This window comes from Hermetia illucens, chromosome 2 (assembly GCF_905115235.1).
Source record: "Hermetia illucens chromosome 2, iHerIll2.2.curated.20191125, whole genome shotgun sequence".
NCBI classification, from domain to species: domain Eukaryota; kingdom Metazoa; phylum Arthropoda; class Insecta; order Diptera; family Stratiomyidae; genus Hermetia; species Hermetia illucens.
Window position 1 is genome coordinate 89,504,302 of NC_051850.1, and position 144,179 is coordinate 89,648,480.

Sequence of the window (144,179 nt, forward strand, 5' to 3'; positions counted from 1 at the left end):
ATAATCCGCGGCACAACCCTTTCCTGCTGCTTCCGTAGCATTACTGGCATTATACCGGGGAAGCTGTTTATAGCCCAGCCGATCTTATTCTCGGTAATTACCAATTTGATAATCTAGCACGGCAGGAGCAGCTGCATACCTTCCAAGCAAGGGTCTGACTTACAGTCCAGAAGATTCGGTCCAGGAGCCTTCTGACTTTTTAATAAAGGGTGGACTCCTGTGTTTCGTGGACAGAATCTTAAAGAGCTTCGCGGTTTGCTGGTGCTTTCAGTGTTCCAGCAATAGTCCAACTGGGGCGGCCTCTTGACAGTCTTGGTAGCCAACTTGTACTGCCAATATTTGTGGCTGCAACAGATGTTGAAAAATTTCCTTGGTCAGCTTTCTGAGGTTGAACGGGTTTTCATTCCACCATGGTGGCAGTGTATTCTTGCTGTATTTAGCAGCGCACGAGCCTTCATAGGCGGTACCAAATGCCTTTTTCAAAGCCCTAACCTTTATCTCCAATTTGTCGTCACGCCAAGTTTGCTATTTAGCGCACCGGGGAGTTTGTTCTTGACACCTTGGCCAAACTTCCTTCGAACCTCCTGGAGTCTCTGCAAGGTTCGAAGAACTCTGCATGGAAAGAGCTAGAGTGGAAAGTATACAACTATGATCTGAAATATCTCTCGTTAGACACTCCCCAATACTCCACAATAGGAATCCCATTGTCAGTTAATAGGGTGACATCAAGGACCTTCTCCCAAATGTAACGGTTCTCTGAGCTGGATGGAAAGTTTGTGTAGTGTCCCTGTTATACACCGATAATAATAATAATAATCGTTGGCGCAAAAATTCATACTAGATCAGGGCTTCGAAGTGTGTTAGGGCACTTCATTCAAGACCCTAACGGTACACCACAGTACGCTGTGCGAGGCAATGTGGTCAGCATTACGCTCGTCCGAGATTATTACCTTGATTTGACTCAGGTGCTCATTCACAGCTGAGACGACTGGTATCCGACATCCAGTCACAATAACAAACTCCTCTGCCGCCAGGAAGATTTGAACCGCGATGTCCCGCTACAACAACATAGTGCCCCAACCACTTGAGCCATACGTGCACATACACTGATAGATTTGTAATCATAATAAAATCAAAGAATGACTCACCTATTGCGTTGTTTTTCGAGCTGCCCAACAGCGTATACCTTGCATCAGCGTCGCAGCGTGCCAACAGGTTGGCCTTCTTTGCTGCTATGGTAGTCATTAAATATTGTATTTCAGTTCTTCTAGCCGAGTTGATTGGTAGTGAGCCTGATCAGCTGGTCCGGGCACAGAAAAGCGTGCAAACACTTCCTCGCGAAGTTACGTGCTCTATGTCTGTCCGGAACAGCGTCTCCTGTGCTGTGAAATAAATTATAATATTTGATTTTGAGCCCTTTGATGGGTCGGTCGACTCGGATCCAGACTCCTAGTGCTGAGTCGATATCTTGCTCTAGGAGAAAGACAAGCTGATAAGCCAAGGCGTACTTCCAGTGCTGCAGATTTATCTGCGCTAGCCTCAGCACGATCTGCTTGCGTAGGAGGTTCGTCAACCCGCGCTGAACGGTCGATCCCCATCTCCCCCAGAAGCTCGTTTACGGCGTCGGCAGGATCCTGGTTCTGGCATCTTCGGCAACCAAATCCGAGTCACAGCTCTCCTGGGGATATGATTGTAGCTCATGACTTTGAGCTAGCTTTACGTCCTCCAGGCGTCACTGATCTTAGCCGTGCGGGAACTATATATTTTATACTATTATCAAGTTCTATAACTCTGGGATAAACCTAAAGGGGTTTTACCCAATTTTTTCAAAAATTTTGTAATATACTATATATTATTAACTTAATTTCAACAAATATCAATATGGAGAATATTTTGAGGCTTGGGCACCATATAGAGGCAGCTTCATGATTTTTTTCAAATTTTTCGGTTAGGTAATTTCTGAGAATGGGTCCGTTAAAGAAATCATCAATTTCAACCCCTCCCACTCCCCGCTTTTCTTCTTCCCGGCTCAAAACTAACACTGGCTTCGAAAAGTTCTAATCGAGACTTTTCATTTGATACTCCACATGACTACATTTGGTGAAAAAAATTTTTACATTCCCCTTTTACATGTATGGGGACTCCTCTCCCACTAAATTCAACCTGGAAGGATATCACTCACTGCATGTCTGAGGGTCCACAGTTCCCACCTTCTCACCAAATTTCGTGTCAATCGGTATAGTCACTTCTGAAAAAAGTGTTTGTGACAGACAGACAGACAGACAGACGGACAGACAGGCAGACATTGAACCGATTTTAATAAGTTTTTGTTTTGCAAACAAAACCCTTCAAAATGAAGTTTTAATAAGTCCTAACTTATATTGGAAAAATACTTTCGTGTCGGCTGAGGTTCACAAACTTCACAGCAGAATCAGATTGCTTTATTTTTTCTGTCATTCTGCCGCCAACTCATGGCACTCTGCTCTCCACTCCTGTGACGAGTTATAAACTGGGTGGAGAGCGCCGGTGGCGTCATCTGACCGCTCGCATTCGCAATATTAGAAATAAATTTCGAAAGCCACGAATCCTGCCGCGCCACATCACTCCGTCCCAGACGAAACCGAGGGGTTTCAGCGACCGAATCCGGAACTGTGTTCCCCATCAGTCCGTGAAGCGAACGCACCGTTGTTTTAGAGTGGGGCGCACACGGACTTCAGCCTGGACAAGGAGAGCACCTTTTCGTGTCCACCGATCTCGAACTGATAGGAGGATAGGAGAATACAACTTTGAGACCGTTGACAATTTCTCCTATCTAGGGTCGAAAATCACAACCGATAACAGCTACGATGATGAAATCCGCGCACGGTTGTTATCAGCCAACAGAGCCTATTTCAGCTTACAAAGACTGTTTCGCTCGAAACGTCTCACCATAGGGTCAAAGCTCTTACTGTACAAGACTATGATCTTGCCAGTCCTCATGTATTCCTTGGAAACTTGGGTTCTTAGCAAGAAAAATTGCGAACTCTTGGCCTCGTTCGAGAGAAGAATCCTCCGAAGAATTTTTGGTCACCTACATGAGGATGGACGATTCCGTAGCCTACACAATGACGAAATCTATGAGCGATACCATGACCGTCAGGTTGTGGATAAAATCCGGCTCAATAGGTTACGGTGGGCGGGTCACTTAATCCGTATGGATGAGGATGATCTATATGGTCTATAAGGGCAATATCTATGGTGGAAAAAAAGACGAGCCAGACCCTGCCTAAGATGGAGCGATGGCGTAGGTCAGGACGCCAGTCAGCTTTTAGGGATATCGAATTGGTGGACCTCGGCGCAAAACCGGGATGTCTGGAGTTCCTTATTAAGGCAGGCCTAGACCGGATACCGGTTGTTGCGCCGTTGATGATGATGATGATCTCGAACTGAAAGAAATGTTCTCCCCGCTCGAGAACGCGGTACGGGCCCTCATAAGGAGGGCAGCTTCCGGTCAGCATCTGTTCTGAGCAGGACGTGCGTACACGTGTCCAGTTCCTTGGGCGCACAGACAGGTGCGGACGAGTGTTGGGTGGGAGGAGTGGCCTTGATGCGTTGGAGATTGTCTCTCAGCAGACGCACCAGCCCCACTCTGTGAGACCCGATCTCTTGTCGTAGACCGGATCACTTGGGGGTCTTGGGTTCTCCCCCGTATACCAGCTCCACGGGGCTGGTAGCAAATTCCCCTCGACGGGTTATACGTAGGCCGAGTAGCACGAGAGGCAAGACTTGGGTCCAGGACGGATCGTCGCGTGAGTTACGGCATCACCTACACCACACGTGCCCTCAACCGGGTCACCATCATAAATTATATCATTTCATTGAACTTTGCAATATAATGCTAACAGAATTAAAATCCATTGTATTTGCACCTTGCACATTCCATTGCGCAACATAATACTTGCACACGCTAAAAGTTAATTGAACCAATAAACCTTTGTAAGCAATTTATTAACTTATAAATTGTAGACGCACATTGCAATAGCTGAGTTGTAATTTGGAAGGCAGAAACTCTGCCAGAATAAAGGTCGAATTTAAAATTTTAAATCCAATCTTTTATTTTTTTTGGACATAGATCCCCTAGGATCTATAACTGGCGCAGTCTGCAAAGTAAGGGCGGAGGAGATTTTGCGAGTTTTGTGAGTTCGTGCGAAAAGTTTTTCTAAAATCGTCTAATTCCGACGGGTTATCGGTTGGCGAAAGGAAATCGCCCACGGTTACGGATACTTTTCGAAGTGTTAGTGCAAGTGACGAAGGAATATCGTGGCGGAAGCAGGCTCAGCGAGAGAACATCGCTACAGGAGCAAAACACACAGAACGAGCTTAGCAACAAGGATGTTCAAGGTTGCTATATTTTTCACGTAAGTCAACTTTGGATTAATGCCTCTGTACTCCCAATCCAAAAAATCTCCTTCATTTCGGCCCTATTCCACGCTCCATAAATCTCTTAGAAATAGGCTTAATAACCGTAGTTTAAGTTGTGAAAATTTACCTAGTGAAACTGAAAACTGCACAACAAAAGTGATAAATTCATTCAGTACATCAATTGTATCTCGCGATAATAATATTGATAATAATTCTGTGGTTAAGGAAATGTCGAACCCAAGCGCAAGTGCTAACCAGAATACTGTGTCCTCCGTAGACGTGGTCAATTCATTAAGAGTTCCAGATGCAATCAAGGACCTCCCAAAATTTGATGGGAACCCTAGATTGTTATTTGATTTCCTCGACAATGTCGACGAAATCCTATCTCTCATTCAAGTAACGAGTGGGACACCTTATGGGCAATTACTATTAAGAGCCATAAGAAATAAGATAGTTGGAGATGCTAACGAAATCCTCAACATATACGGGACCTCACTAAATTGGGATCAAATCAAAGAGAACCTCATTTTGCACTATGCCGATAAGAGAAATGAGACATCTCTTATAAGAGACCTTCATAATCTAAAGCAAAATAATGATTCAATTCAGAAGTTCTATAGTGAAATAGTCGAATTACTTTCAAGTATGAATAATCATGTGAATATTCATGAGAATGATAACAATGTGATAACCGCTAAAAATGCGCTCTTCGCGGAAATGTGCCTTAACACGTTTCTTTCTGGGCTAAGAGAACCCTTAGGTTCAACCATACGGGCCATGAAACCAGAGACGTTAGCTACCGCTTATGCATATTGCATAAAAGAGCAAAATATATTCTACACGAAATCGGAGTCTAATAAACATAACTTAAATTTGATGTCTATGCCTAACCCTAAACCAAAACAGTTGCTACCGACTAAACAAAATTTGAAGTTTCCACAAATTATCTCGCCGAGTTTCCCAGTTCAACCATTCAGGCCCAATCATTCATACTACCCTCCACAGCCGAGACCAGGTTTTCACCAAACAAACTTTCAACCCTCACAATGGGGCAATCAGTTTCCGCAAAGGCCATATCTTACCCAGGGAGGCAACCTAAATTTTCAACAAAGACCAAATCCGTTCCAAAGTGTTCAACCTAAGTTCCAATCAGGTCAAAACGTATCCACGAGACCAGGTAATGCACACCTTGCTAAACCCGAGCCGATGGACATTAGCTCTGGTAGTTTCAGAGCGAACCAACCTCAACCTAGACAACCTCAAAATAATTTTTTCAGAGCATCGAGACCTCCAAACTTTATCTCAGAGGAGTTATTTAATGTCGCAATACCAGGCTATACCCCTGATGCACCAGACACTGATCCAAATTTTGCACAAACAAATAATCCGGTTAACCAACCTTATTACACGGATCAGTTTTACGGACAAAATTTCCAAGATGAGGTTTCACTTCCAGAATTCAATCCACCTGAGGACCCACAGCTCCTCAATGAGAATAACAACAATGCGCAGGTATACAACGTTGAAATCGATGATGGAAATTTTCCATTCAGTGCCTCCAACGACCAATTGGATACCTAGACATCAACAAACATGGAAACACACTTCCATATATTAATATATCATCCCCTTACGGACAACCATTAAAATTTTTAATAGACACCGGCGCATCATCTTCATTCATCAATCCGGAATTAATAAACCCACGTGACATTAAACTAATAAGTCCAATTTCTATTACTACTGTCCTTGCTAAACACAAAATAAACAAAGAAATTACACTTCCATATTTTCTCGAATTTAATCAACCAGGATCCGCAAGATTTTTAATCTTCAAATTTCACGGATACTTCGACGGTTTAATCGGAGTAGACATTCTAAGTGAGATCGGTGGGAAAATTGATTTGAGTAATAATTTACTTATAACCAAAAACGCATCAATCACTCTGAATTTTAAACCTAATTTTACATCTCAAAGATATATTGTACCACCCCGATCAAAACAAATCGTCAAACTTCCAGTTGATGTAGAGACTGGTGACATTTACATTAAATCCATTAAAGTAACCCCTGAACTTATAATCTCTGAGGGACTATACGCTGCTCTCGATTGGCATGCTATGATCGAAATAGCAAACACATCGAATTTAGAACAATCTCTTTTCCTTGAACACCCCTTAAGGGCAGAGTGTCTTTCCCGCAATTACGAGCAAATAAACAACCTAAACGTAAGTTATGAAGCCGAAAATTGGAACTCTTCCATGTCAAAGGATATCATCGAACTACTTCGGACCTCTCATCTAAATCCGGAAGAGAAGAAAGAACTTTTTAAGGTCTGCCGAGAATACGATGATATCTTCCATCGTGAAGACCAAAATTTAAGTTTCACTAACCAGGTGAAACATCGAATAAGGGTAGTTGACGATACCCCCATATATACGAAATCGTATAGATATCCATTTGTCCATAAACAGGAGGTCCGCAAGCAAATATCGAGCATGCTTGAACAAGGCATAATACGGCCTAGTTATTCACCATGGAGTTCCCCTGTTTGGATTGTGCCGAAAAAATCGGACGCAAGTGGAAAAAAAAAAGTGGCGGCTTGTGATAGATTACCGCAAATTAAACGATAAAACAATTAGCGATAGGTATCCTCTTCCCAACATCAATAATATATTGGACAAACTAGGAAAATCTATGTACTTCTCCACCCTAGATCTTGCTAGTGGATTCCACCAAATAGAGATGGATCCACAAGATATACCAAAAACAGCTTTCACTGTTGAAGGGGGGCACTATGAGTATGTACGAATGCCCTTTGGCCTCAAAAATGCCCCTTCAACGTTTCAGAGAGTGATGGATAACGTTTTGAAGGAGTTACAGGGAACTATTTGTCTTGTCTATTTGGATGACATAATTATTTTCTCCACCTCGTTGCAAGAACACATAGAAAATCTCAAAAAAGTGTTCCACAAGTTACGAACAGCTAACCTCAAGGTACAGCTGGATAAATCAGAATTTTTAAAAAAGGAAATCGCTTTTCTCGGGCATCTCGTCACGACAAATGGAATCAGGCCCAACCCTGATAAGGTTCAAGCTATAATGAACTTCCCAATTCCAAGAACAACAAAGGAAATAAAATCTTTTCTTGGGTTATTGGGATATTACCGCAAGTTCATTAAGGACTTCGCGAAACTAACCAAACCCTTAACAGAATGCTTGAAAAAGGGGCGGATTATAGAACTGAATAACCGTTATTTAGCGGCATTCAAGTGCTGCAAAGATATTCTGATGAATGATCCACTTTTGCAACATCCTGATTTCAGCAAACCCTTCGTCTTAACAACGGATGCTAGCAACTATGCAATTGGCGCCATTTTATCCCAAGGACCTATCGGTAGCGATAAGCCAATTTGCTATGCTAGCAGAACACTGACCGATTCGGAGATTAACTATTCTACCATCGAAAAAGAATTTTTGGCCATAGTATGGGCCACAAAATACTTTCGGCCATATTTGTTCGGCCGGAAATTTAAAATTGTAACCGACCACAAACCGCTCACATGGATGATGAGTTTGAAGGACCCGAATTCGAGGCTAATACGTTGGCGATTAAAACTAGAAGAGTACGACTATGAAGTAGTCTATAAAAAGGGCACTCAAAATAGCAACGCCGACGCTTTGAGTCGAATTAAACTCCCACAAAATAAGGTCGAAATTAACATCAACGAAAACATCGATAACGCAAACGAGTCATTGCGAGGTACTAGAGGGACAACTGTACATTCTGCAGAGGAGAACTTGGACACTGGTATTCCCATTTCCGAACAACCTCTCAACGAATTTTCGCTCCAACTTGTACTTGAAACTTCAAATAGAAGGTCACAAACAACATTAAAAATGCCTTTCAGAAATAAACAACGGCGAACAATTCGTATGCAGGAATTCACGGAACCGACGATTATCGAAATTTTTAAAAAATTTATTCCTCCCAATCGATTAACAGCAATTTTAAGCTCAGATGAAACCTTTAGAATCATTCAGGAGGTATACTCAAAACACTTCTCACATTCTAGTAATTTCAAACTTGTTCGATGTATGGAATTGCTAGACGAAATAGCAGAAAGCGACGAACAAGACGCCCTCATTCGTAACTATCATACAAAAAATAACCATCGCGGGATAAACGAAACACTTGCCCACCTAAAAAGGGAATGCTACTTCCCTTACATGAAAAGCAAGATCACCCAAGTAATCAACAACTGCGAACAATGTCAAACCTTAAAGTATTATAGGAATCCTCAAAAACCGAAATTTCAATTTTCAGAAGCTCCCAAGAAACCCCTTGAAACATTGCACGTAGATATTTATACAATCGACAAAAAATATGTTCTTACATTAATTGACAAATTCTCCAAATTTGCTGCAGCTTATATGCTGGTTGCTCGAAATAGCCTGGCGATCATTAAATCACTGAGACATTTTATTAGCCTTCACGGCGTACCTGAAAACATTATAACCTTTGTCACCGATCAAGGAACGGAATTTACCTCCTCAATATTTACGGAATTCTGTAAACAATATGATATTAATCACCATATCACCTCGTTTCAACAAACAAGTAGCAATGCCCCTGTTGAGAGACTTAATTCAACCATAACTGAAACATACAGAATAATATACCATAACCACCGGGACAAAGATCCCGAAGATATCCTGAATGAAGTCATAACAACATATAACAATGCGATACATTCATCCACTAAGTATACCCCTTTCGAATTATTTTACGGAAGGACGTATAAATTCAATAAAAATATAAAACATAACAACGGGCATGAGTACTTAGAAAGGCTTAGGGAATTTCGAGATAAACTCTATCCAGAGATCAAAACAAAACTAGAAGAAGTATCAAGGAAGAAACTAGAGAAATTAAATATGAATAGAAATGACCCCGAAACTGTTAATGAGGGATCCATAATCTATCGCAGGGAATGTAGGAGAAATAAACTAACTCGTAGGTTTTCACGTCAAAAAGTAAAAAAGGACAATCACATTACTATTTTGACTAATAACAATAAAAAAACCCATAAAGCAAAAATTAAAAAAAAGACGGAAATTTCAGGCAACTTCTTGCAACACTCGGACAGAAAATAGACTTGCAGGACCTGACCAATAGGAACGGACTTTTACCAATAAAACTTGGCGACGCACGTTTGATTACATCATACAGTGACCTAATACACATAATACGGCTAGACGAGTACAAAGAAAACATTGATAGAATAACTGACTCACTTAGGACTTTCGACAATATTACTGAACTATCGGAATCATTGAAAATTACGGGAAGCAAACTCAAGGAAGTTAATAACAAACTCTTATCCATAATACCTCGCAAACGGACAAAAAGAGGGTTGATAAATGGACTGGGTACCATCATTAAAGGAATCACTGGCAACTTGGATGCTAGCGACGCCGAGAGAATTAATAGGCAAATTGATATTATATTAGGCAATGAAAATAGTTTGAAATCGGAATTTAGTCAACAAACAAAATTGAATACACAAATGATTGAACGATTTGGAAACATAACAAAACATATTAATCAACAACAAGAAGTAATCACTAGGTACCTCAAATATTTGAACGACAATTCCCAGAACCAAATCAGAAATGATTATAAAATTTTCAAATATTCGCAATATTTGAATCAAATTAATTATAACATCGATTTACTGAATGAACATATCACAGGCATCGCTGAAGCAATTGTCCTAGCGAAACTCAATATAATCCCGAAAATGATACTAAACCCTCACGAATTAGCAGAGATAAATCATACATTTGAAAATCAGAATATCAACATTACGACAATAGAACATATTTACGAGTTATTAAGTCTACAAGCCTACTCAAATGGAACGAATATCATTTTTAACATTAGAATCCCCTTTACCCTGAGAGAATCCTACACACTCTTCCATGTTATTCCTCTACCTATCCAAGGAACAAAAATAATCCGAATGAAACCCTACCTAATCCTTAATACCGAGCATACCCAAAGTTTTGATGAAAAATGCAACCACATCGAGGGAACATTCTACTGCTACCAAACGCCAAATTGGAAGAAAGTTAGTCAGTCAAAATGTATTGCGAAAATCATCAACAACGAACCAGCCCAGTGCGAACTCCACGATAGAGATAAGGAAGTAGAAATCTTCGAAGCGGAACCCAATCACCTTATCTTCATCAATATGCCCGAAACCGTGATAAATACTACCTGCGGTCCAAACAACATCAAGATAAGAGGAACTGTTTTAATACGATTCACAAATTGCCAAATTACTGTAAACGGAATCACCTATATATCAAAATCAACAACTTTCTGGGACCAAATAAATATATATCCGACATCATTCAATCAAATAAATTTTACATCTCCCCACATAAACAAGCTACAACTGGAACAACTCGGAACCTACCAATTTACAAAAAACCCACCTGCCAATGCCCTGGTTACCTATGTAAAGCAAAAAGACTTCCTCACCATAACTACAGCATCAATCTGTGTGATAATTGTCGTCATAATATCTCTTCAAATGGTACTTCATCGAAAATCCAGCATTATACTCACAACCCAGAGCGACCCACTTCCTGCTGCATCTTCACCTTGCGAACCGACTAGGATACAATTCCTTTGGCCATTGCATCCTACTAAGGGGGGAGGAGTTACGGCATCACCTACACCACACGTGCCCTCAACCGGGTCACCATCATAAATTATATCATTTCATTGAACTTTGCAATATAATGCTAACAGAATTAAAATCCATTGTATTTGCACCTTGCACATTCCATTGCGCAACATAATATCATACTTGCACACGCTAAAAGTTAATTGAACCAATAAACCTTTGTAAGCAATTTATTAACTTATAAATTGTAGACGCACATTGCAATAGCTGAGTTGTAATTTGGAAGGCAGAAACTCTGCCAGAATAAAGGTCGAATTTAAAATTTTAAATCCAATCTTTTATTTTTTTTGGACATAGATCCCCTAGGATCTATAACTCGTGCCATAATGGCAACTTTCAGCGTCCGGTGCCAACGTTCTAGCATCCCATTGGATTGCGGATCGTATGCAGTAGTCCGCTGGCATTTAAATCCCAGGAATCTGCCTAACTCCGAGAAAAGGGTGGACTTAAATTGCATTCTCTGGTCAGCAATGACCACGGATTTTTCTCAAAATTGTTTTTTGCAAGTTCCTTGTATTCGTAATTTGACTTAAAATTTTAACTATAGGGGATATTGTGACGAAAATCTTTTTGAAAAATTTTGTGTGACGTCAACTTAAATCGTAGTAATGACAATTACCCAGGACACCAAAATTGTATAACAGTAGGGCGAATATTTAGTAAGGATAATTGTTAACAGATGACTCTAATGTTTGTAAGGAAATCTTGTCAAGGGTGCAAATTAGTTTATAGCAAAGTATTTACTTGCCTTTCTCTTTTCCTGGGTATAAAAGAGCCGGAAGGCCATCTATGGAGTCAGTCCCAGTCTGCGCCTATCTCTTGACGAAGTTGGACGTGTTTTTCACAGTGGACAATTTTTTCAAGCCAGTGAGAATTAAATGCAGGTGAAATGCTTTCTAGTGTAAACGTTTATTTTTTAAATAAAATTGCGAAAGTTTATTTTTGAAGCAAGAGCATTTACAACAGCTGACAGAAGCATCTGCAGCCCCATTAAATAAATAGGAGGTAAGTCGATATTTCGACTCGTAATTGTAGAAAATCCTGAAGTATTTAAATCGATTAAACAGTCGATTTCCCGTACCCTCCCTAACAACTACCTCATAAAGAAATCGGCAAGATCACACCAGATACTTACCAAAATACCGGAAGATTCTCTACCGCCAAACAGATCTTTGTGGAGAACCATAACAAGTCCTTCACATATACTCTCCGATCCCAGAAGACGACCAACCTCATTCTCTCAAATCTAGATGCGGCAGTCTCCCCTCAGGAGATCGTCAACGAATTGAAGGCTCCGAGAGTCTCCAACACCCTTAGCGCTAAACCCTTTGTCACGACCTGGGCAAAAACCAACAACATCAACCTTGACTTGTAGTTGGTCACGTCTGACGCGACTTTCAGTGAGGAGCAGTTGCGTAACGTCAAAGCAATGCAGCACATGATCGTCCGCTTAGAGCAAATTAGAAACAAGTAACTGCTCAAATGTCAGAATTGCCAGCGCATCAGGCATACGACAACCAACTGCCACGTCGCATATAGATGTGTTAAGTGTGACCAGCTACACGGCCTTAGCGAATGCGCCAAAACAACAGGAAATGCCTTCGGTTTGTCCAGGTGGTGGCAAGGAGAAACGCACACAAAAGTGTGCCTCCTACCCACTCTCTCCCCACAACTGCCTCTCGTCTCTCTTGTCGCACACTCAAAAATCCAGCCTTCACCACTCGTCTGTGTCCTTCGCATACACCGCTCGAACCAGAACCTGTCTTCATACACCTGCCCGCATGAACCACCCCACCACCATCTCCTCATAACCTCCTATCACACTATCAACCTAGCCAATTTCAGCCCGGCCCTTCCAATCTTCAACAGAACACACTACCTTTCCTACTAGCAGCAACCTAACTGTTACTCCCAACCCAAACACCTTACATACAATGAACCCAAGAAAAACTGCCCGCGTTTAGGTAAATATGTCCGCCAAAACGTGATCCCACCCCAAAACATCTCCGCCCCCCTCAGGAAAAGTGAGTGTTCTTTCTGACCACTTCTTCTAGACGCACCTTCCACTTTCGTGAACCACGTTTCGCCAACGGGGTAAGCGGAAAAATCTCCCAACTCCTTTCCTACCCTTCCTCTCTCATTCACCAACCTTCACCAAATTTCCTTCACCCAAGGCTTCGTCGACCCAAGTTAACGCGAAAATATCCTTCCTATCCACTTTGTCAGTCTAGACTCTGTCAGGGTGTTTAGCGCCGCCCCAAAAAACAAAAAATCATCCTCCGCCAAGATATTCGAGGGGATCATAAAAGCCATCATCGACGAGCATTGTGACTCCAATTTTTCACTCCCTCAGTTTCAATTCGCCAACTGACCCAAACACTTGGTTGAGCATGCACTCCTAGTGCTCAAATCGGACGTCCTCTTCCCCCAAACCGGAACATGCCGACCATAGCCCGTCTCCTCGACATAAAGAAGGCTTTCGACTCCGTATTGCAATACGAAATCGCATACAAGAATTCCGAACACCTCCATTTCCATCCGCACCATTGAAAACTAATTCTTAACTTTCTTGCCGGGCGAAAATCCCAAGTCCAACTGCAAGAACATCTCTCTTCTCCCTAGTCAAGCCCGGCTGGCATCCCTCAGGGATCTGTTCTCTCCAATACCATCTTCCCCTTGTTCATCGCAGGCCTACCCAAATCCAATCCGAGTCCTCCAATACGCGGATGACCTCATCCCGGCCGGTGAAGCCCGCCTGAATGCCTATTGGAGCGAGCTTTATCGGTACTTCACCCGTTGGAAAATATCCATGAATCCAAAGTAATGCGAGACTATCGTATTCTGCGGTAGTGCCGAAAATAAGAAGCGACATATGAACCCTATCCCTGAAAATCCACAACGCCACAATCCCAACCGTAAAGGGAATCATCTGCCTTGGAGTGACAATGAATTCTCGCTTATCCCACATATCACGAAGGCACTAAGGCGTACAACTAGTGCCTTTAAATACCTTTACCCAATCTTGAAATACAGCAGCCCGATACCTCCGAAAGTCAAGTTGTTTTGCTACAAGCGGTTTATCCGTCCCCTCCTCATTTTCGATTCATCTTCTGGTCCGACACTTCCCCTACCCAATTCGAACGACTCCGTCTCAGAGAACGCAGAATCTTACCTCATTGTTCCAACACCTACAAAAACGAAGACCGCTCCAAATACATCTCCAACCAGATCCTCTACGACGCCTGTAAAACACCCCGTATCGACGCCGTCCTAGCCCGTCATGCCCTCAAATTCCTCAACAAATGTCTATCCCATCCCAATCCCCTTATCTCCCAGGCTAAGTAGATTGATATCGTCAAAGAGAATCTTCTACAAACTCATCTGTTCCCTCACATCCTCAAGTAAAGTAATTTTCTACACCGGTAACTACTCCTCATCCCAATTTACAAAATCAACCCATTGTCAGTGCCACTCCTAGTTTCCTTTCCCAAACCCCTCCCGCATGCTCCCTATTCTATCCCACATTCTAGTTCCTTTCCCCGCTCGCCCGTTTTTTTAAGGTTTTGTGTGAAACAAAACCTTATTAGAATCGAGACGGTGTCTGTCTGTCCGTCTGTCTGTCTGTCTGTCTGTCTGTCTGTCACACCCGATTTATTCGGAAACGGCTAGACCGATTGTCACGAAAATTGGTGAGAATATGTAATCTGGTGATCCCTTTACATGCAGTAAGTGGCGCCATCTTATGTTAAGTTTAAGGGGGGGCTCCCCATACATGTGAATGGAGGGTGCAAATTTTTTTTTCACAGAATGTAGCCATGTAGGGTATCAAATGAAAGGTCTCAATTAGTGCTTTTCGAATCTGGTTCAATATTTGATATTAAATGAAACATAGGGGAGTGAGGGTTCAAAATATGACCCACAAAAAGTGTAACAGGTCTCGTTCTCAGAGCCTATCCAACCGAAAAATCTGAAAAAAATCACAGTGGTGCATCTCTACGAAATCTAGGCCTCAAAATATATCCGGTTCCGATATCTGCACAAATAAAGTTAATAATAGTATATTTCCACATTTTAGAAATTTACCCGGCACCCCCCTTATGTTCATACCAGAAGTACAAAATTTGGCATGCGTATAATAAAGAATATAATGCACAGTTTGGTCAAGTTTGAAAAAAATCCAACTATTATTGACAAAGTTATAGGGGGTGAAACTTTACAATTTTTTGTGAATTTCGTTCACTCTACAACCCGCATGACGTCATCATCACATATCAATTCGTCAATATCACAACGAAATGAGTTCTTACGAATTGGGTCGCAGACAATTATTTTGTTTTAGTTTTTTAGTTATTTGTCAACCCGACATGTGTGTATGTAGGTAAATAATATATGCGTGCTAATGAACTTTGCGGGTAGTGCCTAATTCAGCTAGATATAAGAAGTAAATCGGAAATATGGGTACGATAAATTTAGATACGTGCATATATGTGTACAGTAGGTAATAGGCCGTTTGTTTGTTTAGGTGAGCGTGATATCTATGGCTCTAATATGTATGTCTCGTAGTTTGGAAAAATATGAAGGATTATGTTGGATTTGTAGCTATATACGGACAGAAAAATGTGCGTCTCTTACATAAGATGAACACAAAACCTTTATACCCGAAGCGCGAGCTTCCGGTATTCCGACTTGTTTTAATGAGTGGAGGTTTTTTCCGACTTTTCCTCCAAAATACTTTGTTAGCTTTCATACAATACTTCACTAGTGATCAGTTATTTTAGTCCATAGTTTGTATCTTAGATTAGTTAAGCTTTTAAGGTAGTCCATAAGTTAGGGTAATTTAGCTGGTTAGAGAAATATAATAGTTGAAAAAAATGTTGTTTTCGCAAAATGTTCTTTTCGCAAAATGTTGTTTTCTACGGAGTCAGACTATTTCTAGAGTTAGAACATATCACGTCGGTTATGAATACGCCTAGAATTGTGCCAGTTGAAGGAGTTGTTCTATAATTAATTGTGCAGAACGGTTGTATAATTTAGTGTAAAATCAACGTTTATATTAAAGTTATAGAACGGAATTTTGTTTAGTGCAACGCGATATAGTGATACGAGTCTACGTAAAGCAAGTAACGTAAGTAGTGACGACTCTACTGAAAGGAAAAACGTAACAATATTCTACGTGGAAGAACATATGGCTATTGTGATACGGTACATAGTTTTTTCTCCATACATAACTATTGGACAATTTTTGTCGAAAATTTTGAGCCTTTTTCTAAAAACACGCTGTTTTGCAACAATCAACATATTGAAAAGATCCCACATACATCTCTTGCAGTATATATGCATAATCGAAAAAAGTTTCTTCGTTCGCTGTTAAAGTTAAAAATTGATTGGTTTGGCCGTGCGAGCTTCTGAAATGAGAACTTCGTCGGAGAAATGCTGTGCAGCCGCCATTTTCTTTTACATAAATAATAATTTTTACAGTTTATCATCAGTTTACCATTATCAGAATTTTGATTTACTTCACCGCACCGCTGAAAAAATTCACTACGCTACAGTGACCTAACCCCTTAAGTTCTCTAATCCTAAAATACAATTGGGGTACCAAAAATACTTTTTCAATGCTCTCTTGGTGTAGAGCATCCTTTGCTGAATCGAACAGGCCTCCAAGTAATTGCTTGAAATGCAAAGATATCGGTCTTTATTATATTTTTTAGAAATAAATCTAATTGACGGCAATGGTAGCAAATTCTGCCGATGGCTCCGAAAGCTCTAGTTCGGTTTGTTAGTTGTTCCAAATGAATCCTAGTCTATCAATAGAATTTCTTCAAGTCATTGGCACGGCTTTCATGGCGTTCACGCCCCTACAGAGGAGACTGCAGAGTCCGAGAAGGATACCTTCTACGAGGCAGTAGAACGAACCCTCGAAGCCTGTCCCAGATATGATATTAAAATCATACTTGGGGATTTTAACAGCCAAGTAGGGAAGGAGCCCGTATTCAGGCGATACGCTGGCTCCCATAGCTTACACCAAAATACAAATGATAACGGACTGCGGATTATTCAATTAGCAGCGTCACACGAAATGGTTGTTGGAAGTACCTGGTTTACGCGGATAGCGGTCCACAAACATACGTGGGCCTCTCCAGATGGGACCACTTTCAACCGAATTGACCACGTGTTGATCGAACGCCGCCACCACTCAGCCTTGATGAATCTCAGAACATATAGGGGGGCCAATATAGACTCGGATCACTATCTCGTTGGCATGGTGCTCCGAGCTCGAATAACAATACCACCTAGAATCCCCTCTGACAATCAGGTGAGAGTTAACACTGAAGCCATCCACAACACGGCCCTCGGCGACACCTATAAGAGGGAAATAGATGTCGCAATAACCGCAGTCAACAGGGGACCTGGAGATGAAGCATCCACCAATGATCTTCACAACCAACTGAAGAACGTTACATTGATATGGCCACAAACATACTTGGCCCCAACCGCAAAAGGAGTCGGAACGGCTGGTTTGACGATGAATGTAAGCTAGCAACGGAACGGAAGAATGCCGCATACCGAGTAATGTTGCATTCTCAAAGAACGCGGGCACACGCAGGCACTTATCATGAACTTCGTTGAGCGGAGAAGCGACTTCACAGACGGAAAAAGGAAGCCTGGGAGATCCAACAAGTCTGTGAACTAGAAAAGTACAGGGAGCAACCGCACCAGGCACAGAAGGCTGAAGTTTTACCAACAAGTTAGCAGGATGAAGCCTTATACACCTCGATGCTCATCCTGCCGAGACAAAGAGGGAAATGTGATTTCTGACAGAATGGGCATATTGGAGCGATGGGTTGAGTACTTTGATGAGCCACTGGAGGTGCCGCCAACTGAAGACGATGGACAAATACTGCCACCATCAAGTTTAGGAGAAACAGTCCGTCCCATTCATCGGCTAAAAAATCATAAGTCGCTTGCGGCCGATGGAAATACAGCCAAATTGGTTAAATATAGAGGCGACCAATTACACCAAGTGGTTCATCAACTTATGCTCAAGGTATGGGACAGCGAATCATTGCCTGACGATTGGCAACGAGGCATTATCTGTCTCATACATAAAAAGGGAGATATCACACAGTGCAGCAATTATAGAGGTATCACGTTGCTGAGTACCATCTATAAGATATTCTCCGCTATCTTGCTAGGCCGGATATCCTCATACACCCAGAACATCATTGGACCATACCAAAGAGGCTTCACTCCAGGCAAATCAGCAGCAGATCAGATTTTCCCTCTGTGGCAAGCGATGGAAAAACTGTTGGAATATGGACAACAGTTGCACCATCTATTCATCGGCTTTAAAGCTGCCTATGATAGCATAGCCAGGGTAAAACTGTACACGGCCATAAGAGAATTCGGTATCCCGACGAAATTAGTAAGACTGACTAGGCTGGCCCTGACCAATGTGTGTGGCCAGATAAAAGCAACAGGATCACTCCCAAGACCATTCGACATCAACAAAGGGATGCCCTATCATGCGTCCTCGTTAACTTAGCCCTTGATAAAGTGAACCGTGATGCCGTGGTAAATGCAAGAAGTACGATCCTCTTTAAGTTCACCCAACTACTGGCCTATGCTGACGATATCGACATCATGGGAACAACCACCCGAGACGTACAAACTGCCTTCATCCAGATCGAGCAGGCGGCATTCGGGGCGAGATCTTGGGCCTCACATTAATGAAGACAAGACAAAATATGTGGTGGCAACGTCAGCGCCGGAAACAAACCAGCCAACAACATCAAACCGCACTGGTCAAACGGGAAGAATAAGTATAGGAGAATACCACTTTGAGACCGTTGATAATTTCTTCTATCTATGGTCGAAAATTACAACCGATAACAACTACGATGATGGAATCCGGGCTAGGTTATTGTCAGCCAATAGAACCTATTTCAGCTTACAAAGGCTGTTTCGCTCGAAACGTCTCACCATAGGGTCAAAGTTCTTGCTGTACAAGACTATGATCTTGCCAGTCCTCATGTATTCCTCGGAAACTAGGGTTCTTGGCAAGAAAAATTGCGAACTCTTGGCCGTGCTCGAGAGAAGAATCCTCCGAAGAATTTTTGGCCACCTACGTGAGGATGGACGATTCCGTAGCCTACACAATGACGAAATCAATGAGCGATACCATGACCGTCCGGTTGTGGATAAACTCCGGCTCAATAGGTTACGGTGGGCGGGTCACTTAATCCGTATGGATGAGGATGATCCCACCCGGAAAGTCTATAATGGCAATATCTATGGCGGAAAAAAAAGACGAGGCAGACCCTGCCTAAGATGGAGCGATGGCGTAGGTCAGGACGCTAGGCAGCTTTTGGGGATATCGAATATGTGGACCTCGGCGCAAAACCGGAATGTCTGGAGTTCCTTGTTAAGGCAGGCCTAGACCGGATACCGGTTGTTGCACCGTTGATAATGATGATGATTTAACCCCGAAAATACCATAAAAAACGTACAAATGCCACCATACTTACGAACTGAAGTTGGTCAAAGGACTAATTATTGTCATTGGAGGTATGGAGCCTGCCAGGGATTCGAATGAAATAAAAGAAGCGCTGTGCAGTAATAGTTTTGCTGTCATATATATCTACAGTGTTCAGCGTCCGAGGCTTTGCGACATATGCAACATTGCGCTCGCCTTATCCAGTGACCATCTGTCATTTCTCTCCTTTAGACGGTGGTATTATATGATAAAAATTCCTGGCTAAGCTACTTGGAAGTGAAGTAAGTTTATCAAAGTATGTTTGTCTCTGCTGATTAATTTCGTCCCTTGCAGTTTCTAGTGTACCACGATGCGAAGTAATCGTTCTTAATATTTTAGACTACATTCTTTGAAGTATTCCAATGTTGGACATGCAAGCAGATCCCCAAATTTGTGCATCACAAGTCCAGATTGGCTTTATCTCTGTTGAGTAGCCATTCCAGGTTTTTGAATCTTAGGTTGACCTGAGTTTTTTGACCTCAACATGTTCCTCCTCTAGGTATTTTACTTACTGTTCGATTCTTCAATGTGAAGGTGACATGACTACCCTTTGCTTCGTTTACTTTGATTCGGGCCAACCATTGCCCAACTTCTTTTATGTAACTCTCGAGATCTCGGGATGCAATGCTAGGATTGAAAAGTGCGCAAAATATCGTCAGCATTGTTAGCCAAAAATAGGAGCTCATTTGTGGGTAAATTTGCAGTATATATCAAATAAAGCAGAAGGGCGAGGACAGTACCTTGAAATAGCCCCGCTTTAATGTTAGAATCTCGTGAGGTGAAACACTTTTGTTTAATAACAAATATTTCGCCCGTCGGATACAACTTAAAAATTTTATGAGTATTCGTAGGTGGTTTTCCGTGATTTTGTACATTAGGAACGGTACTTTCGACCTTCCAAGGAGCAGCTTATCTCGGAGGCTAACCGACGAACTCGTTCAATAGTTCCATGTTTTCGTCTGAATCCGAACTGCTGAAAATAACTTCTTTTCGGCCAAGTGTTGTTCTGGATTGGATAGGAGGAGTTTCTCCATAGTGAGGGAAGGCAGTTTATCGGTATGTAGGACGTGACGAGCGTAGGATTTTTACCTTCCTTCGGCATTATCGTTACTTGCGACAGTTTCTAGTATTTCGACAATTTATAACATTTTAGGGATCAATTTGCTGTTGCGGGAAACTTAAGACCTCGGAAACTGAAACGAATCGGTTGGTGTCCACCTATAGGAAACGAACATGGCAATTTTTACTCCGTTATCTGTGCGTTTGGTTGCAAAACGCCTCTCAAGTGTTGAGCAAAGATTTAACCTTTATCGGCATCACTCCTCGTCCGCCTGCCATCCAACAACCGGATTGGTGACTTGCGCAGGATTGACCTCAATAGGCTCTCCTCAAAGAGAATGATTCGCGGTCGGAAAAAGTGTTTTAGTGAAGTACTTTAGATCCCCATATTTCTCCTTTTTCAATGCTTCATGCAGCTCCTTCCTGGCTGCAGATTCTATTTCGAATTCGACGAACTAAACTTGCCATTCATGCCTCAGCTGTTGTTTTTAAGGTTTTGTTTAAATTGTTATAATTATTTAATTTCGGTGAAATAATGTACAACCTGGTCGATTTCGAAGTTTGATTTCAAGGACACATTTGCTTTAAAATGCGAAGAGATGAAGAGATAAATCTTCGATACATAAGCCAATTAGGTTGCTTTGTCGTCAGTTTAGTATACTCGGTAGAGCTTTGAGATTTGAAAAATTTATGAATGATCGTAACTCAGATCAAAGCAGCCTTACGTACATAGTTGCTTTCTATTAATATTTCTCATTCTGTCAAAATCGATAAAGTCACGTATTTTACGGCGGTCAGTTGGGAAGCATGTTCAATAACACATTAAGTTCACAGTTCGTCGACATAGCAGCCCGGAGCGTTTTCCCCAAGGCTGTTCGGAGCGCAGGAAACAGAATTCTGGTTTATTTCGCCTTTTAAGGGTTTTTGGTTCGGTCGTGGATCGGGACCTTTGACTCACTTCAGGGTACACCGGACATCCTCTGTAATTAGCAGTGTCGTTGTTCCCGCAGTTGCCACATTTTTTGGCATAGGGATCTTCCCTGTCTAATGGGCATTTCGCTGCACTGCAACCACTGGTGATGAGTATATGTATGGCGGCATCCCTGAAGATCCTTCTGGGCTTGACTTCTTTTCATTTTCAAATATCTAAATCGGAAATGAATTGCTGGGAAAGATAGAATTACAGTGAAGTTAAATTTCGATGAAAAAAATTAAAACACGATGAAACAATAGAGCAAAATAGAATAGTGTGGCGGAGGTCTACGTATTAAAGCAGCAACTGATTACTTGATACACTAACGGATCCGTCACAGCAGAGTGAACGCGGAGGTCACTACTCGCAGGAAGCCGTACTTTAAACCATAGATAAGCGTGTCCTCTTCGACCTTAAAACAACTATAGGGAACAAAACAGGTAAACTGATGTAGGAACTCAGTAATAAATGTTCTCTATCGACCATGACTATTAAGTGGAGTCGAGAAGGGGTCTATGATCAATACGGGCAACCCCTTTCACTATTGGCCTCCGTTTAAGACCTGGTTGTAGTCTGCGATGACAAACTTCGTTTCAGTTCCCACTTCATTCACATCACCAATCGAGCTTACGAAATGTCTTCTTTTACCTACGTTCGTCCTCCGATTTTAAGTCAATTCAGTCTGCCTTAACACTTTTCAAATCCTTTGTCAGAAACATCCTTGAATATTGCTGTGTAGTCGGGACGGCTTCCGAAACCGTGGTTTTCGCGCTCTCGAAGCTGCACAACGTAAATTCACCCGGACTGTTTTCAAAAGGAACCTTGCCGGGTGGACTATCCACCACGGAGTGACGCGTATAAAAGAAAATACCAACTCTTGTGCAGGGGCTCTTTTTCGGTTTGATCGTTTACATATGTGGGTTGTCGGAGGTTTCAATTGAACTCCTGCCTCCAAGCCAAATAAACTTTTAAAACTTAAAAGTAACTTACCTCAATCATCTACGTGATTAATGCGATTGAAACACATGGAGAGTCCAGTCATCAGCATCTTTATTTACAATTTCAGTAAATGTGTCACAATTGGTATTTTTCAGTGGACAACTGTTTTAATTGTTCATTTTCTCAAAAATATTATACTCAAGACATTGAAATGTATAGTGGATATATAAATAACATGGTTCGGTTATTGACAAATATAACTAACTAACATCAATTAAATAAATATCTTTGTATGAACTTTTATGGTGGGAGCCTTCGTGTCTTTTGTGTTAACCGCATCCTCAAAATTAATGCATACGTTACGTGTTGCATCCCAGAATTAACACAAAGAACACAAATCCACCCCCTCCTGGTCTAAGTGATTTGATTTTTTACTAAGAAAAGCCTTTACTTTATTTTCTGGTTCGTATTCACTGAATCATAAACATTTACCACGAAGCTTACAATATAACTACAGACATCTCCTTAACATCTTTACCACAATCGGTGCCGTTCGAATTATTTTGTGTTTCGACTTCACTATATTAAAAAAATATCTTAAATAAAAATAAATTTTTCGCATTGCTATGTTAAGAAGAAGCTCACACGCTAAGCTTGAGAAGTTTAGGTTTTAATATCTACTTTCTTTTATTCTTGCTGTACAGAAAAAGTACTAGTCAAAAGTTACAGATAGAAATAAAGCAATTGGAAAATTTCATTTTATGTTGACCGAGGGGATCTAGACGCTTTTGCGATGGCAGTGCTCAGATGCATGTACGTAGAGCGGTAGTTTTACCATTTTAATCGGCAATAAATCGCTCAGTTGTCTCGGTGAGCTTTTGAATTCAATCGACCCCACACCCTCTCTCCGAAACCAATCTGCACTTGTAGCGCCGTTTAATCTAGTGAAAAGTATCTTTGCCGATAGAGTACTTGCTGAAATGCAGATTGCTGCTAGGGAGACAAGGTGGTTGCCACGAAAAATTCCCGAGGGATTCAAGGCAAGGATAGCACTGAACAAAAGGAGTTTCTGTCTAGATTCCCGTGGAGCAGTGCATGCAATTTGCTAGAAACATGGACTGCTTAAGCTCTCTTGAAATTTTCCCAGCAAAGGTAAAAGATTTTTATGGCAAAATTATTAGCGAACAATTGGTAACGCAGAGCAACATTTTTTATTTCAACTTTACATCATATCTTTCATATTAAAAATAAATAACAACATTTTAACGTGCAGAGAATATAAACATTTCTAGGGATGTCTTCGATTTGAAAATGCAGTCGTGGGGACGGAAGCGTTTCCAAATGGAGAACACCCCAGCGTATTAGTAGCAGTCGTCGTCATAATTTCGTTTGTGGTTTAGTACTGGGTGTACATGTGCTGAGTGCCTGGCGGAACTTTATAGCCTGGGTAGTAATGGTTCAATGCATTCTTCGCAAAGAACCCGGTGTAGTCCTGGAAAAGATAAAAAACATTAGTTGAGTTGAAGGATATTGGTTTCTAGCGAGCTTTGAACTGTTCGAACATGGGTGTTTCTATTTCAAGCAATTTATATAAGCAAAAAGGCGTCCCTCCTGGCTGGAGTTTTGGGTGGGCTTTCGTTTTGATTACCTTTTGGACTCGCCTTGGACGGCAAACTGGTCCCATGGCTATTCTGCGGCGCTCTTCATTTTCGGCCTCGGCCTGAGATTTGTATTCTGGTGGGGGCCATTTCAAGTCTCCACGCATTTTGGAACCTCCTGAAAGGAAGAAAGTCCCAGCATTGTATTTCCATAAACAATTAAGAATGGGCGAACTTTTTACCTCCTAGACTTGCGGTCACTGGCTGAGACGTGTAGACGGGCGCTGGTTTCTGCGAAACTGGAGTTTCCCTACGCAACTGAATCACTCCTGGACTTTGTCCACGGCCGTAAGGAGATGTCTGGGGTGGAGCCTGCGTGTGGTGTTGCTGTGATTGTGGTTGCGCGTAATTTTGCGCTTGATAGTTTTGTGCTGATGGCTGGTGGCTCACAGGCTGAAAAGCTTGTGTTGCCTGAGGCTGATAGTGATTTTGAGTAGGCTATAAATGGAGAATTGCAATTAATAAAATGGAGATATGAAAAAAGCTGGAGCTGGTATTAGCGGAAGCGCAATTGCTCTAGTTTATTGCTAAGCCCAGGTAAAGGCCAACAGGTAGTAATTTCTAAATGCCAAAATGCAAAACCTCTTAGAACTTAAAATTTTGTTAGCTATAATATGGAAACCAAAACCCCTTCGATTGATCAATGCAACTTTCGTCAAGCGTACCTGATACGCTCCTTGATATGAATCTGATGCGGATGGAGCAGAATTGGTTCGCTGATATTGGGGAAAACTAGGCTGCACGGTATATCCGGTGCGAGTTGGAGTTGGTGGACGAACGTGCGTCCAACCACGAGGTGATTGGGGAGATGGTTGGGATGGAGAACTATAGGCGGCGGTTGGTTGTGGTGAAAGTGTCTCAAAAGTGGATGGCGCCGGTGGTTGGTATTGTCCCAATGTTTGGTGTTGTCCCGGTGCTTGATATTGTCCCGGTGTCTGGTATTGTCCGGGTGCTTGATATTGCTCCGGTTGTTGGTATTCTCCCTGCACAGATATCTGGCCCGGAACGTATTGCCGAGCTATTGGTCGTGAAGGGGAGCTGCTTTTGGCAATACCTCCTGCAAAGGACACTGTGCTACTTTGAGCCGGAGCTGGCGCACCACCGTATTGCGTCTGAGGTTGGGAAGGATAGGATTGATATTGAGGAGCTGGGGAGGACTGGTAATGAGGAGCTTGGTATTGTGGTTGTGGTTGCTGCACGTTATTATATTGAGGTTGCGATTGCTGGTAGTGGGATTGTGGCTGTGGTTGTTGGTATTGGGGTTTAGGTTGTTGGTAATGAGGTTCTTGTTGTTGCGGTTGTTGATACTGTGGTTGATACGATTGCTGATATTGTTGTGGTTGAGAATAGTTAGTAGGGGCTGATTTTGGTTGAATCTGAGAGCTGACCTGAAAATTTGTAAAATTTTGAAAAGTTCCAAGGATTTCTAAACAGATAAATTCGATGAAGGTAGAAATAGAACAGCTCAAACTCTACAAGCCCCGATATACATTAGATGGCCTATCTAATAGCCTAACTGGCGGAATATTAGCGAGATTATATTATGAATGTAGCTGCATATACTAAATTTTCATCATTCAAATGGAAAATATATCAATCCCATTCTGTGTTTTGTATTCACTCCAAGCAAATAGCATAGGGTTCTTAAAAACGATCAAAGCAAAGATGACTACAATATTTCACACAAAACATGCCACTGGTGCCAGATATCAGATACTTTTGGAAAGGTTCGAAGTTTGCAACGAAATCGCTGCACCGATCTAATTTTTCATAGTAGAAGATGGTATATATGTCAGCACAGGGGTTTAATGGATTCCACTGGAAACAAAATAGACTCAGTGCTCTTAGGCTTTGCCTTGACCTAATTGAAACTAGAACACCTAAAGTACAAAATACTCCCGACGCCAACTCCTTCAACCGTCGCGTGCATGAAATATGATTGCATTCCTGATTGTCATCCTCACTTTTATGTGAAACAATGTGCCTGCGTTACATCACCCTGCTAAATGATTCATATTCCGGAATATTTGATACCCTGCGTTATTATTTAATTTTTAATTTAAATTTATATCAACCTTGTCGTTCCTATCCGGGCAATTTTTCATGCAGGAGTCATACGTACATCTGTCCCACCCAAATATATGTATACACAGACTTACTCACCCTTAAAACGTAGAACGAAAATCAAAAAGTTCCTAGCAAGGACGAATAAAAACGGACACATTAAAATAGTAAATTGTAGCCGAAAAATTCAACCCAAAATTGAACGAAAAAGTTGCCATTTACGTCGCCATCAGGTTTAGCGACCGTTGTTGTTTCTGGTGATATCCTTGTTGGCGGCCGATTGCTGGTATCGCATCAAATTATTTAATTTATTTTGATTAACCCCTATCTGGATTGTGCGGATATTCCATTTAATTTAAAAGACCGGATAAATTGCATTCTGTTTCCTCATCAGTTTTCGGAATTGCATTTCAATTGGCTCTCGGTTCGATTGCTCATATTTTATAGAATTGTTTGATCTTGCTCCCCTTGATGCTCACATATGATTTGATTATCTTACACATACATAGGAAAGGTATATGCTTCGGAGATGACAGGCTATGCTTCCAGAATCACCCATTTGAAGTGGCGGTACTCTAGCGATTTTTATTTTAAAGCTTCAAATAATGGGTATGCAGCGACATATGATATATAATTTTCAAAAATAAGCGCACGCAATAACCTCTGCTCCGTTCCAAAAATAATTAGAAACAAATAAATGAAGTACTTTATTGCTGAGCGTTTTTTGCTAATTTCTTTCTTTCTATATAAATATAAAGAAAATCAAAAAGGATGTTCATTTGAGCCGCAAAAGTATTACGTATATGTTGCAAAGAAAAATATGGGAGGGACATCCAGTGCGAAAGCCGGTTTTTTTCGCTTTTTTTAAAAATTTTTTGTGAAGAACTAGATAAAGATACAAATACAAATGTTTCACCATAGATTTATTAATTACTTGAGCGTGCATAGTCATTTTTCCAGCCCGATCGCGTAGCTTCTCATTGAAATACAGAGCAATTTATACACCCATGTCCAAAAAAAGGTGTTTTATGCTGCCACGCTAGAGTGCGCTCTGATCATCTTAAAGAAAAAAGCAAGCGGCATTTTAATATACAGACCTAACTACAGTCCGCAAACTAGGATTATTAAAAAACATTAAGAGCTACATTTTTGGTGCCGTGTTAAACTTTTTTGTGAATTTTGGTGTTTTTTCACGGCTTCTTCAATGAATAAAAAAAACTACTGAATGATTCAAGTTTGCGGACCGTAGAAGTGCGTTCTGAATAAGTCGTGAAAATTTCAAAGAATTTCGTTCGATAGATTTTGGGGTACGGTGGCAGCCGATTTTCAACATGCAATTTCGAGAAAAACGCATTTAAAAAGTAGAATGCGATTTTTAACCTTAAAACCTAAAACGACCGTTAATCCGCAATACCTAATCAATAAATTTTTGGCCTTTTCAAGAAACACATGTACAGCCTTGGCTTTAATTTTTGTCCTTTTAGCGAAGTCATTCGAATATCATTCGGGCCGATAAATACGAGCTTTATTACGGTGATCGGCATAAATCTGGGATGTGACTTATCACGTGTTTAACACTATAATTTCCGAACGACTCCCAATATCAAAAAATCACTTTACCGATATATTCTACACTATATATAGATACAATTGATGATGAAAAAAATTCGATTCTGCGAATCCGACACACGGGATGACCCCCTTAATTTCTTAGAAAAGGAGACAGATAGCCACAGTTTCTGTAGAAACTTTCATTGCTAGGATACTGTTTTTTTCAAAAATTCCAAAATTTCCATCATATCAAAAACAGTTATATTGTTTAGATGTGAACGAATTTTCAAGTCGATCGGTTGAATATTTTTGGCGCATTTTGAAAATGTTGTTTTCAGTTAAATGCCTTTAAAATTTTGACTGACTATGGTGAACAGAAATGTCTCCCTGTAATGGGACTTCAGCGGATATATAGATGGATGGAGAGCATTTAAATGCAGCTTTAGTTCTTCACAGAGCACAATGGTTTACGTTAAAAAATGCTTTTCAAGGCAGGATACCTTTTCTTTGGGGTGAGATGATCATTTTACATTCGTAAAATTTTCCCAATCGTCCCTCCACCTTTTTGCACTTTTATCAACCAACGTCAATTTCGCCCTTTTTTTAGTTTAGCTGTCTATCTACTATCCCGTTCGGAGTGCTTCTTCCTATTTTGACATCTATACGTGGTTTTCATAAGATAAATAAAAATTAGAGAGTCAGTTTGGCTGCTTTGCTTTACATTGAATTTGAACTTAAAGTCTTCGATGGATGATAGCATATCATATGAAACTCAATTTCTTAACATAATGAACTATCTGTCGAAACAAAATTATGTCAATTCGTGAACAAAATAGTAGCTATTAATTGGAGATAAAGAGATTCGTGAATCTCGGCATGAAATAGTATAAAAGCCTTGTTCGAAGGTCCAAGGTACATTCACACACAAGACCATTCTATTGTCCTTAGCAAAAAAGAAATTTCCTACCAGCACGATGAGTAGTAAAATGATGAAGAAGGGAGGAGGCTAAGCAACAAATCCTGTCCACTAAATCAATGTTCTCTAACAAATGACGACAATCCTTTGTGTGTTTTACACCTCATTACACTTCCTCTTGCGTTGTAGTGCCGAGCAAGAGGCAATGTTCATTTATCATAAACTTCCCGTCCTAATGAAGACAAGTTTTTGTACATTAACGTTGATGTTAATTAACTTCGTGTTTATTGAGGTAACTTTGCTAAAAACACTGTATTGACCTTTACCTCATTCTCTATATCCCCCAACCTAGAGTTAGCAGTGAAGGTAGATCAGGGATGAGGCTTGACTAGCAGACAATGTCGTGCTTCAGAATATGACAGACGAGAGAAAAAATAGTGAAGGGAAAATGCTTCGCATGGTACAATAGAAAATAGACAGAGCCTCCTTGTTCTTCATGATAGCTGGTTTATCGTTGGGGTGATTCGAAATGTCCCTAGATAATCCTTCACGGTGTTTCTCATTGGCTTCGATACAAAACCAACTATTTCCCAGGTGAATTTCAAACCATCTTCATAAACACAAAATCAGGGAATAATGCTCATCAGACTACACATACTACCCCAGTAGCTAAAAAATATAGTATTAAGAATTCAAGGCTAAGTGGCTCATTCTGACGGAAATTTATTTTCACGTTTATCGAGAGAAAATGGATCTCTTTATTTACTTCCTTTTCCTTTCTCCATACAGGAGCCATTTGCGGCCCGCACACAATTGGACTGTATGGCTTTCCCGAAGCTAATGCCTCTTACGTTCTTTTCTTCCCGCATATAAACGCAACAATAAAACCTAATGACTAGCCCGTTGTGGAGAGATATTGTGCTTACTTAAAATGAATTACCTCTGCATTATTTTCATGATTTAATCACAGCATTGTAGTTAACTGGAGGCGTCTGACTATAATATCATATTTATTATGTGTGGGGTTGCGTTCATGGAGCCAGGCTGCGGCTCAGACCCGGCGTCCTTTAGGACTTTCCGAATTTTCGCACATACTTGATATCTCGTAAAATTTGCTCCCAATTGCTTGCCTCAGGCGTTTATATAGCTATGTCACGTAAACGAGGTATGAATCAGATTTCATCTATTACCATACAAAATTTATATGGGCAATTAAAATTAGTCACTGGAATTGGTTTATGGAAGGTTGTTAATATTTCATTTCCTCCATTTGAATAATTTTGGATGGGAGCACAGAAGTCTCCTTATTTCAAATTTATTATTTATGTATGCATATAAATGGATATATATCCGTTTTTGGATGTCTCATATCCAACTTCCTACGTCTAAATTAGGATTAAGAATCAAAAACTTTGCTGTTATCACACAAACACATGCTCAATTGCTTAAAATTCAGTTAGAATGATCAAGAAATGGTGTACAATTTTAAATCAAAATAAGTAAATAAATCCAAAATAATCCTTAAAAATTGCTAAAGTTGCTTTTCAACTTGACTAACCAAACACCTACGGGATGCCAATATATTTTGCCACAGGTTAATTACGTTAATCTTAATTATGAACTTGGCTACAAAATGTTTCTAAAGAAAAGATGCGGAAAAATAGAAAATGCAAAACAATGTAGCCACAGCCGCCACACAAAAACCAAATAAGGCCTTGCGGAAAACAATTTTCAGCAGGAAGGTGAAAAGAAAATCCGGTCTGTGCCTACTTTCTTTCCTCTCTTATAAAGTAAATTGGGGTTATTTACATGATGGGACTGTGTAACGTAAAATACATATTCCTTTCAAGAATATCAAAATTGAAAAAGTTGAGGGCACACTTGAGAAAAGTACTTACCTCGTACGTTGATGGGGGTGGATTTTGAGCCTGTGGAACTGTTGCGTAGACTGGAGCCGAGTCAACAGGCGGCCAAGCAACGCGTTTGTACCCTGGAAAAAAGAATAGTTTATTGTAATACGATTATCCGTAGCCTCGGCTTCAATTGTATATCAAGGATCAAGGATGCGGAATTAGGGAACAGCATAACAACACATATTAAAGTCGGCGAATTGATATGTCTGAACACTTGAATCTGGCTAGGTTCAAATTGAGGGAAAATTAAATCATGGAGGATATGGAATTTAGCACCGCACCTCTTTTCCGATTTACTGTTATTCTGTTATCCAAATAATTATAGAAATTACGAAAAATCGACTCAGACAGCTAACTTTGGCAATCAAAAGAAGTGGAAGAAATTCACAATATGAACAGCATATCGAACAGAACCTGTTATAGTTGGGTTTCAATCAGCTGGCAACATAATGGGATCGATCACATCGCGATCAACAGTAGATTTAGGAGTTATTTTTGTTAGGCCTTGACGTCCGAACATCAACATGGTCTGCTCCCGGGATCCGGCTATCATTCGGCATATTGCAGATCGGACAGAAAACATCTTAAATGGCGCGCCTATTAATGAGCACAGAGCTGCCATCAAAAGTGCATTTCTCGCTGGTGCTAGCCAAGTTGCTGCCTATGTCTGTTTGCTGGGACTGGAAAGCGAATCGAAGTACGCAGAAAAATTAAGGTTGCAAGTGGGATTCGTATAGAAAATCCCAAAAAGTGCAGCTAAGTGTGCGCCGTAATAAAGTAGAAGCTGTTATTGTAGCTATCGTGAATAACGATTTCGCTAATGTATCGCATAAGAAATACCAGGTAGACACACGTATTTTTATAGTCCTCTCCGGGACATTGACGATCTATTCCTCATCGACCATGATAAGCAGATTAAGAGATACGGACTGCCCTTCCAGTAAAAATGAAATTAATCGGTTATCGATCGGGGCAAGGCCACTGGGCTTGTGAATATTTCCAAGCAACTGGTATTCACAGCTCCTACTGTCTTTCGGAGTTGCTGCTTGCACTCATTCGTAAATTCTGGAAATCTGAGACCTTTCCCATAGAGTGGAGAAAGTAGGTTATCGTCAAGATTCCGGGGCAGGCTACCTGTCTGGAGTAGGACAATTGGAGGGATATTTCCTTGTATATTGCTGCCCCAGAGATAATAGTTAAAAGACAAACTTATCAAAAAATATCGAGAAAGCTCATTCGGCAGAGAGCCGGCCGTTTCTGCTAAGGATCCTCCTGCGTTCACTACATCGTTTTGGAACACTGCACGGGGTTCCGACTCTCCTGCCATAATTTGGACGAGGATTTCGACAGTGCAGACAGTGAGTGCATCAGGAATGATCTACAGAAAAGGGACGTTTCGGATGAACTAACAGCTCTTAGCAATAAAATTTCTGACGCATTTAAAGTCTAAAACGCAATCTGACAAAGTCCTTCCATCCTTTTGCTAATATTATTCCTCCTTACCATCACCGACGTCTTCCATGCTGCCTTGTCGGAGAACGTGAAGGCCTCTAATGGACCATTACATCTTTCCTCGAATACAGCAGACATTATCTACTTTCTCTCTCACTGATTCATGCAACTTAGCCAAATGTAGATTCGGAAAGGGGCACAAACACTGTTCAACGTCCTTAGTTTGACTGATCATGCCGCTCTTCCTATATTCATTAACGGGTGGAAATTGAAGGTGTGCATTTATTTCTCTATTTTGGTGGTTTTGTTTCTGCTGATGGTGGCAAGGAGCCTGATGTCACTCGATGCACTGACAGGTTTACATCTACTTTTTACTGCTTTGTCTAAAATCTGGGAATCCAAATACCTCAATCATCATCATCAACGGCGCAACAACCGGTATCCAGTCTAGGCCTGCTGTAATAAGGAACCCCACCACCTCGGTTTTGCGCCGAGGTCCACCAATTCAATATTCCCAAAAGCTGTCTGGCGTCCTGACCTACGCCATCGCTTCATCTCAGGCAGGGTCTACCTCGTCTTCTTTTTCTACCATAGATATTGCCTTTATAGACTTTCCGGGCTGGATCATCCTCATCCATACGGATTAAGTGACCCGCTCACCGTTACCTATTGAGCCGGATTTCATCGATGGTCGTGGTATCGCTCATAGATTTCATCGTTATGTAGGCTACGGAATCGTCCATCCTCATGTAGAGGCCCACGAATTCTTCGAAGGATTCTTCTGTCGAAAGCGACCAAGAGTTCGCAATTTTTCTTGCTAAGAATCGAAGTTTCCGAGGAATATATAAGGACTGGCAAGATCAATGTTTTGTACAGTAGAGCTTTGACCCTATGGTGAGACGTTTCGAACGAAACAGTTTTTGTAATCTGAAATAGGCTCTATTGGTTGTCAACAACTGTGCGCGGATTTCATCGCCGTAGCTGTTATCGGTTCTAATTTTCGACCCTAGGTATCTTTATTCTTCCCGTTTGATTTTGTTGTTTGGTTAGTTTTTGGTGCTGACGTTGCCACCATATATTTCATCTTGTCTTTATTGATGTGCAGCCCAAGATCTCGCGTCACCGCCTGCTCGATCTGCATGCAGGCAATTTCGACGTCCCGGGTCGTTCGTCCCATGATGTCGATATCGTCAGCATAGGCCAGTAATTGGGTGGACTTAAAGAGGATCGTACCTCTTGCATTTACCTCAACATCATGGATCACTTTCTCCAGGGCATGATAGGGCATCCCCTTGTTGTAGAGGAAACCAGTGGCGTGACAGAGAACCATCACATCGGAAATGAGGGCATCAACGCTCGCTTTGTAGTTGCAGCGATCGTGGAAACGTTGAAAGAGAGACACCATCAATGGTGTAAACATGGAATTCACGATGATGAGAACTTGATTGCTAAGAGTGGTCTGAACTGAATGTATCACTGTAGACAGAAAGTCGATGAGTGTGGAATTTCAACGAAACGAGTCGGCTTTCCAACATCGGAGTTTTGGGTGTGCTAAGTAGCTCCCCGGTCCTGCGTGTCGATTACGAAATAAAGTAGAACTAATAGGGAGTAGCACATTTTTGGGTTATCATTATAGCGCAGTCGACTTTCGATCGTTGAAATTTTCGAAAAGATCAATCCTCGTTCAAGTGCCGTTATTCGGAATCGTGCTAGCAAGGCCTTCTCTCCCGTCATTCCAATAAATTAAGCTAAAATTGGCTGGAAAATTTATGCAATTGGCATGATGCCGAAATATCGCTCACCTAAAAAATAGCATTGAATATTAAAACATGAATCAGAATGGATTTCTCATGGCGAATCACGATTTTACTGATCAAAAATTACGAAGGCTCTCGAGCAAACAAAAAAATGTTTGTTTGTTAAATATTTTTATTTATCCCGATCCCTCGTCATCTTTATTATCTTAGACGGGTGTTACCCAGTTTGCAAAGGTCCTTTCTTTGAAAAATGAATCTCAATCTCCGGAAATGTGGATTAAACAGTGATGCCGTTACAACCAGCTTACTCAAGGTTCAATTAAACTGAATATGCATAGGTTGTTGGAAAAAATCCTCGGTTCTTCTAAACACATTTCTCTATTTTACTTTTCATGTAATCACCGGTAATCCAGAGAGCAATTTATATTCCAAAGCTTCCAAACATTACCTTCCATCATCATTAATTACAATCTAACTTAATGCACCGTGCACTTGAAGATATTCCCGGCTTGGCGGATCGAACTAATATAAGTAGATTGGACTTTGAACACTTTAAAGTCGGTTAAATCCCCACTAGGACACTTTATTCCAAACTGACAAGAACTAATTTAACTTCTGGCAGATAAAAACAGTAAGAATTTTCCATCTGAAAAATTCTCACATCTAATTAAGTTTTCCTTCTTCCCTCATCACTTTTGCTCCAGCAGGACGTGATACCGGATTTACTATCGTCTCGAAACTAAAGGCAAGTAATTATACCTGGATTAGAGTTGAATTTCTTCTCGCCGAGTGAGAAAATTATCAAAATGGTCGACGGCAGACGTTAAACTGAAATAATGCAAGCATCATCAGGGAAATTTCAGGTGAAAATTTCGGAGCTTGCTCATCAAGAAAGTGGAGGGGTCAATACAAAGTAGAATATTATTCACATTTAATTCTTTACCCTGACCAAGACTCGCTGCATCAGACAAATAAATTTGATGTCTTTTTCATGACGGAAAAATGCGCGAAAAATCACTCAGACAAATGGCGAACAGAATGTGTTGTAGGAGTAATTCAATTTGAAGTTCCTTGCAAACACACACATGTAAGCATGGCCTCCACACTGAGCCATGTCAAGGTGAATTATGGCCGTGGAGACTCGATTTCAGAAAAACGCCGAAAGTATTATTAGATGCGGACGAAACAACGTAATTTGAAATCTGCGTTTTCTGAGAAGATTTTCGTACATTGCGCAAAAATATGACGATGCATCCTCACAATATTAGGAATTTCGTGCCAAGGCCGCGCCAGAGCACATGCAGCTTTGATGCCTTTCTAATGAAATTAAATTCACCGCAAATGTTTCACATATTAGCAATAATGCTCTTAAACGTTCTTTCGCCTAGACAGGTGTGAGTGGTTTATAGTCAAATGCGATTTTGAGGCGCTCGGGACGATACGGTGGATGCTATGTACCAAATTGGAATTTAATGTTTTGTGCATCGACTGCAATACTCTAAATCTTGAAATTGCAACATGAATAGAATAGTTAGGAACAGGTGTATATAGCAAACAAGCGATTCGCAAGGACAAAGCAATATCGTTCTTTTACATCTAATATGCAGTTTGTTAACAAAGACCACCGACTATAAGGAAGGCAGCCGTTTTTTAAGCTTCGTGTAAAACAGAACTTTATTGAGATCAGTTTACTGTCTGTCTGCAAGCTCATTCACTTTTTTCGGAAACGACTGCATCTGTCGATAAAAAAATTTGTTGTTAATTATTAGAAAATAAGAAATCAACATGGTACACGAGAATGAATTTTAGAGCACCTAATTAGCAAGTTTCGATACGAAAAATCTATTGTTAAAACTTTAAATGTGTTTTGCACCACTTTTGAAAGCACCCACAGAAGACTATTTAACAGATTTGGTTGAAGTTTCAGTTCCTTATACTACTATACGGTCATACTAATATGTGGAACACAAAACCATAAAAAATAATGAAACAACGGTGAAATTTCAAGCGTCACACTGTCCTACTATCTTAAGTTCGCACATTTTGACCCCATATTACCTTATTATACATTTTTTTTGTCACTGCACTGCCCATTGGTCTTCATGCATGGGATCCTTGCAGGCTGTATATAATTCAACGAAATCAAATGTGCAGTAGTAAAATGGTGTTCTAAACTTACTCTCCAAGAAACTTTTATATTTTTTGTTCAATTGTAGGTACTCTGTTGCTTGTAGATAGCTCAACCTTTTGAGGAGATTTGCGGCGATTTGATATTTACAGGACATTTCAAAGCAATCTGATATCGAAAATTTTCTTATGAAACCAAAAATTTTCGGAATCAACACTCACTTCCTGTGATGTGCTCTAACATCCGCTTCAGGATCACGCTATTCAGTGAACCCAATTTATTTACGTTTCTGATTTCGCTATCTGCTGCCTTGCAGAAACACTTGACCGAACTATTAAACCTGTTGACATGAAATTCAATAGATTCTATTCTATTCTCAGAAACAACCCAATCCAAAACATTATTCTTTTGTAATATAAGCATGATACTATATAATTTGGTTGAAATCCTAATCGTGCCGGGAAAGTTAACACTTTTGTGTAAATTTACCACAACCCAAAACCTTGAGTGTCAATATCGCACTAAAATGAACAGCCTAACATATTAAATACAAGAATATGCGAATTATGTACGAATGAAAGAACTGTTCACTCAATATTTCTAACGTTAGGAAAACACAAAACCTTTGATACCGAATTTGTCGAGGTCCTGGTTTTCGATTTGGACATATATACATATTTTTTAAGCATTGTTGCACCCTTGGTGAACTCCCGTTGTTAAACGCGATGTCGATGCAATTGGACTTTCCAGAACACATTAGTTACGTGAATAAATTGTTCTTGCGGAATAGTGCGGAGTTGAATTGTTAATTATAAGTGAAAATGTCGTGCAACAAAATACAACAATATTTTTCATACCTGAAGCGTCCAGCTTCTAGTTCTCCGTCTTCTTCATGAGGAAGCAAGTCGAAGTACCAAAAGTTGAATTCTTCGGGTAAAAGGCTTGGTGCGAAATATTCCTTATACATGTGAACATACATATCAAAGACATTAATGTTGTGCTAATCCTAAATAAACAAACGTTTCCCATCCAAATTGATCTAAAGCATCTTCACGTATTTCCACTTTACTCAGTGGAAAGGTGCTTAAAGTAACAGACATACATACACATATCTGTCTCGAGTAATTCATACTAATATACAAATAACAAATTAAAGCTAAACAGCGTCCTGATTTTTTTCAGATTTTTTGGTGTGGTTCTGAGAATGGCCCCCTTAAAAAAATGATCACTTTCAACCCTCCAGCACTCCCCACCTTTCTAACAAACGTCTTCGGCTTCGAAAAGTACTAACCGAGATCTTTAATTTGATACCCCACATGACTATATTTGATGAAAAAAAATTGTATACCCCCGCGCCCCTTTTGCATGTATGGGGACCCCCCTTAAATTCAACGTAAAAGGATGTGACTCACTGTATGTGTGAGCGTTCACAGTTCCCACCTTTCTACCAAATTAAGTGTCAATCGCTATAACCGTCTCCGAGAAAAATGCGTGTGACGGACAGACAGTAAACCGGTTTTAATAAGGTTTTGTGTTTACACAAAGTATTGTATTACAATTGATTTTAATATTACCTCGTTATAAGATCTCTGGTTATTGATTGATGAAATGTTAAGGGACCCTGGACCATGGATTTAAGGTCAGATGTATGGACAGGAGTAACTCGCGTACAGTTAATGAAAGCGGTATATCGGCTGCAATTTTACCGAAGAATGCCTCTGAATCTGGATACATACAACAATAAGCACGACACAATATCTTGATCTCAACAATCCAGGTGAAAATCTGAACTCCTCCGACTAACATTAAGTGTATATCCAATCAGTCAGATAAACGAATCTAAAAGTTTTCGCTTGACTTCATTAAGTAATAGAAACATTTGATATTCATGATGGAAAAATTCAATTCGTTTAGTCTCTCCAGGTATAATTATTATGGATCTCCATATTTTGACAAAAGAGGGAGATATTTTACCTGCACAGTATGCAGGAAATGGTAGTGTTTTAGGATGAAGTACAACATTATAGCGTAGTGCCTGTTATCTTAAAAGGGAACCTTTTCTCCTTTCATGATACATAACGTAGATCATTCAACCCATATTACTTTTCAGCAAAATAACACACCTAGAAACGCTGTCGAATGGTAACTATGGAGACAATTTATTAATTGTAGCCAATCATCACTGCATACTTCTGGTTAAAATACTACATTGAATATTTGGGAATGGATATCGAGAAAAGCTTATAATGTTGGCCGTGAGCGTTATAATACAGAAGAAACTAATTTGGAAAAATGCCAATTTATTCTATCTTGTAATTTCGCCTAATTTTTTTAAAGAGAATTTTAGAGGTAATTAAAAAGTAATACTGTAAACACTAAGAATGATAATAACTGATATTTGGTAAGCGAGCTCTTCCATATAATACCACTCTTAGCTATACTGGGTGAAAAATTGTTGCACCTTCTTTTGCATGTAAGCTCAACGCATTGAACGCGATGACATTCACTGCGTGCATGGGAATTCACAGTTCCAATTTTGCCGCCAAATTTCGTGTCAATGGATGTAACGGTTGTTATGAAAAGTGCGTCCAACAAATAGACAGGCGGGCAAACAGGTTTTTTCCCAAAACCTTAAAAATCGAGGGTTCTAATATTCTCAGAAACCAAAAATCAAAATCTTACCTGGGTAACTAGAGCTATATTTCCATTATATATGCATGTGCTGAGGTACCTTTTACGAATATGGAGCGATTATCTAAGAAACCGCGTCCTGCAATATGAAACGATAGAAGTTCAGAGAAGGATGGAGATCACGTTGTGAGGGATGCATTATGCGATAGTCTACTCGACACTCGAAAGGCAAGAAGAGCCGCGCTTGGTCGGTTATGTAGATAATGTTGTGGCAATTGTTGCCGAATGCACTGTTGAACAGGCGGAAAGCAGACATATTGATATGACGAGTAGGCGGATGGATGGCTGCCCATAGTTTCGGTCTTGCTCTGGCAAAACCAAGAATTAATCATGCTGACTATATAAAGAATCCCGACACTGCATTCCATAGCGACCGGCGAATTGATAATCGAATCAAAGCCAATGGCTAAATATCTTGGATTGACGCTTTACTCAAAGATGAGCTTTCTTGAACAAATAAAAATAGCAGCGGACAAGGCTGCAGCTGGATTTTAAGCCTTGATCAGCCAATGGTAAACATTGGGAGTGATTCCCGTTGCTCTTCTTGCTAAACACCGTAGGACAGTGTACAAGCGCAAAGGGAGAAGATTCAAGGGCAGTTGCTTGTGAATACCCCCAATATGGCAACCCTCTTTGCAAAACGAGACAAAAGGCAGATGGAGTGCATGTCCTTATGGCAACCTAGGTGGTCATGAAATTTGTTGGTATAATCTGCACAGAATTGGGAAGACATTATTTCTTGACTATGTGTTATGCAATGACGTTGTGTACAATACCGATCGCACCTTTGTTCATGTGGAAAGTGGGATGGGATTCGTTACCAACTTTATTCAAACACAGTGGAACTCTCTCCAGACAACGCGTTACGTTGAGGTTCTCCTTGTTGCAAAGAAAATAAAACTCAACCGGTGTGGAGCCGGATAGCAGCGAGCTCCTTAAACTAACAGTTTCTTTTCTCCGCCCATTGGAGAATACACGTCCCCGGCTTGAAGGCTTTCTAAGGCGGGAGAGCGGTGAAGTTAGCCGGAAGTAATGTGACGCATGGTTTCAGGCAGGATCTCCGATAACTGGGAAGTCAGGGAGGGGTTCCGTTGCTGGAGTTCAACACTATTCGTCAACGCATTCATCTATCCCATTCCAATCCAAAAAAACATATTCCGCTTAGTGTGACAAGTGCGCACCCATGTTTTCATCTCTATCAACCTAAAATCTTCGCCGTTTTATTATACGTAGCTTTTGCTGCTTGATGATTGTCCACGTTTGCTGCAAAGTTAGTCACTTATAGTAGAATATCCTGAGAACTGCTCTTGTTGTTTTTGGGTGTCAACTTTTTTAAAGAACCAATGTACTGCTGGTTGGTCAATTCAATGATATCTTGTTTTTCTATTAATTCTTCACTTTAACCCTCTGTGGTCATTTGATATTTAAAATCAATCACCCGCTTTCAAACTATTTGAGTATTTTCATTAGTTTCAATCCCTTCGGACCGCAGTTTTCTCCACCAATTATTCATATGTCATTCCCATTCGCTCGTCAAAAGAACAATGAAAATATGCAAATTAATATCACTCAACAGGATTAGAGAGGCAACAAGCGAATGAAATGATATATGAAAATCAAAATGAATTGAAATCGGTAATTACTTAGCGCCAAAACTGATATGAGGAAACCTGGATTCAAATATGCAGACAATTAAAGCTCACGCGGAATTTCAAAATAAATTACTTGCAAGTGCACACATATGCATGTATGTCATACAACTTGATAAATTGCTCTATGCGAATTATTAATTTCCTACTCCAACCCAAAATTTACCATAACCATGGAAATGTGTTTATCGGAATGCGCTGAGTGAGATAATGCATGAAACAAAGCACATCAAAGATTAAAATTATGTATTACCAACACTCGCCTATTCGATTAGATCCTAAAATAAATTTCAGTCTAAAAATGATCCTGACGTCACTTTGATAACCCCAACCCCTCCTTCTCGAATGGCCTTTGCCACATTCGTGAATCAGAGAAATATGAATGTCTCTTTATTTTCGTTCACTTCAGAATGCGTTTATAAATAGTTGAATAGGACGCACGCACTATATTGAAGTGAGGCTCGAAATTTATACATCAACCCCTTGTTATATCAATTAAGAAATAGATAAATTGTGAGTAGTAACACAGATGAAAATAAAACACATAATTCACTTGGAGTCCACATACATATTCCTCAATGCTTCGCTAGAGTTTATAAATAGAGTATACTTGGGTGGAATTTTCTTATTCGAGGTGTGATGATGGAGGTAAGTAGCAAAAGAATCATTCAGAATTCGCGTGCTTGGAATTTATGAGATTTCCATAGTTTTGAAAAATTTAAAACTGTTTCCGTGATGACGTATTGGTAGTTCTCAGAATGCTACTCAGAGATTCAGTACTGAGGCTATTCGTATCATACGACAAAGTCTTTCAACGACTGCTGGTAATGTGACATTCGCAATGTCATTTTGATAACTTTTATCGGGGAAAAATCTATTATCAGAAGGTTTAGTGGTTTGAGAATCCATAACCCACCATGCCATGTTTTCAATTAACAAACCAGAGAATAACTGTCATATGCACTGGAAGTTATAATGCCTGACATAATTCAGTCAGATACGAGCACACATGTTTCAATGTAAAAATGTCATCCCTATCAGGTTAAACATTCTGATTGACAACAAATTAAATAATCTTCTTAAGAAAGGTTAGTTTCAAAACAATCTTCGGATTGTAGGGAAACGCAAAGAAATGGAGTTGTAGCTTTTTCAAAACTATTCTATGTATTATAATATATATAGCGGGAAGTGCAAAGAATGCACAGAGGAGAAATTCATTTAAAGAATTTTACGATTGCGATGGCACAATTTCAATGTCCGCGTAGCCCTTGTAGGCTTACGACCCTTATATTACTACTCATTCTCTGCTTTTCCAAACTTTATTTCCTGCTCTTTTAATTAAGCTAATGCCCTGTATCCTTGCTTCCTTGCTCTACGAGGAATAAAATGGAATCTTACAACGCAAATTTATTGATGATAACTTCCCGGTAACAGTCACATTTTAATAATATCCTTGCAACGGCAATATGTCTTGCTGACAACTTCATTTCCTCAATCTAATATCTTAAAGTGGCAGAGGAACGAGCAACGTTGATGATATTTTTTTCTGCAAATTCAGTTACAAACGAAGAAGCAGACTTTTTACGACGGATAATAAATTTTTTAGTGCTTCGCTGTAAATCATGTATTTATGTAATTTGCCTGTAATTTGCTTTCTTCGAGGGGGCGGATGATGTTTTTTGACGACTTTTCCCTTAATAATGATGTGCAACCATTTCACTCAAAATTAAATATCATAAAGTCTAAGTCGATGTATAATTTTTTTCTGGAAATGCAGGCAATATAAGCATCGGATCCTAAAGGTTTACTGCCCGATATAGAAGTAATACCACGTTATGAAACGTTGTAAATTAAATGAATGGCAGGATGTGTTGTGAGAGGAGTAATCAGTTTTTAATGGTTCGTTACATTTTATCTTCTTTGTAATAAGTTCATAAAGGTTGGAGTAAAATAAATGAAAATATAAACACATCCCACCAACTAAGAAAAATATTTTGGCATTTTTTTATTACAATAACAAACAGGAGGGAGGCTGAATGCCCATAATATCCCTAAGCTTATATAACGGCCAGCGTAGTACTAAAAGTATGTGTTCATTCCAAATAAAACACTACGCATTTGCACCAAACTTACTTTTGAATGGTAATTTAGTCACAATCCTGCTGCTTCAAACCTACACTTGACACACTCATTCACACCTGTGTCTTTCCTAAAGTAGATTTCGGTAATTGCAGGGGGTAACTAGATGGTTCGATACAGAAAAGGTTTGTAACTCAAAGTTGAAATGGTCAGATGTACATCATTTCTGAAATTTAACTTACAAAATTTCCATAAAAGGAGCATTACAGCAAATCATAAAACAACTTATCTCACTTTAGGGGAAAGTCTACCCACAAAGTCATTAATTATTATCATCAAAAGGATATTTACTAGGTTGAAAGATTTAAATAAATGGTGCGCATTCCTTATTTCAGAATTTGACAGAGAAAGGAAAAAAGCTAGACTCCGAATTCTTCCGTACTTGTTAATGGAGATGTTGTTACATTGGACAGTCCTGGTATTGAAAGCCCGTTAGCTGACCGTTGTTCATCAACATTATTACAGATAAAGTGAGATAAAACTGGAGACCACGTTAAGTCTGACAACATATGAGGAAAAGACTATAGGATTAAAGTGAATAAAGGAGGAATAAAGGTGGTCCGGATAGTTGAGTGATTAGAGCAGAAGGCGGAAGGTGTCGGGATTCAAATCTCACTGGCGGCAGTGGAATTTGTATCGTGATTAGACGTTTAACGGGTGGATACTAGTTGACTCAGCTCTGAATGAGTACCAGAGTCAAATCAGGGTAAAAATCCGGGGCGAGCTCAATGTTGTCACATTGCCTCCTACAGTTTACTATAATCCTGTAGTGTACCGTTACGGTCTTGACTGAACTGTCTAACAGATTTTAAGGATTGTTGCACCAACGATTATTATAGAGGATGGAATCCCTTGTTTACTATTATGTGGTATCCTTCCTTGACTACAGAACAAATCAAAAAATTTTGAAACAGGTGAGATGATGAAAGTAAAATTCGAAGTTTACCTACGATAGAAAGTACAAAGGAGAAAGCAAATTTTTGGGGAAAGGCTTGTACCACGGTCAATGCATAGCATACCTATGATAGTGAGCGATAAGTACTTTAAACCATACAAAATTGGAATTGTTGGCGGTACAGGATATACTGCTTGACAAATAATGAGAGCAGATCGGCTTACAAAATCTGGAAGTCTCTCTTCTCACTTGTTTTTCTCGGAATTGAAAGGGGTCATTTCTTTTGCAAAGCCATTCTCGGAGCACACCCAACCGCAAAAAAATCGCAAAGCTACCACTGCTGCCAAAATATCGACCATGTCGCTTTTGTGCAAATTCTAATTCAATGTGTACACATTACATACTAGTTACTAATGGAATAAATGTCCACTTAAATGTTTTTATATAATAAATAGACAAAACCTTTTATACATGGAGGGTTGAGCTTCCGGTTTTCCGACTTGCTTTTGGCTACAAAGTGCTTTTATTCATCAAATATAAAATGGGAGCATAAGTCAGTATTTCTTTCGTCTTCCAAAAGAAAATCCGAATCAACGGTATTAATTCAGTGAAATTACTTTATAGCTGAAAGGTGGAATATTCTTCATTAGATATACTGGCTAATAATCACTCAAAAAATGGCAATCATGATAATGGAAAGGTTGGCTTTTTGGCAAATAAGCCCTTAGGGTCTATGAAGCACATATATTAGCTTGGTTGAAGCTGTTTTCTTGAGGCAGATGTGTATTTGTAGCCCGACTCTAAGTATCGTGTGAAAAGGCAACAACTTGGTGGCTGCAATATTATAAACTCCTTCCCTGACTGCGCTATCGAGCAGAAAGACACAATTTTAATGACTACGAACTTTGCGCGGGGTGTTGAGCACGCTGGCAACCCCGGTACGACTCACACTTGAAGCGTAAGACCATCATCTATAGTGGGTTATGCGGTTGAAATTTGAGCCTACTTTGATGTTTTGCGCAGGAAAATACGACCGATGTGCCTGGAGATGGTAAGATTAGCGATGGTCCTCCCTTAAAAATACTAACATAAATGCAGGAAAGAGGGTGTACACGCAGAATCCTCCTTTCAGAGCACTGCCGTGCGAGTTTCCTTTAAAATTGGCAGAATGTCAAAATCACAATTCAGCATCCTGCGGAAGTGCCTGTGGAAAAAAAGGAGCCTACGTCGAAGTCAAGGTATTTTCATCAGGGTTTTCGTGATGTATTTCTCCATTATGAATGCATGGAAAAAGCTACCCTAAAGTCACTCTTGCAGGCAGCTTGTTCTGAAGACAGCGCAAATTCATCATCTGAAATACAGAACTGAGCATGCCAAGCCTCGAAAAAAATAGAGCACATTATCCACATGCTTTATAAACAGAATTCCATAGATCCATATGCCAAGGCTTTTAATTTAATATTCTAACTGGCCAAAGGGGTTTGAAAGTACTCAGGGACAGTCACCATATCTCAACCTTTTCTTGGTAAGATAGGAATCCGATCATATCAGAGGGCTGTAGAGCATAATTTTCGTTTGGAGGCTGATGAATTGTATCGTCTTCAGGGAAGTGGCTATGCTAACCGAGAGATTACTTTGTGCTTAGGTGGGTGTTGACAACTGAAGCAATGAAATATGTTAATGCCCCCAAACAGGTATGCTATTGCCACTTCTCTGCAGTATGTTGGCCGACTCCCAACAATATTAACTGCAAGTCTGACATGTTCAAGCCTATGCGGATAACAAGAGTCTTTCAGGCTGAAGGACATGCGATCCTAAGGGCAGGAAACCGGGTGTCTGAGGAGCGGTTAAATGACATGATGCAATTCGCAGTGATATTCAACGCACTCTGAACGTTCATTTGATCACTTCAAAAAATGCTCAGGAATGTAGAAGCAAACGAGCGTCCAATTTCGCCCAAGTTCGGACCGGGATCAACAACTGGAGTATCAGTAGCATTGATTAATACCGCTATGAAAAGCAGGGAACTACTCATAATTTATAAGGATAAGTAGCTTAGCCTAAATGCTGTTAGACACACCAAACTTTTCTGAATTTGGAATATTCCCTAGAATGGGGTGTCGAGTGTTCAGGGGCTATGACTCTTCCTTCCTGGCTGTCTGTCTGCCACATGTACTTTTGTCGAAAAATACTGTACTTATTGAGATGAAATTTAGAAGACACAAACTATAAAAGTAAAGTAAGCATCTACAGTTTTTTCTTTGAATATTGCTGTATAAGATAACAACTGAGAAGTCTCAATTAATACTTTAGGAAGCAGATCTCAAATTTGACTTGAGCTTCCAAGTAGTATGAGTATGACGGACACCCCTCAAAAACAAGGGCTGACAAGCATGTAGGTCACCGGAAACCAATTAGGAAGCGGAGGTCGATTTGAGTCAGTAAAAAGGCCATCCATATTCTGAGTAAAATTACGAAGAATAAGAAAGTCGGTATTTTCAACGAGAGGGATGAAGATTAAAACAACAAACGCCTGGCAGACGAGCAGAAAGGTAAACCTCTTGCTTTTAAACGATCTCAAGACGAGGTCGGAAAAAACACAACAGGAGCAAAGTGTGCAAGGGCTCGGACGCTAAGCAACCTCTACAGAGAAGTACGCAGCAACAGCCGACGAGCCACGTGTTACTTACGTGTGGCGCTGACGGATGATAATTCGAATTCTCTCACTCGGTTCGTGCGTCGCTAAGATCCGTGACGCCCGGCATAGTCTAAAACTCAAAGTCACCCCCTAAGACAAGATTTCGAGATTCGTACGGATAAGGACAAGCTCGCTTAAATCCCAAGATTCCCATTTACGACTGAGTAGTTATCAAGGAGGAGTAACGAAAGACGAGCAGCCAACCTTTCCTACTCCGTATAAATGGAGTTTATACAGTTCGGAATCAGGAACGCAAAGATGAAAGTGTCTCGCTCTTCAATCGACGCCGACCAACGAGCTGTTGTAGGAGATGAGGATCGATGGTCCGATGGGTTTGGACTAACCCCGATGCAAGCAGATCATGCTGAAGGTAGCGAACATAAATCTGAAGTACTCGGAGTGTATCTCAGCTAATCTGCTTGTCTTCCTCCTAGAGGAACCTTTCAGGGACTCCAGGAGAATCGGCTGGAGGAAGTTTTGTTAAGTTATCAAGAGCAAACTCTCCGGGGCGCTAATTGGTAAAATTGGCACGACAGGCGAATTGGAGTTAAAAGTCGAGGTTCTGGAGAAGGTATTCGGTGCCGCCATTGGAGTCTCGCACCCTGTTAAATACAACAGGAAGACACTGCCCCCGTGGTGGAATGAAGACCTGTCCAACAACTGTTACAGGCACAAATATTGACAGCCATACAAGGATTGCCTGAGGAAGTACAATTTGGTCATTAAAAATTCCAAAGGGCGTTCCTGGTTGAATTATTGGCGGAACATTGCGAGCACCAGCAAATCGAGGTTCAGTAAAATTCTGACCAAGGAACATAAGAGCCACCCCTTTCTTAAAAAGTCGGAAGGCCCCTGGATGGAATCTTCTTGTGAAACTTTGGAGCTTCTGGTTCAGACGCGCTTCCCCGCCGGCGAGGAAGATGAGTCAGAGAACGCAAAGAACGAATCGAAACAGCGGCGGTTTGATACGCCAGATCGTGACTTAAGAGCCTGGACTCCACCCAAAGTAAGGAAAAAATGGTAAATGTGATCTAGACGGGCGGATCCTGCTATTGATCGAAGCAGAAGTTAAAGAAGAAGAAGATATTGGTGTTTTATTTTGTCTAAATTAAAACCGGGTAAATGCAGAATACAATTTTTTTAGCCATTTGTGCACTAATAATAGTTTACTTAGTGCTATACATATATATTTATTTACTGATTTGGGGTTACCTCGATTTTAGTTTCTAATCGAATCAGTCCGCTAGAAAATTGACGTGCCAAATAATTATAGCTCAATAAGGTACCAACTTTAGCGAGAAGCAGATATAAAATTCACTTGTACAAACACAAATGTCGTTCATTGCGATGAGAAATCTAAGCGGAATCGGCATTAGTATGTAAGAGTTAACATCAGCCTCCTTGAATAACACGCAAAGGTACGCTGGGAGAAGAAACATGAAACCAATTTGCCGTATTCAGTTTTCCGGACTCAGTAGATATGCACTTTCTAAATACTCGTCTTGGAACGAGGAAAAAGTTTGAGTAGTGAACGAATACTCAGTACTCACCCTTTCCATTGGAGATTAACTCTTTAACGAAGGTTGAATTTATCACCAACAGAAGGGACAATTTACTGGAGAATGATCAAAATGTGGTAGCATGTATCTACATGCCTGTATGCATGCAAACTGAATTGTATTCGGTTAACGACCGGTGTTAGTAGGACGAGGTTTGAGAGACATACCCATTTGCTAAATCATGAAACAAGAATTCAAAATTAAACACATGACAAAGGCATAAAATTACTAGCGTGGTAGCTTTCAAAATATTAATAGATTATCAACCGGTCTCTTATGGAGGGAGCAGTTCTCCTTGAAACTGAACATCGCAAGGAAGCTGCAATTCAACAATATTTTAGCAGTTCTGGCAACGCGGATCGAGAAAGTTAGAAGTATAAATCATGAGGTAAAGGAAAAAGAAAGCAATAAATGAATGATTGACTAACATGGTTCTTCCTTCGGAAAACTAAACTTCGCAAGGGATTTCTGTAAAAGGGAACTACAGTATAAATGGACCTAGATTTTAATGGTGCTCTTTTGAATTTCTGCCTCTATTGAAAGGGACAGAAGTTTGTTTTACATGCTCCAAGCATCACTGAGTTATGAAAAGTTAGCTATTTTATTTATTTACTCTAACGAGTTTAATTAACATTTAATGGGGACGTTCGGGAGAGTATTTAGGTTACTGCATTCTCTCATTAATGCTTGTCACATTATCATTATTTCCGCAGTAAAAGCATATGAAAATCATTCCAATTAGTTCTCTACAAAATTACCAACCATTCACAAAGGCAAAGTAGATGGGAAACGTATTCTGAAACTCTTGATGGTTGTGAATGCAAAATAGCGTCATTGGGACCATTAAATCTAACACCTCGCCTATTATCATAGATTCATCCCAATTTGTGCGTATTTATTATAGGAATAGATACTAATTTCTACATAAATTAATTTCACTTTAGATTAACATTTGGGAATCAACGTTTTGAACCTATTCCAGGTTAAATTCCTGGAATAGGCCGTTTTGCAATGCATTCTAGCCGTGCAAGATGTCCTGGAACAAATTTTATATTACAGTAAAATACCTGCATGTCTAAAATTACGTTCATGACCACGGGGTCGATACTCAAAAATTAATCATTGCTGAAATATTAAAAATGATGGCCTCTGACGCAGGGCTCGTATTGACGACTGCATAATTTGCATTCGAAATGCATTCAATCGGAAGAATGGCCCAAATAATTTCTGGAAATTCATTTTATTCCAAAGATGTGATACCGATGGAGCTTGTCGAGCTGAATGAGCAATGTTTGTGAACACGATGTATTTTATATGTAATGTCCATGCAGTATAGTGCGGACTTCTCTGAAAAGTACCTTGTGGAGCCGGTAGGATACTTATTAGCTTAGACCTTTATGAGTGCGCATAACCTCAAAATCTCCTCTTCGGTCAGGATACGACGATACTATCCCATCCAGTATTCTTTGCCCGAAAATAATCCGCTTCCAAGAAAGATAGACTGGGATTATCAACAAAGCAGACTTCTCTAAGATTTTCTGGATGAATATTTTTATAATGACTTTTTCTCTTGAAACCGTTCCAGAGTCGAAAACAACCTAAATATAGGAAACAGACGTTTTAGAATCAGCTGAACTGCCGTTGAATTATCATAAATTCATGGTACTTTTCATGTCATTTTGCTTTCAGGCGAACCCCCAGTACATAGTGTACAGCGTACAAATTCTAACAAAGCCCTCCATAATCTGCCGTCTAACATCGAATATGCCTTTGACGTGATCAGCAGGACAAAAAGGAACATATTCCAGGCTAAGAGTTTTAAAAGAAAATTTCCACTCGTAACATCGAGTGGATTTTATTGAATTTTCGATTTCTAGGTAGAGGGAATGAAGGAGATGATTTTGATTTCTGTTCCAAGGCACCAGAGGCTCAAGCGAAACGAGAAGAAGAAAGAAAAAAATACCTTCCTCTTGAATAATATTATTACTTTCGGGAAGAGGAGGGTCGCAGGGCTGCAAGGACTGTCCTCGCGGTTTCCACGACGAAGAAATCGAGGAATTATTATGTGGGATTCTGGGGAACACTTTTTTGTTCATTGCCCCCATATTTCTACTCGTTCAATCAAATAGACACACTTTTTACGCTGAATCCCTATCAAAAGTAAATATTCCAGAGAATGACGAGAAGGACCGCGCCGTCGCGTCGGTCAGACAATTTATGGAATGTAGTATTTCTCCCGCGTAAGCTTTAACTGAAAAATCATCATGGAGGCTTGATTTAGCCGTTCTCATGTTCAATGTGTGCGAAATGTGTTCAGAGATTGCAACTTGCGAATAATTTCACGACAAGCCCTGGTTCCTTGGGGGAAGTCCTTTCAACCAGGAATATTTACAAAACATTGATATGCATCACTTCCTTCCTCGTTGACTTTCAATTGCATCCCCTTGTTTCGCAATTATGCATCCCCTTGTTTCGCAATTATAATATGTTTCAGAAAATTTCAAGCTTTATATTCAAAGAATTCCACTTTACGTTTCATACAAGATTTAGTGTAGCGTAGCGAAAAACTTAAAGGAATGAGGAAAACAGAAAGTTTAAACATGACCATGTATTATTTCGACTTACACGTTACCTATCTACAGAATCCACGCAATCAGACTTCTTGCCAGCTACACTGAGTTGTGGGTATTCCTCTGCTTGGAGACATCCTTCATTCAAAATTCGCGGCGCGCAATATATCGACTTTAGATGTCTTACAACTACAAAGCCATACCCATTGCTTCCCGAGTTCTATGCCAGCTTGTTGGTAATTCGGTTTTTTTTAACGTAACGTTTTAATGAAAAGCCATAAACCGATTGGGTTTATCGTTAATATTTTAGCCCCTAGGCCATAAAACATAAAATGGTACATCCTTTCGTTGCGAACCAAAAAAAAATCTACAGCCGCTGCGGAGGATACGAAACTCAATGGAATCTAATAAAGTCTAGCCTTCATTTTTTCCCTTTACGTTTTTATTTGGAGCGCACTCTGATATCCTCTTCATTCCGCTCAATGGAGGACTATAATAAAGCACGTTCTAAGCAAAGATGTTGTTGATACTTATATTTCTCGGGTGAGTTGAAAAGCACATAGTTCGTTTTTCTGCAATATGTGAGGGCACGAAGTTTACCACATGTCTTTATTTTGACGTCTGCCTTTTTCCAGGAGCTTGAGTGCCATCAGCTTGAATGGGAGGCTGACGAAGAATGTTTGGGTTAATACCTCATATCGGTCAGAGCAAGGCAGCTACACCACCAACTTCTTCTCTGGTGAATATGTACAAAGCAAGCGAAAAGTATCTTTAAAGAGGTTTTTACAAGGAAATGTCGAAGTTAAAGGCAAAAGAAATAAAACTCCAAGAAGGGGCAAAGTACTAACGTTTCAAAAAATAGTACTGTTTAGCTATTAAAGAGGCGAACGGTCTACAGTGGAATAGAAAAAGTTTCGATAGCTTCCAAAATTTGATACGAATAAAGCGAAACAAAAACGGTGTAGCGTCATTTTAAAATGAAAGCTGACTGTGTGCGATTATTGATTACTGTTTACCATTGCGGATATTCAAGGTGGTTCCCTCCGATGTTCAGCATACGGCAATATTTGAATACATTTGAAAATGAATGTTTTGGAAGATTGGCAGAGAGGGGTCCGCCTACACGCAAAGGGGATGTGTGCCTCAAAATACTTACCACACCTCAACGTCTTCTCAAACAAAGTTAATAATAATACATTGCCATATTGTTTGGAGACTGACTAGAACCCCTCCTTAAGAACACTCTCGAATCAGAGCATTTTCCAAGAAAATATATCCTTTAATATACATAGAGCAAGTTATTAAGACGTTTGGTTTAAATTCTACTTTTACTGACGAAACTAAAGACGAAGGTGTGGGTTCACGAAACCAACTGTACACCTTCCCAACGGTGCTAATTAAATCAGTATGAACCGCTCCTGTGAACGTTGACTGAGATTGCTACACAAAAGTTAAAAAATCTTAAAATTCTAATCTACCGAAACTAGTGCTACAAATACCCTCAGTACTAAACTCGTTCCACTTCTTTAACATGCTCAGCATGCTTTCCTTCTCCAATATGTGCTTAAAAAAAGAACCATTGTAGCAAGCAAGTAGCAAATAAATCCAAATATATGCAGAATTGGTGCTAGTTTTTAATTTTCCTTTTTTTCCACACTTTATTCTAATCACCATTAGTACCATTTTTTATTTTGAGTTTTGGACCGGCTTTGCCCGATACCAGTTATTTACCGTCTCGTCCAGTCTAGGTATTCACCGATCCTCAGCTAGCCCAAGTACAGCTAATTTTCGCTTTTGCAAGCCCCAACCTAGATATTCGCCCAGCTAACAACAGTAACGTCAAGATTGCAGGCAGGAGTGTATTGGAGAAGGTAATGGGTGGTAAAACGTCACAGAAAAACGAAACACTGCATATCAGCAAATGCATTCTCTCGTCAGATTGTCACTGAACACGGCGAATGAAATGTTGCATATTTCGGAAACCCTCTACGAAAGCCGTTTTAAGATTGTATATTGCTGAAATATCCCTTACCTACCCCTGCTTATCATTCAAGCAAGTAGGGCAGTACTCTAATCTCGATGAGATCCATATTTGAAGTACTAAAGAAAAATACTTGTAAAGCCGAAATTTCAGTCTTAAGACCGAAAGCCAGTATTAAATCTTTGCTTTAAAGCCAGTATTAAATCAAATATGAAATGCGAGGATCAGTCGAAAAAAATCTAGAAAGGGTACTCTTTTTCTAAATGTGATCTTGCGGGGTTTCTACCGATTAAATTATTTGAAATAATTAGACGGTTTTCTCTTTTTCGCTAGTATAATTTATACTGCTGACCACATTGCCTCCTAGTGTACCGGTACGGTCTTTAATGAAGTGCTCTAACACACTTCAAGGCCCTGATCCAACATGGATTGTTGCGCCAACGATTATTATTATATAATTTATTTTATTCGCCACTGTTCCCTTCATAAGTTTACCCGCCTTATTCTTTCAAATAAATACTTTTTTTTTTACCTTCGCCAGTCTGCCCACGCGGAAGTGATAATTCCAAATTGTTCAATTTCTAACCCGGAAAATAGGACGGGACAACTTCTATGTAGTTCCAATAAAGAAAGGCAATGTTGACAGAAGTTCAAGGCCACGAAAGAATGTAATTCGGCCTGTAAAAAATACTCAATATTCCAGCTTAAAACCAGCAAAGGGGTGGTAGTAGTGATGAAACCCTACTTACTACTTACTGAGATTACTGAATCGCTCTCAGAAGAGGACTTGAGGTTTAAATCGGTCTATAACATTAAGAAATGCAAAAAAAACGGTATCTGCCGAAAACATAAAATGGAGAAACAAGTATTCCTGGTTAATAGTGGATTGACATCCTTCCACCTTCTATCACACATTCACTTCGCCGACAAATATAATATAAGATGATACGAAGCATCCTGGTGCCAAAGTCATGGAGGTTTATGGCATTCTCAGTAAAAAAACATATCGCTATGGACTATACGTACTGGAATTGCAATAGTTGAGTTAGAGATTTATCTGATAATGCCGCGATATGGGAAATGTTGGTGAAAAACCATACGGAAAACGGTGCGCGTGAGTCTATGGTGTTGGCACTAAAGACCACTGTTCCACAATAATTTTTGGCAATTTTAACGCCTGACACATAGAATAAGGCTACCAGGTAAGGATTGTTTACTTGATATACACCAGTACGTTGTTGGCCAGAGAGATGGTCTGGTATGATAAGGAACTGCTGCATTCACAAGCACGATGGAAAAATTGTTATGGCTGGCTGGTTCACCAGGCTTTTAGGGAGCAGGCAACGAAAGAAACAGTGGCGTTGGGGCCATATAGCGTTCGACTACTCTGTGCCTTTACGTCTGTTGTTTGTCCCGAAATGAGTCTAGTTTTCGTAATGCCTTCTCTGATATGAAGTTATGTTTAAACATGGAGGAAGCTGGGGCAAACCAGAAGAATGCATGTCAGGATTTGCTGTCGTCTTCTACACCGATGACTCAAAAGCGGAACGGGGTTTTGGAATAATATCGAATAAAAACAAGAAGTGGGTTTTTTAAGCTGAAATATATGCGATTGTAAGGCAGCAACAAAGGTGATTGATAAACGGGTGAAGCGCCGGCACATCGCAATCTGTAGCGACAGTCAAGCTACAGAAAGGGCGTTGTGCAGTCCTTTGATTACTTCAAAAATCGTACAGAAAAGAAGAACCCTATTGAACTCTGCTTTTAGATTCAATACGGTGCAACTTCTAACTGAAATATCGGTTGCCTTAGACAAGGAGGGTTTTATTTCCTCCATTCCTAGACCGGAACTAGCAACTGGAATATCAGTAGCATTGGCTAATACTGCTATCAAAAACTGGGACCAAGCTCCCCATAATGGTAGGTGGCAGAGCTTTAATGTTGCTAAACGCAACAACCTCTTCAGACCAAACAAACATACTGCCAAGTTTATAATGTCGAACAGCACGGAGACTTTCAAGAATATTGTAGGCATTTTGATTAACTATGTGCAAGGGGGTAGCCCTTATGCTCTTAAACCCGATATGGAAATACATCTTCAGCTACCAGCCTACGCTAAAAGTTCGCTGTTGCGCAAGTTAATCCAAAAGTTTCAAAGTCGAAAACCGGAAGCTGGAGGCTTCAGGTATAAAAGGTTTGGCTTGTTTCTTATGTAACATAAGTATAGTTGACAGAGTTATTCAATTTCTGCGTGGCCTTTAGTGCCCCTTTAGTGTTATTTTGATATTTAGTATTTTGCGTTGCAGTAAATTTACATGGAAAAGTTCACTAGCTACCCCATCTTTCTAGTCAATTTCCACAAAAACATAATAATATACTATTCTTAACTTAATTAATTAATCGATGATCAGAAATCTTAAACCCCGTTCAGAAATCCAGAAACCCGGGTAGGAAATCGAATCCGTGTACGGCTCGAGTGTTTATTTGTGGATTGAGAAGGAGTATAATATAATACGTATAATTTTGTTAAATGACACGTGAGGGGTTGAAATGTTTAAATCCTGGGTGAAACTCCATGGCAAGAAACAACAATGGTTGATGAATAGAGGTTTTTTGTTTAATTTTCCTACACTCAAAAAACCACTCCATAAAAGGAGGGTGAAGCCGTCATGTACTAATGGGCGACAAAGACTAACTTATATTATAACTAATTATAACAAAAATCTGTTTAAAGTAGTAGAGAAATTTCCAATTTTAATTTTGGATCCATCCATCCATCAACAACATCAATAATTGGTGACACTTGATTAAAATTGAACCTGATTAAGAAAGTTGAGGTTAAAACGCACAAAATGGAAATTCTTACCTTTTCTCATTGTCATCTTGGTAAATTGAAAACGTACCGTATATATGCCAAGATAATCAAATAGTCGACAGTGCTCACCTCCCTCCAAATATACATTGACGCGAAGCCAGTTTTGCTTTAGAGCTCTTCACTTTTTAAGCTCTAAACTTTAACATTATAGTATAAGTCCTCTAATTTCCTATATTTAAGTGAATTGAGCTGTGCTAGGTCATCATTTACCAACATTTCTGCTATCTACTGTAATTATAACAGCCTGTGCATGGTCAACTGAACAATAGAAGTCCAGGACCCTTATACTGACATCCATGGGACAATAGTAAACAACGCCAAAGAACGCGCCAGGACAATAACCAAACATAACACCATTATTACACTAGGAAGATTCGACTCTGTCGACTGGACCAGAAACTGGACGCCACTCTACAATGAAAATATAAATCCGACAAAATACCACTGACAAGGATAGCATAGTACTCCACAGTAGACCAAAAACTCTCTCGGACAAGGAAACATCACAAAAGCTTCATATATAACGTACGAGCAACACAAGGATTTTCAAGGGCACGTGCTCCATCTGAGAATGAAATGTGAAAGAGGACAAAGGCGTGCATACCTTCTCCGGGACAGAAGTGACCGCTCATATACAGCCTCGGTGAAGCGAAAAACCGACTTTCGCTGCTGTCGTAGGAATGCTGCCGGCTGAGTGGTGACAGACGGGCATCGGTTTGGGGACATGGCTGTGAGGAGCTACGGATTCGATTATCTGAGTCTCGGTGTGTCCTAGTTCGGCATCGGCTGCGGTGCTGACCGAATTCGCTGTCATGCGACTGGACGTTTTCCTGGTCTGCAGCGTGGCGATTAGCTGTCCAAATAGATGTTGACTGACTACTCGGAGGGACGATTTCTACATTCCCTGCTTCCTCAATTTCAATTTGCTCCATCTGGTCTACATATTTACCATGGGGATGTCGCCATGGTGTTAGATGCATGCAGTACTCTAACCAATTATCTCTTGACTCTTCGTTCGACTTTGAATAGGTAGTGATCTCATTATCTGGACATGATATCTGCCTCATGAAAATATTTTGAGAGGCTGCTAATGAACTTGGAGAGACCATCTGGCCCATAGAATTACTTCTCACTAGAATAGTTTGGTTTTTAATTAATTTATCAGATATTTTGTCTTCACTTTTTCCGGGGTTTACATTGTCAACGTTTCTTGAATTGATTATTTTATTCTCACTTGACAGCCATTGTTGTTCATATTGATGGCCTTTATCGAATACCAAATGCTCAGGGGACGCAAGAGCTCTTTTATTGTCATCGCTTGCATCGCCAACAGTGCCACTGAGGCCAGCATTATCATTGTTTTCAAGATAGCCAAATTGTGACTCTGGTGGCGATGGGATTCTTTTACCGGAGGATTCACTTATTTGTTTCTTGACACTCCAGCCCGCCGATATATTGGCTTCATCGAAGTGCACTGTTTTAAATAGTTTCTCTTGATCTTGTTTGGTAATAAGATAACCACTCAAGATATTTTTACTCTGAATAATTTTATCTGCTGGACTGTCACTTGCAGTTCTACTGGCTGTACTCTCCGTTGTGGTGTCGGTTGCCTCTACATCTGGTTCAAAACAATTGTCATCTGTTGACGTATTAGAACTCTCGAGAGCTTTAAGGGCTGTGGACAAAGCGAGGAGGTCAATTAGTGCTTTTTCAACTACTGGTAAGTTTTCCAGTTGTACAACTGCCGATATTGATGGTATGCATAACTGAGGGGATCTTAATGGAAGAATTTTAGGTTTATTCAGATCAACGGAATCTGCATGTCGAAAAAGACCCTTCTGCATAACTATTTGCTTGAGGTTTGCTTGTAGCGGTGAGTCAATGATTGGATTCATGTGCTGACTAGCACTGAGCGCCTCTTGTTCAACACTATCCATGTACTCACTTATTCGACGCAAGTCCTGTATTATCGCCTCCTCGACAAAGCTTCGTTGAAGAAGTAAAGATTCGGCATTTTTTTTTTCTTTGAATGCTCGTTGGCATGTTTGAGCTCCTTCATATGGCACATAATCCTTGTCATGCAGTTCACCCCCTTCAGTTCCTTTCTTCATTTGGTTCGTACTGGCCCCAATAATGAATGATTTACTATAATCCTTGCAAGAAGTTTTCTGCTCGTTACTCGTTTCATATTGTTCTTCGTTACATATTCTAGCTACACTCTCCTGTCGCTCTTGTCTTTCGGAACTATGCGTAAATCGTAGCATTTGGTCTCGTAAATTTTCATCACGTCGGACATTTTGGGTTTCACGATTAGTGTCCTTAGAATGCCCATATTTTTGATGCGAGTCTTCCTCCCTGAATGAAGTCACAGCCGGATACTTGTCATACAAAGGCGAAAAATTCTGCTCAGGTACACAAGTCGAAATTTGGGCTTCCATTTTTATTGCATCATTTCCAAGTGAATCATCACGTAACCTCGTTTCGTTATCGCAGTGGGTAATATGTGGCTGGGGACTATTGACATGAGCATTCACGCGATTAGACTGCAAATCTCCGACGGAGCCACATAATTTAACCTCATCCTTGTAACTTTTACCTCCAGTATCTGTTGCCTGCAACAAGTTCTCTTCTTCAGATCGAGTAATTTCGAGTATATTTTCAGCCGACCCGGTAGATGTCCTTAGCGTTTCATGTCCATTTTTTCGTTGGAGGGCGCAATTCAATCCCTGCGAGTTAAGTTGATCCAACGCGATTATATTTAAGTTTTCATCGGATTTCCAACGTCCCTCCCTTCTCTTATTCGTTACTGTCTGCGTTGAATTATTCAAATTTAATTTTCTCTTTGTGTGATGCAAATCTTTATGATTGTCTCGGCGTGGCTTTAATGGCGGCAATTCGTTATAGCTGTTGCTTTTATAGCGTTCTAGTGGCAAATTATCTTCCTTGCACGGCTCTTCTCCTTGCAGGGCTCCCGATTGACTATTACTTGAACTTGCTCCTGTCCTGTGATGGTCGGATGCTATCATATCGTGGCTTCGCCAACGCTTCATGCCCTCACTGCCATAATGGTTTTGGGAGGAAGGCCGCCGTGCAGGTGTGCTGCTACTTCGCGCTGAAATATTTTGCCAATAACTCCGAGCGGTTTCTACAATTCCAATATGCAATTCATTTTCAGGCAGATAAAATGTCTTTTTGGCTATTTTTCTATCGTTTTCTGTATCGTTATACTGTGGCTGTGGGGGCCATTCCGCCTGACGATACCAATGTAGGCTCTGCCGTTTAGCACTTTGGGTAGCATCCTTCCCACGATCCCGATTGCTGTTTGGGGACTGCCTATACACATCTTTTTCCACGGATGACGACCAAGAATTATTTCTATCATTCGACATGTTGGCAGCTATTGGTCCCTGATCAAACATTTCTTTTAAATGAAAAATTTCGTGCCGTTTCCGTATATCCTCATTGAAATGGACTTCCTCAGAACTGCTTCGGGAACGATATTGGTCATCTGACGGTGGCCAACTTATGTCTCGTTGCCGCGGATGACGGCGGTTTATTTTCAGGACAACTTCGCGAGTGATAGGGCGTCGTTGTCGAGGTCGACTTTGCCTTTCTGATTTGGCTTCAGGTGCTATATAAGGCGAAAAGCGATTTAAATGTTACTTTTAGCAGTTCCAAAAACAAATTATGTGCGATTGTGTGGAATGCATGTTTCATCTTGTATCTCTAAATGATGCTGTTAGATACTACTTTTCAGTCTAGTCACGAAATTATGGTGTTGAGACTAAACTTGGTTACGACCAAATCCTAGTTAGTCATTGAAGATTGTTATCGACACATATCATCATTAAAGTATAATATCATAAAATAATATTTTCGCTGTAGATACTAAAAGGAATGCCTTAATACTATGGTGACAGATCCATAGTGGTTTGATAGAATGACATTGCTATCATACATAGATTAACTATCCTGAACTAGTGTTTCCAAGGAGAAACTCTAATCTCAGCAAACATACAGAATTTCAAAATGGGCTGAATCTAGGAAATAAGGTTGCCAATACCATAATAAACTGATTCTTAAGGGCAAGCAATCACCTTTGATTTGCCGTGAAAGCAGCAATTAAGATCGTGCAGCTCAAACGTCGGTATGTTTACATTTCGTTAGAAGTAGTAACAAAAAGAATCAGACGTACAGATGACAGTAACAAGGAAACACCAAATTGAAAAGGGATAATTAGAGAAATCTTAGGTATGGAAATATCATGACGGCCAATTGAAAAGTATTGTTAACAATTTAACGAGTAATAAAACAAGAAAATTTTATAGAGCTTGACATTCGGAGATGTTCAAAATTACCACCCCGATTAACCGCTGTCAACTAAGAGGTCAGAATACCCCCAAAAACTGAACAAATCGAGAAATTTGACTGTGCAGTTCTGCTAGCACCTAAATGCAGCTTCGCTAAAGTCGCTTCTAGTATGAGTTCGTTAGCTAGGCTCAGGTTCTGCCAAGGGTTTGGATCTTCTTGCGTTATGTACGAAAAACCACGTATCTGAATAATTGTGCCGCTAAAGCTAGCAACAAAGTAAATTTGATGTCCATACGTAGTAAAAAATTGCGAAAAATCAGTAACAAGTCGGGAAATCAGAATCTAGATGTTTCAGGTATGAAAGGTTTTGCGTATTTCTTATATAAAAACATTTGATTGAATATTTGTCCCATTTGTACCCAGCACGTAATGTATATGCATATATAATGTCAGAATATTCACGTGTGTTGCAATGGATACAATGATGTTGCCTTACGCCAGTGTCGTGACACTTTTAATGTACAAATAAATCAATCGTACACGTTGTAGAATGCAAGAAATTCGCAAAAAATTCAAAGTTTCACCCTCCATAGCTTTGTTAATAAAATTCAATTTTCTTCAAACTTGACCAAATTGTGGTCCCTTATACCAACGCCAAAGTTTGTACTTCTGGGATTGCGGGTAAATTTCTAAAATATGGAAATATATTATTATTAACTTTATTTGTGCATATATCTGAACCGGATGTATTTTGAAGCCTAGACTTCGTACAGATGCATCACTGTGATTTTTTTCAAATTTTTCGACTGGATAGATTGTGAAAGCTTCACATTTTGGTGTACACATTTTGAGCGCTGACTTCTTTATGTTTCACCCAATATGAGAATTACTTTCAAAAAGTCCTAATTGAGCCCTTTCATTTAATACTCCACGTGACCATATTTGGTGAAAAAAATATACACCCCCCTTTACATCTATGGGGAGCTCCTCCTCAAACTCAACGCAAAATGGCGCCACAGGCTATATGTAAAGGGATTCTGAGACCACCTTTCTTACTAAATTTCTTAATAATTGGTTTAGCTCTTTTCGACGAAACCGGGTGTGACAGACAGACAATTCGATTCAAATCGATTTTAATAAGGTTTTCTGTTTATATGACATCTTAAAAAATAACGACTCGACGACGTATGTGCAGCTGTAAAACTTCAGACCCAAGTGCTGCATCGAAAGGGAGGATGTACATGGAGTAGACGCACTTAAAATGTGAAGCTATTATAGCAAATGCTGGTCAATTTATCCATCTAGAATCTGTTCTTTGTATATATGTACTCGTAAGGAGATGTAACTACATGCGTATCAGTACATTCTGAGGAAGGAATACTACTCTTCCATTATTGTCGTTAGAATTATTTTGAATACTATAAATGTGGAATTCCAATAACCATTGATCTGGGGAGTAAGATTTCACTCAAAATATCCCTTGCTTTTCATCAAACGTGTGGTGGCGCTCTACTTTCATACTCTGGCAATTTAGTGGTAACAGGCGCACCCTTATGAATTAGGAGACGATCCCTGAGAAGATTTTACCTGCGAGATTCCGAAAGGCAACAACATCTAGGTCGAGCAACTATTATGGGGGGATAGACGTGATAACCGTAACAACAATGGTGAGACATTTTTAGGTTTTAGGTTTTTAGGATCGACCACATCACGATCAGCAGCAGATTTGAATGCCTTTCGAATGAAAACTTGTACTGATACTGTCGCTCACCTTCGCTTGACTGTGGCTATTGTGCCTGTTTGCAGAGGAAAAGAGCCTCGCTCTTCAATAAGAGGCGGCGGATCGATGAACTAAGAGCCCTGTCGATGGTTTCGATCGAGGTCAAGCGCGACGCATTGGAGCCCTTTTACTGTGAAAAATTGGGAGAAGTACAATAGTGCACTAAGAGGAAAAGGAACTTACAATATTGCTAAATAAAAATAAAACTAGGTAGCTTGCTCCTACTACAATATATTTTAATAGTTAGTAAATACGTATTTCGAAAGCTACTTACTCTCTTCCTCAGTACTTAAGCTACGGAACGATAACTATTTTTACAATATTGCGTTGATGGTAAAAGTAGAAAATAACGCATATGCAACGATCTTCCTGAATAATCTTGCCTTTTTATGGTCGTGCGAGCGACTTGAGAAATTGATGGACCATGATTCTCAGCTGCATGACATCGAATCAAACCGGTGGGTGAAATATAAACTATCGTAACATTCGGATATGATTGCTTCTCCTAACCAGAGTGAAATTTTCTCCGCCATTAAGGCACTTAAGAAAAGTAAATCTGCTGACTTTGGCATTCTTCGGGTGTAATTTTTCTACTTATTTGTAATTAGTGGGAATGTGAAATCTATCCCAATGAGAAGACAAAGGGAGCTAATGCTGAAATTCTAAAGGAGGGTACTTGTTGGGCGCAATGACAGGTCCATTTACATTCTTCCTTCCGTCGCAAAGATAATTGTTAAAATCATCCCGAAGTGGATCAAAAATGCCCCAAGAGCTGTTTGGAGCACTATGCGGATTTTGCCCCCATTGATTTCGAGAAAGATTTTGGCAATGTCAACAGACAGGGTGTCTAAACCGTTCTGTGAATCAGGATTCTGAAGAAACTAATATTAGAGCGGCATATACTAGTGTAAGCTGTCACATGCTGCACCATAGAATTGGAGGTCCAAAGCGGAGTAATCAGGATATATTTTATTCTCGTTATCGGTGAAATTCTCTACGTTGGCTTGGTTGATAGTGGTGGAGGGATAGACGGCGCAAAATATCACTTGGTGTATGAAGGTAAAATTTCTGAAGAATAAGAAATCCAAAGTATAGTCCACCAGAGTTTCATTTTGTCATCGATACTTTCCTCGATTCCATGATGTCTTTTATGGACATTGTAATCTTCCTTCGAACATCTCGACTAAGCTGATGACATGTTTGCTCGCCCATTAATTTATAGATGGCACTCAATTATGAGAAATGGGCAAAGAGTTCCGGATTGAAGGTAAACACCAACAAAACCAAGGTCCCCAATCCCACTTGCTCCTGCAGAACATTGAGAGGGTGTCGCAAATATGATGTCGCTCGATTAGATACAAGATAATCAACATTTTAATAGCAATGCGGAAGCTGCGGTGGAGAGGTCACCGTTCGCCGGTCGTAGTGACAGATCGCGTTCTGAAGGCTTAGGGGACTCAAATTTCAACTAAATCAATTAAGTAGTTTTCTGTGAATGCGTCCCCGAAACTGTAGTTTCAAGTAAAATGCGTTTAAAGTTTTGATAATAGATAGTAACGCTTACTGATATTCCAAAATTATTTCTTGGTTTACTTTGTAAAAGTACATATTTTTGCATAATAGTTAGACCGTAGTATGCTGATGATTATGGAAATAGTGAAGGGAATATATTTTATAGAAGGGGCGATTGGAGTAGCTGCTACCGGCCAATTTCCACTTCTATGCGGTGAACTCAATTTTTCGCTGGCAATTTCTATATTAGTTGTTCGAAACGAATAACTCATTTCAAAGTAGGAGACAATCTACATATCTTCAGTATATTAAGAGTGATTGCCCCATCGTGTGCCTCGTATATTGGGGAAAACTAGAGGCTTCCTATTAAGAGGTTCAATTGAAACTCCTTTCAAAATAATCCTTTAAAATCCGTCAAACTCCATTAACACAACTCGACTTTCCTTATTGACACATTTACAAACGCATTTATCAATACCTCTAGCAACTTTGTTGCATAGATCAATAGACCATTTGATATTGCACTTAATTGCATTTAACCCTTCCACCTACAATCCTACGCGTTTCTAACTTTCAACCGGACTTCCGGGGTCCCACGAACTACATATAAATGACATTATGGAAAATTCACTGCTTAACTCCCCCCTCCTTTATGGAGTAAATGAGGCAGGATGATGGGAAACAAACCGCAACAACACTTCGCGGTTTATTCTCGCTGAAAGGTCAGTAAAACCCATCATGACCGCTGGTAACAATAATTTGGATTTTCCAATATCTATGACATACCAAATATTGAATTTCCCACTTGATATACTCATTGGAATTGACATCATTTGCGGTAATTGGTATTTGCATCAACATTGATGTAACGGGTCTTCGGGGGCACAATTAAAATAATCCTCGTTTTGGGATTTTTCGTTGCTCTTTCCACTTTAACGGCTAGTGCACACCATGAAAATAGTTATAATGTGGGGAGTTTTGAGTGGAAATGACGGCATTAATTAGGTTTTTCGATATCTCTGGTGCAATGGAAATGCTGGCTAGAAAGTTAATAAGTGTGCTTTTAATAGGTAAATTACATTTGTCATCATATTATCACAGAAATTTCAACAAGGTAACAAATTATGTGCTGGACATCGAATTTGATTTCCTTTCACAAATGTTAAATGATCGATTCACCTAATTACAAGCATTTCTAGATTTGAATTCTTTGGTTTCAGGTCGTTCTTTCGCTTCGAACTATACCATCTGACTGATGAATAGATCAAAGCGGGTAGCACGAAAGTGAGTTTTGAGAAAAAGTCACCCAGAGTCAAGTCGACCATTTTGATGCGTTGCATAAAGGAGTAGGAATTTGCAAGCCGTCCTTATGAAAAATTCAGTTCTTCAGGAACAAGTATTGTTGATATGCATCTCATATTCAAACATCAACTACAATCGACCAAATATGTGAAGTTCAGAAAAGAGGTCTATCAGGCTATCATGACCAATACGCTACAATACGCTGTACTCTAACAATGCTCCGTCAGTTGAAGCTGTCACCAGACGACTAGGATGAACTATATCATTAAAGGCATGGCCAACATTCTTGATTGTTTTGCAACATTCATATGCCTCTGGTTTGGATAAAACTCAGTCACAAAATATGTATGAGCCGATACGTGAATACAATCAAACAGAAACGATAAAAAAAAGTTTTCAATGATAAAATTCAGACTGACATGTATAAGTATATGACAGCTACGAAATGTAAGCATAGTCCATAATCAACAGAAGCTACAAATCCAGTTACGTGTCAGAAAAATAAATAAATCACCTTTCCAAATTTGAAACCATTTCAAATTACACAACAAACCCAGCAAACAGACTGGACACTCTATAAACGATTTGAAGGCACCTCTAAAATTGCGCTTATAATATATATCAATGAGCTAATTTAACTTATTTCGCAGCTCCTTGCAGATGATAACTAATAGTTCCTATTACCATAGAACACGTTCATAACAAAAAAATACGGGCCTACAGCAAAGTGGTTTGAAGTCTAGCGCTGGATTATTTGTGGTCATAACAGCTATCGAACTTGGGGTGGAACTGAATGAAATAATAGAAACACAATGCAGTTATGGTTACCTTGTCAAATCTATTAACGAAAATTTGATTCGAAACAAAGCCTTGGAGCATCGTCACCGCATTGAACTTCCGTTAACTACTTCAATAAAAACTAACCAAGTAAGAATCTCTGAAACAAAATGGCCCTCTCTGTATCAAAACTGTCAGGATTTCAGCTTTCGTTGATTGTAGGTTTGTCAAAAGTTTTTAAGGTTTTGTTGAAAACAACAGCAGAGAGCTGTCCGATGAGCTTACTCTGTTAACAATCTATTGTCACCCACAATTAAGTTCATTACATTTCATTTAACATTCATTTCATTTGGGAAACCATCGTATTGACCGGTGGAAAAAGTCCAATCTATTCGATTGTGGTGGTGAATTATGCGGCCTCTTATTATTATACTGATATTTGAACATCGTTATCTAGGGAGCAGCATTTTTGGTTCCTCATAGTTAAAAGCAGAAATATCAGGGACGACAAAAAGTTCTGATAAGCTGTGAAAGATAAATTACCCCTTTGGAAAAGTCTGTGGAAATCTTTGAAGATCGAGACAACTCCAACGTCCACAGCGACGGTGAAAATTGTGTTGCATTCCAGACGTACTTAGACAATATTTTTATACCTATTCCAGTGAAGAACAAAGCTCAACTGACAAAATTCCCACCCTCATGCGATAAAACGAATCTTCGCGTCAAAGCTAAAAACGTTGCTCGAATTTCTAGACAACTTGATCCCAAACAAGCATGTGGTCACGCCAAAATTACAAGCAAAGTAATCAAAGAACTCCCTCTTCCAACCCCCAAGCAGTTGATTAAGATCTTCATCGGGACGATGCATACTGGTTACTTCCAGAATGTCAGTGATAGATAGATAGATAGAAAAGGCAAGTTTTTATCGAATAGAAATGTTGCTGTGACTTTTGACAGGCTATGGCAGGAAGGGGTACTGTAGAAATTACAATAGTCTCATCTTAAAATTTTTCTTATCAAAACAATTGTCCAATATGTGCTAGGACCATTGCTGTGTCTGACATACTTATGGTTCCGATTTGCCAGTGGACAAAAATTTTTTCATATCTATGCTCATTGACACCTCCAGGTCTTTGAAATTTCATCCGGGAAAACTTTAGCAATGGCTAATAACACAAAGAGTTCATGTAGACGGAAGCTAAAACTGTTACGTTACATAAGTAAAACTAAAAGTATATAATATATTATACGTACTGGTAATTATCTGAAATTATTGTTTATCTGATGAAATCCGCGCACGGTTGTTGTCAGCCAACAGAGCCTATTTCAGCTTACAAAAACTGTTCCGCTCGAAACGTCTTACCATAGGGTCAAAGCTCTTAGTGTACAAGACTATGATCTTGCTAGTCCTCGTGTATTCCTCAGAAACTTGGGTTCTTAGGAAGAAAAATTGCGAACTCTTGGCCGCGTTCGAGAGAAGAATCCTCTGAAGAATTTTTGGCCCCCTATATGAGGATGGACGATTCCGTAGCCTACACAATGACGAAATCCATGAGCGATACCCTGACCGTCCGGTTGTGGATAAAATCTGGCTCAATAGGTTACGGTGGGCGGGTCACTTAATCCGTATGGATGAGGATGACCCAGCCCGGAAAGTCTATAAAGGCAATATCTATGGTAGAAAAAGAAGACGAGGCAGACCCTGCCTAAGATGGAGCGATGGCTTAGGCCAGGACGCCAGACAGCTTTTAGGAATATCGAATTTGTGGACCACGGCGCAAAACCGGGATGTCTGGAGTTCCTTATTAAGGCAGGCCTAGACCGGATGCCGGTTGTTGCGCCGTTGATGATGATGATGATGATATTGTTTACCTCTAAACAAGAAGGTACTATTGCACAAGTCATTGGTGAAATCCATCTGGACCTGCGAACCCCAGTCATATTGTGCTTCGAGTAATTGTTAGCAGTCGAACATCCTTTGCATCATATAAAAAAACGCTTTAGCTCATCAAGCGCAGTAAACAAATTGATCGGAGCATATTGACAAAAACGAAAAAATTACCCAAATATTCTTGCGAGGGTACTATCATATAATTAAGGTATAAGATATCAATGGCAGCTTCAAGGAGCCCAGTTGGCGTCACAGCGCACCACAGTGCGGGTTGTTGATTCCACAAACTCCTAAAAACAAGCTTTCGTAAAAGCAAGGGGAACAGAGTCCAGCTGGCTGAGATCCTCAGATCCAACCCGCAGCAGTCACGAATGATAGCGACTGATATAATGTAATAGTATGATATTTCTCCTAGGAGGAGAAAAAGGAACTTATATTTTTCAATCCATAAGATTTGATGGCATATTATCAATTCTGAGAAAGCAAAAGGGTACAAAAAATAATAAAAAAAGTTGTTCAAAAAGAGTAAAATAAAGTGACAATTTAACGTGAAGCAGTGACATGGGACTACTTTACAGCAACTAATGACTTCCTAAAGGTAGGTCATCATATGTCCTTTGTGGGTATAGGACATCCACATAGTTTCTATTTTCAATGAGACTCTGCTTTGGCTTCAGCAACGAGACAGTATAAAGACGGACACAAGTACCTGTGGCCATGCCGGATTCTAGTCAAGGGTAAAGATATCGAAAGGATACTGCTTTACCAGCTCAGCCACTGCGCTCATACAAGACACCACTTAGAATATCAAGAATAGTAAAGGTATTGCTCTCTTCCCAAATACCAAAGTTTGTGTCACTAAAATCTAGAAAGTCGACGAAGATGTGATTATGGCCCAACCTTATCGAACAGCGTAATCAGATAGAATCTTTACAAGGATCTCAAAACTGCCTCTGAACAATGAGGTATTCGGAAAATATTGAAGGGTAATTTTAAAGGGTTCTTCTAGTTAAACTATCAACGAACTATGTAATTTAATTCTCGTCATCTATCAAAAAATCAAAGAAAATTTTGCACTGAACAACAGATCAGGGATTCATGCCCTTACGTAATGATCTTATAAGTCTGCAATTGCAGTTTGGGTATGCTAGATTGTCAAAAATTGAGAACATGTAATAAATACCTAGGGAATAATCAAGTAATAATTCGTTTTAATCATTGTATCAGGGAAGATATTTGAAATCGTCTGATAAACTGATCCATTGAAAGAGCTGTTCTAACAAAAGTGCATCTTTTTCATATTCGATTATTACAAAATGGGTCCTGGAATCACCATAGTGGGGCCCTTTACATTCTGTCTTTTCTGTTGCCCTTTGCTACTGATATTTCCTTCAGCATCGTGCTGACCGTGAATCCATCAGTGTATTTTCAAATTTTTTAGAACTTTTAAAAATGAATTATTAAGAAACGGTTGTTAGTCAGTTGTACACCATGAACACCAAAAAATTACGACAAATCCAAAGAGAAGCTAATGCTGGTCAGTAATCTCGAATTAATCTTCAGGGGGATAGTGGCTTCAATATTTTGGATCAACTCAACACATTTTGTGTAAAATTTAGATTTCCGACCCAAAGAAAACGTAGCTTTCATTTGAAAATAGCTCTCAGTTTTCATCGATTACAACGTAGTTGGGTATCATTTTTCTGCTGTCAGATAGTGAGCAAGAAGTACTATTTGGACGTTAGGAGATATTTGAATGAAGCAATTTGTCAAAAACGAAAGAATTTGTGAGCAAACCACTTACGAATTTTACACCGTGATAACATAATGTCGCACAGTGTCATCATCATCTCCCAAATTTTTGCTGAATACTTAACGAAAGCTACCCAAAAGCCATTCAATCGCTCCATGCAATTTCTTTCTGTTCAATCGAATCAGAAAACCACTATGGGGAACACGTTTCATCAGCCAAGAGGCGGCTCTGGAGGAGCTGTCAAACACCGAGTGTAAACAGATTGAAAAACGAAAGTTCGACAGCTCAGTTTTATTTTTACATAAAACCTTCTTAAAATTGAGGTTTGGGGCAAACGATGACATAAACGTTACAGTCGGTGAGGATCACTTTGAAAGAGTCAATATCGATTCGATTAGATGGATCAAAGATTTCTAAGACGGTCACAAAAATCACAGCGTTCTATGAAAAAAATTCACCTGCCAACATGCACTTGCAACAAAAAAACCTCCGCAAACATTTAGGGTAGTTAGCAACCTCAACCGAAGTGCATAAAACATAAAGACAGAATTAGGATAGAAGTTGAGCCTCGAATCTGCTCGTAAATACAATGACGACTACAGCAAAGGAAAAAGATTACGAGTTTGGAACCTAGGTAGTGAGGTATTTGACTCCCGAACGCATACTATTTTAAACAAGTCGGGAAACCGGAAGCTGGACGCTTCAGGTACGAAAGGTTTTGTGTATTTCTTGTGTACGTAGCACGTAATATATCCATATATTATGTGAGAGTATCCACTTGCGGGTGATATTGACATTCATAGTCTTCAATTTTCAAAGAAGCAACAAATTTGGGGTATTATAACTTTGTTAGTAATAGTGCGATTTCCACCAAACTTGGCAAGATTATGCTCCTAATTATAGCCTATATCACTGCGAAATTTCATGGTACTAGGATGAACTTAAGGGGGGTTTCCAACCAATTACAAAAAAATGTAGTAATATACTATTATTAACTTTATTTAAACAGATATCGGCATGGAAGGTATTTCGGAGCCCAGGTACCATATAGTGGCAGCCTCCTGATTTTTTTTTTCAGATTTTTCGGTTTGGTAGTTTCTGAGAATGGCCCCCTTAAAGAAGTGATCACTTTCAACCCCCCGCGCTCCCCACTTATCCAACAAATGTCAAAACTAAGATCGGCTTTGAAAAGTACTAATCGAGACCTTTAATTTGATACCCCACATGACTATATTTGATGAAAAAAAATGTTACATCCCCCCTTTGCATGTATGGGGACCTCCCCCCCTTAAATTCGACGTGGAAGGATGTAATTCACTGTATGCGTGAGCGTTCACAGTTCCCACCTTTGTACCAAATTTGGTGTCAATCGCTATAACCGTCTCCGAGAAAAACGCGTGTGACGGACAGGCAGACAGACAGACAGACAGACGGACAGACAGACAGACAGACAGACAGTAAACCGATTTTAATAAGGTTTTGTGTTTACACAAAACCTTAAAAATGAAAAGAAAATCACTTACAGCAGAAACATAGTGATCACATTGTTTCCATTTTCGCAGGATCGTCAAGAGAATGTGGGTTGCACCAAATAGGAGGATGGTCAAGTAGATTGATCACGTCCGCAATAAAAAGAGGGCTAAACCTAATATCCCTGACATATATTCATACTGCAGGGGAAATTACGACAGCGAGCATCATATCTATACTAAGTACAGGTGCACAAAACGTTACCTTTATAGGTAATGTGATATCATATCTTATTTTGGAAAAGATGAAATTACAAAGTAATATCACCAATATCAGTTTTCATGACCTTAACCATACATATATATACATATATATCATCAACATTAAATATTAACTTATTACCAGAATAATTTTGGCCTGCATTTATTACATTCAAAGCGTTGAGTATACGACAGCGTCAAATGAGTATCACTGAAAAATGAATGAATCTTTATGTATGAGAAAAAAGAACAAACCATCCCCTAAGGATATAAGATAATAGATAGTACAATATATTCAAATGCAAAAAAACAGAGTATCATGATTTTTCCGAACCAGCATTATTTCACTTAGATGTAATCTCTACTTGGCGTCATTAATGTTTATCGAGAGAACAGATTGCAACCGACAATCGGCATTAGCAGTCGATAATGGCCTCGGCCGCTTGAACTAGGGAATATTAGGTACACCAACGCAATACACATTGCATTGGAAACCAGTCTAAAAGCAAGCCCGAAGCCAGCCTAAGGCCAGCTTAAAGCTAGCCCAAAGTCAGCCCGATATTCAGCGTAAGAGAAGAGCGCTAATGAGAATTACAACTACCACTAACCAAGTCTACAGAAAGAATAAATAAATTTGCAAATTGAACGATAAATTCAGAAGGCATAATTTAAGATCCGCTACCACATTGACAAAGAGATTGATAGAGGACATAGCGGGGAATCCTATTGGAGACATAGAGTAGATACAAATTCGATGGGCCTAATATTCTGGACAGCTACCCGTTACGAAAAAGCAAAGGTCATAAGCGCAGCTATTCTACATAGGAGGCACCGAAAATGGTAAGAAACAACAAAATATCCGGTGTACATAGATGGAATATCTGCAAACAAGAAGTATGGGGATACTGACTAGGACTGTTCGGTCCGAGGGAGCTATGCCGGAAGATTGGGACAAAAAGTCATGCGAAATTTTTATAATTTTATAGTATTTCATTGTTGTATACACATTACAAGGTGCTGTCAAAAATAATTGAAAGAAATCTCGAACCCTTCTAAAAAAGTATTGGCGAATACCAGGGAGGATTTCAGGACAAAAATCAACGATTGATCAGATATTGGCTGTAAAGTAGATGCTTGATAATACTGGGAACAAATAATTCGTGTCCATAAAAACTTCGTCCACTTCAAGCATGCATACGACAATATCAACTGCTCGGTACTGTACTAAATATTATCTAAATTCGAAATCCCAGCGAAACTGATTAGATGCATCTCAACCACAATGAGTTAATCTAGAAGATACAAAACCAACTAACAAGCTAATTCGGTCGGTCTTTTGTTATGTCCAGCAGAATCTTAGATCCAGTGAAGGTGGATGGCGCATGGCGAATGAACAACTAGTTACTCTTATTATACGACGAATCAGAAACCGTCATCCATATTAACATTGGATAACTCAACTGGGCAAGCCATGCAGAGCATATGGATGGCTAAGGAGTTCCCAGGTAACTACTAAAATCATGGTGGAAGGCAAGCGACCACCAGCAAAACCCGAATACAGATGTTAAAACTCATTGGACAACATAAGTTCAATCTTACTCGGCCTTCGACATTGGAAACGCAGCCACCCGACCGAGAAGAGCGAAGATTAAAACTACGCGAGTCCAAGGATGGACATCGCGCTCTAACGCCTTAAAAAGAAGGGATAGAGTAAAATAAATTGGATATTTAGTAAAGATATTATTTGTTTTCCGTTAGACTGGCAACTTTCTATACTATCCTTAAATTCGCAAACGTACAAATCTTTCACGTGTGAATAATTGCACCCTCTTTCGGGTACTTAAACTAAAGCAAAGTGATTAGCTTCGCTTCCATTGTTCCCTTAGTACAGTCACTTTCTTTCTTTCAAACTTTCTGCAACAAATTTATTAAAGCTCCAATTTCAGAGACTTTATTGTGATGGAAGCACTCATTGTCTGAGTATTAAATTTTCTTCTATAATTCATGAACTAGCAGCTTCGCGCCAATGTTTTATGCGAGTAGGTAGCATGAGCTCTAATGGAACCAACTTATTTCGTTTGCAAATCATATTATCATATAATTTAGCATCAATTTGCATCATTCTGTACTTTAAGTCCAAGGATGTAAAAGCATCCTCTCAAAAAACATTCTCAATTTACAAGCGAGCTCAACTCGACAGCGAGCACAGCGCTGAATCTGAAAAAGTCAGTGAAATAAGTATGCCACAAAGTTTTTCCACTGCAAAAAGAAGAAGGGACGAAACGGTTGCCAGTGCTGAAGATGTGCGGACCAACATCTCCCTTCAAACTCTTCAACAATAATTGTAGTTATATGCTAATTACGAGCACAGCACTACTACTGAATGTGTCCCGGGAACAATATCTCGTTGCATATACATACATACGTCCAACGAAGAGTTGTTATGTTAAGTCAGAAAATTACTTACTTCTTTCTTTAGTGGCAGGGGAACTGCTATTTATGATAGAAGAAAGCCCTGACGCGAATTGAACAAGAAGTTTTTTTTTTTTTTTCAGCGGATTATTGCTTCGTTCTTCAACAATTTTCAGTTCAAATCCACCTACTAAAGTCTGTGGCTTCTGGTACCAGCTCCGTTCAGAAAAGATGATATGCGCAGATAAAAACCTAATCCTATCAAAGAATCATCCAAAAACGGAAAATCTCGAAAACTGACATTTTACTTTAGTGGCAGGTGAAAAGGCGTGCATGTGCCGGAAATACTATTGAACAATGTACATATGCCTTAGCAAAGTGTTTTCATATAATTCCTTTAAAAGACTGCATTAACTCCAACCAGACAACTATCTGTCGATGTATTTTACGTAAATACTCTTTTAGCTTTCTCTTCAAAGATATATTTTCATCTACTAAATGGATAGTTGCCATATTGTCCGGAAGTGTCTTTATCTTTCCGCAGTGGAAACCGTAAATCAGCATTCAGAATTAATTCAATAGTCTACGTTCCAATAACAGTGATGTAAAACAAACATTTCTCTGAGGTCTTCCTCTGGTTTTCTATTCCGCTGAAACTCATAAAATCCTAGATTTCCATTGTTATGCATTCATCTGCACGATATTGTGCAGCATAGCATGGCTCAGAAATGCAGAGTAGCACTGCGAACGGCTCGGAAGGAGGATCAGGTAAGGCATGTACCCGGAAACGTACAATGATCCAGGTAAAGAGTTTTCTATCCATTGTAATTTGTATTATTCTACTCTCCTTCTATTCTCTATACTGGGAGCGATTATGCATATAATAAGGATATTGCGTAGTACAAGCTTTATGGTCTTCCGAATAATCCTTACAAGATTAAATCCTATGCATTGGTCAGGCGTAAATGCTTTGGAGTATAGCATTTTCAAAAAAATCCATTAATAACCTTTCACCTCATTCGAATTTGCCCCTATTATTAAAGGACCCATTAACGTTCCTCCTACTACTAATAAGTACTTTTTAGATCCGGTCCATTGAATGATCAGAACCCCATGTAGGTACCAATTCCAACAAGCGCCTTGAAAGCGAAATAAGTGATTGGAGCTAAATTGACATCATATCATCCAAAGTAACAATTCGAATGGACCGCAATTTGATAATGGGTTTAAAGTTTAGTATCTACTTCGCATCGATATTTCATTTGTTACTCTCAAATGACATGAATGCAGTTCTCAGTAACTTTATTGTTAAAATCGAAAGGGAGCTATGGGGACCACAACTTTCAGGACCTAATAGCACGGAACTTATGGAATTCGAATACGGCAGAAACTTCTTAATCTCACTGATATGATCTCCTCAGCAAGAAATATAACAAGTCGGGAAATCGGAAGCTAGGCGCTTCAGGTATGAAAGGTTTTGTTTGCTTCTTGTGTGAGTATATTTGAGTGTAGAACTATCCCATCCCCCACAGGCTACGTACTGTTAAGAATATGCATTTAGAATGTCAGATTTAGTACTTCGGGTTGTAAATTTACACAGTAAAGACAACTTTGAGCTACTGTAACTTTGTTACTAATAGTATGATTTTCATCAAACCTGGAGATAATATGCTTCATATTATATTTTATACTACTACCAACTTCTATAACTCTGGGATAAACTTAAGGGGGGTTTTACTCAATTTTTACAAAAATATGGTAGTATACTATTATTAACTTATCATAATTTGAACAGATATCGATATGGAGAGTATTTTGAGACCTAGGAACCGTATAGAAGCAGCTGCACAATTTTTTTCAGATTTTTCGGTTGCGTAGTTTCTGAGAATAGGTCCGTTAAAGAAATCATCACTTTCCACCCCTCCCCGCCATTCTAACAAATCTCAAAACTAAGACCAGCTTCGAAAAGTACTAATTAAGACCTTTCGTTTGATACGCCACATCACTATATTCGGTAAAAAAAAATGTTACACCCCTTTTACATGTATGGGGAGCCCCACTAAATCTCAAAAGAGAAGGATACCACTCACTTCATGTCTGGGGGTCCACAGTTCCCACCGTCTCACCAAATTTAGTGCTAATCGGTGCAGCCGTTTCTGAGAAAAATGCCTATGACGGTAAAAAAAAATTGTACACCCCCCATTTACATGTAGGAGGACCCCACCTAAATCCCAACGTAAGAGGATATCACTCACTGCACGTCTCGAAGGGTCCACAGATCCCACCCTCTCACCAAATTTCGTGTCAATCGGTAAAGTCGTTTCTGAGAAAAGTGCCTGTGACTGACAGACAGACAGACGGACCCAAATGAAGAAGTGCTATCTCCCCAACGAACAGCAAAGAAGAAAAAAGAAAAGCAGATACCGGCGCAACCTACGACGAACGACGAAAGATTATCTGGGCACGCGGAAAAGGCCACTAACAGCGCCGAAGGCACTTGGACTAAGGTAGGACCTAAGAAGAAGCTGCAAAAAAGAGCCAGGCCGGACGCGCTGATAATAACAAAAACCAGCGAGTTGACGTACGCGGAAATCTTACGCAAGGTTAAAGCAGATGCCTCCTTGACGGATCTGAGTACAAATGTCACGCGGATAAGACGAACACAGAAAGGCGACCTGTTGTTCGAACTTAAAACTAGTGACGACGGAGGCGAAGACCTACGGAAGAAAATTGAAGTATCACTAGGTGAGGCTGCGGCGGTCAAAATGAGTAAGGATTCGGTGGTGATCGAATGCAAATATTTGGATGAAGTCACCACAAAATCTGAGACCTGAGAGGCCGTGCAAACGCAATTGGGTTTACAATCAGTGAGCGGGTCTAATGTGCTACGACTTAGAAAAGCGTACGGTGACACGCAGATAGCGTCGATAAGTCTTCCTATTGAAGCAGCGAAAAATTCGATTGCAGTGGGCAAAGTACGTATTGGATGGGCGGTCTGTCGGTTACGGGAACAGAATCCAGTGCATAAATGCTATAAGTGCTGCCAGGTTGGTAATATAGCGCAAGCTTGCACTAGCTCGCAAGACAGATCAAATCTGTGCCGCAAATGTGAAGAAGACGGCCATTTGGCAAAGGACTGCAACGAAATGTCCAAGTGCGTATTCTGCGTGGAAGAAAAAAGTAGTGACAGCGCCCACATTGCAGGAAGCAGTAAATGCCCAGTGTTCAGAAGGGCGTTCATAAACAAGGTCAAATGAACTTTATGCAACTCAATCTGAATCACTGTCGAGCGGCCCAAGACCTACTTTCCCAAAACGTATTCGAGAATAATGTCGACGTTGCGACTGTATCTGAACAATACGAAAATCTGCATAGCGGAGTATGGATAGCAGACAAAACCAGTAAGGCGGCGATATGGAGTTGCGGAAGCCAAGCTATAGTAGATACGAAAAAACATCCAGAGGACGGGTTCACCCGTGCCAAGATTGGAGGGATATGCATCTATAGCTGTTACGCAGCACCGAGCCTCACATTAGAGGAATTCATGTCATTGCTGGAGAAACTATCCTTCAATGCAAGTCGCTACAATCCCAAAGTAATAGCCGGCGACTTCAGCGCATGGGCAGAAGAATGGGGTAGCAGGGAAACCAACGCAAGAGGACGAGTATCGCTGGAAATATTCTCGCGCTTGAACGTGGTACTCGCCAACTCTGGGGGACCCAACACATTCCGGAGGGGAGAATTGCAATCGGTGGTAGACCTCACCTTCGTCAGTGATACTCTAATCAAAGACTTGTAGTGGCGTGTCAGCGAGTAGTACACAAACAGCGATCATCAGGCTATCATCTTTCAAACCTCGCTAAGGAATAATGTGAAGTCATTAAAACAAATAACGATGAGCTGGGTAACGAAGAAATTCGACGCAGAAATGTTCAAGGAGGTACTTTTGGAAGATACATTACTATCTGGAAGCGCGCAAAACAAAGTTTGACAGGTCGTAGAAAAATTGCAGCGGGCATGCGATGCCCCTACGTCTCGACGTAGCACTTTCCGAAGACGAAATCCTAATTTCCAGGTATGGTTGCTCAAGTTTTCACGGCATGCCTTAGGGAAGGAGAATTCCCCGAGCAATGCAAGGTACAAAAGCTAATGCCCATTCCGAAGGCAGGTAAACCATTGGGTGACCCCTCCTCATATCGGCCGATATGCCTGGCCAATACCATTGGCAAACTATTTGAAAGAGTAATATATAACAGACTGCTCGCTGTTGCGGAAAAGGAAGGAGGGTTTTCCGACAAACAATTCGGATTTCGTAATGCGAAATCAATTGTCGATGTAATCAGCATGCTGACTGGTTTGGCTCAGGCTGCAATAGAAGAAGAAAAATGCTGTGCAGTAATAACCCTCGACGTAAAAAATACGTTCAATATTGCAAAATGGAAAAAAATCATCGAGGCACTCGACAAGATACAGGCCCCGAAGTACATTGTACGCATTGTGGTCTAGTTTCTCCTTGGGAGAAGACTTTACTGCGACTCGGGCGATGGGCTAAAAATATTCCCGACAACTTGCGGAGTGCCACAGGGTTCTGTCCTGGGTTCCTTGCTGTGGTTAGTTATGTACGATGGAGTGTTGATGCTACGCCTACCGAACAACGTGACAACTATTGGCTTCGCCTATGATATCGGAATAACAGTGGTTGCAAAGCACCAAGACGAGATCGAGATCTATGCAAATGAAGCGATATGGGAGATCAATTCCTGGTTGAGAAATTCTGGCCTTCCACTTGCCGAACATAAAACAGAAGTAGTTCTCATTAGCAAGAGAAGGAAGAACACAACTGTGAAAAACAAAGTTAGCGAAAAAACAATTTACTCCTAACCATCGCTCAAATACTTGGGAGTAATTATTGACAGAAGACTCAACTTCGAAAGACACATTGAGTACACCACAACTAAAGCGCCTTCCATCGCTGCAACGATTTCGAGGATACTACCGAACATTGGTGGGCCAAGACAAAGTCGACGTCTTCTGTTCTCCAGGGTAGTCAGCTCCGTACTACTCTACGCAGCTCCAGTTTGGGCAACTGGTCTGAACAACAAAGTGAACTGTCGAAAATTGGGAATGGCGTATCGGCTAAGTGCACTCCGGGTATGCAGTGCATATCGGACAACATCAGGAGAAGCAGCATATGTACTAGCAGGGATGCTTCCCATAGACATCTTGGCGAAGGAAAGTCGGCGACTCTACGACAAAACGTATGCAGCTGGAGAGTCGAGCGCATTTCGACGGCAGCTGGCATGGTGGGAATCTATCGAATGGTAGCAAAACCGATGAGACGAGTCCCAAACTGGTCGTGGGACATACCGCATCATTCCGGATATTCGGAGATGGTTTGAAGAAACCATGGGGAATTAAGCTACGAGTTAGCACTATTCTTAAGTGGACACGAAGGTTATAGTGTTTATTTACATAGATTTGATCACGACAAATCACCGTGGTGCCCAAGATGTGGTAACGTGGCTGAGAATGCGGAGCATGTCATATTTGATTGCCCCAGGTTCACCGCGCACCGAACAAAAATGGAAGCGGTCGCAGACAGGCGTTTTACACCCGAAAACATAGTGGAGTTTATGCTGGAGTCAACGGATGCCTGGAACCAGGTTGTGAGGGAACTGCAAGCTATTCACCAACAGCTTAGGCGGGAAGAACTACGACGAAAACAAGGAAGGGAGAGAACGATAATGAGCTGCAGTTAAAAGCTGATCCAGCCCCGCGACGCAATACTTGATAGGAGTTCCGTGGGGAGAGTGGAATGAGAAGGAAGTGGTTTTAGTGAGTAGAAGTCTCACATGACTGCGTGGCAGGAGCCAGCAGTAGGTTTTGAACCTTTCCACCTTCCAACGTCGAAAAAAAAAACACAGACAGATGGACAGACAGACAGACATTGAACCGATTTTAATTTTTGTTTTATAAACAAAACCTTAAAAAGTACGTGGAGCTTCAAGTAGGTTTCCTCTGAATACACAATGGATTTCACTTGAAAATAATGCGTACTCATGTCGGGTATGCTTATATATATATGGAGCGATTGCCACCAGTAGTTTCTGAAAATGGTTCCGTGAAAGAAATGAACACTTTCGGCCCCAGCTTACCAATAAATGTCAAAACCATAAAAAACGGTCTCGGAAATTAATAATCGAGATCATTCATTTGATATCCCACATAACTATATTTGGTGAAAACAAAAATAACATCCTCTCTTGCATGTAGAGGGAGTGCTCCCCTGAAATTCGACGTAGGATGATATACCTTTCCACCAAAGTTGACGTCAATCGTTATAACTGTTTCCGAGAAAAAAATCGTGTGACAGGCAGACAGTAAACCAATATTAATAAATAAATCATGTTCTCACTAGGAAGCGAGATGCTCAATCGCCGAACAAACTTCAACAGGACCTACCTTTACTTCTTTGGAATGAGATACCTATCCTGGATAGTAAAGAATGGGAACACCCGCGATCAGGTCTGGCTTCGAAAAGATGACGTAGAAACAAGATCTGTATATGATGAAACAATAGAACATCATATCTTCTTCTTACTCAGTCTGTGTCCTGTTCAGGCGCGGAATCCACTTATCTTGATCGATCGTTCCATTTTTTTCTGTCAAATATCTTACCTGGATACGGTCGCGAGGCTTTCAGATCATCATCCAGCGTTTTGAGCCACTGTTGTTTCGAACAGCCATTTGAACAGTGTTTTACTATGAGTAATCGCGCAATGTCTACTGCGTCAGTAGTTCCGCAGTTCTTGCCATTAGGTCTACACTATTTCCGGCCTATGGTAACAATATTGATATAGTGCGTAGGACACACTGTAAATGAAAATGCATCATTTATATGAAATGGTTGGTCGAAAGTTCAATCTAGCCAGGACCAGTCAAGTTTTCTCCAGCCGAGAACTCAAACCTGACGGAAATGCACTATAGAAATTTTAGGCCGAAGTTCGTAATTTTTAGTTACAGTAAATAGAAGAGCACACGCCATTTTGACATGCCTACAAACCGGCAATTTTAAACCTTCGTTTTGAGAATGATGGGGTCCTAAGTCCGCATCAACTTAATGCTGGACCGGACCAAATGGGGAGCAACTTACTCCCTCTTTCCTGGTTCACGGACCCCTCGCTTAGGGCTTGCACCCAAACTTTTAAAAAAAAAGTCATGCGACGACGGCTTTACGGTGGTGGTGGTCCGGTCCAGCATTAAGTTGATGCGGATTTAGGACCCCATAATTCTCAAAACGAATATTTCAGCTTTGGCCAAGCTCTGGTTAATAAGGCGGATTTGCGCTCAATATAATTCATAGGCATGTCGTGTTCTACGAATTATATAAAGGAGCATTCAACACCTGCGAGCCGCTACGGTCACGCTGCTCCCAGGGCAGCGTCTGACGATTTGCCTCTGCCCTGGTAAGAAACCGTAAAGCCGTCGTCGCATGAATTTTAAACCTGTTTTCCGCGAAACCACATTTTTGAAATTTTGTTTGCAAACCAAAGCCTTATTAAAATCGGTTCAATATCTGTCTGTCTGTCTGTCACACGCAGCTTTCTCAGAAACTGCCATACCGATTGACACGAAATTTAGTGAGAAGGTGGGAACTGTGAACGCCCAGACACGCAGCGAGTGATATCCTTCTACGTTGGAAAAGGGGGGGTGTAAAAATTTTTCTCACCGAATATAGCCCTGTGGGGTATCAAATTAAAGGCCTCGATAAGTACTTTTCACAGTTACATATTTTTGGGAAAATTGATTAAAGTCCCCTTCAAGTTTATCTTAGAGTTATAAAAGTTGGTAGTGGTATACAATATAATATGAAGCATATTATCCCCAAGTTTGATCAAAATCGTAATATTACTAACAAAGTTACAGTAGCTCAAATTTGACTTTACCGTGTAAATTTACTGCAACTAAATATCACATTAAAGTGGGTAGTCAGACATGCTAAATGCATATACATAACGGGCTACGTACAGATGGAATAGTTCCACAAGCAATTATACTCACAGAAGAAGCAAACAAAACCTTTCATACCTGAAGCGCCCAGCTTCCGGTTTCCCAACTTGTTTCAATTGATGGGAAGCGTAATTTGAATTCAGTTGAACCGGTCCGGCTGAAATTTTTTACACATTATTCTATCTATAGTTCAGAACTACGATTCGTTAATCATTTCTGATTTTTATTCTGGATTTTCAATGAAAAATAGACCCGAATTTTGAAGATGTTTTCTTACAATTCAGCCATTTTAATGTTTACTATGCAAAATTACAATCATGGTACGGATGATAGAGGCTACCTAGAATAAGAAGCCGTTTGAAGAGTTGGTTACAGATTATTACAAATGTAATTGCACTTTAAACCAGTCGCCTATCTTTAAAGAAACCCGTTTTGACCCTTTAATCAAAAATGTTATACCGTAATTCAAGACTCCAATAATAACATATGAAAAGATTGAAACGCTAACGTTTTTTTCTACTGCGAAGAAATGATTCTGAAGAAAGGTTTAAATATGAAGCGTCGCGTGGGATAACCCCTTAAACAGTCAAGCCCATGGAAGTAAAATGATAACTGATATCTCCGGAAGTACCACAGTCTCCGGAAATACGATTCTTTTTGCTTGCATGTTGAAGGTTATCTGGAGTCCAAGCTTCGATACTTTCTAGAATATTGTGTTTCTAGTAAGTTGTTGGGCCAACACTGCCAATTTTTCGAAAAATTCTCTTCTTAACATTTGAAGTGTCCAAATTCAACCACTCCCGCAATTTTGCAATGTAGGTTTCAAGTCCGTTACTGCTGAATACTGCCAACCAATTGCGTAAACAGCTCTGCTGATGTGCCTCAAATATTTTCGATTGGGCTAAAACCTGCACATCTGGCTTTCCAGTCGAAAAGTAGTATTGAAAGAGACGGAGGTTTTTATAGATGTTTTTCCTACATAAATACTGTCATTATCTTCCTGAATTATAAATTGGATGCTATTATTTATCCTTTGAATTGCTAATTAAAACATCGTTTGAAATCGCATTAAACCTTTCTGCCTTCATTTTGTTTGTTATGAAACATAATTATAGTTTTCCGTAATAATAATTCACACCCCATATTACGATCGACACACGGTTCGGTGAGGAGTCATTTGGACGCAGATCCGGCCAATAGCAGCTACGTCGGTCAGGTATCTTCTTTTCTCGTTTGAAATAAGGACATTACGCCACTTGTCCGTCCAAGCCATATGATTTTTTACATAATTCAATTCGACAGCTCAGTGACAAGATGTAGGCCGGGGTTTTTTGTTGTTTTTTTTTCATTTGACGTTTCTATCCGGAAATGAAGTCTATTGCACCCGACGGTTTCTAGTTGAAAGTTGCAATTTTGACACAATTTGTCACGTGCTTAACTTATTTTTAGTGGCTTTTTCCTAGAAAGTATTGATTAGGCGGTAGGTTATCCTCCAAATCCGAAGTGGTTATGCCGTAATTGTCACCTAATTTAAATGAATTTTGTATTCCTCCAATCTACAAATTTCAAAATTTGAAAGTCCAGCTGTGATTTGCCTTTTTTCAACTTCTTCTAGGAAGTTTCCTTTGCCATTTCAATATTCCACTTTTTAAGGGTTTGTGTAAAATAAAAACCTAATTAAAATCGGTTTACTGTCTGTCTGTCTGTCACTCACAATATTCTCTCATAAACACCTTTTTGGAAATTTCTGTGTGCGGCAAAGCAAATTTCGCTCACTCTATTGTCCTTGATTTTTGCCACATTTTCACATTTAGGTAAGTTTCTTCTCTCATTGAGGTACTTTTATTCTCAAATTAGTCTTTGATGGAGCAAGAAGTGGTTTGCATTAAACTGTCGAACGTCTTGTCAGAATATCAGTAGATCGAACGGAACCATTCTATTAAGCAACATTCATCAAATTATCATTATTTATAATAATAGAATATTTCAAGTTCAAACTTGTTGTCATCATAAAAAATGTTTACTCGAGAATGCCTTTACGGATTTACGGCAGTGAAAGGTTTGAGAAAATTTCCTATTCCCCATAGAACTGAAAAAATATTTTGATCCGAAGTATTTTCCAGCAAAAGTCTTTGGAAGGAAGAACCCAAAGCAAGGATAAAATCGTTGTAGTGCAAAATATCCACGGTAAGAATAAAGTGACGGAAGCGGACGACTTTCTAATATTGAATCTATCATAGTCTTTTTATACTCCACATAAGTATAATACTTCTTTAGGAATAAAAGATTTCTATTCAGCCACATTGCTGGCCGATCTGTAGGTGATAAAAACCCATCAGGTGAGACTGTTTACAATTGGTTTCCAAAATTTCATCATGGTGGATCGTCCAATAATAAATGCAGAGAGGTCGATAAAAACTTTCCGCGAACATCGATGCAGTGGAGCAGGGTTAAAAAGGAGCAACATGTGAGCGACCGACAAATATACTTGTCTCTTGGCATTTCATAAACTGCAAAACAATCGATTTTGCATAAATTTACAGAAGTTTCCATCCAATTTCTAAAAACTATAACCATAAAACTTTATTTGAGCAGCTCTTGATGCGAAGGGTATTTTAGGGCCTAAATGTCATATACAGGCAGCATTATGATTTTTTCAGATTTTTCGGTTAGGTATTTTCTGAAAATGGGTCTGTGAAATGAGTTATCATTTTCTAGTCCCCTTTTACAACTAGTGTAACCTAACGAAAACTAGATTCGGAAAATACAAATCAAGATCTTGCATTTGTTAACTTACACACCTACATTTGGTGAAAACAATTTACACCCTCTTTCGTATGTGTAGGACCTTCCCTTAAATTATTTACTTGTACTGTCCCCAAAAATAACCCATTAACAAGTCGGAATACCGGAAGCTCGTGCTTCGGGTATAAAGGTTTTGTGTTCATCTTATCTAAGCAATTGCAACGCACATTTTTCTACCCGTAGATAGCTACAAAACTACGAGACATACGTACATATTACAGCCGTAGATATTACGCTCACCCTAAACAAACAAACTGCGTATTTTCGAATACTGTACACATAGAGGCATGCATATAAATTGATTGTACCCATATTTCCGATTTACTTCTTATATCTACATATCTGAATTAGGCTCTACCCACAAAGTTCATTAGCACGCATATACTATATACCTACATACACACATGTCTCGTTGGAATAATTGATATTCATATACAAATGATTAAAGAACTAAAACAAAATAATTCTTTTCCACCCAATTCATACGAACTTACTCCGTGTGGTATTGACGAATTGATATGTGATGATGACGTCATCAGGTTTTAGAGTGCACGAAATTCACAAAAAAATGTAAAGTTTCACCCCCTATAACTTTGTCATAATAGTTGGATTTTCTTCACTTCACCAAATTGTGCATTATATTTTTCATTATACCCATGCCAAATTTTGTACTTCTGGGACGAACATAAGGGGGGTGCCGGGTAAATTTCTAAAATGTGGAAATATACTATTATTAACTTTATTTGTGCAGATATCGGAACCGGATATATTTTGAGGCCTAGATTTCGTAGAGATGCACTATTGAGATTTTTTTCTGATTTTTCGGTTGGATAGGTTCTGAGAACAAGACCTGTTACACTTTTTGATGGTCATATTTTGAGCCCTCACTCCCCTATGTTTCACCCAATATCAAATATTGAACCACTTTCGAAAAGTACTAATGGAGACCTTTCATTTGATACCCCACATGGCCACATTTTATGAAAAAAAATTTTGCACCCTCCTTTCACATGTATGGGGAGCCCCCCCTTAAACTTAACACAAAATGGCGCCAGTCGCTGCATGTAAAGGGAATGGCAGATCACATACTCCTACCAATTTTCGTGACAATCGGTTCAGCCGTTTCCGAATAAATCGGCTGTGACAGACAGACAGACAGACAGACGTGGGAGGGCCACGGCATGCTTCCAGGTTGCTTATAGCGAGGGTAGTGAGTTCGATCCTGCTCTATGCAGCTCCAGTTTGGGGAAAGGCATTGCAGGTTACATTTAACGGTAACAAACTGAGTTCAGTCTACAGAAGAACAGCCCTAAGAGTGTGCTCGGCATTCAGGACTGTCTCAGATGATGCAGCATTCGTCATTTCTGGAATGATGCCCATTGACATCTTGGTAGACGAGATGATGAATATATATAATGCGAAGTCTATCTCTCCTTTATCGCAGACGAAGAACGCCGAAAGGGAGAGATCGTTAAATAGATGGCAAGAGCGTTGGGAAAGCTCGGGAAAAGGCCGGTGGACACACAGGCTCATCCCTACCATCAAGGAGTAGTTGGAGAGACGGCACGGTGAGATTAATTATAATCTTACTCAGTTTCTCACGGGGCATGGAGGATATCGCCAGTACCTGTTCAGGTTTAAACTGGATACCTCACCCCATTGTCCAAACTGCGATGGAGTCCCAGAGGACCCAGAGCATGTATTCTTCCACTGTCCAAGGTTTGTGGAGGAAAGGAAGAGCTTAGAGGAGACTCTAGGAGAGGTGCTTGTGCAGGAGAATCTGGTACGAAGAATGCTAACATGTCAGGAAGACTGGGATGCGATCAACTCCATGGTCGTATCTATCCAGAGCAAACTGCGAAAGGCAGAGGAGATCAGAAAAGCGCGGTTACGTACGCCGCGTAGAGACGAAAGGGGACGAAGCTAAAATGAGCTGACTCCGCCCTGTGATGTAATACCGTACGGTGGTTCCACGGGGCTTGGAGGGAGTCGGGGGTGGTTTTAGTGGGTAAGAATCCCACACGCTGGCGTGTCCAGGCCAGTGTCTTTTGAAGATTTCCACCTCCTCAAAAAACAAAAAAAAAGACAGACAGACGGACAGACAGACAGACAGACAGACAGACAAACAGACGGACAGACAGACATCGAATCGATTCTAATAAGGTTTTGTTTCACACAAAACCTTAAAAATAGCACGCATGTGTGAAGATCAGAAGCCCGAATGAGTTCAACAAACTACTCGTCCCAAGTATATGTCAACTTTAATTATTTCGATTATGCAGAATTCATCAATCCAATTCCAATATCCATTCTCAACATCTTGCCGTTGCTGAAAAACGTCGAATAAGCAGCAAGTTTATTCTCCTTATTGGCGAAAAGTATTGTCAACTCCCACTTTCCACAACCATATGCTCTGAAATACTTTAAAGCAGTTTTCATTGAACGTCACCCTCTCCACAAAGTATTCCAACATTTGTAACGAGTTAAAGCAGGCGCCCATTTATTGTTCAAGTTCTCTGCTTACCCGGCATTCGAGCGTTATTATCAAGGACATCCTTTCCTTGGATCTTTAAAAGTTTCAGAGAGTTGAAAGCGGTCCTGCATTAGCCAAATAATGTGGCAGTTCTGTACTATTTTCAAATAATAATGAAGTTGTTGAATCAGATAATGAGTTGAAAGTCGAAAAGAGATTATAGCTCCTAAAACTTTCGTATAATAGCCGAAAACTCTCTTGGTTTTATTACGGAACCACAGACTACATAGTACGTGGTGACTTCAGGAAATTGGAGCACTGCATTCCAGCTGGGGGGCATCTACCATATTTGCATACAATACGTTTTTCTCACATAATATTCAAAAGCGGAAATATACGTAAGCACATATACGTAGTATGGATTTCATTGAATAACTTCAGTTAGGCTGCGTGTGGCATCTCATTTCTGTGCCGTCAGCCAAGGTGAAGAGCAACACAAAAATCTATTTGAAGACATCTTGTTTTCTTTTAAAATGGTTCCACTATTTCCCGATAAGGGACTGTTCTCTTCGCTGCTGGAAGCCATAATGCTTCGAGCCGTTTGTACGCATTTGAATTTATGGCCCAACATAACATAAAAGTATGTACATATGTCCACATTATAAACGGCTCACGGAAATCTGGCATGGGAAGGACTAGGTTTTGTATGTACACATTTGGGTAGATGGACCTGCCCAGCGTCCTTGGACCTCTCCTTATGGATTTAAGATGTGCTGGTCAGCTTGACGAATTTTCCGGATGTAGCCCTAGTTTCCATTCTTAGCATGTACTTCCTTTTCGTCCTTTTTCCCACTTTTGGTTAACGGAATGAATGGAAATCCAGAGCAGACAACGTCGCTATTGTATGTATGTCGTCCTTCTACAATATTGTGTAGTTGCCTCAGATTTTTATTGCAAACACACATAAGTTATTCGATCAACAAAATGTACGGTAGGAAATATGTATTTGTATGCAAGTATGAGCTGGACCCTTGTTCTGAAGGCACTTTGAATCGAAATCAAGTGTTGGGAGTGTTGTCGAGTCCACATGGACTATTCAAGACATCATTTACTTGTTATCCTTCGCGGGAACATATAACTTTTCACTACCAATTATAGAATGCTGATTTTTAGTAAAGTTCTAAAATATCGAACACTCCTTCGTTGATTATAATAATGGAAAGCCCCATACTGAATACGTGCAAAACCTATGAAGTTAGCGCAGATTGAATACTCTCCAGCGAATGAATGTACATATGTAGTCTGTAGTTACTTACATTCCGCTTCCTATTAAAGGAACTTTTTATGGATTCACACATCCAGCAACACTTCTCGCTGGAGAATTCTTATTCCTGAAAAATTGCTCATCCTCATTTTTCTTAGAATTTTCAAGGAGATTTAATATTCTCTAAAATTCCCGTTGTATCTGTGTATCAGATATTTTCCAAATCTTTGGTTTATGATGTTCGCTTCTCCGGAGGGGATGGGTTGTGGGGATTGGTTAAAGTACGTACATATCTCACCATGTTCTCTTTGCTCCACTGTCTTGTGTAGAGACGTATGCACGGTCTCCAACTGTTCACCCTGCACGCATTTGCGAATGTCAATGTGGGGGCGGACGTGTCGGTCAGCATGAATAGCGGATAATGTAAGATGTGATCATACGTTCAGATTATGGTCCCGTAATGGCAATAGTGCTCCTGAATATTTATGATGATGGTATGATATCCTTTATAGTATTACCTACAACTTTATATTACAGAACTTAATGGGCAATGACCGCCGAAAAGGTTTTTGTTACCCTCGGCTCTGTATTTTTGAAAGTGAACGTACAGCAAACATACGTGCATACACATCACATGCTGTGTGGACATTGTTATTGTTTGGGATGAATCAGTGTAGAATGGGGTTTTTGAAAAATATTCAACGTTTCAAGTACTTACCAGGATGGGCTCTTTCGTAATCTTCCTCCTCGACCATTTTGAGTACAGATGAGTTAGCTAAATTCAAAGTACGAGGAGCTTCGTTTAATTCAATCCTGTAAGAAAAAAATCTTTTTTTAATTATCGCCAAAGAAAACTTTCATCGTGTGATAAATCCCTTTTTCCCCAAAAACAGAAAAATTGTTTAAACTTATGAAAAGGGCGAAATTTATTACTAACGATATTCTTGTAGTTCCTACCTAAGGAGCAGCACTCGTAGTTCTTCTTTGTGCTGTAGCAGATAGTTCACTTTAAAGGTAGCAATTCAAATTACTAGCCTTGAAGTTTAGCTAGGAAGTGTATATATTGTGGGTAATATCATTTTTAATAGATGTTACCTTCTGGGCACTCATTATATTTCAAACACGAACAATATTAAGCCAATACAAAGTGGCTTTTTTCAGTCATCATGAGCTACAGGGTTTATTTCAATCTTCGTCAAAACAAACAAAGAAAATTTTCCTTTCTAGGCTTAATTCACTGAATGTGGGTATGGGATTTTCTTTGCAGATGCCCTTGGTCCTTCCTTTCTGTGAATATGTGGCTTCAGCAGGATGGTGTAACTATACACAAAGCCCGCTATACAATACACAACCTGAGGCCAAGTTTCCAGGTCGTTGAAGACCTAATTTTTTCAATATTCACTGGCCACCAGATTCAACCACCTCAGGTTTCCTTTTAGTGCGAAGTTAAATAATTAAATAATAATATTGTTTGGAGCAACAATCCATCTTGGATTAGGCCTTTGAAATGTGCTAGAGCACTTCATTCAAGACCGCAACGTTACAATAATTAGTAATAGCGGCAGTTACTTAACTGGTATCATCTTCACAACGTGATCTAGTAAAATGTAAGGCTCTAAATAAATATGTGAAAAAAACACACAATTTCCTTTCCATTTTTCAAAAGATATAGCTAATCAAAATGGGCCACTTATGAAATGCAAACAATCAGCAAGAGTAGGACAAATATTTAGCAATGGTCCTTAATTACAGATTGCTCGATACCAGTACCTATTTCCGAAAGCCAAAGTAGGGAGAAATCGATATACAGAAGCCATTTTCCGAAGTTAACGGTTTTAAGATAGATATACCAGTCATGATGAGCGATACCGTCTACCATATTAGTTTGGACTAAAGTACAAGAATAGAAAGAGAAGGTAGTAGAAAGTAAACAAGTCGGGAAACCAGAAGCTGGACACTTCTGGCATGAAAGGTCGACCTTTTTCCCATTAGTACCCAGTAGGTAATGCGTATATATGCATATATTAAGTGAGAATATCCACTTTCTCTAAATACTGGTATTCAAAGTCTTGAATTTGCGCAGAGGCTACAACTTTGACCTATTATAACTTCGTTATAATAGACTTGGCAGGAGCATGCTTTATACTTTGACCCATTTTAGCCTCTTGCTACAAAATTCCATAATTCTAGGATGAATCTAAGATGGTTCCGCAGTCAATTATGAAATATTTGTTTCTGATTTCTCGGTTTGGTAGTTTCTGAGAATAGGTTGGTGAAAGAAATGACCACTTTCGACCCCCCGGACTCCCTACCTCTTCAACAAATGTCAAAACTAAGACCGGCGTCGGAAAGGACTCACCGACTTTTCATTTGAAAAAAAATGTACACTCCTCTTTTGCTTGTCTGGGCAACCCCTTGAATTTGACGTACGATGACGTGACTCATTGTATGCGTGAGCTTTTACAGTTCCCACCAACCCCGATACCACCCAAATTTGGAGTCAATGGCTATAACCAAGAAAAATGCGTGCAACAGTTTTACACAAGAGCGGTTGCGAACCATTCGAGAAATATTATAACGGCTGGAGTAAACACAATGGTGATAGAAATATACGAGGCGACAAAGTGGCGGAAGCTTTTTTTGGCATCAATTGTATCTAGATATAGTGTAGAATATATGGGCAAAGTGATTTTTTGATATTCGTAGTTGTTCGGAAATTATTGTGTTAGACACGTAATAAGTCACATTCCAGATTTATGTCGATCGCCATAGTAAAGTGCGTATTTATCGGTCGGAATGCCGTTCGAATGACTTCACTAAAAGGACAAGAATTGAATGTGTTTCTTGAAGAAACCTAAAGTTTATGGACTAGATAGAATAGATTGATGAGCAGTTAAGATTTTATGGCTAAAAATCACATTCTACTTTTCAAATGCGTTTTTCTTGAAACCACTTATTGAAAATCCGCTGCCACCACCCAAAATCTATCCAACGAAATTCTTTGGAATTTTCACGACTTATTTAGAACATATTTCTACGGTCCACGGTAATTCCCATACATTCAGTAGTTTTTTTTTTATTCATTAAAGAGACCTTAAAAGAACACCAAAATTCACAAAAAAAAAAGTTTAACCAAAAATTTAGCTTTTAATATTTTTTAATAATAGTCCTGCGGACTGTAGTTAAGTCTGCACGTTAAAATGCCGTTTACTTTCTTTCTTTAGGATGATCGTTGTGCCCTCTAGCGTGGCCTGGGTATTTAAATTGCTCTGTTTTTCAATAATGAATTGTGCTATCGAGCTGAAAAATTACTACTACTACGCATGCTCAAGATATCTGTAAATATATAGTGAAAAATTCGTATTTGTATCATCCGGTTCTTCACAAAAAAAATCTAAAAAAGCGAAAAAACGGCCTTCACTTGAGATGACCCCCTTAAGACAGGTAACATTTTGCGCCAGCATATGTCGTTTTAATATGATAATAGCTATTCATTTCACCGGAATTTTCCCTTTACGTAGACGTACAGATAAACTTTCTGTTGAGCCTGCCAAAATCGAAATCGGTAAAGAGAGCAGTCGTGAGGTTGGAGCGGTGAAGCTTAGATCGAAATCCCATACTTTGCACCAAAATGATCCGAAACATGTTAATATGATGCAGGAGCACAAAAAACTGGAAACAGCCTGTTCTCTATCAATAAAGACTTCAGGGGCTTCATGTCATTCCACGGTTATGTTAGCTACTATCTGTGCAACACCAGGGGGCATGCAAATATCCTTCTATTTATCTCAACCAAGACGGGTGTCCTTTTCGGGAATCACGAAGATGATACCCTTCTTCCAATCTCTGGAAAAAAATCTCGGATTCTCATGATTGAGAAATAAGTGGAAGAAGCAAATAAGAATTTGGAACAGTTTTGCGTGCAAACTAGCGACTTTGTTGCAATTGAGCGAACTGGTGGTTGATAATTTCACTTCTATTTGAACTAGCAGTTCGTGCCAATATGTTAGGGTGACTAATCTTCAATCGTCTAAGCTGCTCATCATCATGGATAAGAAAACAGTCGTTAATGTCCTTGAAAGATTTACGAATACGTCGGAAGGCTCCTAGATGGAATCTGATCAAGCGCAAGAGCTGCTAACCCATTTGCATTTCCCCACCAATAAGGTGAACTGTGAACCACTCCCTTGCTTAAAAGGTATGCAGGCCCAGTCTTGTGAGATTTTCAAATCGGATAAAATCAGCTGGGCTCTTCACAGCTTCTCCAGATGTCGACTTGGTGGTTGGTGTTCCAGATGTTTCTATCGGTTATGAAAGAAATCATCGAGGGCGAAAAGGACCTTTCAAAGTAAATGGTCCATCCGCCAAAGACGGTTCTCTTCGATGCATACAGCCGTGGTTCGTTCCATCCTAATATACGGTTCAATTATGTAGTTTCAGGTGGAGAGCAAGAAGTACAATATTAGAACCAAGCTTAATAGGATTCAAAGAACCAAGTTGATACTGGGGTTCTGCAGTCCTACCTTCAGATGCTTCTCCATGTATCAAAACCCGGAATTGTGTTCCTCCGAACGTACTCCGATAATTCTCTTAGGTTGCGGTACACAATGCTGAAATCATTGTTATTTACAACGGAATAATAAATTCTCTCAAGCCACGGTGCACCCTACGCTGCACGTCTCGAGATGAGGCACGGTTCCGGGTTTCCTGCTTTGGCCTCTCCGTTTGCGGTGAAATTTCACGGCACTCCTTGGGGACGTGGCGAACAATTTAGCTCGCTGCAGAGCAAAGACCATGTTTGCCATGTTGCCCAGCGATCATCAATTCAGGGTGTAAATTTCCCAGCATAGGCTTCTAAGCAAAGTAAGGGGTTCAAGCAGCATTTTAGCTACCCGTAACTTCTGTATAGTGAGTGTTCTCTGGGATTTGAAAAATTGATGTTGAGGGGAATCTTCAAGTCACTTTTGTTTACGTTTGCTCATTTTTTGTTGATTTTTATTAGCTTTATTTCATCCATTTGATTCGCCTTGAATTCTTTTGATTAAGTTAACGATTTGGGTTGATCCTTTCGCAAAGGATGCAAGAGCGATTGACTATGCTTCAACCATCGGGCACGAGCTCAAAAGGTCATATAACAAGAATCTGCTTCAAATGACAAACATGGCGATGGACGTAAAAGGGCACTGTTCCGTCTTACAAAATGGAGGGCTTAGGACAGTCTGACAGCATACGTCATCTATGTCGCGGTTAGTAATCGGAGGAAGCATACTTTGCAGTCTCTTCCGCCATTGAGAAGTTCCGATATGCCGGCTTTGGGAGTTATTGGTGAAGCGAAAAGCACCTAGTTATCGTTGATCACCCTTGTAAAACCTGGTACTGTGAGTCTTAATCTGCGAACAGTGTCACTGTGAACGGCGTTAATCCTTAATCACTCATCGATTTTCAATCGTCTTTCGAAGGTTAGATTTATTACAAGTCTAAATCTAAAGGACGCCTTTTGACAAATTCCACTGGATGAGGTCTCCAAGGAAAAACCTCTTTTCACCACATGGACAACTATCACTACTCACTGCACTGGCTTGACATTGGAAAGCAAATTTGTGGTAATGGAACAATTTCTACTGATCCCAAAGAGGTGCGTGCCATCTTGGATTTTCCACACCTAAAACAACTACGGTTGATGAATCAGTCAGACCTTCACGATGGACTGGCCAAATGGAAATTGAAACTTTAAGGATTTTCATTTTCATTCACCATCACTCATACGCGGATTTTCATGTGTCACTGTGAGCTATTTGCAATTGATCGAGCGCATGAAAGAAAATTGCGACAAACTCTTTGACAAGCGAGCCAGTCCAAAAATTGACTACAATCGTCTTATGAATTGTTCAATATGTCTTCCGTTTCTTCAGGTAATCAAGTTGACTGGCCTCCATGAGGAACGAATTGTGCTGACACATCAATCCCAGCTAAGAAGGGAAGACTTGTCATTACAAAATGAAAATTTGACGAACCTTTTTCGTTAGGCAGAAAGCCAATCATATCACTCAACGAATAAAGCAAGGTAGGAGTGACAGAACAATAATGACATGTAGAGCACGCAAAGAGTAAGCCCATTGGGAACATAACTTCGAAAATTATGAATGGCACAAGCCGAAATTTGAAGTGTAAAAACTGGAGAAGACATGTAAGTTATTTAAGAATAGAACGGAAAGGTAAAAAAAGGCATTTCTGAAAACCTCAGCCGTGAAATACCTCGCTGTAGCGCTCACCTATATTCCTGAAATTTTCTTGAAGTGACCCACTTGCAAGACTGAACAGTTTCAAGAAGCAAAATTCTCCTTGGTATATTACGAAAGAATGGGTTAAAAAATTCTACTTTACAATGCTATAGCAGCAGTGAATTTACGGAAGCCTAGTTATATCTCTATAATTTTTTTATGCGAGAGGATCCATACTATTTTTATTTGATTTATGATTTTTTCTAATGGGCAGAATCTGTAAGTGCCACAACGCGTCTATAGTTGCAGGCAAAAAAGTTATGACATATAGCACCACTCGGATGGAGCAGTTTGATTCGATTTCTCTCTCCGTTACTACATCAAATGAGTACTTGCTGAAAATCATCAGCAAGAGTCGACGAGGACGTATTTGTTCCTAAAAATCGATTTAGGCGCCAATTTGAAAATTCACTTTCATACCAATATTGAAAGAATTAACACACATATTGAAAAATAATAATAACGTCCAAAGTAGTTTATGTGATATACAAAATAGATACTTCTTCCATGTTGCCCATAGATATGATTGCGCGACGGTAAGTCAAATGCAAGTCCATGGGCAAAGGTAATAAGCGGATGCCACCCACCGTCACCTGAAATTTTCTCGTCAGCGCCATGTTGCAAGATGGAAAATGTCAAAAACAAAATCTTCTGGAGTCGAACAAATCGCTTCCCACCTGCATGGATTTTATCCCTAAACATACAAACTGAAATTTCCATTATTCGGTCGGAAATTTCAATTAAACTTTTACTGGTCCATCCGCTGCCGGAAAGGGATTTATATCTTAACCGTTACTGATACTCATTCATAGCGTTGTCATAAGCGCAGTCATTTGTAAAAAGCTATCACAATCTTGGGGATATAAAGCGAACTTGAAGGGAACCGTAAGACCTGGGAGATGCCTTTTTTCCCCGGGGATCATTCACAGTAAACCTAGCGTACCAAAAGATAATTTGTCTTCGGGCGAGAAGTCTAGCAAAACTAGTTTTTGGTGATGTTATAGTGGCAAGGGATAAATGGGTACTGACTTGTAAATCAAGGTTTGATGTTCGAGAACTATATAAAAAGGATAAGATGTGGTAGCGATGACCAACTTTCCAGAAACGGATTTTACGTTGGGGAGCTTTCGATCAGGAAATCATCATTTTTGTCATGAAAAGGCTGAAAGTGCGGCTAAGCAAGTGTTGAGGGTTACAAGGCGTCTTCTCCTTGGCTAATTATGTGAGAATTGATATTTATACATTATTATATAATGTCGCATAGCAGTTCCACCATGTACATATCCCATCAGGTAACTCGTTTAATTTGAGCTTCCACCATCACTTCCTGCTTTCGATGATAAGATTTACGCATCGTACCTAGCATGAAGGTCTATGTACTTTGTAGTGTTTTAGGTTTTCTTGCTAACTCACCTCCGATATTTGCAAGGAACGATTTCGCCACCCATAATGATTTTGAGATGAATTTTATTCAAGGAAAACCCATGTTCTGCTACTTCATGTTTTGCGTACTGAGATTGCAAGAAAACAAAAATTTCTCAAATGTTTGAAGTTTCCCGAAAACATCAAAGGCAACCCAAATCCACACAGTGTATGGCTGAGGACAGTACACAAACCTTCCTCGCTTCTGCCAGCACGCGACACTAGGGGATGGGAAAACGCACAAGAAGTCTGCCCAACTTTCCCAGTGAGTTGATAGCTTTGGGTATAAGCGGGTAAAGTTTCCCAAGAGCGTATGCAGATGAGAATGAGTTTTCATTTCTTTCCATTTCGGTGTTGGATACTTCTTGGATGAGGTTAGTTCTATTGTTAGAACTTTGAATCTACTTAACTACTTGTACTGATTTCCAACAATTTCTATACATGTACAAGTAGCACAATCACGCTAGCTACGGTCCAGTATGTACGCAGTCAGTGGTCACAAATCCTCTAAGATTTCTGAATTGTACTGCAATCTATAGCTCATCTAAGTATTTCAACATCGTATTTATGGAGAGCAGTTCAGATACCCGGTCAGATAACATAGCAGAAACATGCTGCCCGCTTAGAAATCTGCATCCAACCCTAAGCATTCGCTATTGCTCGATTGGAATTTTGCGCTCACGCCATTCACCATTCCTCCGCAGCCAATTGAGCCATCACATACCTTCGAAATGAATTCCCGGATCATTAGCACCTCGGGCACAGCACTCTTACAAATCACCTAATTTTCTTCTGCTTAAGAATTCCCTGCTAAATGCCCGTTCAATGATTAGGCCATAAAGCCCATGTTTCATTTCACTCATTGTTTTAATGGCATGCCATTTGCCAATTTATTTAGCAGCATGCCGATTCAATTCACCCTTCACCAGCAGCCCGGAAACGGCTCCTTTCGATACGATATTGGATCAATGCCTTCCGTGCCCCATTCGGAAATATTTTCAATTTTCCTTCGTTCGTTTCCTGGCCGGGGTTTGCCTTTTTGATGTTGGACGTTTCACCTTTGGGGAGATGGCTATTGCTGCCAGCGTTACGGTTGCCCGGACACGAAGTGGCAAATATTAAAGGCCATTTCATTTGTAAGGCGTTGAACAAAAGGGAAATTATTTATGACAATGGCAAATATTTTTCATATATGAAACGGGATATTCCTGTATTAATCTCGTCCATGGCACAATGATACATTTATTTACAGGATCGCACCAATAGAATACAAATTTCGCCCTCGACGTAATAAATATAACATAAATGCTACTCCGTTTGTATTTCTTCAGCGTACAGTGAATGTCAGTAGAAAATATAGACAAATGGAGGCAACGTAACACAAATGTTCTTACTGTATCGACCCTGGGACTTGTTGGCTTTAATAAAGGATCAGGGATTGAATACTGCGTTGAATGCCCGTTATCTGGCTAACTCAATACGCAGTTGTTCTGTGGAAGCCATGATAGGATGTGAATATTTATATGTGTAGAATATTGCCCATGCCTTCCTTGTACATTAATTCTGACTTTGTGGGCTTATACCAGGAAAATAAGTACTCATCCGTTTCTCTGGTACAAACTGTTCATTTCAAGCCATTCATATTCCAAGGATGTATGCGGCAGAGGTTCGGTTTGGCCTCGTATGAGATTCCTCCCTCCCCCGGGGAATTCTTGAACCGTATGTGGGCTCTCTTGTGGTGAGCTAATGTGTGGCTTCCTTCCAGCAAACATCTGAAACGCTCGGATGCCCAAAGTTCGTACAACAAGTAGTACTCGCAGATGTTGCTTAATTTGTAACATTCAAACGTTTGTATAAATTTCCTTTAATTACACGAGTATGAGCAACACTACGGTTTGGGGCACCACCTATTATCCAACAGAGGTGTATCTTATAAATTACATTCCAAGATTGATTTTTAAATCATTTCCTTGCGTGCACACGTGATTCCCCAAGCATCCTGTCCACGAGATGGTTTCGCGTGTTACCACACTTTGCTATTTAAATATTCATCTCTTTTTCCCGGATTTCCACTTTGATTTTGAACTGAACTGAGAAAAAACTTGAAAAAGGTTGCCTCTGCTGCAGAGAGAAGTATTTCCATGCATCTAAACCTAATATCAAGCATGAGATATGCAAACGAATGGAGGAATGTGAACAAAAATTTAAAATGAAAATGGAGGCAAAACCACATTGATGGGCAGGAATCTTGCTTCCTTAGAATTCGGAAAATGTCATATTCTGCACAACAAGGAGACTGATTTCAGATGTAATGAAGCATTTGAAAGTAAAATACCTCGTTGACATTTTCCAGCTACTATTGTCGAATGTGCTTTGATGATTTTGACAGTTTGCTTCTATTTTCGATAGAAAATTTTTGTGCAAAATGTCATCAGTTTCTCATTGCGATTCTTTGCCCACTGAGAGGACTAAATTTGTAAATGGTCTAGGCAGCATGAGTAAACGGTCATTTCCAAAGGTGGCGAGTACCTAGACATTCTAGCTGCATACTGATATTAGCAAACATTGTATTATCTCAGGCTAAATATAATTAACACCAAAAACGGTTCGAAAAATCATATATTTTCTTTCTAGTTAACTGACTTGTCTAATATTGAAATTGTTTACGTCTCTGGGTATATTTTGCAAAATAGTCTTTCTGTTTACCCTCATATTGGCGAAGAACCCATTGAATCGAAGGTTAAGAGTATACTTAAAGTATTCCCTTGGTTGTCTAAAACAGATAGAAATTTATGGACTAGCAACCTATAAAGTTCCAAAATGCGTGGCTATGATCTTTGCTCATCGAAAATAGTCCATGATTACAACTGTTAAACAAAACGAAGTGAAATTGCGACACCTTGCAGAATTCTCTTGTTTTCCGCGCAACACTGAGCTTTTTATGCTGAGAAGCGTAATGGCAATAGGTGCCAATTCTTCATCATCTTAGGAGCAGATTGACAAGTTCGTGACTGCGAGGTTCCGAAGTAGCTCTAGTGCCAGGATTATAATTACGTCCTCACGGAGATTTCCATTATTCCAATTCAGAGCAGGTTTCCTTTACTAAATGTTACATTTTGACTATGACGAGTGGTCTGAATGCCAACACTGTCTTTGGGAATATGATGGGTAGGCATTGTCTTAATGACACACAATTCGAGTGCAAGACCTGCCACAAGGTCAGTTGAGTTTGGATTGAGTGGCATCGAACATCTAATGATATCGACCACATCAGAATTAACAGTAGATTTAGGAACTGTCTTCTGACTGTGTACTTTTCCAGGAGTGGGAAAGCACTATGCAAATGATACAAAATCTAGCCAGCCTGCCTGAATATTGACGAGTTTTAGGCCGTAATCAAAAGTGTCTGAAGGAACACCTCGAAAACTTAACTGACAAAGAGCAGGTCATTTTCCGATTTGGTACTTATTGTACCGAGGACATTATCCCAGTCCGAGTCACTGTAGCGCAGTCGCGCGGTTTAGATCACCGCGTTGAGCAATTGTGAGAAAGCTTTGGAAAGTCTCGACAGAGAATCCGGAATGCCCTGCGCAGCTATTATTAGAGCGACATATAACAGAGGTCTCAGAAGAATGGGCCGAATTCACCACAGTTACTTTGTGTCACCGATTATTTTACTTCTACTTTATCAGTAACGTTCTGCATGGTGGCTGTAGGAAGCGGAGATATCACGTTTCCACAAACAGTTTGACCACGCTGATAATATCTGCCCTATTCTTATCCAATTACTTTCGGAATTGAACCAAAGAAAGGGCAATCGTCTAAATTATGGTTATGGATATCGTGTGACAAAATCCTTCTTGAGCGGGATTCATATTAGAAAACGTTTTCAGTGGTTAGCAGCGATCACCGATGGTGAGTCTTGTTTCGTACTATTTGGAAAAGCGTCTCAGTGATATTGAACGAAAATTCAACCGACACCACGCACAAACGATATATGCTATCCAGATATCTTTTCATTTTGAAAGAAATATTCTCTTTTGCCTCTTATCCCAGTTTCAGGACTGAAATAGACAGATAAGCATCCGTTCAGCCAAAACACTATGATGAGCTATGCGTAGCTGCTGGTCGATTTGTACGGTCAAATTTTGCTACGCCTTCGGTTTTATTGGATAGCTTCACCTTTGTGCTTTTTGCGAGTCCTTCCATCACCTTCGATGTTATGCAGTATGCTGGACAACTGAAGCAGTCTTTGGTTTCCAAATATTTGAAAGATCGACCCACCCTAAAACAACATCACCCAAAACTCAATCAACATCTTCCGTGATTATACCAAATCACACAGTTCATTAAAAGAGTAAGAGTTAGAGTAAGTAAGAGCTTTCTTCAACCAGCTTTATTTGCATTTTACTGAGTGTGACTCCTCTGTTATGTGACTATTGGGAAAAACATTTATTGGTTTCCTATTCAATACTCGATTCATTCGCAGAAAGTCCAAAGAAATAAAACTTACAAACTTACTTACTTACAAAAGACTGACCCTTTAAGGCTAAATTGCAGCAGAGCCTCTTCAAATCTACAGCTCAACCTAAAACTTTGAAGTAATTATTATAGCATGAGTAACATCATCCTAAAATCGACAAATCTTGAAATTTTTAAATCATATCAAGTAAGGAATGCTCCTGGGATTTCGTACGTCTTTGCCACATATAAAAGCTCTTAGTTTTCGTATTACTTACGTCACGTCCTCCATATCCTCGGAGCACAGAAAACCTTCTAACTTACACATATCGATATAAATATTTGATCACGTATCTGATGATAATTTATTGAAGTGTGCTTCTTATGCCGTGAGTACACACACGTCCTATATGTAAGAAACTCCGTGCTCCAACAGATTAGATGTGGGGGCATGGCGGCCAAAGAACAAGGACCAGGGCGATGATCCACAAGACATAAGAGGGATACTATAGTCAACGAGTCTCCAGACTCCGGATCTGCCGTATTATCTGCATAAATTGATTAGTCTTTATAGCAAAGGCAACGAATGTGCCCAATCGTTTATTAGCCATTTGACTGGAGACTACTCCAAGATTTTGGCTCCAGACCGAGCATCCAATCGGGGCTACGAACATATATATTGCGCCCCAACATACTCTATTTCAGTCTGGCCGACACTAAGCTAATAAAAAATAATTAGATACAATCAATATGATATGTAACATAATAAGAAAAATATTATTGGCAGATGATTGTGGATGTGAGTGGCATATCGGATTTTCTTATTAGATATAATATATTTTCCAAGAAGAAAGATCGGGAAGTAGTGGAAGGCTCCGAATACTAAGCTTCATCGGTAAATAGCAGAAAAATATGTGTTTGCTATGGCCAGGGTCATTGTAGATTACAGAGCCAAGTAATTAGGAACCAGCCAAATGCCATATTTTACTTTTCACACAATATCATCGTCCTTGGAATGTAAGTTGGAAATGGATATAGCCCAATAAAATAATAGTAATTGATGATATTCATGGTTCAATTTTATGACCACGAGATTCCTTAATTGGGGTTTACTGTGCAGAATTGAATGAGTAGAATTTTCCCTCTCACGCATCTATAGAATAGGCATAATTCAGAAACAATATATTTCACTCCTGTTATTTGATTTTCATTACAAGTGAAAACCGGAAAAATACAGATTTGCAAACCCTCCGAAAGGCAAATTTTAATGTATTATAATTTGGGTCAGAGCTCGCTGAAACAGATGTGAAAACAAAGAATCAGTTGATGTCGAATAAATAAATATTTTATAAGAAGAGAAGTTAACAGTGGTGTAAAAGTGAGTATGTGGACGCTTCGTAAAGTTTACCATGAACATGGTTACAAATTTTATCAATCAGACACTAACGGTTAGGTTCGGGGTTGTAGTTTGCAAATTTAGCACTGCAACTCTTAATAAATACCAATGAAATGCACGTAGTCTACCAACTTTTGCTCTCATCCCCACTATAATAACCCCTTTGCAATGTAAAGTAGCAAGACAAACCTTAACCCAGAGCTGAGTTGATTGGTCCTCCAACTTTCCACATTATGTAGACTATTGTCTTGCAACCCGGAATTGACGCTTACTCGCCAACGGCAACCACGTCAAAGAAAGAAAGATTGCGAGTTCGGCGTCTGGAACGTGCACTTCATGCTCAGAACTGCCGGTCTTAAAGCACTCATTGAACAGGTCGAAAAATAAAAGATAGATGTCTTGGCTAGTCAACGTATATAATAATAATAATAATAATCGTTGGCGCAACAATCCATGTTGGATCAGGGCTTTGAAGTGTGTTAGAGCACTTCATTCAAGACCGTAACGGTACACTAGGAGGCAATGTGATCAGCATTGCGCTCGCCCGAGATTATTATCCTGATTTGACTCAGGTACTCATTCACGTTTTAATAAAAGACAAGAACGATATGAATTTTATAGTCACCTGTTTGATTCGCCCTCGAACGCAAAGATCGTCTGAGAGGTAGTCCACGGTGGAAAGACTAAGAGTCGAGCCTCCGATATAACTAACGAAAACAATAGCGGACTGAAACACGCGGGTCTCATTGACTTGTTTACGTTAACTCAGATAGATCACATCCTCGTCGAGAAACGAGATGCACATAGCGTTCCTAACATATGTGCATACTATGGGGAGAATTACGACAATGACTACTATCTCATTAGAACAAGGTATCGATATAAGGTACCAAATAAAAAGAGTGGCAGGCTCTCCCCAGCTAAGAGGTTCGATATTGAAAGGCTCCAGAACGAAAATAGAATAGAAGCTGAACCGACACCAAGAAGTCACTTTGATACGAAGTAAAGTTAGTTGGAAGACGCAATCAAGATACATGCAGGACAGGCAGGCAAGTATCTCCCAGCGCAAAAGGAAAGAATGGTTTACCATTCTGCTTACAGACAATATCAGGTGCAATCCACAAGAACCATACGAAGCAAATACGTATAGCTTACAAGATCCGAAGAAAGTGGTGTCATCCGCCAATTGAACGATCAGTTTAAGAGGCTTCTCAGCTCGAGCAAAACAAGTTGCAAGTTGAGCAAGTTGGTGACTATAACCTGGACACCCGGGATGGCCAGAGAGATCTGTATCGACGACTTCTGTTCCGTTAATGACAAGAACGTAGTTGGCTTACCAACCGTTGAGCCGCGACGGATAGATGGCGAGGATATTTCAACTGAAGAATTTGCTCATCCTCTACCTACACAGTCAGATTTTTGAGTGCATTCTTGACAACCGTATTCCTGAAATCGTTGAAATAACCGTGAATCAAGCCGGATTTGTCAAAAACTGCGGAACTGCGTCAGTAGTTCAGTAGTACACGCTGCGCTGTTACTCATGGAGAAACACCGTGAGAAGCATCGCCCTCTTTACATTGCATTTCTGTATCTAGAGAAAGCATTTCACCGTGTGACACACAAATTCATCTGGTATGTTCTACGACAACACTTCGTGTCAGAAGAATTCGTGCGCTGGGTTCAATTGCTCTACCACAATGCGACAAGCAAAGTTTAAAGTGTGGCGGGTATATCAAAACCGCTTCGTGTCTCTGTTCGTGTTAATCAAGGAAGCGCCCTCGCACCACTCTTCTTTATTATTGTTATGGACATTGTCACACAAGACATCCAAAATTCAGCACCCTATACACTGCTTCATGCAAAGGATGCCTATAATAGCAAAAGTGATCTCGAGCAATTTGTCCAAAAATAGAATGATCGCCTCATGGAACACGGTCTCATTGAATTTTTGACGATCCATCACCATGAAACAGGCGCAATCACTGTCAGCGACAGTGACCTGCCCAGAACTGAGCCATTTAAATATCTCGTGTCAATGCTATCAGCCAATGAAGAACTGCGTTATGAAATTGCTTCACGCATTAACGCAACCTGGACGAAGTAGCGTTCCACAGTGTTTTTTGTGATTGACGTATCAACAAACGTCTCAAGTCCAAAATTTACCCCAATGTCGTCCGTCCTGTCACTGTCAGTGGCTCTGAGTGTTGGCCAACTATAAAAGACAATGAACGGCGTCTTTCGGAAATATAAGCGTAGATGTTGCGTTGGGTTAGTAGCGTGACACATTTTGATCACATCCGAAATGAAGATATTCGCGATCAGTATAGAACCAATCGAGGAAAAACTGCAAGACAGGCGTCTTCAATGGATTATCACGTAACTCGTGCTAACGAGAATTCACTTACAAGATTGGTCTGAACATCGAAGCCGATAGTAAACGACCAAAACGCCGGCCAAAACAACGGTGGTTTAATATCCAACATATTAAGCCACCGTTGCTTTTGGGATTTAAAAGCCTCGAGACTGCACCCAGATCAGGCATTTGATGGAGCCAAATGGCGAAACCGAATACAGCGAGCCGACCCCGCTTGTGAACGGGATAAAGGCCTTAGAAAAACAAGATGATTTGGGCAGATAGTTGAAGTGAGGGTCTTTCGGGGGCTGGTCATATGGGGGAATCATCACGGATATTCAAATTTTTTCGAGGCTACACAAGCGGAGAAAGTCGAAAGATAAATCAGGACAAAAAATGAATCATCCGCTTTGGGTCCAAGTCGAGATTGCAGTACATTTTACGCATCGTTTTATGTATTGTGTGTCATTTTTCTATAGCACTTCTATGTGCACGAATCCATTTATAAGCAACCAATAGAACATTGATAAAGTGACATTGCGATTCGGATTGCCGCATTCTACGACTGCGTTTGTTACCAAACTGAAAAATTGCTATGTCTGATGCAGCCACATGCACTAACATTGCTGATAATACGACTGTATCTATAATTTTGCACAGCAATGTACTGCATACATCAAGAGTACCACCAGCTTACTACTAGGCTTTTCTCTGCTTAACAAATTAAATGGAATCAATAATAAGAGGTGAGTTGGCAAAAATTGAGTTAGGTATTCGTAGTTGTCATACGTCAATTTTCTATGGAAACTGAAAAATACATTTGGGGAGTGTACTTTTTGACGAGGGTTCATATTGTCGGAAAAATTTCCGTAAAAAAGTCGTCCATATCGCTAGATTGCTGGACTATTAGCTGAGGATAATTCAATTTCATCGTAAATATCTGAAATTTCGTTACAAATATCTGTTTGTCGGTCTACAATTGCCTAGTGGATCGTACTTTGGTAACTTATGCAAATTGCGAGGCAGATTCATGAATAAATGAAAACGGAATGCTTAAAATAATATCTGGGTCAATGAAAATCAATTGTCACGTAACACTTTACAACCGTAAATTTATCAGTTGAACTAGTGGCTGATGAAATCGGTCACTGACTTCCAAAATAATAAAGATTTCATTACAACAACTTAAGAGGTGGAAAGCACACAAAAATGCTCGCAGCATTATATAGGATTGCAAAATACAGGACTACTTAACAGCTATAAAACGTGTTTAGATCTTACCAGAGAGATAGAAAACATATGGACTCCTCTGTTGCTATGTTACACTTGATTGAATAAGACGGGAAACCGGAAGCTAGACGCTTCAGGTATGAAAGGTTGCAGATGGAGAAGGACGAAGGCGGGTACTTCGCGCCTAAAAACGAGACAAATTGTACTAACTAGTCCTACAAGTTGAGGGTTCGGTAGGACTGACAATACTACACGGAAAATCGATGTTATAAAGCCACAAAAGGAACCTTGGACAGGACGAAATTTAAAACGACAAACCCGGCAGCGACAGCGAAATACCGATTTGTGCATTTTCTCATGGAACTGGAGCTCTCTGTACAGATATGGAACTGCAGAGCAGCTAGTTGATACCTTGTCCTAATATATGCAAGAGGTGCACTGGACTGGGATCGGTTTCCTGGAGAAGAGCCACTACACCATTATAGGGGCCATCCAGTAAACCAAGCCGGAATAAGTTTCTTAGTCAGCCAAAAAATTAAACCTGCTGTTATCGGCTTTGAAAATATAAGCGGAAGACTATGCACTCTACGATTGCGAAGCAAATTTAGAAATATAAGCCTCATAAACGTTCACGCCGCTACAGATGAGACTTTCAACCAAATTGGCCACTTGGCGATCGAATGCCGCCACCTCTCAGCCTTGATGAATGTCAGAACATATAAGGACCGATATAAATTCGGATCACTATCTGATTGGCATGGTGCTTCGAGCTTAAATTACAAACCCATCTACAATCCCCTCTGATAATCAGGTGAGATTGAATACTCAAGCCATTCACAACATAGCCCTCTGTAACAGCTATAAGGGGAAGCGGATGCCGCAATAACCGCAGCTAACAGATGACCTAAAGAGCGTTATCATTGATACGGCCGCATGCATACGGCTATTTTGCTAAGCTGGATAGGCCCATACGCGAGGAGCATCACTGGCCCATACCAAAGAGACTTCACTCCAGGCAAGTCAACAACAGATCAGACTTTCTCTGTGGCAAGTGATGGAAAAACTGCTGGAATATATGCCATGCTGCCATCAGTTGCACCATTTTTTCGTCGACTTTAAAACCGCTTATGATAGCACAGCCAGGGTGAAACTGTACACGGCAATAAGAGAATTTGGTATCCCAATGAAATTGATAACACTGACTAGGCTGACCCTGACCAATATAACTTGGCCCTGGAGAAAGTGATTCGCGGTGCAGATGTAAATGCGAGAGGCATCATCCTCGTCAAGTCCACCCAACTACTGGCTTACGCTGCCGATATTTACATTATGGGAAGAACAGCCCGAGATGTACAGTCTCGCTTCATCAAGATCGAGTAGGCGGCACAAGATATCGGGCTGCACATTAATGAAGGCAAGACGAAGTACCTGGTGACAACGACAGCATCAAAAAACGAAAAACATCCAGCCTACAAAAACTGTCCAGCCCAAAAGGTCTCACCATAGGATCAAAACACTTATCGTACATTATTCCTTGGAGACCTGGGTTCTTAGCAAAAAATATTGCACAGTGTTGGCTGCGATCGAGAAAAGAATCTTCCGACGAATTTTTGCCCCCTACATGAGGATGGACGATTCCATAGCCTATATAACAACGAAATCGATATCACGACCATCAAGTTGTGGTAGGCGGGTCACCTAATCCGTATGGATGAGAATAATCCAGTCCAGAAAGTCTATAAGGGCAACATATATGTGGACAAAGAAGACGAGGCAGACCTTTCCTGGGGTGGAGCGATGGCGTAGGTCAGGACGCCAGACAAATTTTAGGAAATCGGCACAAAACCGGGGTAGTGGAGTTTCTTATTAAGGCAGACCAAAGTCGGATACTGGTTGTTGCACAGTTGATGATGATGTTAGCGTTGTGCACTTCCACTCGACAGCACTTCGATGAGGACGGACTTACGTTATTTGGTCTTTCCTTCCTCTTCTCTTCCTTTTTACGTTGTGACTTCGCAGGATCTGAGGTAGGAAAAAAGAACCCAGCAGACCCTACCTGAGATGGAGTGATAGGGTAGGCAATATTTTTGGGAATATCAAATTGGTGGGCCTCAGTGCAAAACCGTTTGGAGTTCGTTATGAAGGCAGACCTAGCCCGAATAGCGGTTGTTGCGCAGTTCATTCTTAGGCAAAGACTATGATGCTCCCTGATCTTCCCACAAACAGAGGACCAGACTAGACGTTCCCGGTTCCATCTTCTCACAAACAGACTCGTCAGTACAATCCGAAAATGGCCGCAGTGTTCGGAAAATCGAGGAAGATGAAAAAGTGAACCGGACTTGAAAAGAAACCCTCCATAATCCTTAAAATGCTCAGTATCTATCAGTGTTTTTCTGCCAACGCTCCATTGTTTTCTCCACGAGCTTATAGTGTATTCAGATCACATTCATCCCAAATGAAAATCCTCTCCTTTCAGATACCTAGAAATCTGTCTCCATCTTATCAACCTCCGTTAGAATTTTCAATCCAAATATTAGGCCAAAGATAAATGAACATTACGTACACCAACCGAATAGTCCTTTTGGTTGAGCGTATCTTACTAGCCTTGAAATCCGACATTTGGCTTGGGGTAAGTAACAAAACACCTACAATAGTAGGTTTTCTTGGCATAAGGAAATTTTTTGTCTTCGTATGGCAGTCCAGACTTCCTTCAGTTTCGTCTACAGCTCTGCAAAGTAATTTTTAGCTTTCTAGAAGAAGTGAAAGTTTAGCAGCAGCTGCACTCTTCTTATAGCAATCCACTTGGAATCTCACAAGGATTTGTCGTTTCAATAACCTCTTCACTCTCTACAGCGGATTTCTCGAACTCTCCGCCCACACCCAACCCAATCAAGATCCTGCAATATGACGACGATCTCATCTCTTATACCACCACAAGGGGCATAATACGGCGGCTCTCGACTTAATTTACATTTGGATGAGCTCTATCGATACTTCACTAAGTAAAATGAAGATGATACCGAAAATAAGAATTCAGACAGAGGTTCCAAACTGTGAAAACGACGCCTATGGATCACCGTACCCCGTAACTGTAGATTAAGGTAACTACTCTTGCTGTAAAACCAACAACATTAGATTACACTTTAACCGTCATAGCCAGTCTTTTCTGATAACATAAATCATCAGTTTCACAACAGTCAACCCTAAGTATCTAATCTTTTATTCTCGGGTTCATCTAATTGAAGTTTTGTTTTTGAACAAATATGCAACCTTTTCCACGGCAACAAGCTGGTACTCACTTAAAAATAAAAAGAGAAAAATAGTTCAAACAAAGGAAAACTGGCAATGCACAAGAAAACAAAGCTACAATATATACGAAGAAAAAGGACCTCCTCCGGAACCGCAGAAGTACAAAACTTCCAAGGCTACAGGATATTGTCATTTTGGTATTTTGGTTGAACGCTTTTACAATAGATTCCAGGATTCTTATACAAATACATATATGGACAGTCGCAACAAAACGATGAGACCACAAAAGTCTCGGTAAGCATTATCTTGCAAGGATAGGGTATCACAATGTAAGAGGACGGACTTTTTTCCTACATGTAAACTAATAACAAGGAATTCGAGCTACACAGATTCCTCCGGTCTGAAGCTTATCAGCTGCTTGAGCTCTTCTTTGAATTCCTCCTTCTTTTGGAGGGGCCATTATTTCCTTTCTTTGGGTAAGCATAATGCGAAAGAAATATAAGGTGGTTACAGTCCCTATGTCCACTCAAAGGATATATCATGGACTTGTGTCCAGGCATTTTCTACAAAAGGAATTTGTTGGCGGATTTTCGGTATAAATATTTTAATATACAGAAAGTTCAAACATTCGGAAGACACTTTGGATTCGGTTTAGCTATTTAAGTTTTAAATTTGGACTGGTTGTATGGAAGACAGTCTCAGAGATTTCGTTTAGTTAGTTTTGAGAAAATCCTCTCGGACTCAAGGCATAATACATATCTGGGTCAATTCCAGCTTATTAAGCGAAAACAACTGAAGGCTTCTGCAAAATCGCAGGGTATTAGGCGTATTATTGTCAATAATGCTACATTTTCAGGGCAGCTCATGCACATAAAATAAGGATAATTAGATTTGCCGAGAGGTTCTGCAAGGGTTGAAGTATTGCAATAGTAGAATATGATGCTAAGCAACCTGCTGCTTTCGCGTTTTTTTGCTCATTTCTAAACGATTGGAAGGACAATTAAAACTTGTTGTAATATTTGGAATCTCCACAGGTCACCTGATCCTGGGACATCATTTGCACATAAAATATTGGAAGAATAACTAGAAATTTGCAACTCTAGCCATTTGAAATTTTTACATCCAATTGAGTTCCTCTGCCTGGTTCAATGCGCCCAGTAAATCACTGTTAGCGCCAAAATGTACATTTATTCCCGAATACCCACATGTATCCTGAGCATCGTTGCATTGTCCCGTTCCAACTAGCGACGGCAAATAAAAAACAGACGAATAAATTCCGCTTGTTCAGGCTTTCCTTTTTCCTTTCGTAAAAAACTACACCAGAGAAAAAATATACACTTAACTTCAGAAAGTCCTGTATGTTGGCGCGTGAGAAACATACCAACTAGGATTCAAACGACGAATCGATAGTACTCGTAATTCCAGCGCTCTTTCCCACCATTTGGAGCACGTCTACAAATATTCCTTTTACTTCAAAAAAAATTAACGGTAAAGTGGAGCTGGGCTTGCAGGAAGGAACTCTTTGGACAATAAAACTATTCTATCAGAGCAGAAATAGAGACAAAAAGTGGGTACCTACTTGTTAGCTTTGCATAAAACGTGGAGCTTACAGGAGCACGAATACAACAGGATTATCAGAGTGATAAAAGCAAAGCACGTTTCACTATTTATTTAGGTTTTTCAAATGGAATACATAGTTCCATATGCTGGAATTTGGGCAACCGTTACTAACCACTCTGCAGCCATACCAGCAGCTTATGGTCTTCGACCCTTACTGCTTCGGATGTGAGGGCTCTATGACGCTTTTCACATCGTTGTGGTGTATTTTGCTTTATTAGAGCCAAATCAGAGAATCCCTTTGTCGTGATATTCATGATGTTTTGAAAATATGATATCATCAACATTTGCAAGTTAAAGAAAAGCGGTTCATTGTACAGTCAATCCTTGCAAGACCAAACATTTATTTAAACAAAATGGATAATAGAACCATAGCAATTATTGAACTTTAGTTTAGGAACGTCGACGGCTCAAAGTAATCCTCTAAGACTAGCAGGGGCTCCAAGTAAACGAATAGTCATTTAATAAGCCAAATCATTCTGGATACGGTGATAGTGATGGTTGAAAAATTATATAGATGAGGAAGTCATTATATTATATTATAGTTGCTCACGTAGATAAGAGTAACTAAAGTTCTGATACTGAAATTTGTTCTTTGTTAATTGAAGCTGCTCCGAATTGAATCTGGAAAGTAATATCAGAGTTTATCTTATGGCACGCTTTTCAAAACTAGTCGATACTACAACGGTCCAGCATAATATCTATCCAAAACGAAGCAGAGTCATTGTTACTTCCCAGACTAAACCTCAGGAAGTACATTTGACCGAAAGGAACGGCCAAATACAAGCTGTTCATTATAGAATATAAATTCATTATAGAGTATATATTCAAAGCTACTGATAAAAATACCATAGGGATCTATAGCCGTGCTTTCAAATTAAACTACCTTGGAGTTAAGCACGCATTGCTTTGTTCACTTCTAATAAGTTTTTCAACCGCCTTCCGGCCTTGGCAACCATACAGAGCTGTCAGAAGGCAGACGGCAATCCAGTCTTTCCTTTGCGATTGCTAACAAGCGCGACCTCCACCATATCACTGATAGGTCAAAATTCTCCTTTCAGGCAGGCGTTGAATGCGTCAATCAGTATGTCCAGCCCATTTTGGAACACCAGTTTGTGTATCGCTACTGTGGTACCAGTGTATCGTATCGTTGTATCGTAGCGCCTCCCGACGTTTCATTGGAAGCACTATCCCTTTCAACCCTTGGTGACAGGGGGTCATCCTCGCACCTTTTACACTGTTGACATCAAACAGAATGGGATCTGTTGGTAGTAAGACCCCAACCCTACTTGAAAATATAGTAAGGAGTCAGTTTATAACCAAGTCCTCTTGGATAAACATTCTCCGTATTCATCAGCTATTGTAAGCTTTGATTTTATTTATATCGCTGTGCTGCCACTATTCATCTCATTTCCACTGTGCCATGTGAATGCATGTGTCCTTTCGGTTGCTTTTATGTTTTGCCAGCCCTTTTCATGGGGCATCATGTAAAAACGCTTATCATGATTGGGCACTCTTCGTTATCAAGTACATAATATAATTAATGACACTTTTACCTGTACTGTCCCCACTAACGAAGTACTCTCCAGCGTAATTCTGTCTTTTTAAAAGCTGGACGAATTTCCTCACGTTCACCTTCGTTATGTTCCATGAACTCTACCTAGGCCTGGCGGGGAGGATAGTAGCGTTGACCACTTTGAACATATTAATGTCGTTCATTGGGAAGCCTTGCAGAACCTGTCCGTCGTTCAACTAAGGCTCCCTAGACCCATATGCGGGATATCGCTATCGATTATATGCCATAACCTGGAATAGAGTCCTCACTCTTCCTTAATCTGTTAAATATTCACTTCCACTTTCGCTTTTTGATCAGTACGCCCAAGTGTATCAAACCATGGCACCGACTCACAGAGAGTGGAAAAAGGGCATGATCGTTAAGATTCCAAACAGGTCGGAATATCGGAAGCTGGTGCTTCGGTTATAAAGGTTGTGAATTCATCTTATGTGAAAGTTTCTACGCACATTTTTCCATTTGTATATGGTTAAAAATCTAAAATATTCCTTCATATTTTTTTCAAATTACAAAATACATATTACAGGCGTAGATATTATGTTCACCCTACACAAACAAACACTCCCTATTACCGGATACTATACTTACGTATGTAAATTGATAGCGCACATATTTCCGATTTACTTCTTTGCACAAAAGCATACATCCATATGTAGATATCATCATCATCATCATCATCAACGGCGCAACAACCGGTATCCGGTCTAGGCCTGCCTTAATAAGGAACTTCAGACATCCCGGTTTTGCGCCGAGGTCCATCAATTCGATATCCCCAAAAGCTGTCTGGCGTCCTGACCTACGCCATCGCTCCATCTAAGGCAGGGTCTGCCTCGTCGTCCTTTTCTACCATAGATATTGCCCCTATAGACTTGTCGGGTGGGATCATCTTCATCCTACGGATTAAGTGACCCACCCACCGTAACCTATTGAGCCGGATTTTATCCATAACTGGACGGTCATGGTATCGCTCATAGATTTCGTCGTTATGTAGGCTAAGGAATCGTCGATCCTCATGTAGGGGGCCAAAAATTCTTCAGAGGATTCTTCTCACGAACGCGGCCAAGAGTTCGCAATTTTTCTTGCCAAGAACCCAAGTTTCCGAGGAATACATGAGGACTGGCAAGATCAAGGTCTTGTACAGTAAGAGCGTTGAGCCTATGGTGAGACGTTTCGAGTGAAACAGTCTTTATAAGCTGAAATAGGCTCTGTTGGCAGAAAACAACCGTGCGCGGATTTCATCATCGTAGCTGTTATCGGTTGTGATTTTCGACCCTAGATAGGAGAAATTGTCAACAGTCTCAAAGTTGTATTCTCCTATCCTTATTCTTCTTCGTGTTTGACCAGTGCGGTTTGATGTTGTTGGTTGATTCGTCTTCGGTACTGACGTTGTCACCATATATTTTGTCTTGCCTTCATTGATGTGCAGCCCAAGATCTCGCACCGCCTATTCGATCTGGATGAAGGCAGTTTGTACGTCTCGGGTGGTTCGTCCCATGATGTCGATATCGTCAGCATAGGCCAGTAGTTGGGTGGACTTGGAGAGGATCGTACCTCTTGCATTTACCTCAGCATCACGGATCACTTTCTCAAGGGTCAGGTTAAAAAGGACGCATGATAGGGCATCCCCTTGTCGTAGTCCGTTGTTGATGTCGAATGGTCTTGAGAGTGATCCTGCTGCTTTTATCTGGCCTCTTACATTGGTCAGGGTCAGCCTAGTCAGTCTTAAATGTACATATATGGTATATTGAATACCGCTTGTTTGGTGTTTAAATATACCCATCTGAATTAGACTCTACCCCCAAGCTTCATTTACGTATATTTATAAACATACACTTGTCTGGAGAAATTGATATATAATTGATTAAAAAACTAAAACGAAATGTTTCCCTCCGACCTCCTGTTGACGCGACCTCACTTGGTTGTGGTATTGCCGAATTGATATGTTCTGATGACGTCATACATATTTTAGAACGCACGAAATTTACACAAAATGTAAAAGTTTCACCTTCTATAACTTTGTTAATAATAGTTGGATTTCTTTCATACTTCCCAGAGCTGTGCCTAATGATGTAGTGATCCCTTATGCAAATGCAAAATTTTGCAGTTCTAGCATGAACTTAAGGGGGGTTCCCGGCTAACTTTCTAAAATATGGTAATATAGTATTATTAACTTATTTCTGCAGATAGCAGAACGGGCTGTATTTTGAGGCCTAGATTTCGTTTAGATACACCAATGTGATGTTTTTCAGATTTTTCGGTTGAATGGGTTCTGAGCACAAGACCTGTTACACTTTTTGCGGGTCATATTTTGAGCCCTATCCTACATTTCACCGGATAATATGTTAGTTTCGAAAAGTACTCATTGAGCCCTTTCATTTGATACCCGATACATTTTGTGTAAAAAAATTTGCAGCCTCCATTCACATGTACGGGGAGCCCCCCCTTCTTAAACATCTCAAAAAAAATGGCCTGACTTACTGTATATAAAGGGAACAACAGACGCACACTCTTATCAAATTTGGTGAGAATCGGTTTAGCCATTTCCGAATAAATCGGGTGTGATGGGCAGACGGACAGCCATCGTTTCAAACAAAACCTTAAAAAGGGCATCCGTTTTGAGTATAACAATTCGAGGGATATCTGAGAAAACCCTGTTGTTGCAAAGTAATATTTAAAATAATCCTGGAAAACACCAAAGAACATCTCGTAAGCTCCATCGACAGACAACAGGCTGGTTTCCGCTCCACATCCACACCCTAGGGATCATTTTAGAAAAGTACGCGGAGTTTAAATCTTCGCTTCACTTGCCCTTAATCGATTTCGAAAAAACTTTCTATAGCGTGAACAGGGAGTGTATTTGGCGTATGCAGACAAGTGGAAAGGACATGCAAGGAAAACTAATAGTAATTGTCAGAACGGCATATGATGACACAAAATGTCACGCGCTGCACCGAGATAAAATCTCAGAAGATTTTTTCTAAATTCTTCACCGTCTACATTAGTCACGATTTCTGTCCGACATAAATGTCGCAACAGAAATGCCAGATGTAAATGCACCCCTACAGAATTATGTAAAAGTGCAACTAAGCAGAATGTATATGTAATATCCACCCATACTACGGCTGACGATAAAATTCATTGGGCTAATTTGTAGAAACTTGTCGGTCCCCAGAATTAATTTTCTTTACTTTGTACTCCCAATAATTGGTAATCGCAGCATATTGTCAGTCCCTTGGCGAGATGAATTATTAATAACCTTCCGTAAGCCTGCCGAGGTAGAACAACGCAGGTGGAAAAATCGGAATTCAATGGTGACTGTCACTTCGTAAAGATTGCTTTCGACTAAAGGAAGAATTAATGTGCTTCCAGTGGGTGAACTGAAAATTAGCAGAGGAATCAAAACTAGCTTGGAACCAAATTTTGCCTAGATGTTGACATATTGTGATTTGAGTTGCACATATTAACACACCAAGAATTGTTTAGGGGTAAAAATCACTGTAAGCAGTCAAATAGTATAAGATAGGCGTGTTTGAAATATTCTCCCGAACCAAATTTAATCTGAGATGTCATAACAGAGAGAAATAGAGAAACACTTCATAATTGATTAAAAATCAAAATTTGGAGTAAATAGAATAACAGTTCTTGGAATTATAATAGGTGCCGTTTCAAAACGTTGTGTTAAAAAACGCGCTTAAACTTGTAGATGTTTATACGACATTTGTTCATAGACGAAGGATAAATTTGACATAAAAACCGCTAGACCAAAAATCTTCATTTGAGATGTCGTTACACTAAATACTTAGATTTAGATCTTTTAAAAATGCTTTCACCCCTGAACAATCCTGTTTCAATATTTTAAATAAACAAGTTTTGCAAATAATTTCTTGTCCTTTTTTGTTCTTTTGTAAAACAAAACTTTATTAAAATCGGTTTACTGTCTGGCTGGAGTCCATCGTACCCGTTTTCTCAAAACGGTTACCCGTATTCATAGAAAATTTGGTGGACACGTGGAACTGAGGATCCCTTCGCATGCAATGAGTAACACCGTCCTTCGCTGAATTAAAGGGAATCCCCACCCATGCAAACATTTTTTCATCGAATGTAGTAAGGTTCCAAAAGGTACCATAAAAGGTCTTCATTAGTACTTTCCGAAGCTGGACTCATTTTTGACATTTAATGCAAAAGAGGAAGTACTGGAAAGTGATAATATCTTTCAAGGACCTGTCCTTAGAAACCAGTCAACCGAACCGATTTGAAAAAAATCATAAATCTGCCACTGCAAACCGATATCTATTTAAATAAAGTTAATATTGTTGTATTACTATGTTTACTATTACTACTCGAATATTTTTTAGAAAGTAACTGGGAACCCACCTTTAGTGTATTCTTAAATCAAGTTTTCCAGTAATATAGACTGTAGTATAGAGCATGACACTACCAAATTCGGTGAGAATCGCACTACTACTAACAAAATTATAATAGACTAAAATAGTCTCTTTTGTGCAAATTTACTGTAATCTATGACCGAATAGTGAATAGTCTGACATACTAATTACACAATTTTACAAAGTGCGGTTGCAAATGTGTACTCCAATTTTTTTAAATAGGAAATACACAAAACCTTTCATATCAAGAGTACCGAGCTTCTGTTTTTCTACTTATTTTACTAGCTAGTTCGGTATTTATTTCAGAAATTCTCCATTAAGAAGAGGGAAAGCAGCGAAGAGTCATGTTTTTTTGAAGGTGAAGAATTTACGTCCTATTCAATTCAACACGCATTACAAGCGTCAATAGTAATACGGTCTGTATCAAGGAAAAGTTACCAATTGAAGTCCAAATGTGACTGCTTTTCGCAATAAGCACGAAATTTTCTTGAATGTAAAACCAACATACTAAGGAAAAGCTGACGTCCCTTCTTCAAAATCAAAATAAATATATGGTAGGCATGTGTTATTTACGCCTCAACTAAACGAATACATAAGAGTTTCAATGATTTAATTTAGAATGCGTATGCATCAAATACACGCACTGGAAAGATCAAGGCTTGGAGCACAAGCGGATCATCTTTGTACCGCACACAAGAAAAGATGAGAGAATTTATCAGTCCCTCGGAATCTAAATCTTAATGATAGAAAAGCTGACGACAAAAGGATAATGTGCGAGCGCATTTCGCTGAATCGTCTTAAAAGCTTCCGTTAGATAACTCCCGGGGAGGGTAGTACGGGAAGCTGAGACGTGTATTTACATAGGTCTTATATCCGTATGACTGACGCAGGTTACATGACCCATAAGTTCCTTGCTATCTAGGGGCTATGATTTACTTAATGTTACCGGGTCGTTTTGGCCATGGATTGAGTACGTGAGATGCATAGGAATAGCCAAAAAGTATTGATAGTGAGGTAGTGGAGGCCGGAATCGATACATGTATTCAAAGGCATCTATGCACAATGTTTACTGATGCCGTTCCTAAAAGGTACGAGTGTAATAGCGTCAAATGTCGAACGTTTAAGGCACCTGAAGAAGGTATTAACAGTTTGACATTACTGGAAACCTAGAGTGTTACTTGAGTGTGAAAGATATCGCTTGCACATACAGGAAGTATGGCGATACTGGGAAGAAGCGTTGGAACCAGCAAATTCCAAGCACACTTTCACTTTCCACATCTAATATTTCGTTACGCTTTATGACGACCGAACGACACAGATTGTACCATCTCTCCAAGCCGCCTACAACAACGCCCCTATTTGCATCCCCATATGAAGATAAATGTGATGCTAATGGAAAGTTTTGGGTTTGCTTAATTTACTAGATAAGGGGGTTTAAGCCATTAAACTTTGATGCGAAATTCAGATCCACTTTCGGCACTATGAAAGGCAATTGTGTTGCCCCTTTGAGAGTATTACGGGCTAAGCAAGCAACCACTTTATTTGAAATTATGTAAAGAAAAATTAAAGAGTTCATTTGTCACTTTACCTTCATGACTGGAAACGCTGTTTCTGCATGAGTTATATACTAGTTTAAACTTTAGGAGTTGAGTAAGAACAATTGATAGGAATGTTTTGCGAAATGGTTGGATATTAAGATTTATGTTTTCAGAGGGTAAAATATTCTAATAATATTGGTGCCGTTGATAATGCTTTTTTGATGCTTTTCGGTCCATAAAATTGTTAATTTTAAATTTAATTGAAATTTCTGTATGAAATCATCCTGGTAGGAAAAACGGTGTGAATTATGTAATTTAAATTAACACTTTCTTTGATAAATGTGGAAGTTTGGAGGGGATATTTTCACCTAAGTTTTTCTTTATTTGCCTAAAATTATTTGCTGAAATTCAGAAATACTGCAGTTTGGAAACTAACTGCCGCCTTCATCAGATAAGATACTGACGGAAGGAACAGCGCCGAAGTACAGCACTTGTGATTTATAACAAATAATTTCAGTTTATAAAAGAGAACTCTCCTCAATCTGCTTCTTCATCTGAATTACTCCATAATTAGAAAAGTATTTACCTAGAATTGAATATTAGAGGTTCGGTTTATTGTGTTATATTCTAGAAAGCGAAGAGCCTATTGGAATCAGTTGGATGACATTCTCTCCTCACATGTTGAAAGGGCAAAATAAAATGTAATTATATAGATTAGGAAATATTAAAACGGCATAGAAAATCGCGGAACGTTTGGAACAGGCTAGTCACGTTTCATTTTTACATTTATGGGGAATTAAATTTTTTAACTTATCTCCAGAGCTAATTTTCTTGGCGTTTTTAAGGATTTGTGTGAAACAAGCATGTAGCAAGTGGTCCCATTTTCTGTTAAGTTTTAGGGGGGCTCCCCATACATGCGAATGGGGTGTGCATTTTTTTTTTCGTTTTAGTTTGTTAATCATCTATATATCAATATCAATTACTTCAGGCGGCCATATGTATGTATATATAAATGAAACTCTGGGGTAGTGCCTAATTCACATAGATATATTTATACATTATTACAGCGGTATTCAATATACGTACTGTAAATCGGAAATCTGTGTACGATCAATAGGCAATATTTGTTTGTTTAAGGTGAACATAATATTTATGTCTGCAATATGTAGTATGTCTTGTAGTTTGCGAATATTTTGGATTTTAGCCATATGCGAATGGGAAAATGCGCGTAGAAAGTTTCTCACAAAGCTGAACACAAAACTGGTGCTTCGGGTATTTCAACTTGGTTAGAGGTTATCTTCGTTATCTACTCTGACTCTCAATGAAGTTGATAGATGTTTAACATGTATCGCGCTCCATTTTTGAAAGATATGGTCCCTGAATGGGTGAAGCTATTTGGACGTTAAAAGGCGTTAAAAGCTGATACCCTTTAAAAAAATTAGCGCAGGTGAGGAGGTTCTGATGTATAGATTCAACTGGGTTGATGTGTTCTCTAGTATCTAAACTTTCTGGTAGATTTAAAATTATAGCTAAGTTGGGCGGTCAAAGGGTAGTATAGGTTCCAGGACGGAACGTAGATTGGTTCCCATGATGAAGCATAAAACCTGGGAAACGCCTGCTGAACCAACAGGCCTACTACCAAATTCTATCTCCACCTCCACGTAGTGATCGCTGGAAGTTCTTTCTTTATGAAAAACTACAGATGGAGAAGGATGCAGGCCTAAAAATGCGACAAAATGTACCAACTGGCCTCCAGGTTGAGGGTTGGGTAGAACTGACAACCCTACACGGAAAACTGATGTTACGAAGCCACGAAAGGAGCCTCGGACAGGATGGATCTTACCACGACGAACCCGGCAACGCCAACGGATTAACGATTTGCGCATTTTCTCATGGAACGTGCGTTCTCTGAACAGACTGAATGATGAGCAGTTAGCCGATACCCTGTCTCAATATAAGGCTGCTCTAACAGCGTTGCAAGAGATCCGATGGACAGGGACCGATTTCCTGGAGATTGGATTATTCAATTAGCAGGGTCACACGAAATGGTTGCTGTCCACAAATATACGTGGGCCTCTCCAGACGGGAGAACTTTCAACCAAATTGACCACGTGTCGATCGAACGCCACCACCTCTCAGCCTTGATGAATGTCAGAACATATAGGGGGGCCAACATACACTGGGACCACTATCTCGTTGGCATGGTGCTCCGAGCTCGAATTACGACACCACCTCACAGACGGAAAAAGGAAGCCTGGGAGAACCAACAAGTCTGTGAACTAGAAAAGTATAAAGAGCAACCGCACCAGGCGCGGAAGTTTTACCAGCAAGTCAGCAGGATGAAGCCTTATACACCTCGATGCTCATCCTGCCGAGACAAAGAGGGAAATCTGATTTCTGACAGAATGGGCATATTAGAGCGGTGGGTTGAGTACTTTGATGAACTATTGAACAACCAGAACATCGGCGAATTGGAGGTCCGCCAACTGAAGACGACGGACAAATACTGCCACCACCAAGTAGAGGAGAAACAGTTCGTGCAATTCATCGGCTAAAAAATCATAAGTCGCCAGGAGCCGATAGAATTACAGCCGAATTGGTTAAATATGGAGGCGACCAGTTACAGTGGTTCATCAACTTGTGCTCAAGGTATGGAACAGGGAATCAATGCCTGACGATTGGCAGAGAGGCATTATCTGTCTCATACATAAAAAGGGAAATATCACACAGTGCAGCAATTATAGAGGTATCACGTTGCTGAGTACCATCTATAAGAGATTCTCCGCTACCTTGCTAGGGCGGAGAGCCCCATATGCCCAGAACATCATTGGCCCATACCAAAGAGTCCCTACTCCAGGCAAATCAACAACAGATCAGATTTTCTCCGTGCGACAAGCGATGGAAAAACTGTTGGAATATGGACAACAGTTGCACCATCTATTCACTGACTTTAAAGCCGCCTATAGTAGCATAGCCAAGGTAAAACTGTTCACGGCTATGAGAGGATTCGGTATCCGGACGAAATTGGTAAGACTGACTAGGCTGACCCTGACCAATGTGCGAGGCCAGATAAAAGCAGCAGGACCACTCTCGGGACCATTCGACATCAACAACGGTCTTCGGCAATGGTGCCTTTAATTTCGGTTCCCTTGACAAGGAGTCCACAGTGATACATATTATTTATGAAGGGCCTAGAAAATAATAAGTTTCGCAAAGCTGATTCTTGGCCAGCTAAATTGATGAAACACCCTACTGGACACCGGCCCTGTCAACTTCCTACCAACAGGTAGGCAAGCCACTCAGGCGGATGAGTTTCAAGTCGTGGATGAATTTCTACTAAGCGGCTCGACACTGCAACGCCTTGAATTTATGATTACTATTATTATATTGAAACCAATGAAATACAGTCGGATTTGAAACTGATACTGTATAGATGCCTTTTACTCCTGGGAAACACCGAAGCTATGTTACCTTGCTTTATATCGTTTGCTTGATGGTCTGGTCTGATTATGCTTCAGGTTAAGGTGGCATAATTTGATAACCTGGCTCCGTTATTCGCTAAAAACCGCCTAAGAACCGGCCAAGGAGAGTAGGCTACCCAACCAATGAGGATCTGCTTGCCTGCTATTTATATTTTAGGCGGGGATGAACAGAAGCTAAGGTGGAACAACATAGACCGAAAGCTGCGTGGCCAAGGGAAGCCTGGTCTTTAGTCTGCAGACTGTGAAGACGTTTCGCACAATTTCAAGTAAGACTCTTAATCTGGTGGCCGGGCTAGCCAAGTTGGGCATTTTTCCTAATTTCTCGTGCGACGAAGACAGGGATTTAAATTTAAAAGACAGTAAACTGCCGATGGAAGAGAAATTGATACCAGGCATTTCATCGGACAGCAGCTACAGAGAGTGATGCCCGCGGCAGGACCACTGTGCTGGAACCAACAGATCACAGCACAACATGGGTCTATGAGCATAAACTTCTTTTTGCTCATAACTGGTAAGTCCATCCTCTTCCCTTATCTCTTATTTTCAACAAAAGCCTCGAACCGAATCATTTTCCCGACTAGTGGATAGAGGCTCTTACCATCCCCATACACAAAAGCGGCGATCGTACGCTTGCCGAGAATTGCTTGCTTTTTACCTTTTCAACCGATCCTGCCGCGCCTCTCTCGCCTGACGGCTGCACTTCCCCCTCCTTCTCCCCCTCTTCTCGCGCCCCACAGTAATTTATTCTAGGCCCTTTGTTATTTTTATTTTTTATTAACGACCTTCCCCTTCCTTGCTTGTTCCTGTTTGCTCTATGCAGACGACCTTAAGCTGTTTTCAGCTATATCGTCGCCTATGAATTGTGTTCCCCTTCAATCTAACCTAGACACTCTGGTTCGTTGGTGCTCGACTAATGGCTTAGCGCTAAAAGTCTGAAAGTGTCACTGTATGTGCTACTCCCTAAAATCCTCACCCACTTCTTTCTCCTACTCTCTTAACAGACATCCTTATCCTGCTTAAATTCCATTCAAGACCTCGGACCCACTTATATAATAAGCTCCGCTTTGATACCCATTGCTTCGAAGTCACCAATCAAGCAGCAAAATTGTTAGGCTTTATACTTCGCTGCTCCTCTAATTTTGACTCCATTCAACCATCGAGCAGTGCTCCGTGATCTGGTCACCCTCCCGTAACTGTGATTGTTTTGCCCTTGAAAATGTGCAACGTAAATTCACCCGTTCCCTCTTCTTCCGCAAAAGCTTCGCTCGTGTGGATTACCCCTCCCGCCACCGCTTTCTGAACCTTCCCTTCCTACTACAGCGTAAATCCTCTCTGGATCTATGCACATTTTTTAAACTTTTCTCAGGTCCGATGAACTGCTCCGCCGCTAACGACGTCACCTTATAACGTCACCTGTAACGCAGACATTTTCAACGTTTCCTTTGCAGAGCTCGAACTCTACTTCCATTCCCCGATTCCTAGGCTTACCGAAATTACAACTCACAACAGCATAGCCTTTTTAACTTCTCTACTTTAAGTAGTTTTAAGCATCGGATAAGATTATTGCTTTCTCCTCCTACTGAGGAGAATAAGTAATTTGAGGTTACTCTGTTTGTTGTCCATTAAATTAAATAAATAAATAAATCATTGTTATCTAGCCTCGAAACCGTCGACGATGGGTTGTCTAAACAATACATATCGAAGCGGGTCGTCTTGACATTTCGACGCCAGAATTGTGTATTTTTCACGAACTTCTTTTTCAAATTGCATCTATCATATTATGCGAGTTCGTATCGTTTTGATGATGCACAGTTTTTCATCAGCATAATATTGGCAGCGTATATTCATGCAGAAGACTGTTACGGTTAAGGATTCCAGTTATCTATAAGCGTGAGGACTATTCTTTTGCAAATCTATCATCAATAATTGGTCACTGTACGCAGTCAATCAAAGTCATTTAATAATGAATAAGCTAATATTTAATAAGATTTTTTCCTTTACCACAAAAAGGTCAAGGCATACACGGAACAGAATAAATATTTAATATTTAATAAGTCTTGCATGAGCCCCTGTCCGTAAAAATGAAAACCAAATGAAAGTTTTTCTCAGCCAGAGCCCAGAGGAGAAATTTTTTTTTATGTGGAAAGAAATTACCAATTTTATCAATATTAAATGGCTTTTCTTCTCCGGACTCATATGATACATACTCTATATATGAATTTATGTTTTTCTTCCGTCTTTCGAGCGATCAATTTTATATTCATGTTACCCAGGAAAGATAATATTCCCTAAATTTATGGATAACAGGAATTCTTAACCATAACAATCTTTTGTAGCGTAAATTATTTGTTTCATCGATCTTTATTTATTTTGTATTAATTTTGTTCGGGTTATTACCTTTTAACACATTGTTACGTAATTCCACACACATGTCTAAGTCATGTATGCTTATATATGAAACTAAAATAGCAGACACAATTTTCAAAAAAATGTTATTGCAAAATTCATACCGTCGAATCGTTCAGCGTTGAAACGTGCTCGCGTTGAAACATTCTAGAGTCAAAAATCCAAAGGTGCAAGCGTTCCATTCGACGTAACTCGACGAATTACGTAGAGTAAGCCTCGGGTCTTTCAGAAATCTACGAATAAGATGTCTTTATTATTAAGACAAAGGTATTGGTATGTGGTAGGGACCATTTCACAAACTCTCTTTTTTCCAGCTTGAAGAACTTTGACTGCTGAGGGGAGATTCCTGCTAACACTCTACTGAACTTCAATGCGACTTTTAGGATGGAGAACTGGCGAGTGCCTAACCGATCATCCTTTTCAGTGTAAATCTCCTACCCTTTTAAGGGTCCAGATGGAAGAAGTTTAGTTTAGTTGCTTTCAATGGCAACGCTGGCTAAGCAGGGAAATCGGTTGGGGCTCGATAAAATCGCCTCTTAATTCTCATAAATGGCAAAATACAGAAAAAGACATTACCACCCTGGTGAAGCGAAAGCAATGTCCTCGACTACTTGCTATACTTATTATGTAGAGCAAATCCACAGCGATATTGAGATCGCATTCGAGCTCCAATGTGGCGTAACCAGGCCTTCAGAGCTATCTGAAAGATGGAAAGCAATGGCTAGCTGAATTGAAAATCTAGCTAGTCCATCTGCGTATCAATCCATCGTAATTTCAGTCGATCTTTGGACCATTTCCCATCGAATTCGATGTTCGAGCCAATTTTAACCAGTGGGTTTTCATTAGCACAATTTGTCCACAATGGGCGCAACTAGATATCAATTTTAAAGGAGTATCACCAATACCTGACTTACTGTGAAACCTGGAAGCGGATCAATAACCGTAACAGATCCAGGGGTTTATTTATCGCTGCGAAATTGCGACAAACTCTTCAAATTTACTACTTGACTTTTTAGAGAAAGAAACGCTTTCGCCAGACTTTGATCCGGTGAGCGATTTTTTTCTCCCAATCATCAATGAAGTTCCATATGTATCTCTGTACGAAGGACTCGGATGAGGCAGTGGTTCGTGACATTTTTCCTGAGGACACCTCGACTACTCCGAAGCAGCAACAGAATCAAAGTTTTCATCGGACAGTTTGTATACCCAGAAAAAGTTATATCTCCCGGCTGTGATACTGAGCTTCCTACCCTCGATGAACTAATAGCATTAAATCTCCCTTAGCAGTTTAATTCAACTAGCTCCAACTATTTCAACATCAATATAAAATTTAGACTGCTTTGCCTATGTTCTTTCCGCTGATATATGAAGCACATGGATATTGGACACTATTGTTACTCGAAAGTTGCCATCCACTCATTTCACTCCAGGGACAATAACAAATAAAGACGCTTGTGAACATTAAGAATGAGAGTCAACTCTACTCTGAGTTTTGCCATGCAATGGAACTCTTTTTTCCAAGGAGGGTCGACGAGTAGGTCCCTTAGAGTTGCGTGGAACAGAACTGCAGAGCATGAGTGCTGTCTTCTCGAGAAAATCTGGGGGAAGATGAAGCACATTATCAAGAGCTGGCATCGATAAATGCCAAAGGGATGAAAGATAAATCAATTCGTCTAGAAAATATTCGATGACATGACTGGCAGCTGCAACGATAATTCAATAATATCAGGCATATCACCCTGTGCGGGGCTAGAGGCGACAACTACATGCCTTCGCTATCGATTCCCGACAACGTGCTTCAGATCTCCTCACGATTTTCCAAGAAGCTACACCATTCTGGGATAATGATTTCAATTCTCGCCTCCACATGTTTTTCATTATATATTGTCTTGGAGTTTTGAGTAACTATGGCACTTTCCATGTATTACTCCCATATAATAGCCTAAAGAGAATACTCATGCGGAACAGCCTCATTCTAATGTTAGTGTTGAGATAGTGGCATTTCCAAATCTTCGACGAAACAGCGAAATTTAGGGTCGCGGTCACCAAAAATAACGCGCAGTGCTATTAGTGCAGGGTAAAAGTGCTGAGGTGCAAAAATAGAGGTTTTCCATATCCTGTACCTCCTTTATGACTCAGAAACGTAGTTTAAATTCACCGTTTCTCTTAAAAACACTCAACTGAAATTCAGGTTACAAAAAAATACAAAGACGGCTTGATGGAACTGGACAACGTAAGTACAGATGAATAAGCCACGGGACGAACTTGACTTTAGTTGAAATAATAAAAACTTGTTATTTCTTTTTCATTGGTGTGGATATTATTCTTGCAAATACCGATATTTCGGGAACCACTTGCTAACAAGTTCTTGTTAGCACTGATGAAGGGAACAAGTGGTTCCCGAAATATCGGTATTTGCAAGAATAATATCCACACCAGTTTTTATTATTTCAATTAATTAATCATTGGAAACACCGCATAATTTCACTCAGATTGACTTTAGTTGATTTTTTAAAACAATGGTTTGCATTGTGTAATTATAATTTAATCATGTCCTTAAAATACGTAAAGATGCAACGGAAAAATATAAACATATTTTCAGCAACCAGTACGAAATTTTCAAAATTTCAATATTACCCCCAGAAAGAGGATAGCATCTGTAAATGGACAGGACTGGGAATTCACGAGGAGTAAAGACGATAGGGCCCTTAGAACAAGCTAAGTATGAAGTACAGCATCCATCATTAGCGGAAACATTAAATAGAAAGAAAGAGTATTAGTTAAGGGACGATGGGGACTTGATACTAAGGAGATTTAGCCCACTTACTGTTTATGTCTACAACAAACGTCTGCTGTCCTCAATCAAGTCAAAAGGATATGCAACCTTTGGCTTGTGAATCTTTGATTCCCTTATACTAACACTGATATGTGAAAAGTAGTTTCAATCAAATAAATATTTCCAATCCTGCCGGAAATAACGATAACCAACATCGGCATGTCCAAAGAGCTTACTTAATCGTAATTGACAAATTCTTTTTATGATATTCATCCACTGTTAAAAATAGAAATCAACCGCGAATTCAGCGACTTCTTCTCGTCTTTCTTCTATGTTAACTGATGGTCGTTCCTTGAATTATCAGGAATGAAAATTTCTAGAAGTCGATTAATTTGCGGCCTGATAGAGGTTGCAGTTATAAATAATGTTCACTACTTTGGAAAAAGTGGGTGGTTCGTTCATGGCAAAATGAAAACGAGCTGTGTTATTTCATCTATAATTATAAACAAATTCTCAGAGATTTTTATAGGTGTCACATCAACTGCATTTGCACAAACTTCAATATTTTTAGATTTTTCTATTCTAGAAATATTTCGTTAGTCATTTTCTCCAACGTTAAGTTCTCATGCACTGTTCCCTGGAACCAGGCCGATCTTAGTTATCGAAGGGAAAACTGGGATCAATTGAATTTTTGTGATTTTATAATACAGGTAGCAACAGTTTTCGCAATGATCTGTTTGTGGGAAACGAAAATCTAGCTAAAATGGTGAACAATTTCACACATTCATGCACGAACCCAAGTACGTACATGATCGTTGTAGAAAGTCGTTCACAACCCACTACTTATTCGAAAATTAGTTCGGTACCTTCAATTCGAAAGCCGCCAAATACGAAACCGGAAATTGTTCGTAGCACTGGAAGAGTGGCAAAATTTTCCCGGATTTACCACGATTTAACGCTGATAGACGGTATCCGATGCGAGTCGAGTCGATCGAAAGTCGCGAAATTTCCACTTTGGTGGAAACTGTGTCCCGTAACGATTAAAACTGCCTCAAGATGCGGCGCGCTAGCAGCTAGATGCTAGATGACACACTTCGGCTTCGGCCTCGCAAACTTTCATATGATTTTCCCCTCTTTTCCTTTCATTTTCCCGACCGTAATCTGCCCCCACCTCCCCCTCGTCGCATTGATTAAATTGCTAATTTCTCAACTGGGTCTGAGTGCGCTCCACTTGGCAAAGACACACTTTGCCGCAAGCTAAAGATGGATTTGCGCACCTTTGCAACATTCGCCAGCACATCTCGATGTACCTGCTGCGATCGCAATCCACTGTCTCGAGTGTTGGGAATCAGTAGGAGTGGGCGATTTCCTCCGATATATCGGATTATTTTCTCCAGATGACGAAGTATTCTGAAGTTTCTTTGGTGACGTGTGTTCGATAGGCGGCACACGCTGTTCGTCACTATGAAAGCATCTACAAAATTTTCATGAGCAAATGCTTCACTGCTCATGCCGGCCTTTTTCTCTTTCAAACAAACAATACCTGAATTAGCTGCGATATTTGGGGACTCATATCCCTGTACCATGAATCAGCTCCCTTGCACAACGCGCTACAGTCTACATCCAACAATGCTATGACTAATTGAAAATGAAAGATTGGCATTGCTAACGTTGGCTGAGAACTACACGATCGAAATTAGGTGGTTCAAACGTGGAATTCATAAGATTCGAAAAAGATCGTGGCTGACAGTGGACTTGAAAAGAGGAAGAGTTCTTTGAATGCAGACCTTGTTGTCGGGGCACCGACAGCCCAGGTCATTGAATTGTCGCCCAATTAACTCATTAGAGTGTCCTCTAATTGACGCAAACACATTTCCTTTGTTTGGGGAATAAACGAGAATTACTTTGTTGTGCGACGAAAATTGTCTTTCTCTTGATGTGTGAACAGGTGGATTTATAGGAGGAAGATCGTGATTTATTAGATACTACTCCCAAAATAACTTACCGGGAGATGCGATTTGTGAAGCTCATTACTTACCTGAAAACAAAAAGTGAAACATATTAGTAAAACATTTTAAAGCATTTCTGTAGGAAAATGTTTGTTATTCAAGAAAAATCGCCCCAAATTCCGTCAAGATTGCCGAGAATCTTTACGATATTTGTTAGTTATATAATATATGGGTGTACACATACATACGAACCAAGATTCTCAGCATTAGAAAGCATTAAATGAATTTTAGTTGGCAGGAATCTTGAATATTTACAGATTAGTTTAAAATTTAGATGTTTTCAGGTTTTAAAAAAATGTCAATACACAATTTTGAGGATGGTCGAGATTTTTCTGCTTTAATCTGAAACAGAAGGTCCCTAAGATAACTCTTTCAGTTTCGAGCAAGGTGCAAGGTTTCATGGAAATATTTTTTACTTAAAGGGTAACTCCAAAGGGTAACTCTTCACGGCAAGATATTAGACAAAGATGTGCGAACATCACTAGGTAAAACTTCATCACAGGTTCAATTAAAGAAAATTAAAGGAAAATAAATCATCAGTTTTTCGTATTGCGAACACCGCCGAATATATACAGAAGCAGACAACAAGGGGCTGAATATATTTCAGAATACTTAAAACCAACGAAAAAGTCGCAAAATTAACAATTGAGCGTAAACCGAATTCATAAAAAGTACTTCAGAAAGGTCACTGTTTTGTTGACTATAAAATAGATTGTCAATTTTGATGTCTGTTTAGACCAATTCATTAATCTGGCATTTAACACTTGCGTCCAGATAGCTGCGCGGCTAGAGCACAAGGCTGTCGTAGGGGAGGTCGCGGTTCGAATCTCACTGGCGCCAACCCGGCTGTGAATAAGTACCTGGGTCAAATCAGGGTAATAATCTCGGGCGAGTGTACTGTAGTGTACCGTTATGTGCTCTAACACATTTCAAGGCATTGATCCAATATGGATTGTTGCACTAACGATTGAAGACACCTGTGCCCAAAAAATTTCCCACAAAAATAAATAAGTCAGGAAACTAAAAGCTGAATGCTTCAGCTATGAAAGGTTTTGTGTATATTTCTTATATAACAACATTTGAGAGGACATCTGTCCCATTAGTACCTTGCACGTAATGTATATTATGTCAGAATATTCACATTCAAAGTCTTAAAATTTGGAGTAAAGTGAACATTTTTCACTGATACATTAGTTGTGCGAAACTGACTGTTCGCATTGCTGATAGATGACAAAATCTTTGTAACCTAACATGTGGCGGTTTGAATCAAACATGTGGCCATCCGAAAGGCCTATGTGCGACGTATCTAACGCAGTTGACTTTATTTCCCTGTCATGTGAACAAATGTGTTTGTACCGTGTTAAAAATGTCAAGTTTTGTGTCTGTAAAACATTATTTACGGGAAGGGTGGTTGCATTAATTTTTCTTGAAAGAAAGTGCGTCTGTAAAAATGGTGATTTCAGTGTAAAAGGTAAGGACCGTGGACGACCGAAGAAGATGCAGAATTGCAAGCAGCATTAGATACACACTCCTGTCAAACGCAATAGTAGCCTTCTGGCGCATTGTCGGTCGACTGGTCATTTATTACATATCACCTAAAAGCAATGGGAAAGATACAGAAGGAATGGAAATGCGTGCTATATAAATTGCCTGAGAGAACCATTGGAACCATCTGCAAAATGTATCTTGACAGACATGAAAGAAAGGAATTCCCGCATCGGACTGTAACGAGTGACCTTTTCGGTTGGATTGGTGCTGAGAATGAGTCCGTGAAAAAATGACTATTTTTCAGCCCCCGCCCTCCCCTTGCGCAATAAATGTTAGAACTGAGACCAGGCTTGAAAAGTACTAATCAAGACCTTTAACTTGCAGACCTTTAATTTGAAAAAAGATTTTACACCTTCCCTTTGTATATATGGATACTTCCCCTTAAATTTCACGTAGAACGATGTTACTCACCGAATGCGTTGGTGTTCATAGTTCCCACCTTTTCGCCAAATTTGGTGTCGATCGGAAATATAACTGTTTCCGAGATAAGTGCCTGTGGCCGGCAAACAATAAACCGAGTTTAATAAAGCTGTTCCTTTACACAAAACTTTAAAAAAGTCTGGGGAGAAGTTGATTTTCCGTAAATGGGACCTTAATATTTCACTGGTATGTCAATCATTCTCGTTAGCATATTTTTTGTATGGCTTAAGATGCAGTAAATTCGCGTAAAACCGATAAGTTTGAACTGCTATAACTTTGGCAACGACATTCAAATTTCCACGAACGTTTGACCTCTGATTTGGACATTTTGCAATATATTTCAAAATTGGAATCTGTCTGTCCTTAAAACGAAGCGTGAATCCACACCGTCACCTGAACAACAAACAACCATTTGGATAACGCGCGTTCCACTTATATAGAGCTCGTGGTGATATTCAGTTCGACAAGATTAAATTCGACGTGGTACTGACATTTCCCCAAGAAGCGAGAGCAATTTCAACCTAGTATAACTTTATTAATAACAGCAGGACTTGCTCCAGTGTGATGCTTCTTATCATCTATCGGTTGAAATTTTCAAAATACAATGCATTATTATTAACCTCATTTAAGTGTATTCCATGTACACGGATCACCATTTTTTTTTGGTTTGGTAGTTTGGATAGTTGGGCAGTTTCTGAGAACGGGCCGTTGACATAACTGACCCATTTCGGACCTCCGCATTCCTCCCCCTTCCAACCAATATCGAAACTAATAACTTCGGAAAGTACTAATCGAGGCCTTTTATTTGATACCATACGTCGTCCTTTGCATATATGAGCTCCTCTTTAAACTCCACTTAAAGTTACGTCACTCACTGTATCGGTGGAATTTTACAGTCCCGCTATATCCACCAAATTTCGCATGCGCCAGTGTAGTCGTTTTGGAGAAAATTGCGTGTGACAGACAGACAGTAAACGATTTCAATGAGATTTTGTTTAGCACAAAACGTTAAAAAGGAGATGGTATTTATGGAAATCAAAAACAATAGAGGGCATGTATGAAGGAACTAATTGATCGTTATAAAATCTTAAAACGAATTTGCATTTGAAAGACCTGACCTGGCCAATGTTAAAGAGTTTTATTTTCGCCTAGGATTCCATGAGGATTTTCAACGGGGTTATGTGGTGCGCTCTGCAAAGAGAGACTCCAGAGCAGCTGATAGCTATTTCCAGAGCTACGTCTAGTGAATCTGAACGCTAGATCCAAAACGAAGTACGTTATGGTTTCATTCTGCCAACTATACATTTTCGTCACGTTATCAACGATGACAATATATGGGTTACGCACTGTAAAAGAGCAAAAACTGTATTAAGGGAACAATGACAAGAAAGCAAACTTCTTGGAAAGTCCTGGAGAAAGCTGGAGCACATTGCCAGAGAGCAATGTGGTTTAGGTGTCGTCCGTAAGCAATTCACCGCATAGGGTTCTATGGAGATTGTATATTTACGATTGAAACAATACAAAATTTAAATTACTCAAATAGTGCTCTTTTTCAGGGGATTCCCATGCAAGAGCCTTCTTGCTAAGTAATTGTTTGATCAGTTTATTTTTAACGACAGTGGAGTTTATTGACATACTTAAATACCGAAATAATGATCCTTAATACTGTTGCACGACTTTGATATTTCACAGGCGCGCACACCCCTGGAGCTCAATTCGACAGGTCTAAATAACTTTAATCTAATCTAGTTTGGAAAGATTATTGAGAAGCTATAAAAGCGCTGTAAGCTTGTAATGACCTAGTGGAGTCGGAATGGCCGAAAAATATCTTGGTTAGCTGCAGTCGATCAAGAGGGCACAGCTATTACGAAAACCCTAAAAATTGCAAATACTGAAGCTCTCCTGAAGTATCTCATTGACACGGGCTTGCACGCTTCAGTGCTAGCCAGGCTCAGTCTTCAGTAGCTCACGTAACATTTAGTCGATGCTTGGGAGCAGAGCTTAAAAAAACAAAAGGAGTCAGGAAACCAGGAGGCGAACATGACAGACAGGAAAGTTTTGTGTATTTCCTATGTAAGAACATTTGAGTAGGCCTTTGTCTCATTTGTACTTAACTCGTAATGTTTACGTATTTAGTTTATTTGTTTATATATATTAATAAGCTATTATTAACTTAAACAATATCGATATGGATATTTTGAGGCTTAGACACCACATAGTGCAACTTTGTATTTTTTTTTTGAGTTTTGGGTTATCACTATCCAATGCAAGCGCTTTTTGGAAAGGGAGGTCTGGCTCAATTATAGGAATAGCTCAATAACTCGCTACTGGTGCGTAATATGTCCTAGCGCATTAGCGGAGACTACACCCAGTATGATAACCAGGCCATAATTTGTGTCTGCACAAAGTCGAAAAGGACATCAGCCTACTAAGGCAGCCGCCGGAAAGAGCTATCAAAAAGGGACATTTAGCCACAAAAGAGACAACTTAGGACTTACATGACATGCGAACAAGATTCACAAATTGAAAGCCTGGGAGGGAAAAAATTACTAAACTCGCACGACGGAAATTGTGAGATTCATGGATGAAATTGGCAAAAACGGCAAATGTGGGGTATATTCAGGAAGATTCCGATATAATCTACTCCATTATCCAATCAATCCAGCGTAAACTGCGAAAGCGGAAAAAGCGCTGCGTATAAGAGAAAGGGCCATGGTGGTACCACGGGGCAGATGGCAGTGGAGGGTGCTTTCAGTTTGCACACTGATGTGTGCAGGTCAGTGTGTTCTGAAGATTTCCATCTCCTTAGCAAAAAGCTGTCTAACGTACAGAGACAGTGAACCGATTTTAGCAAGTTTTTTTTACACAATACCTTGAACACAGTAGGTATAGCCCAGCCCCTCAGAGTGAAAATAGAAAGTATTATAGTTATGAAGCAGTATGATTAGATTGAAGATTAAATTTATTTTTAAATTCAATTTATATATTTATCCAGGACAAATTTATTTCACAAAATGCAAAGTACAAAATTCAAGATAAAGAGCTGTAGCAGTTATGTATAAAAACAATGGGAATGTTGGACTGCAATTTATAATTAACGATTTATTGTAAACTTTCAGAAATACCTTAAACTATTTGGTAAAAATGAAACTTTAAACCTTGGATGAAATAATTTATTACAAATCTGACCAATCCCCATAATAATAGGTAACTGAATAATTTCAGTGTTATGCACTTATCAGTAGTGCAGCCTTCGCCGATCATGGGACAGATGTTGGGAATTTTCGAATTTCAAACTAACCAAGCACATAAATCATGACGCATTGACAACCTTTTGAATAAACAACAAAACAGAAGTTGAGCACATCTTACTGAACCGCCGGCTACATGCTATCATATTTCCCTCAAATTTAATTAAAGAACCATTATCAATTCCATCTATTCGAATTCCAAATTTCCACTCATCTCTCCCTTGCCAAATCGAGTGGGTAAATAAATAAGATAACATTGGCAAATATTGCTGCCGATGAACTACGGAAGAACAACAAACCCCCACCATACTCGGAACGGCCAACATCACGGAATAATATTTCCAGGAAGAACAGTTTTCGCACTTTCAACGATACTTTCAAGTTTCCTGACACCCTCTTCCGTATTTGGCCTCTTACAAATGCTTCCCGGGAATATTGTGTAGTTGGATTTAGCCGACCCTGGCGAACAAAGTTTCTCCATTATTAGTTTATGCCAAACATAATTTACGGTTGTTATGTTCCTGTATCTAAACTCATTCTAACGAAACTGTATCACTTTCAACTCCTGTTACTTATTTAGGAGAAGAGGGCGGTGGCCCTTCACAATGTGAACGCTGTTATTTTCATGGGGATGGGGATAGCACCGTGGAGAAATTCCGACTGTCTCCGAAGTTGGTTGGAAGCATGAACTTATTTTTTTTTTATTTTAGAGGAAATTGGAATGTATGATTCTTCTGAGATTATGAGCTCTATGAGTTCCTGCATTCCCTCATGTTGTTCGAGTTAGTCAGCCTTTAAGTAGCGTAATAGTGTAAATGAGTATTGACACATTAACAGTAAACGAAGCTGGCAGCAAATAAACAGGCCGCACATGTTTCCTACGACAAGTTTTCAAACAGCAGATGCGTGCAATGTATATATGTACTTCCGTATACCTCGAATTGTGACAATATTCATCAATAACAATTAGTCGTCATATTTCTTTTGCCAATCATTGGCAAAAGTAGCTTGTCATGTTGCCGTCCTCCATTGAAATGAAGCGATAAACATTTTAGGTTGACTTTCCTACTCCGTATAGCGCAATGTCCTTCGCAGGATGTACGGATATGTAGGTCGTCTAATTGAAATGCGAGGTTCAATCAATCTTCGGGCGCCCACGACACCAACATGCCACGCCAGTATCATGTCACAACTCGACATTAATCTTCCAAAGACATGGGAAGCCGCAGGCCGATTTCCACTAATGATATTTTCCCTCATTAACGTTATTTCAATTCGAAAATAACTCAAGGGAAAATGACGATTTTGAGCGTTACTGCTCGGATCCATTTATTATCCTTGTAATAAATTAATTTCCGTCTAACTCTTCCGCTATGATGAAATGGAAAAATAATACTATTGAGGCCTTGGTGGCCCGTGTTGCCTGATTTGATTCGGGGATTTGAGTAGCTTTGAATATGTACATTGTAATCTGTGGCTTATGTAACTTGAAAGGAGGAGCTCATTCAGAGGGTGTTCTGTGTCCAACCCATGGTTTAAGAAATACAACAGCACGAACTGACTCGGTGTGTTAATCCATTCCTAGAAATCGCGGTTGGCGTCCATTTCCACGAAGTTTCACATCCTCGGAATGTAGCAACTCTACGCGAAACGGTCGCTACCCCAATCTACTTTGTTCTAATTTCCCCCCAAATTACTACGAGCACCTGAGTGTACGGGCACAAAGGCATCGACCAAAGAATAATTGCTTTATAAAATCGCGTCTCTGTTTCAGCAACAATAGAGCCCATCATCATCAACGCCAGCACCGTCATCATCATCGTCGGCCCCATCAACATGAACGTAAAATGAAGAGCAGTTGAAGGAATTTTTCAAGAATTTTACAGACACAAATTAAATTACAGCGTCACCAAAGTATGCAAAGGATTTCCTTAGCCTCGCACCCTGCCGACCCCGGCGCAGGTGAATGACATCTGACACGATTAAAAGTTCAAAAGTTTAGCATTTTTCAGGCGCTTACAGCCAAGGGAAAATGTTTTAGAATTTCCGCGCCGAGCACAAAGGAAGAGTCAGCTGAAGACAAGTGCATTAGAGTTGATTCAATTGTGCAGCGACAACTTGGCTGCACATTACACCAAATGGCACAGACTGAAATCGTAGCTGGGATCACGATTGCTTGACGACACGCAATATTCAGCCAGTGATCAGGACAATGCAACAGAAAATAAAAACTCCTCGAGCCGCGAACTTGTTGCAAATGAATGGCAACGTAAGTGTAGGTGAACCTCGATGCACCCTTGTCCTGATATAGACTACATGCAACAACCTGCACACACGGGCTGCACAAAGGTATCATTTGCGAAAAATAAAAACCAGAAAAACGCTCATTAAAAAAAGAGTAATTCAGATATCAATACCACGCATCCAACTTTATATGTGTCTGCAAATACGAGTGTATGTAATAATTAACTTTATCTTTCGTAAAGGGATGAGTTGATTTACAAGAAATGTAATCATTTTAGATATGGATTACTATTTACTAGATGTTTTATACCTTGCCGATAACCGGTAACCCCATTTTGAATATAAAAGTCATAAGATTTGCATTTTAAACTTTATTCCATAATTTGCGATATATCAACGAACATTTCTATGACCCCCAGGTACAAAGATGGCGGAACCAATATCTTCAGCTATCGAATACACTATTGAAGTGGCTAAAGGTCTTGTTCCCCTCATACTGTAGCGGCTCGTATAGATCAGCTTCGCCATTTAATAGGAAAGCAATGCAATTTCCGTTTTTCTCAACTCCATTTTCATTTTATTTATTGATGAGATTACAATTTGGTTTTATTATCCCTACACTTAGGGTTATGATTTTTCGACGCTTTTTTTCAAACTTTGAATAGTTGCTGCTTGCAGTTGATGAACTTTTGTCTTTTATTTTTGTTCGTTTGAGAAAAAATCTCTCATTCAAAATATTATCTCCTTCGTAAAGTTCTTTCAAAGCAATCTAAATAGCAAACAAGTCGGGATACCGGAAACTGGGCGCTTCGGGTTTTTTTTTGGTTCATTTTGTGTGAAAAATTCTCTATGCATGACTTTCCATTCCTACATAACTAGGAATATAAAATATTCCATCATATTTTGCCAAACTCCAAGATATATATATATATATCAACGACATAAATACTGTGTTCATCTTAAATAAACAAACAACATACTTAGAGTGCCATAAATGTGAAATGCGAAACTTTGACCTTCTATAACGTTGTCAATAATAGTCGGATTGCCTTCAAACTTTTCAGAATTATGTGGAATATTATCGCCAATGCTGGCGTCAAATTTTGTACCTCTGGAATGAAGGACGGTTTCGCGGTAAATTTCTAAAAGAAGGTAATATACTATAATTAACTTTAACAAATATCCGAGTGGGATATATTTTGAGGCATATATGCAACTATATGAAGCATTACTGCCATTTTTTTCAGATTTGTCGGTGGAGTAGGTTCTAAGAACGAGGCCTGTTTCACTTTTTGCGGCATACATTTTGAGACCTATCTCGCCAATGTTTCACCCAATATCTGAAATAAAATCAGCTTCGAAAAGTACTATTGAACCCTGCTATCTGACATCCCACATGACCATATTCTGTGAAGAAAGAATTCACACTCCCTTTTGCATGAATTAGGAGCCCCCTTCAAACTCAATACCAATGGCGCCAATCGCTGCATGAAAAGGGACACAAAGACCACATGTTCAGCATTTTGCGAGTAAATTGGTAGCGCCAGATAGGCAGACAGACGGACAGATGGACAGGCGGAGCGGACCTAGACCCGTGGGGGAGCGCCTATAGAATCGTGACGTGGGGATTCAGAGGCCGATCATCTCCGCAAATCACGTGCTTGATGAGTTATACCTCCAGCAAGAGGAGGGCACAACTTCCAGCGGCAATACCGCCAGTCACCAGTGACGAGCTGTTGGAGATCTACATTAGAATAGTTGCGAAGCGATCATTGCTGTTAAGGGTTGGCTAGAGAGTTGTTGCGGAGGAAAAAAACGGAAGCGTATTCAAACTGGGAATCATACTATGACTTCTAAACCGGCCATCAAATACTTGGGAGGGATGATAGACGGAAAGCTTAACAATAAGCAAGACCAGGTCCAAGGCATTCTTCCAGATTGCTTATAGCTAGGGTAGTGAGTTCGATCCTGCTCTATGCAACTCCAGTTTGGGGAAAGGCATTGTAGGTAATGCTAAAAAACTGAGTTCAGTCAACAGAAGAATAGCCCGAAGGGTCTGCTCGGCATTCAGGACTGTCTCAGATGATGCAGCATTCGTCATCTCTGGAATGATGCCCATTGATATCTTGGCTGATGAGATGATGAATATATGCAATGCGCAGTCCATCTGTCCTTTATTGCAGACGAAAAACGCCGAAAAGAAGGGATCTCTAAACAGATGGCAACAGCGTTCGGTACGTTCGGAAAAGGGTCGGTCATCCGTGCCTTTCAGGGGTGATTGAAAAGACCCGACGATGGGATTAATTATAATCATAGCCAGTTTCTCACGGGGTATGGATGATATCGCTAGCACCTGTTCAAGTTTAAACTAGATACCTCACCCGATTGTCCAAGCCACAATGGAGTCTCAGAAGACCCAGAGTACGTATTCCTCCAGTATCAGAGATTTGTGGAAGAAAGAAAGAACTTAGAGGAGATTTCAGGGGAGATGCCCGTACCAGGAAAACTGGTGCGAAAAATGCTAACAAGTTAGAAAGAGTGGAATGCGATCAGCCCCAAGGTCGCATCTATCCAGAGCAAACTGCGAAACGCAAAGGAGACTAGAAAATTGCGGTTACGTACGCCGTGTAGAGACGAAAGGTGATCAAGCTAGAGTGAGCTGACTTCGTAATGTAATACCTTATGGCGATTCCATGGGGTTTAGAAGGAGTCGGGGAGGTTTTAGTGGGTAGGAATCCTACACGCTGGCCTGTCTAAGCCAGTGTCTTTTGAAGATTTCCATCTCCTCAAAAAAAAATGGACAGACGGACAAACAGATATTGAACCGCTTTTAATAAAGTTTTGTTAATCAATTGTAACATATTCACAAATCACTTCATAATAATTAAGAATAATAATTAAAGTTTCTGGTATATCATGTCTATATTCACTTTACTGGTTGAAACTCGATTTCTTAATGAATCTTAGTTGGTCGGCGGATAGAACTAGAGTAGCATGTCATTCTCCACATTTGTCACCCGTGTCTCATGTCAGGCTGTTTCCACGGCCATTCAATGCAGCGCTAGAGGCGAATTCACAATGGCGTTCTGTTCTGTTCAGTACAGCTTGGTTATTGTTGCAGATTGCGATGCAGCTGCCCTTCAACTGCTCGTCAATCACCCAGGCTTGCTCTAAGGATCGCACACATTTCAGCCTGAAAGACCGTTGCATATTGTCCGAACGAAAAAAATACACTTCTTGTTTTTATCTGCTCCAGAATCCTGCTTCTGTTTTTGAGCCATCCGTGTAGAGGACCTGTTCTCATTGCAGTGCACATCCAAAAGCTGGAAATTGGATAATGCATGTAGGGCTGCACGAGATTCCGCGTTTATGACACCACCGTTTCCTCCTTTTTGCAAATAAAAGATTGAAGATTTATCAGTATTTTTAAGCCCATATCTGAGACGCCAACTATCCATAAAATCGATAGCAGGTTGTATATTTTTATATAGCCATCCACATAAAACTTGGGTTTGTATATTTTATATTTACACTCGAGCCTAATTTTACCATTATTATTTTTATTTGAGCAAATATCGAAATGGGACTCATATCATAGAAATTTTTTATAATTTTTTTTTAATACAACTTCTGAGAACCTTCTCTGTTACACTTTATGATACGTGTCCTTGTCCATGTCCTTTATCTGGTACTCAAATTTAGGTCATCTTTGAAAAGTGGTAACTGGGTCCTCATGTGACCATATTCTGATAAAAAATTAAACCGTCGCCCTTTAAATTGAAGCAAAATTATGCCGCTCAGCGTATGAAAGGGATTTTATTGAGAATGCGTGGTTTGTTCTCTGTAAATTTCAAGATATAGGCATTGAATGGCTTTTAATAAGGTTTCATTTTTTCACAAAACGTTAAAAAGGGGCAACAAAATATATTATCCTGAAGATATACCAAGGAAGAACGTTAACGTGTCGAGCCTGGAGGAGAATAAGGTTGAGAATGCAATCTGATGATGGATTTCTCCCCTCCGTGCCAGGTTTACAAGAATTCGGCTACTTTTATGCATTCAAACCGAAAATTTCAATCTTACTTCTTAGGGTTCCTTAGATTGTTTCGTGACTTTTGTAAAGAGCATTTGAGAAGCTCGAGTGTCTCAAGATTCTCATGCACACTCTCCCACAAACAATCACATTCGGCCTGTCAGTTACGCCGGAAGCGTCAGCAGTGCACCTGGCCGCCAGTTGAACTGAAAGTACCATTCACATTTCGACAAGTCAAGCGGCATCAGAGATATTCCTGCGTGTGAGCATTTATGAACAAGTCGACAAACCGGAAGTGGGACGCTTCAGGCATGAAAGGTTTTGTGTTGTTGTTTTATGTAAGAATATTTGCCTACACGAAGGTTTCACTTATTTATAGCTTGATCTTCAATATTTGATATTCAATTCCATAATGTGCTGACGTTTTATCTCGCGGGACCTGATAACCATAGATTTCTTAATAATGGTAGGATTTCCACCAAACTTTCCAATTCCTACTCAAATCTACCTTGCTACACCATTTTATCTTTACGGATCTAAGATGAATTTAAGGGGAGTTCACAGTAAACTGTTGAAATATAATAGTGTACGGTTATTAATTTTATTTGAGCGAGTATTTTGAAGCCAAGATACCATGCGCACGGAACGCGTTCTTTTTCAGATTTTTCGGTAGAGTAGTTTTTGATTCACAATTCTGACCTTTCCACCAAATTTCTTATCCATAGGAGTTACTTTTCCTAGATGAAATTTTTGAAAGTTTGGAATAAAACTTTAAAAATATTTAGCAACGATGAAAGAACCCATGAAATTCTAAATTCCAGCCTAAACAAACGTGCAATTTTCACTCACAAATGGCGTGTGTCCGACGGTATCTGACAGGGCGCTTCAACGCACACACGTACCGGTTTTTCTCACCTCCTTTCGCACGGCTGGTTGACCGAATCTCTTTTCGTGCGATGACCGGCGCCTGAACAGCAACCCATCCCACCCACGTTATGCCCGTTGGTCAACTGCGGACCATGACGGGCCAAACTGAATATAGATAACGATGCACGATGGATTCTCCCCATTTTTCAGGGTTCAGGGCTAATTACGTTGTATATTTGAAAAAGAAATACACTGGAGGTAGTTACTCTCGTCATAATTTTTCTTCATATATTCCAGTCGACTTCAATAAATTTGCTACATAATGCACAACTCTCGTTGTGAATCCACCTACTAACGCAAATCGACTAATATTGAACAAACAAGTTATGTAAGAAGAATCCGGAAAATGGCATGCTCCCAAAGTGCCTTACAGAAGAAAACAGAAAACCTTTCATTCTAGAGCACACTGCCTCCGACTTGTATTGTGCTGTGTGTCAGATTCGCACGATTGGATTTTTTTTTTTGCATCAATAGTATCTAGATATGGTGTAGAATATATGGGTGAAGTGATTTGTTGATATTCGGAGTCGTTCGTAAATTATAGTGTTAAACACGTGATAAGTCATATTCTAGATTTATGTCGATCGCTGTAATAAAGCCCGTATTTATCGATCCGAATGACTTCGCTAAAAGGACAAAAATTGAAGCCAAGGCTACTACATGTGTTTCTTCAAGAAACCTAAGGTTTATGGACTAAGTATAGCAGATTAATGGCCAGTTAAGGTTTTATGGTTAAAAATCACATTCTACTTTGTAAATGCGTTTTTCTCGAAACTGCATGTTGAAAATCGGTTGCCACCATAGCGCAAAATCTATCCAATGAAATTCTTTGAAATTTTCACGACTTATTCTTTTTTTTTTTTTTTTTAAATCATTTTTATTTTTAAGAAATAGGTAACAATAGTATGTAGATTGGAAAAATGAACAATAAAAAAAAAAATCTTTTAAAATAACAAAAATAACTTAAATCTAATGGCCACTGTGGGCTCTCAAAATTTTTGAATAACGATTTACAGACAGAGAAGAGAAACAGTAAGAAATGAAAATCTAATTTTACAATAAGTTGTCGGGAAATGGTCAAAAACCCGACAGAATTCACTTGGCCTTAGTGGCAAATAAAGAAATATAAAAAGTAATAATAAATATTTGATCGCTTCAAAAGACACTTTTAACTTAAGTTATTGTTCTTAAAACTATCATAATTATAGATTTTATATTACACATTTTTTCTTTTTTTTTTAAAATAACATCCATACAAAAAAAACAAAGAATAATAACGTATGTATTTATAAGTTACAACTGGAGACAAAATCAGCACCCGTTCAATGTATACATATTTACAAAGCCCCACCAAGAAACAAATGGCAGGACTGAGCACGGCCACCGCTAACCGGCATCCCGCAGCCACCAGTACCAAGATTTCTCTTTTTCATCCCGCTTAATGTCAATTGCTCTCGCTCTGGAGTATCTCCAGTCGAATCCCGGAGCCCCCACTGTCAAATTCGGGGGGTATTCTATTCTTTTGTCCGTGGCCCGCCTATGTATATGATACATAACCGGATCACCGGCAGAATCAAGAATTAGACCATTCCTGTCAAGATACACGAACGCTTCGGGAGGAATGAAGCCTGTCGTGAGAGTTTTCTCGAAATACCCATCATTTGGGTAGAACGGCTGCGAAACCCAAGGGTTCTTACCATGCGAAGCAGATCGCACTATATGATTCCGAATCAATCTGACGATAACTGTATCGATTCTTGGCACAGCAGCAGCTGCATACATCACTTCATTAGTTACATAGTGCTCATAGTTTGACGAAGCAGTCCTATTAAGCCCCGTGCAAGCACGCAGACATTTCCTTTCAAAGATCCTTATTTTCTCCATTTGGCTAGCACTCAAATTAAACCAGATAGCACACCCGTAGGTAAGCACCGGTCTAACCAAAGTAAGATAGCAAATAATCTTAACCTTCCGGCTAAGATGTGGAGCATAAAAGAGTCTTCGAAGAGACATGAATACCTTGCGAGCGCTTTCTAGCGCGACTTTAACGTGCTCGTTAAATTGGAGACGCTCGTCAAGACGCACACCCAGGTATCTAACGCACTTCTTATGAGGAATGCGCTCTGAACTATCCTCGTTCGCGACAATGTGGAAATCTCTCCAATTCCTTTTCAAGTTCCTACTGGCATACGCCAAGGAATTTCGAAACAGAATCGTTTCACACTTTTGCGCATTGATTTTCATCCGCCAACTGTTCGCGAAGAACTTAATATCATTGAACATCTTCTGAAGTTCAACTTGCACCTCAGTTACCTTCTTGTGCGCCGTGTAGGCTATCAGATCGTCAGCAAAGGCAACCAACGACCATTTAGGAGATTTATTAAAATCGAAAGAATTGAGCAATTCGCCGGCAAATACCGCAAAAAGTGTAGGCGCAGTCACTGTCCCTTGCTGTAATCCATTCAGAACATGAAATTCTCTGTTAGTAGTGAGATTTCCGTCCGTAATAACAAAGCACTTGCCATACAGCATACTACACATCATCGCTACGAGGTGACTGGGAAACTCATTCTTCAGGCGCCTGAAAATCAGTCCATCCAACCAGACGGTATAAAAGGCTTTCTCCATGTCTATAAGGCAAGCGCCTACGCACTCACCATTGTTAATCCGCCAGCAAATATCAGACGTTACCTTCGTTATTGCATGTATTGTCGAATGTCCAGATCAAAATCCGAATTGCGCGTTCGGCAATAATTCCTTCTTCTTGATATGCCCGTTCAAGGCTTTCAATACCAAAACCTCAAACACCTTGCTGATGTTAGGCAGCAAACTGATTGGGCGGTAGCTTTGAGGGCTGGATGAATCCTTCCCTCTCTTTAAAATCGGGAATACTCGGGCTTTCTTCCATTGTCCTGGAAAGAAGGAATTGTTCAATAAATTATTGAACAAAATGCAATAATTACGAATGGCAATGTCTGGTAAATGCCTGAGGACCACGTTGGGAATGCCATCCATACCGGATGATCTCTTATTGTTTACTCTTCTGAATATGGAAGTTAACTCAACACATGAGACAAAGTAATCAAGCAGATTATCACTCGGTATGAGATCAGCCTGCAACGCAGAGCTAAATTGGAGAACTGTGGTGCCGTTCAGGCTATATTTGAAATTGTGGACATCTTGTTCTACAATTTCCGAAAGTCGCGTTGGCTCTAAGTCCGTTCTGGGCCGATGCACCGATTCAAAGTGCTCCCCTATAAGTTCGAGTTTCAGAGCATCATCCATCACGATGTAATTGCCTTGCGCATCAGCAGTTACACTATTCGTGTCTATACCTGAGTCAATAAGGTGTTGTATCTCGCTGCCACCGACTTTAATTCTCGGCACAGTTATTCGTGACTTCTTCCGGAATAACGTATTTATCTTAGTAAACATGGAATCTGGATCGCTTGGTGAAATACCCTTTAACTTCTCCCGCCACTGGGAGTTCACTTCATTTACGTAATGTTGACGGATAAGATCCCGCGCGATCTTTAGAAGTGATTTGAACTCAACCAATATGGTACGACTTGTTCAATTGTTTCCAGCGTCAAGTTCTCCAGCTTGAGAAGATACTGAAGTATTTCCTCGTTGCTCAAGTTCCTGTCACCTGGTGCAATTGTACTATCGTTTTCCCCATCAAGAGGTGGGCATTCCTCTCGATATCCCCGAATAAACCTCTCTTGGAATTTCTTCCAATTTGTTTGTTTAAAGTTCAGCCTGTGGACGCCACTGTCCATCGGCAGAAGGCGAACTCTTCGTCCATCAGACAGAACTTCAATACGAATAGCGTTATGATCGCTATCGTAAGGAAGAGTCTGTAGTTTCCGTTGAGGATTCCTAAAATTAAAGTTCAAGCGCGCGTCAGCAATGCACAAATCCAGATAGGAATTTGCCCTGGGCCAGGTTGGACTCTCTGACCCATATAATTCGCATTTATACTCTATCTGGTATTGCTCTATCCAAGATTTGAGGAATACCCCTCTGGGATTGTTTGTGGCGTTTAGCCACGAGGTATGCTTAGCATTCAAGTCGCCAGCTATAATATAGTAATTATGCAACCTATTCAGTTCGAGTATCGTAAACAGAGAATGGAATTCCTCCCTGAACTTGGCTCGGTTGTTTCCCACTGCATAGACTGACAGAATGTATAAATTCCCTCCTCTAGGCAGTGAAAAAAGAATACATGAGACTTCGATACACTCAAAGGTTTCAAATTCAGGCCTATTAATATGCCTGAAACGATAATGGCGACCCACAAGTATTCCGGTACCACCTCCCCCATCACAATTTCGTCTATCGTTCCTCACGAATTCAAAATCCTTGAATGTTATCGAATGCCTCGGATTGAGGTGGG

General features: G+C 40.0%; 1 protein-coding gene across 1 annotated transcript; it reads right to left on the minus strand.

Moving 5' to 3' along the window:
- Positions 1–22,760: 22,760 nt before the first annotated feature.
- Positions 22,761–94,911, minus strand: LOC119648493. Its single transcript, XM_038050259.1, has 8 exons — positions 94,877–94,911; positions 87,901–87,995; positions 55,767–58,793; positions 30,754–30,845; positions 24,990–25,712; positions 24,507–24,762; positions 24,315–24,442; positions 22,761–24,158 (listed from the first exon to the last, which is right to left on the minus strand). Exons 1-8 carry the CDS (start codon positions 94,909–94,911, stop codon positions 24,063–24,065), a joined length of 4,452 nt encoding a protein of 1,483 aa, XP_037906187.1. The 3' UTR covers positions 22,761–24,062.
- Positions 94,912–144,179: the final 49,268 nt, after the last annotated feature.

What these genes read in the sequence shown, in the direction of transcription:
- LOC119648493 (XM_038050259.1), bottom strand. Translation starts at nt 94,911, where the DNA reads ATGGGTGGCGAAATCGTTCCTTGCAAATATCGGAG. An exon ending in GTTCCTTGCAAATATCGGAG is followed by an intron (nt 87,996 to 94,876) that starts GTGAGTTAGCAA and finishes TTTTTCTTACAG; the next exon opens with GATTGAATTAAACGAAGCTC. An exon ending in CACCCCCATCAACGTACGAG is followed by an intron (nt 25,713 to 30,753) that starts GTAAGTACTTTT and finishes ACAAATTTTCAG; the next exon opens with GTCAGCTCTCAGATTCAACC.